General features: G+C 37.5%; 4 protein-coding genes across 6 annotated transcripts; 1 reads left to right on the top strand and 3 right to left on the bottom strand.

Annotated features, from left to right (window-relative positions):
• Positions 1–8,192: 8,192 nt before the first annotated feature.
• Positions 8,193–49,013, bottom strand: loxl4 (lysyl oxidase-like 4). The gene is made up of 15 exons (XM_079855142.1): positions 48,811–49,013; positions 46,451–46,766; positions 43,398–43,711; positions 42,781–42,995; positions 31,602–31,640; positions 31,256–31,469; positions 29,973–30,153; positions 23,663–23,817; positions 21,331–21,498; positions 20,172–20,334; positions 19,839–20,082; positions 13,287–13,402; positions 13,066–13,202; positions 11,133–11,244; positions 8,193–11,036 (listed from the first exon to the last, which is right to left on the bottom strand). The coding sequence occupies exons 2-15, from the start codon at positions 46,743–46,745 to the stop codon at positions 10,966–10,968; spliced, it is 2,424 nt and encodes an 807-aa protein (XP_079711268.1). The 5' UTR covers positions 46,746–46,766; positions 48,811–49,013; the 3' UTR covers positions 8,193–10,965.
• A 7,908-nt stretch (positions 49,014–56,921) lies between these two features.
• On the bottom strand, positions 56,922–78,625 carry LOC307148753 (uncharacterized protein). 3 transcript variants are annotated; one of them, XM_079854547.1, is made up of 16 exons: positions 78,229–78,625; positions 73,863–73,927; positions 70,309–70,389; positions 70,043–70,099; positions 68,508–68,702; positions 68,274–68,399; positions 63,931–63,979; positions 62,171–62,261; positions 61,943–62,084; positions 61,744–61,848; positions 61,150–61,228; positions 60,158–60,191; positions 59,979–60,053; positions 59,790–59,892; positions 59,372–59,475; positions 56,922–58,951 (listed from the first exon to the last, which is right to left on the bottom strand). In XM_079854547.1, the coding sequence occupies exons 1-16, from the start codon at positions 78,281–78,283 to the stop codon at positions 58,876–58,878; spliced, it is 1,437 nt and encodes a 478-aa protein (XP_079710673.1). In that variant the 5' UTR covers positions 78,284–78,625; the 3' UTR covers positions 56,922–58,875. The 3 variants fall into 3 exon arrangements, with proteins under 3 accessions (XP_079710673.1, XP_079710672.1, XP_079710671.1); XM_079854546.1 differs by having other exon boundaries at positions 56,922–58,948; positions 78,229–78,437; XM_079854545.1 differs by having other exon boundaries at positions 56,922–58,908; positions 78,229–78,437.
• An 810-nt stretch (positions 78,626–79,435) lies between these two features.
• On the bottom strand, positions 79,436–92,714 carry pyroxd2 (pyridine nucleotide-disulphide oxidoreductase domain 2). The gene is made up of 16 exons (XM_079855956.1): positions 92,527–92,714; positions 91,648–91,667; positions 91,448–91,541; positions 91,130–91,203; positions 89,406–89,561; positions 89,133–89,286; positions 88,923–88,984; positions 87,452–87,549; positions 87,216–87,357; positions 86,958–87,092; positions 84,830–84,902; positions 83,283–83,439; positions 82,902–83,056; positions 81,058–81,164; positions 80,750–80,870; positions 79,436–80,587 (listed from the first exon to the last, which is right to left on the bottom strand). Exons 1-16 carry the CDS (start codon positions 92,642–92,644, stop codon positions 80,517–80,519), a joined length of 1,737 nt encoding a protein of 578 aa, XP_079712082.1. The 5' UTR covers positions 92,645–92,714; the 3' UTR covers positions 79,436–80,516.
• A 7,423-nt stretch (positions 92,715–100,137) lies between these two features.
• Positions 100,138–116,196, top strand: slc25a28 (solute carrier family 25 member 28). Its single transcript, XM_079854886.1, has 4 exons — positions 100,138–100,633; positions 108,878–109,106; positions 112,436–112,492; positions 114,615–116,196. The coding sequence occupies exons 1-4, from the start codon at positions 100,268–100,270 to the stop codon at positions 115,151–115,153; spliced, it is 1,191 nt and encodes a 396-aa protein (XP_079711012.1). The 5' UTR covers positions 100,138–100,267; the 3' UTR covers positions 115,154–116,196.
• The last annotated feature ends 1,516 nt before the right edge of the window (positions 116,197–117,712 follow it).

The following is a 117,712-nucleotide window of genomic DNA, read 5'->3' as shown; positions in this document are numbered from 1 at the left end:
ATAATTTTTATCCATATCTTTCACATCTACTGCAGTCAGATTCACCGTGTTCACTCTGAAGGAATCACTCACATGGCTGGTGCACTTGTAATGACACATCAGGATGTTAAGAGGCTAAAAGCAGGTTTAAAACTTGCCCCATTTAAGTCAACAGGGTGCACATTTTAAAAAGAAGATAACACGATGTAGGCAACACCGATTTTTGTCGTTGTTCTCTGTACTGACAGCACTCCAAATTTACAAAAAAATGAGCTCAATGTTAAAATTGACCGGAGTTCTCCTTCAAAATTAGAAAAGCTTTCCAGTGCTGGAGAGACCTAAGTGGGAAGGTCTGATAATGGATGCTGAGGTTTTTGCTTCTGCTTCATTAACCAGTAACATTGGTTGTTTTGTTTTTGTTTGTTTTTTTTGTTTGTTTTTTCACAGAACCAAGATATGCTGTTGTTGTAAATGTATAGTAACTGGACAGTTTTGAGTGTCATTGTTTGTCTGAAGCTGGTGTGCTGCTGGCGAATAATGACCAACTCTTGCTTGTATATCCCAACTCTTGTGTAGGACTACTGTAAGTTAATTTTTGTTCTTCCTTGTCGTTCATTTGATTTTCGCTATGATAGAGACATCCACTCTTGCGTTATGTGTTCGTGCATTTTGGGGGCAGAGCAATGAAGGGAGGGGTGTGTTTGTTCGGACTGATTCAAAATATCAACAGTGTTTCTCAAAATCGCTTACTGCACCTTTAATTGGAAATGTTCATATTTGTAGAGCTATTTAAGAAAAAAATATTGTATTATATTCTTGCATGGTTAATTCTCATGCAAAAAAATCTTGTAAAGATGTAATGCCACTGGAAAACTTTGGTAAACCCAGTGGTTAGTTGTTCTTGCTATTTTTGTGATATGCATACATGATATGCACCATACAATCAGTGAACAGATTATGCATGGTCTGTGGACAGGCCATTTTGTGACTGAAACTATAATAAAGGCCTAAACCTTATCAGGCCTGAATGACCTTTGGTATAGTGAGTTATAATAATGTTTGTACCCAGTGTAGTTAATGTAATTGTAATATGTTTGGGCTGGTGGGCACATTGCAAAGTTAATTGAAAGGAAGAGGAAACAGCAGGAGTAATCTGAGGCAGGTGGGGGCAGTGACAGGATCCCGACAATAAAATATTGATATAAGTCATTTGGCAAGGATGGAGGGTTTTAAAGCTGTGTGGTGATGAGTTTTATTTTAATGTGGGAGAGGTCAGTCTGGCAGCAGGGCAGAACACAACTCGATCTCACAACCATTCCAAAGAGCAGGGGAGGGGCTAAGAAGACCCCGCCCTCTCAGGGTTTAAGTGACAGCTCCATAATTCTCAATCATACAGTAAATGCACAGCTGGAAATTACAAGGCAATAACAGTAAATCATATACTTGAGATGTCTGATGAATGTGTAAACTGTAGAAACTTCCTGGATTAATTTCCTGGCTTCAGTTGGCATCCTTGTTTGTTTACTTTAAAATGATTACCTTTGATTTTCATGGCATAGATTTAACAAGGTGCTGGAAACATTTCTCAGAGGTTTTGGTCCATATTGACATGATAGCATCACGCAGTTGCTGCATATTTGTCGGCTGCACATCCATGATACGAATCTCTCGTTCCAGCACATCACTATGGTGCTCTATTGGATTGAGATCTGGTGATTGTTGAGGCAATTTGAGTATGGTGAACTCATTGTCATGTTCAAGAAACCAGTTTGAGATTATTTGAGCTTTGTGAAATGGCACGTTATCCTACTGTTTGTAGCCATCAGAAGATGGGTACACTGTGGTCTTAAAGGGATGGACATTGCCAGCAACAATACTGGCGTTTAAACAATGCTCAATTGGCACTAAGTGTGCCAACAAAATAACACACATTACACCACTAGCAGCCTGAACCATTGCTGCAAGGTAAGATGGATCCATGCTTTCATGTTGTTTAAGCCAAATTCTGACCCTAACATCTGAATGTCACAGAAGAAATCGAGACTCACCTGACCAGGCAACGCTGAGCCTGTGCGAATTGTTGCCTCAGTTTCCTGTTCTTATATCTGACAGGAGTAGCACCTGGTGTGTTCTTCTGCTGCTGTGGTCCATCTGCTTCAAGGTTCAACATGTTGTGCGTTCAGAGATGCTTTTCTTCAGACCTCGGTTGTAACAAGTGGTTATGAGTTACTGTTGCCTTTCTATCAGCTCGAACCAGTCTGGCAATTCCCCTCTGATCTCTGGATTCAACAAGGCATTTTCCCACATGCAGAACTGCAGCTCACTGGACTTGTTTTCTCTTTTACGGACCCTTCTCTGTAAAGATACCACCTTGGTTGTGCGTGGAAATCCCAGTAGATCAGCAGTTTCTGAAATACTCAGACCAGTTCGTCTGGCACCATGCCATCTTCAAAGTCACATAAATCATATTTCTTCCCCATTCTGATGCTCAGTTTGAACTTCAGCAGATAGTCTTGACCATATGTATGTACCTAAAAGAATTGAGTCGCTGCCATGTGATTGGCTGATTAGATATTTGCGTTAACAAGCAGTTTTACAAGTGTACCTAATAAACTCACAGGATGTATTATTTTTTCAAACAGGATTCTCAAAATGCTTTCTGCTCAAACTTAGGCACATAACTTCACTGGGCTGGTCAAGATCTTTATGAATGGCTTCTTTTAAAGCTGTCTTTTACATTAAACTGGAATAAGAAAAAGAATTCTATCATCAAAAAATGCACACTTCACCTTTAACATCAAGTGTTAAGTTGAAAAGCCCTTTTCTAAGAAATCTGCCCTTGAAATAATTTGCCATCGATATGCCATCTTGGCTATATCTTCATGCATAGGCACTTTCAATTATGCAGGCCAGTGGAGGGAGACAGAGTGTGACGTTTCCAAAGTTTAAGCCCAGCCTATACAAAACGTGTTCCTACAGGACCCTAGAGGGAACAGTTTCACACTTGAGAGATGGTTAAAGGGGAAATCTCTCCACTGCTGCCGCTTCCATTACCTTTCACTGAGTGAGGTTCGGAGATGAAGTAGGGTTATGAGACAGGACTTTTGGAAGCCTGCGAGAGAGAATATGTCATTTCATATTGCTGTAGTGATGCTTTGGAGGTGACAGACCGTGACTAAAGGAAATACCACCCACTATTCTCTTTACACTTGTGTAGGCTATTTGGGTGTTTCTTTTTCTTTTCAAATAATGTCTCAAAATGTGTGATAGTGGTGAAATCTGTCATTTTAGGGAACATTTAGTCACATCAGAATATTGTTTAGAACACCCATTTGGCAACCAAGCAGAACAGCCTAACTGCATAGCAATGACATGAAAATCACTCTGAACACCATTTATGTAGCAACTGCATAGGTTTGTTTTGACAACCACTAAAATACCCTTACATTCATAACATATAGAAATCTAATAGTTTAATAAGGGTTTATGTGCATGGCATGTGCATCCAGCACAACGCATCTTTGCTTGCCCTCAGGTGCTTGAATTTTGAATAATTGACCACTAGGTGGAGACATATTTGTAATAATCGTACTTTTAATTTATGCCTCACTGTCAGATCACCAGCAATCACATCTGAAGAAGTATTGATTCTCAGTATGCAAACCAAGTACTGTAGCAATGACTTAAACCATGGTAAATGCAAACTAAAAGAAAGGAACCAGAAGTTAAGTGTCTTGCTCAGAGGGATAGTGATCGTTATCTACACTAGAATTTTCTAAATCAGTGGATCCTAATCCACACCACACACTCAAATATATTTTGCTTGGTGTAACTAGAAATATGTTTAGACAAACCAAAAATTATTCAGACACCAGATATAATTTTTGATATTTTTACTAGTGGGTGTAGGACACTAGTTCATATATGTAAGTGAGGATAGAACAATAAAGGAAACTGTGACATTATTTCCACAAACACTTAGACCTGACCGTTTTGTTTAAGTGTTTTTCTTTAATTGCTAATGCGACCTTTTTACACCACAGACTGAACAAAATTAAGCATTGATTGGTAATTGGTTGAGCTAAATTGGTATTATCTAATTAATTAACAGCTGACAGCTAAGGATGGCCAAAACCAGTGAAATATCAAGTTCTTGTCAATACTTCAAATATCAAGTTCTTGTCAATATTGAATTATCATTTTCTAAACTATAGCGAATACACTGTGATAATGTGAGAAATGTTGAAGGTGTCTGAATAAATTTTGGTTTGACTGTATCTAAAAATAACCAAATACTAAGCAATGTCTTGAGTTTTAGTAGTTTTAGCTAAGTTGAATGCTTATTTTGACTTATTTAAAAATTTTAAGTAATCTTAAGACTCCCTCGAAAGTGTGTTGAGGCCCCTATGGGGCTCGTCCTCCTGGGTCCGAACCACTGGTCTAAATAGAACCATCAGTTGGCTCGTGCACTTAATCTGTTATTTTTTTCCAAATAAAAAAGTTTTAAAGAAGAGTACCTTTGAAAAATATATTGTGAAGATAAATACTTTTTTAAAGATAAATTAAGTTTTTGCATAAGGATGTTGTGTATATACCCACCTCATGCTGGCCGCCATATTGAGATCACAATACTATGCTAAAAAGCAGTTTAAATGCAAGCTACATAAATAGTATAATTTTCTTCAAACAAATTAAATGGACAGTCACTAGTGTAGGGCTCTGGACAATTCATGTTCTTTTGGTGCCATCTAGTGATGTTACGTTCGACACTGAACTCCGCAGCTTGTCAAAAAAAAAAACACATTTCACATTAAAGTGGGCTACTGTATCGGCGCTTGATTCGTTTTGCCAAAAGCGTGTGATCTATGACGTCCGAAGCTTTCTTCACCCAAGCCTTCGCCTGAAAACTACATGACTGCTTCAGTATCTGGTTCAAAAGAAGCGAATCGTTATTCATATATGACTAGGCAGAGTTAAAATAGACAAATCACAGATTTAATTTTAGAATTTGCTTAATTTATTTAACTTAATTTAGTGCCAGTACACCGACACAAATGAATTACTCACTTCAACAATCTCCATTATTTATATACAATAAAATGAATCGGTTGCAGAACCAGCGGCTGTAATGGGACTGTGGTAATTATGGCCACAACATACACTGTGTTGAAAAGCTTCAAGCAATGAAGCATTTTGTGATATTGAGAGGAAAGCTTAATTTAACCACTACTACAATCCAGCATTGTCAGGCTGCCATTTTCTTCCAGTGATTAGTCACATGGCAATTTACGGCTCATGTGATTGGCTCAAAAACACCAGCATCCAGATATCATTGGCTACATCCAAATATGCATACTTCCCTACTCACTCTTAAAAATAAACGTTCTTTATTGGCATTGATGCCCATTGATGAGCCTTTATCATCCATGGAACCTCTACATTCCACAAACGGTTCTTTATAGTGGAAAAAGTTTCTGTGGATTATTAAAACATTCTTTACACTAAGAAAAATAGTTCACTGAATAGAACTGTTCACTGAAAGATCCTTCAGGGAAGAATCGTTCTTCTATGGCATTGCTTCGGAAACCCCTTTTTGGAACCTTTATAGTGAATATTTTAGGCAAAAAAGAATAGCTAATAATGGCACATACTACTTCCTGATGGATACTTTATTATCCCACCATGAGGCCACAGGAAATAATTTGTAAATGTCAGTGAGGCGACGCAACTGATACGTTGACATTTATTATATCTGAATTAAATTCATACTACACACATTCATACTGTACGTACGATGTAGAACATACATTTTTTTTTTATCGGTCATAAAGTAATTACTTATTCAAACGAATTCCCTACTACATATGTAGCCAAAAAAGAATTGGTGTCTCTAAGTTCATTGATATTAATGGGTAATATCAGATGCTGGCCCTGTCCCAAATAGTGGTAGGGATGACGTCAAAACCCAGAAGACAAATTCGCCACTGGTTCCCTTGAGATTATGGGGTTTTAAAATGGATTTTTTTCCATTTATGAGTAAACTAGGTCTGTGGTAAACATAACTTGACGATACTTTGACATTTTGTTCGAGTGAGTGTTTAGGGTGCCATTTGGGACAGGGCCATTATATACCTTTTTACAGAGCTTCTCTTCTTTCTCATGCCCCCTAATGGTGTTGCAAAATCCACCTAGCTATACCAACAATGCTAGGTTATTAGCACATCTTTAGAGTATTCAGTCCTTGCGCGTACTATCCCACAATCCATCTGTGCCGTGTGGGTCTGTGGAGCTCTCAGAGGAAGCCTCCTGGCTCGTCTCTGTGGCATGGGCAGAAAAACGGCTCTGTCCCGATCCCACCCTATAATCAGTGCTTTTAACAGCTCTCATTTTCTGCTGTATATATAACTGTAATTGTCAGGCAATACTCCCATTGCAATGCATATGTTCGGCAGTAAATTTCAGAGCAAAACTGTGAGGAACCAGACAAATTTACTCAAACACACACACACACACACACACAAATTGTGACGGATAAAAAGTTGTATTTAATTTGTGGTCATTTCTTAGCTTTTCCTGACAGACTTTCATAATGATTGAGTTCAGATTTAACAAAATAACTTGGGCTTCATAAACTAGTCTGAAACTGAATGTATAATAGCTCGTAACATATTCTTGACTTCAGCTGCACTGGTTTTATTGCTTTCCTCTTCGATACAATAGTTTCTTCCCAGTGAACATAACAAAGCCATACACAAATGACTGTAGAACTGCCATACGCTCTCATAAAAATGTCACACATCTGTTGATCAAATACAATGTGTCACCATGTACAGAATAGACAAATGCATTGAAATGAGGGCTGAAATGTGGGATGTCTCAGGAGTGTCCAATGCTTTCAGTAAGACAGACATGTTGAATGTGCGCAATGTCCTAATATAAGTGGCGGTTGTAACTTTGGATGAGCATTTTCCATAGCTCTTGCAGAAACTAGGTGACCCTACAGGGAAAATTTAGGGTACGTTTACATGACAACAATGAACTAAAAAGTTAGCATTTTCAGGCAACCAAAACGCTGCTGTGTAAATGAATGGCCAAAATGAATTTTCAGCATAATTACTCCAGTCTTCAGGGTCACATGATCCAAATCATTCTAATGCTGATTTGATGCTTAAGAAAAATTTCTTATCAATGTTGAAAACAGTTTTTAATTTGAAAACTGAGACGCATGTAAGGATTCTTTAATGAATAGGAAGTTCAAAAGAACAGCATTTGTTTGAAATAGATCTCTTTTGTAACATTATAAATGCCTTTAAAAACGATATAGTTCCCCCCAAAAGGAAAATTAGCCCATGATTTACTCACCCTCAAGCCATCCTAGGTGTATATGACATTCTTCTTTCAGACGAATACAATCAGAGATATATTAAAACATGTCCTGGCTCTCTTCCAAGTTTCCCATTCACTGCTGGAAGCTAGTTATTTTAGTCGATAAAGTTTTAAATATGAATACTTACACAAACGCATCGCTTCAATTCAGAAGGCTTTTATTAACCCCCCAGAGCAGTGTGGAGCACTTTTATCATGGATGGATGCACTTTGATGGACTTCCAAAAAAATATACCTATTCACTCCCTGTATAAAGCTTGGAAGAGCCAGGACATTTTTTAATAGAACTCCGATTGTATTCGTCTGAAAGAAGAATGTCATATACACCTAGGAGGGCTTCAGGGTGAGTAAATCATGGGCTAATTTTCATTTTTGGGTGAACTATCCCTTTAATGTCACTTTTTAAAATAAAAGTTGGTCGTGTTTACTATTATATAACTGATTATATAACAGTTACAGAGATTATATAATTAATTACAATTACAATATAGTAGAATTATAAAATATTGCTTTGTCAAAGTAAAATGCTTCCATATATGCCGTCTTTTTTGCTACAATGGTTTCAACTTTTTTCCCCTCATCTGAAGCAGCCACTTAAGTGTATTACATTTATTTTTATTTGAAAACAAAAACAGTCTTTCACAAACACACATTTATTGATAATGGAGTCCCTGTGCAATGGATCACGGTACACAATGAGCAGAAAAACAGAGTATAGGTAGCTAAATGAGACCCGATACGCCATATTTATTCACATTTGAGATCAGTTGTTTGCATTGACCACTGTAACACTCATCACAGAACAGTAACAAGAGTTTTACATCACGTTTGAGTTTCTGGAATGATTTTGGTATTACTTTCCCATTTATTTGTGTCTTGGCTGTCCAAATGATCTCAAAGAATTTTGAACACACATATTTCATCCCTGAGAGTATTGCAAATTACAATAAGAGCTTAAACTCTCAACTACTCCATGAAAAGAAATCCCAGAAAAGTGCACAATTAGCACCAGAAGATAATAATATAAAAACAGTTTGCTGTGAATTATGGACTGAAATCAATTTATGCACTAATAATATTAAGATCATATGGTAACATGCAAATCATAAATAAAAGTATAGATGAAGTAACAGTTCAAGAGAAACATGGTGAACATAAAGGTACACAATTGAGGCACAGAATAAGTCGATGATCTTACAAAAACACTATTTCGTGAAAAAGGAAAGTACATAAAGTTGATCTATGCACATACAATGGGCACAGATGATTCACTTAAGAAAAATCACTCGTGTGTTTATGAAATCAACCATTATGGATTATACTTTAAGATAAATAACATGAGGATTTGAGGATAAACAGTAGGAACAAATTACATATCAGTTCATTACATGCACAGTAACCATTGTTTAACAGCGTCTTGTACTGTGCAAATAATTACAAACAAAAAGACTGATACAATACAGCTCAAAAAAAAAAAAACCTTTTTAGATGTTTAGACTAAGACTATATGTAATGCTCTAGCCCATAAATATTCAAGCTAGATTTGAACTCATCATTAAATGCTGTAGTGAGCTCTTCATAGTATTCCCAGCATCCCTTTTATGCTTTACACTACTTTTTTTTTTTTTTTTTTTTTCAGGACACTGTGACAACATACTCCTTTATACTCATAGATGTTAAAAAAAAGCTTCAAGTACACGCTAGACTAAGAAAACAAGTTCCATTCATCCACAAATCAAATCTCCATGATGTTAAATGACTATTAAAGCAGTCAACCATTTAGTTAATACTATGAATTGTCAAACTAATAAAACTCTCATCCAGAAATTTTGTTTTTAACATTGTATTAAATAAATTAATCTTTTGCATACAACATCCTTTATTATCTTTTAGGATCTTAAAGTCACTGAGAAAGAGGGTATAAAACACTTAATTTGTTAATAAACAAACAAAGAGATGTGTGTTGAAATAGGTAGTGAATGACCCATTTCTACCAGAATACTGACGGTTCTTCAATAAAGTGCTTAACTCAAACAGAAGAATTAAAGTTATAAAACTCAAGATATAAAAGTCATGAGCAGAAAAAGTGAACACGCTGCATTTGGATGTCATACAAAATAGATCATATTGTAATCAAATATAATGGGGGTGAAATGTAATGAAAAATTAAACATTATACAGATGCATTTATTCTATAACAACATATTTATTATTCTATAATTATTCTGTAATGTCAGGAAATAAATATGTGTACATGTAGACAACAATAAAAAAAAAGTTATTTTCTAATAGTCTTATGGTCCCAAGAATTACAAATTTTGCATGTTTTATTTTAAACTCGCAACAATTGCAACTTAGTCTCTGAAAACAATGTCCCAGTTCAATGGATAATAACTAAAGCATCAGTTCACCCAAAAATACAAATTCTGACTTTATTTATTATTGGATTCTACTCTTTTGAGTAATGAAAGTGGGAAAAGACTGTGCACGGCTATCAAGCTCTAAAATGACAAATAATGCACTATAAAAGTATATATAAGCCAGGAACAGACTGAAAATTAAGCTATTATTCAATGAAAATTTTGACATCTGCGACTGCAACTGGGTGGAAAAGAACAACCAGTATGCTATTCAAAAAATCAAATCAAATACAAAAGACTAAGACAAATTATGACAGAATTTTCATTTTAGGGTGAACTAATCTAAGTTCTATTCTTTCGCTTGATTTTCAAACATCTGCTAGACTGAATTCAATTCCATGGAGAAAACCATTTAAAGGGGTCATGATATGAGAAATCAAATTTGCTTTGATCTTTTGAGATATAAGAGGTATTGTTACCATTAAAAGGTCCTGCAAGTTTCATAGTTAAAAAACAAAGCATTTATTTAATCAAGTTCTGAAAACGGCTCATTTGGATATTGTGGGATTTGTTGCATCACACCACAAGCAAATACATGTGCATATGCCTGACTCCAGAGGAAGACCTTGATATAGTTATACATCATCACACCATAGGCCCCAGCAACCGGCGTTCAGTCGCTCAGTGGCTATACGTTTGTCCGGAGCATTTTGTTTAGTACGTTCGTTGAAAGATGAAGCGGCCAACTGTTTTGAAATTGACAGCAGCTGCACAAACCGTAAGTAAATTATTTCATAATGCTTTGTCTGTAAATTACGGTTTTATGTGGATAAAGTTTTCAAAACACTTACACGCTTGTAATAGCGAGTGGACGTTGATACTGTTTCCTATGCAATGACATTAGCCAATCATAACAGTGGCCATTTACTGACAAACCTTAAAGGAGCCGCCCCTTAAAAACTGAATAAAGGTGGAAATATATATTTGTTTTTGTGTGTGTATGCGCAACACAACTTTATTAACATTATAAGTGAACCTCAAGAAACCTAAGAAAAAAATAAAAAAATAAATCCATGTCATGACCCCTTTAAAAATGTAGCAGATCTCTTCCACTGTGGTGCTACTGGTAGACTGTTCTGAGATCAGTTGACAAGATCTCTTTCTCTTTCACACAGTTTATTGTCCAGAAAGCCACATTTCCAGGACCCATCCCCTCCTCTCACCTATCTTTACTATAGGCTCAGATGAAGTTATTGCTGATCTGACGCTGATGTTCAAATAAATCCTCGATTTCAGCGCTGTAGGCATCACCTGTGAAAGAAGAGTGCGTCAGACAGGGAATTTAGATACTAGTGCGTTTGAGCATGCATGCATGTTGTGAATCATTCATTGATATGGGGATCATACCTGCATGGCAGCCGTACATAAACACTCTGTGTCCATCATATTTACATCGACAACGCATGACGTTGTTCATAAAGTCTGATTCGGCCATATCCAGGGACGGATTTACCTCAACCTGACAAAACACAAACAAGAATGAATAGAACCGGTCAGTAATTAGGTTAATTTGTAGGGCAACCCAGAAAGACAATTTACCATGGGTTCCCTCTGGATTTATTTTTTTTTAAAGCAGTTTATGGTCTTGTACTTCTACACCTTGTACTTCTAGAGACTCCAGGTGGTTTGCAGTTCTGGAAAATGGTGGCACTGGAGACTATAGGGATAATATCTTTCAAATTAATATATTTTCTTCTCAACCTGTTTTTTGTGCCCCCCAATGAGCATTTCTTTGCAACAGACATAACTTAAAGGGATAGTTCACCAAAAAATGAAATTGCTGTCCTCATTTTCCAAACCTGTATGAATTTCTTTCTTCTGTTGAACACAAAAGAAGATATTTTAAAGAACGTTGGTAACCAGACAAATGACTTCCATAGTATTTTTTTCCTACTATGGCAGTCAATGGCTTCTGTCAAATGTTTAATTGCCAACATGCTTCAAAAGTTATTGAGAGTTATTGGGTTTGGAATTGGTAAAATGTACTTGGGGAAAAAAAATATGATAAAAAATATCTACTTGCCTAATAATTATATAATGAATTAAAGATGAACAGTATTAAATATAGATGTTTTTTTGTTTTTTTTTACAATGCCAGCCTGAAATAATACTATTAGTATCAGTTGCAGACATGCAGAACCAATAAGGACGTGGAGCTTGTAAGGAAATGTTTTGCAAACAGATTGCTCAACAAACCACTTTACAAATTGGCTCCACCAAACCAGACTCTCAAATTACTGTTATAAAATCGCAATATAATAGTTTAATAGTCCAAAAAGATGCTGTAAGCAGGGTAAGAAGTCAAAAGAGCAGCTTTGAGCAACAGTACGTTATAAATTGAATGTGATTGTGCCTACTAGGCTTGAGAACTTTTTAAACGCTGATACAACAGTTCTTTTATTTTCAACACTGTTAAGATATTGTTCCTAGTAGCCAAAGGTAATTATTCTGTGAGCACATTCAAGTCTCACTTATCTTTTTTTTTTTTTTTTCACTTTTATTAACATTGTGCAACTTTAACTCTGGACTGTAGAGATCTGGGTCTGTCTGAGCATATGTTTGAGCGAGAAAGCGCCTGTAAAACTGGCGGGCGTAAATTACTCTGAACGTAATTGACCATGTCTAATAGAGGGGGATATAGCATGTTTTTCTCCTCCAGCAGGGAAAGCTTAGCATTGGGTTATTTTTGGTGTAAAATTAAAGACAAGCAACTCAAGGAAAGATCAACAAGTTTGTCTGGTTCATGAAGTATAGATGCTTCATTTACACGGCGTCTTTGCTCAGACGGGGTTGGCATGGGATAGCTGGCCTCATTCTACATGGAGATGGTAGCTCTGACCTTTTGACTATCACCACGGCTCATTGCTGTGCCATATATAGCAGCAGCCCGATGCCGGTTTGTAATTAGCATCTGCCAAACGTGCTTAAAATACATGCAAATCTATCATCGAGCAAATAAATCTTCAAAAAGGTCAGAGCACGAAGGTACACTGTAATTAAAACAAAGCTTCACATCAACCTATATTTTACAACTGGGATGTATAAAAGGCCTCTTGATTGGCCCCTAAAGCGGCTCTTTGATTGGCTGGTTCTGCATGTGAAGCTCAGCTGCGGAAGTGCCCACAGTGATTTGGATGATTAACACGTTTCCAAAGTTAATGACAGAGAAAAAGTGGAAAAACTGCATCCTGAAAAGAGAATCTACTCTTGAAAGAATAGTGAAAAATGTTTTGTGCGTGACTCCCGTCTTCCACCGTTCAGATGTTCTGAATCATTTCACCTGCATGATGTAGTCTCCAGGTCTCACATCGGTGATGTCTATCCACTGGCAGTCGATGTCGTGGCGGTACGTGTCCCAGCAACCCACTGAAATGCCTTGATCTCCATAATTGTAGCATGAAAAGCGTTTGTGAAGTCCTGGAGATAAACACAAAAACTGTTTTATTTGCTCTCGTAAACCAATTTGCATTAGAATAAGGTTTAACATAACTAGTCTTTTACCCTCAGGACAGAAGGTGTCTTCCAGACAGAAACTGGCTTTGTGTCCTTCAGCCACTCTGCTTCCGTTGAGTGTGAGGAGGTCATAATGCGTGAACACTTCAATGCTGTGATAATGCCTGAATCAAAAAAAAAAAAAGAATGTAAGTACAAGTAGCATTGTATAATTAAGTGATTGCCAAGGCAAGCACCACAATTACTATTGCCCGTACTGACTGTACATACCTTTACTGCTGGTGAACGTGATTTCACCAAGTACCACATGTTCCTGGATCAACATCTTTGTTGATCCTGGAACAACTTTCCAATCAACCAATCAGATTTGAGGAACAAGTTTACAGTTTATGTCAAGTTTAGGCTTAAAACCAGGGTGAGGTGCTTCAACATCAGTGTTATTCACCTATCATTTCCCTCTGATTTTAGGGGAAAGTTTGGGTAGGTTTAGGTTTAGGGGTAGGGATAGGGTTAGGACTAAATTTTGGGGCAGGAATGTTATTCCAGGATCAACAAAATATGTTGATCCAGGAACATGTCTTACTTGGCAAAATCACGGTGACCCTTTACTGCTCATGCTAAGCACATAAAAGATCATTTAAATCAGGCAACTTGTTTGAGGACGATATTGAGAATGCATCGAATGCAAACTTGAGAGAAAAACGTAAGATGTAAGCTTTAAACTTCTTGTATTGACTGTACGATTTTGTCAATCCTGTAAGATCATTACAAATCACACTGTACAAAATGGATCTAATAAACTTTGTACAACATGTATGTAGATTATACGATGATGACACCTATTGAATCATAGGCTACGACACAAGTTAATATCATCAGAACGTCATCAGCATGCGCTAGTGGTAAACAAATAGAGCAAGATTAATCACACTTTGGCAATTATGGTTTTTATGTGTGCTCAAAAAAAGAGGAGGAAGGAAAAAGGAGAATATGGATGCGGTCATGGCTAGGGAAAAGAGTTGGCAAATTGGCATGCCAATTTTGCAAATGGAGCTTGAGGCAAGCAATTTTAAGTTTTAGCGCCATGTCGCAATGATCAATACGCCTGTGGCGAGCAGGACGAGGCCGAGGGCCGTGGGAGGGGCGCGAGGCCGGTGGCGTGATCAGTGATGAGCTACACCTGCGAGACGCACCGGTCTCGGATCTCTCACGGAGGAGCGGAAGCATAAAGGAGGAGCGACGACAGTGAAGAGCGAGAGAGGACAGGCCTGATTTTTATTTGGATGTGTTGTTTCTGTTTTGTGTGTTGCCAGCAGTCGTCCGTGAGGGGCTGCTGGCTTTTACTTTCATTTTTGTATTTGTTTATTTGGTTATTAAAATGTTTAAGTGTTCGCCGGTTCCCGCCTCCTTCTTCCCATAACATCATACCTTGTTACATTGGTGCCGAAACCCGGGAGGAAGGAGGGACGCACTGTCAGAGAGCCCTCGCTGCTGGGAGAGATCGCGGTGCTGAGGAGGTCGGGCAGCACGAGGGAGCCGTGGCCGCCGATTGCTGCCCGAGGCGATGGTGCTGGAGCGATAGAAGATCAGGAGGGACGGACGCTTCGCTGCCGTACTCCTGGGCCGAGGAGGGGTGGCTGCCGTCCGCGAGGGAGCGGAGGAGTCGCTCCCGTTCGCCGTGGGCCGGAGCCTGTTGCCGTCGGCCATGATGGGGGCGGAGCAGGGGACGGGAGGCTCGCTGCCGGCTGCCCTCGGAAGGAGGAGCCATCGCCGTCCGCCAGGAGGCGGACGAGTGTCGAGCCGTCCCCCAACGGATGTCCAGTACCATCGCATGGCACCGCGAGTGAGTCTCAGCTGGTTGAGGACCGAGCGGCAGTGTGTCTGGGGACCGGACCAGGAATTTTTTTTTTTTTTTTTTTTTTTCTTCCTCTCTCCCCTCTCTCGTCTCTGTTGCTCCTCATGCTTCCGCCTCCTTTTCTCTCGCCTCGTCTATCCATACCCCCAGGTACCGCAGCCGCCGTGATCGGTCCCCCCGGGGAGGGGGGGAGGGGGGGAGTAGGCGCAGCCTCGGAGGTACCCCCCGGCCTGCGAGGGGCGATGGGGGTATGTGGCGAGCAGGACGAGGCCGAGGGCCGTGGGAGGGGCGCGAGGCCGGTGGCGTGATCAGTGATGAGCTACACCTGCGAGACGCACCGGTCTCGGATCTCTCACGGAGGAGCGGAAGCATAAAGGAGGAGCGACGACAGTGAAGAGCGAGAGAGGACAGGCCTGATTTTTATTTGGATGTGTTGTTTCTGTTTTGTGTGTTGCCAGCAGTCGTCCGTGAGGGGCTGCTGGCTTTTACTTTCATTTTTGTATTTGTTTATTTGGTTATTAAAATGTTTAAGTGTTCGCCGGTTCCCGCCTCCTTCTTCCCATAACATCATACCTTGTTACAACGCCATTTTGTGTTGCTTTTTTTTTGGGGTTAGTTAGTTATAAACGTATAGGTCGTAGCAACAAACACACTGTGAGATGATCATGCTAAATTTCTGTCACTGTCAGAAAATTATCGCAGGCCGCAAGACAGTGACAACCTCTCTCACTGTACGACGTTTAGGAGCCACGACCACAGAAATCACAACGATTAGTCATCTTTCATAGCCTGGGTTTCCCCATGCTGCCTTGCACGCAGCGCGATTTTATTCACGCTGCTAGGCAGCCTGGATACCATGGACCAGATTTTCCCCTCAAAAAGGGAACCAATCACAGAACGGGGAGGGAGCAGCAAGACGATGACGACATCAATGCGACACACCGAAGCAGTTTGTTTATATCTATGGATCCAACATGGCATCAGACGCGAAGTTACCTTTCGATGCAAGCTTAGATAGTGTTCTAAGTAGTTTAGAACGCAAGTTTATTTCGTTGTCTTCCTCGTCGAATTTCTGCCGCTCTACATACGTCATCTGGTATAATTGAAACGATTGGCTATGAGCTACATGCAGGCGCATTTGATAGACATTCGTAGCGCCCAATAAACGGCTCTGGGCATTCGTAAACCACGCCTCAAATACGAGAAAATGAACATATGGTTCCCAGACCACGTCTCAATGACAAAGAGGTCTGACGTTAGCCAGGCTACATCTTTCATCTGGGACAGCCCAAAATCGGACAATGTGTCCCAGGCATAAGAGATTCTTGCTGCAAGCTCGCAAATACGTGATGGCTCGTGAACACAAACATTTGTCTGTTTGTTTTGCCTAATTTTAATAATGTAAAGACTTTTACGTAAGATTTTTTTGGGCACATTAAAGTCCCCATGAACCGGAAGTTGCAACTGACTTTACTTCCGTGTTGTGACGTATTTCCAAGTGAAACGGAATATTGAATAGAGGGCGGGGTTTTATTTTAGCGCACCTCCTCTCCATCCCTCGCTCAATGAAGACTGACGGTTGGAGGGAATGGTTAAAGATATTCAACCCAAGCCATCAAACTGACGTCATCAGAGACAGAGCGCCATTCCAGAGCGGAAGCAAATTTACAGATTTTGATTAAAGATCACCATGAAAAACTAAAAAAACTTTGTGTATTAACTTAATTAACTTAACTTAATTAACACAAATTAATTGTTCACCACACGACTAGTAATGTGCACTAACAAAGTAAATAGGGTCAATTGTGATTTCATGACGACTTTAAAAAGAATCTTAACATCGTCAGCATAGGTGATGTTAAACATGCATACTGATTTTCACATATGCGTCGTTAAAATAAAACGATCTAAAATAATATGAAAATAATGTCTATAATAATATGAAAGAAATGTTTCAATAGGTTATTAAATTTGTTTGTGATGTTACTGTATGTTGTATTTATTGTGTATTGGACGCTACTTATAATAAGACGGTCAGTTGAGCAACAAGATCGCAGCACATCTCCATTCTCACAAGGATGCGTTCTGTGCCCTCGCGTCCTTCCGAGTTTGTTCTTTCAAGGCAACCTGGCAAAACAAGTCTGTTCTTTGTGTTCTTGGATTTGAGAAACTGCCTAGTATTAAATGTGTTATATACCACTCCGAATTCATTAGCAACTGTACATAGTACATAGTAATGTTCTAGCAACACAGTATAATCATGTTAAATATGCTAAATACCACCAAAGACTTTAGATATACAAAGACAGTGCACTCATATTACTTGAAGAAAGTGCAAAGCACAATATGGCGGAATAAGTCCTGCCTTCTAAATAAAAGAGCCAAAAGCTAATTGGTAAATTCATTGCGCGTTTAGAACTGCACGTGCTTTGGCTGGTCAAGCCTGGAAAATAAGCTTTTTTAACGCCATTTAAGCATAAGAAACAACCTTTATGGGACAGTTCATGTCTCAAATGTTCCTTTTTTTGCTGATTCAGCAAACAGTTTTTGAGATTTCAGGATTCCCCCATTCAAGTAGATAGGACTTGCTCTTGGATGCCCGAAATACAGTAGCTGCCCGGAGGCGTTGCAAATATTGGCGCAGAGTGAAGAGACTTTCCTTGAAAGAGACTTTGATACCACTCACCCACAACACCCTAGAAAAATGGCAGGAGTTTTCCATGACTCTATTCCAGAATATGTTAAAATGTAGTTGACTTATATTTCACGCTGGCTTGTGAACATGGGCAGAACAAAGGTTCACTATGGACCACTGTCTGATGACCTCATTGCTCCTACATGAAGGTGTTGGCTGCTACCGTAACACCCTTTACAGGAAGTTGTTGTTATGCTGACAGGGTTACGCTAGAAGAGTTGTTTATTCAGCTCGTCTGAATAGACTGCTTTCAAATGCCAACTTCTCTGGTGTTTTTAAAAGATTAATAAAACAGGTTTGGCCTGTGAACACGCAAAGCCCACGACTCCTCCACAACAGAGTGCCTTGTTCCCACAGAATGGGTTTGCAATTATTTTCAGAACACATGTAAAGGGAGTGAAGGTGCTCAAAGCAACTAATAAATCTGAAAGATGACGGCAAGCTTTCTGACCACCCATGACCGGTTTTATAAACAGGAGTGTACGTTCCATTCATTGCACATTGAAATAACTGAGTGAACTCAACTGAAAGGAAATGTACCCACAAATACTCTTCTAGTCATATGTCAGGGTTATTCCTACATTATTTCAGTCAGGACCACTTTGAGAATGAAATTTATTGACAATCTTTGGATTTGGCGAGAGGCTTAGGCTCTAAGTTGCGCGAGCTGCCATACTAGACAGTTTGAGATACATCCTTGAGACACAAATCCCCCAAGCCTTTTAATAAGCAAATGTTTCTTAGCATATGTTTACAGAAGGAAATACAATGATCACGTACATAGAGTTTCTATACAGAATCCACTGCTCTATTATGAAGATGCTAGGAGGTGAAGGGGTGGAGGTGGGTGTAAATGTCTGTGCGAATGGCCACAATTTTGACATGAACACCATGGGGATAAACTGCCGTTTAGACATTCTTAATATTATCTCATATTTTGGCAGCAGATATATTAGACTGCTGTCACTTTAAGACCTGACGCACGGATCCATTATACTGTTACACATGCATTTTCTTTCTCAACTGTTTACATTCACTTAAAACATAAAGGATTGTGTTTATGTGAATACTCATCAAGACCGGCATTTTGACATTAATTTTCTGTTTATTTGACTGTTGAAGAGCAATAAGCAGCGAAAAAAGAATGCAATGTAGCACAGAGAGGTGGCTTTATGTGCCACCTTTGGGTGTGAGCACAAAATCTGCGTGAATGAGTAAAATTATGGTAAATACGCGCAATCCCATGACGAAATTCAAGCCCTGTAACACCAACAATATTCGTCCAGAGTGAGTGAGGGGAGGCGGGTTTGTGTGTCATCTAGCTGTCGGAGAGATGGGAGAACTAGAAAACGCAGCTGGTATCGTGTATCTTTTCTGTGGAAAATTTGTATTGGAAGCGTTTCAGATATTTCAGTATCGATATGTATTTAAAAATTAATATATTTGATAACACTACATTGCACGTGGTTTATAATTTCAGATACCTTTTTTAAAAGACTACAATTTAAAAATGTATATATTATATGTAAAATTCAACCCGCCTAAGTGGCTAGTACGAGTGAATGCGTTACACGCCACTGCTGAAATGATTACGTCATGATAAAGATGAAATATAAAATGCATATAAAAATCAATTTTATTGAACTATTAAAAAGAATATGCAAAAAAAGCAATATAAAAAGAAATAAAAGTAATAGACAGGAAAAGAAAAAGTGAAACAGAAAAGAAAAAGTAAAAAATATAATATAAAATTATTAATAATAATAATAATCTAAAGATAATAAAATACCTTTTACTTTAACTAAAATAAAAATGTAAGTACTCATTGCAAACTGGATTGCAGGTAGCTAATGAGTAAGATTCAGTTTTTGTCACTGAAGCATCTGTGCAAATGTTTCTTGGTCTTGGGGTCCAGTTGTATTGTACTGTATTCTCAGCAAGGGGAGCTTTTTATAAAACAAGATGACCAAACTATGTTTTCCCAGCAGCTCTCGGGCTGCTGTTTCATTCTGAATAGACATTAAAACAGATGAAAGAAGGAAACCCTCACCTGTGGCACTGGTGCCAGGTCCAGGACTCTCTTGAGGAGCGTGGACGGAAGTCGGCTCTGCCCAAGTTCATAATACGAGAGGAGAAACGCAGAAGCCGGCGGTGTCCGTAGGGCCACTGTATCCGGTTGGCAGAGGAGGAGAGACAGTTCTCCTCATGAGCACAGGTGAGCAGGTGCAGAGGCCTGTCTTCCAGGTAAGCGCTCTCCTGCACGAGCTGTGCATCCAAAACCAGGTCAGGTGCCGCTAAAACAAGATGTTGATTCATTCATTGGGATCATTCAGCGCAGATAAAATTATAATATGCATCAGATTTTGTCATTCCAATCACTTACTTTCAGAACAGGTGACACCTGCTGCTTTAGCCCCGCCTCCTCGAGGGCAGTGGACGTGATTATTCCGACGGCACTGCTGGATGGACATTTCTGTTCCCACACAGTGAGTCCCACTCAATGTCACTTCTTGTGCCGAAGGGTCTCCTTGCCAATAATATGTGTCCTATACACAGGAAGGCCAAATCTTATTTGTCTGCATATCGTATGCTATGCTTAATATGCAAGGTAGTTGACATGAAGTACTTTTGGGAAGATGATATGCCCTCTAGTTTTACAAGTTATGAATAATCTTAACTATTTTAATTCAGCACTTCCTACAGTACTTGTTTATACCTAATTATGCTTTGTACTTAATTAATATGATTATACTGTATGCATGCACCATTTACTAGTTAAGTGAAGTAACAAGGTGAAGCCAACAAGTTAACCAAAAGAAAATGAAAGAATTAACTTCTACAAGACTTAGGATACACACACCTATATTAATTCATATTCATTTTAACTTAAAATCTACATGATGATGTTAAGCTACTTATTTATGGGTCCAGAACTTAGTCATTATTCCTTATTACCAGAAATAATGCAATTTTACCCTTCTTCCATTTTTTGACGGGAAATGTATGATTTCTATATCAAATAATGAATGATTACTATATCAAATATAGTATAAATTATACTGAATTTGTACTGAAAACACACACTAATCCTGAATTTATTTAATGCAAATTTTTTGGGGGAAGAAAGATTGATGAAGTAACTGAATATAAATAACCCTTAATTAATTAATTAATTAATTCATTCATTCATTCAATTCATTAATTAATTAATTAATTCATTCATTCATTCATTCATTCATTCATTCATTCATTCATTCATTTGGGGTTGCGATATGACCTGGACATTTCTTTATGAGATTTCGTAAAACAGTTTAGTTCTGCACGTGTAATAACTGCCTTGATTCCTGTTCTCAACTATTTCTAAACTTGTCCCACCTCTTCATCTTCACAAAACAGCTACTGTATAACACTCATGTTTCCCAGAAGTATCCTAACCCCTAAACATGCACAGGAAGCTCTCAAATGCACACAGCCTGAGGCAACCAAAGCAACATATTAAGAGCGATTACTGGAAAACACAACATTCTTTTCAGCAGTCTCACCTGATGGGCACGGGAGGCGAAACCAAAGCCCAGTTGCCTGCACACCACCATAGCTTCATTTATTCCCCAGTTTTCACTGCAAATCGTCCCCCAACGTTTTCTGCCCCCCACCTCCATGAGCACCTCCACACGACCCTCAGCCGAATCCCTGCCGCCTGCCAACCGCACCTGAAACACAAACATGCTCACAGGAGTGAAAACTACACACACACACAGTGGCCTCAAAGAATAAACAAACACTTTTGCAAACAGATGATGCTAGAACTTTTCTCAGAACTAACGTCACTTTCCTAGGGGATGTTTAGAGGATTAAGTGCGTATATTTAAAATAAATGCCATAATGCATTTAAATGTACATATTTACATGTAGCATTTGGCAGAAACTTTCATTAAAAGCTTATCTACAGTATTTATCAGTTTGTGTATTCCCTGGGAGACAAACCCATGACCTTGGTGTTGCCAACGCCATGTTCTACTGTTTAAAATACAGGAATGAATAACTACAATATAATACATTATATAAAATAGCAAAGTCTGTATATTTATTTAAAATAAATGTCATTTAATGCACTAAATGCAACGAAATTTTAAATAACGTATATTTGTGCATTATATAATGCAAAGACATTTTAAGTGTGGCCAAAGGGGGTACTTCACCACTGGCAAAATGGCCTTTCAATAAAAATGTATGATTTTGATTTTTTTAATTTTACTTACTGACTATAGAAAACAGAGAAAAAAAAATGCTATTGTCTTCCCTTTTGCCAAATAGCTAGGAAAACTTTTAACACCCATAATACACTGTGCATGTTGGCGACCAAGGCCACTTCCACCAGTCTGCTATGAATTTGCTTACGAAAGTCAAATACCGCTTTACTTTAGTAGGAAATACTTTTTAGCAAACTTTGCCTTGTATTGCTCCCGGATGCAAGAATTCAAAGAGTAAACATTTAGTAGGAGTGAGTTATTTTCAGATTCCAGTGAAAGATCCAGCGTGTTGTAGGCCGTGGCTAATTTAAAGGAGAACTCCGGTCAATTTTAACATTGAGCTCATTTTTTTGTAAATTTGGAGTGCTGTCAGTACAGAGAACAACGACAAAAATCGGTGTTGCCTACACCGTGTTATCCTCTTTTTAAAATTTGCACCCTGTTGACTTCAATGGGGCAGGTTTTAAACCTGTGAGTGAGTTTATTTAGAGTGAACACGGTGAATCTGACTGCAGTAGATGTGAAAGAAATGAATAAAAGTGATGTTAATTCAGCCAGCGAAAATACCTGTATTTACTTCCTGTTTTCAGTCGAAGTCTACATTAGTCGATTGTCGAGTTCACGCGCGTGATCATATATACTAAACCTATGCGCGTGAACTCGACAATCGACTACTGTGGGCTTCGACCGAAAACAGGAAGTAAATACAGGTATTTTCGCTGGCTGAATTAACATCACTTTTATTCATTTCTTTCACATCTACTGCAGTCAGATTCACCGTGTTCACTCTAAATAAACTCACTCACATGGCTTTGCACTTGTAATGACACATCAAGGATGTTAAGAGGCTAAACGCAGGTTTAAAACTTGCCCCATTGAAGTCAACAGGGTGCAAATTTTAAAAAGAGGATAACACGGTGTAGGCAACACCGATTTTTGTCATTGTTCTCTGTACTGACAGCACTCCAAATGTACAAAAAAATGAGCTCAATGTTAAAATTGACCGGAGTTCTCCTTTAAGGCTGCAAAGAATCGTGAATATGGAGAGAACGGCGTGACGGAAAATTTGTAAAACCTCAATGTTTGTAGTCAACATTTCAAACTTGATGAGCACGAACACTGTGTTTTAGGCCAAACGGAGGGGAAAACTGAAAGAATGCCCAACCCGCCAAGGCAAAATGCTGTCGCATACAGGTAAGAAAGCTGTTGTCAGTGTTTCATTTTTACCATAATGCAACATAAAGTAAGACAATACAATAAAGAGTAGTAACACAATACCCTTACAATAATGGTTTTGTTAATAATCATCTGTGGATCCGACTGTCTGTGGCCAGGTATACAAAAAATGCAGAAAAATAATCTGTAGTTTTCACAAAAGCTCTGGATCTGTAAAAGGTCCTTTTGCTGACGAATAAACATAAATGTATCTCTCCAGGTAACATGGAGAACAAATCAACATTATTCATTTACATACTGTATACTACCAACCGACATTGTAACAATACAAAGCGGGTTGAAAATCTACAAAGCTACACTTTAAGTGTCCAAATATTTTGGGGGACTACTGTGCAGATAACATGACTGATATGAGCTATCTGAAATAACCTGTGATCGTTTTGCTCACCGTGGTGTCCACGCCTGTCTTAGGAACATAGCATTTGACAGAAGCATCCTGGCTGTGTTTGAATGTCCAGGGAGGGACTTCCTGGAAGAAACAATCCAAAATGGAGCGCTCTGTGCCAGTGCACCGCACAGAGTTAATGTGGATTGGCCCCGTCCCTGTAGAACAAACAAACAGTAAATGTCACTGGGGAATCACAAGTTAAAAGTCTCAAATATAAAACAAAATAACAAACACTCGGCCTGTTTGAGTTCTTTCTGCCACAGAGAACACTAGATACTTTCTAACCGACCCTTTCCAAAAACGGCCTTAAAACATTACTGACCAACTGCTGCCATTTGTCACTTTCTCAAACTAATCTTTGATCTTTACTGATGTAAATCTATTGAGGATCATTTCTGAGTAACTGAACAATTCATTGTTATAAAAATGGCAGATAAATAAGATTTGCATCGTCACAATTCATCCAGCCCATGTAAGAATATCAATTAATTATTACCGAAAACCATGTTGTAAGTGGATTCATTCTTATGGGCAGTGTACGCATACAAGTAATGTGAGTACTCTGATTATGTAATCAGATTACTTTCAAGTAACTAGTAAAGTAACACATTACTTTTAAATTTACAACAAAATATCAGAGTTACTTAGTCAAACAAGTAACGCATGTTACTTTGTTTTTCCATTTATAAACGGACACCTCTCTTGTCCCCATGTTGAGAGAAACTCTGCAAACCAGTTGTTAATAATGTATTTAATCTCACTTTATTAACCAATGTCTCTGCTGCTGACCTTCGATGATTCAATACTAATACTAATAAGCAAAAACTATTTTAGATAAACATCACATTTGTGACCCTGGACCACAAAACCATTCTTATGAGTAATTTTTTTAAAATTGAGATTTATACATCATCTGAAAGCTGAATACATAATCTTTCCATTGATGTATGGTTTGTTAGGAATAGGATAGGACAATATATGGCCGAGATACAACTATTGAACATCTGGAATCTGAGGGTGCAGAAAAATTGAAATATTAAACAAATCACCTTTAAAGTTGTCCATTTCTATTGGCGATTGTGCTGCATCCACTCACAAAAATATTTTTTTTATATATTTAAGGTGGGAAAATTACAAAATATCTTCATGGAACATGATCTTTACTTAATATCCTAATGATTTTTGGCATAAAAGAAAAATCGATAATTTTGACCCATACAATGTTTTGTTGGCTATTGCCACAGATATACCCGTGCGACTTAAGACTGGTTTTGTGATCCAGGGTCACATTTGTGTTTTATTTTTTTGTTTTTATTGCTGAGGTAAGTGTCGAACTTTCTCCTGCGTCCCATTCTTCTGCAATCCAGACCAGAATGACAGCACAGCTGAAAGGTTTGTTTGAGCCGAGCCCTCTACTGTACAGACGTGCATTTACATTTCCTTCAACCTGAGGCTTATTCATTTCATTTTTGAAATGAGAAAGATGAGAAAAGTAACGCAATTTGATACTTTTTAGGGAGTAACGCAATATTGTAACACATTACTTCTAAAAGTAACTTTCCACAAAATGGGGACGTTCTAAAAGTTGTGTGTTAAAGCAATATTCCTCACACACCAGAGGGCCACACATGAGTCTGATCAGATACAGAGGAGTGGATTTGTTCATGTGAAATCATTATCATCACATTCTTGAGGTTCTATGGAGATAAAAAGCTTGATAAAAAGTATCAGATGTCACAGTTCATTTCCCTCTTTGTTTACTGTGACGACGGTCGAAATCAGAGTCCAATGTGAGCAGTGTGCTAAAACTTCAGATATGAATCTCACAAGCATGTGAAATCTGCAGCATAACTGTACCACAGAAACATTAGTGGAAGAGTAATTGTAAAGTTTGTCCCCATCTCAGAAATACATGCTGGGTAAATGAAGTAGAAATAATGACCAGCTGTTTAGTTTTGAAGCAAAAATGATAGAGCACAAAAGCAAACACAGCACCCTATTTGGCCTCGCTTCTGAAGCAAATTGCTATAGATTGGCTAAAACCATGAGGATTAATATGGAAATGTTCCCTCAAGGAGAATATTATATATAATCAAGGATTTAAGCAAAGAGTGGAGACCAAAAGTAAAAGTTAAGAGTCATTGAAAAACCCATTGATCGACTACAGAAAAAAAGAAGAAATGCAAGAGACGTCTAATTATTGTTCATGTAATTTCTCCAGTATGATGACATCATAATTTAGACTCAAATGGCTCAATCAAAAAATTTTCTTTGTGTCATGTGCTACTATATAAATATAGATATACATATAAATAAAGAATAATATATTGTTACAAAATAAATATACACTAACACTACCATAAAAGTTTGGGATTACTAAGATTGTTAATGTTTTTAAAGTAAGCCTCTAATGCTCACCAAGGCTGCATTTATTTAATCAAAAATACAGAAAAACAAAACAAAAACAGTAATACTGTAAAATATTATTACAACCTCAAATAGCTGTTTTCTATGTCACTATATTTTAATTTATTCCTCTGATGCAAAGATTCATTTTCAGCATCATTACTCTAGTCTGCAGTGTCACATGATCCTTCAGAAATCATTCTAATAATCTGATTTGGTGCTCAAAAATATATTTATTGTTATTATTATCAGTGCTGAAAACTAAATATTTTTGTGGACATTTAAAAAAAAATTATGAACATTATACTGTGATTGGATTTACGGTTAATTTTAATCAATTGAATGCTTCCTTGTTGAAATAAAAAAAAAAATTTTTTGTTTTTTTGTTTTTTACTTTTTTTAAAAATCTTAGCATAAATATAAAACCGTGTATGCACAAAAAGGCAAGTAAATAAGTAAGTATTCCAGAAGTGGCTGAAGGAAAGGGAGTGGTTCTGTGACTGACTGCAGTGAATAGTTTCACTGGAGTGTGGTTTACGGCAAATTTTCTTCTCCCTAGAATAAAACAACATATATATATTCCGCATTAATGGTGTTTTCCTTTCATGGAATGACTATAAGCCCTATTTTAAGAGCAGATTAAATTGCTATATAAGAAATATTTCCTCTTAGCCAAGTGCATGTGTCAGCATCAGTTCCAAGCCAGAGGAAAAACTCAGTGTTGTACTGCATACAAAAATATATTCTCACCTTATACATTTTGCCAGTAAAGCAAAAGGTGAACCGGTGAACGTGACTTTAAATCCCTTGTCTATAGTGTCTGACTGAAGTAAAAGCAGCTGATACTGCATTCAAACAAATCTCAAAACATAAAGTCATCGAGGGACTTCAGAAACGCTTACTTACTACTTACTGGGAGGTCAGACTTAGAGAACGCCTCAACAGAATTTGTTGCTTCACGCCGCATTGGCCTTAAAAGATCTACACTGTCATACAGGGTTCATGCTAACTCCACCATAAAAACATTTCTGAACAAAAAAATCCACAGAAAGAATGTGCTCCACAATGCAGCCACAATGACATCCAATTTTCAAACTTGTTTCCACCACAAAGCACATTAAAGGGATAGTTCACCCCAAAATGATGTAAATGACGACAGAATTTTCATTTTTGGGTGAACTATCCCTGTATGTTATATTAAATGTCTGGAAAAATCTGGCAGTGCAATAAGCACTGTAACAACACTATTATTCAGGATCATTTCTAAATGTGGTAACCACAGTCTGGTACATGTAGCCCATCTCAACAGATTTCCTATTTTTACTGCCTGTCCCAAACAGTCCAACTCTGTTCTGTCATTGAAACACTAATTTGTGTCTCTTTTCACTCACTATATGTTTTTGTGGCCTCGGCTGCAATGGGAAAATTATACATGACATCTAAATACCTAAAGACCTCGATGCTACAGATGGACAGAAATCATAAGATTTGATCTCAAGTGGTCTTACATCCGAATGGGTGAGTTCAAAAATCAGCAAGTGTAGTCACTTTCTAAAATAGCTTCTTTCTTTTTTTTTTTTTTGCCACACCTGCCGATGAAGGGTGATTAAGAAAATGTACCAACAAAAAATATTTATTAACCAACATTAAACTATAATTTACATTATTGTTTTATTTCAAATGTATGTATTTTTGTCTCAATGACAATGAGATTAAGCTGTTTTTCTTTGTGTTATAGCAATCATAAAATCTGATATATTAAAGTCACTTATGCTCACAAAGGCTGCATTTATTTAAACTAAAATACAGTAAAAACAGTAATACTGTATTACAATTTAAAATAACTGTTTTCTACTTTAACAGTAGTGTATATTAGCTTACTTACCCTTACAAAGAAAAGATGTTTATTAAGTGTGCTATTACTTTTTTAAACTAAAAATAATGTTATGTATTTATCAGAAATATACTTAAAACATGAAGTATATAAGTATACTTGACTTATACTGACAGCAAATTCAGTATATTTGACCTATACAGATATTTGGCCTCTACTTTTACTCAATCTTTTGATCGAGATATACACAAAAGTATTATTTAAGTTTTCTAAGTATACTTGGCTTGTAGTTGTGTTTACTCTTTTGTTTGAGTAGCCTATTAAATACTTCTTTCACAGTTTTATACGGTCTTATAAACTTGCATTATGAATCAATATGAAAACATACATGTTCTTAATTCTGAGTGAATGTGATGTGAATTTTTGTTTAGTCCACTGGAAGTGTACATAGAAATTTACTTCAGATCTTCTTAAAGTACAGTTAAGAAAATTTCAAGTATAAAAATGTATACGAATAGGAACATAGTAGTATACTCAGTGCAAAATTAATATATATATAGTAAACTATAAGTATGATAAGTTCACTTAAAGAAAACTTACAATTATACTTGCAGTATAAAACTACTAAACTACTAGTTTACTGAGAGTATACTTCAAAGTGTACTTTCATAAACTAAAAAGTGTTCTACAAGTATTTAACTAGTAAACTATCAGTATACCTATAAGTTAACTTGTACTGTAGGATAGTTGCAGTACAAACGAAAAATGTAGTTGTAAACTGTGTATTCAACATTTACTACTGTTATATTTAAAGCTTAAAAGTATAATTTATACACTAAAAAGTGGGCCAATTTAGTCCCAAGTAGTAATGAAATAGTACACTTACAAGTATACTTCTAGTACACTGATATTAGTATACTTAAAAATATACTTGAACTTTACTTAAAAATACTTAATAAAATGAACTTGAAGTATACTTATTTTTTGTAAGGGTGCTGCAAGAAATATTCCATCCATGTGTATAAATAAGCCTAAAGTGGTACCACTTAACAGGTACTTAACTTGCTTTGAATTTAATTTTGAAGTTGCCATTCCTAAAAAAGAAAATCAGCCAGTAACAGACAAGTAACACATTACATAGCCTATTTGTACTTACAGAATTTGGCACTTGGCGAATGTTAAATTAAAACCTTGATTGGATTATTTTCATTAGATGAAAGTACTCAACCTTAGGCAGATTCATTTCAAGTCTGTATTTTCATATGAGTCACTACTGGTGCATTACAGCTTATATTTTTAAAGTAACAGACCCCTAAAATTATCATAATCCATAAATCAACATTTCATCATTTCAGTTCTTTGAATGGTAGCACCTGATAAAACATCATTATGAGTCAAACGTCATTTCACTTCCTTCCTTTAAAAAAAACTAACAAAAAAAAAATCTGCACAACATTACTGGCTGTGTTTTTCATCAGTGTGATATCTGGAAGTCTTCAATAGATTGCTACTGTCATCGCTCCGCTCTGACCGGATGAGATAATTGCTCTGCCAAAGAGAAGAGATGCCGCTCGGAATACAGATCAGCGTTGAGTTTTGTCTCAGTCATCTTAAATAAACTCACATGCAGTGTGGATCTGAGGCAGAGAAAGTTCAGGGAAAGTTCCTTGGCTTAAAGAATCGTCATTCCCGTACGGTACATTCATGCTTTGCGTCTGGAGAGTGTGATTTCACATAATGCGAGACATCCTCATGTCACGTCATAGACTGCTTTCATATTCAGCTGCAGACAGGCGTATCCCGCAGATAAGCAGAGCTTTCCAATTAAGCTCAGACTCAGACTTCGTTGGAATCATGTGCCAAACTCAGTATAATAACCATGTTTGTAGTTATGAATCACCTTCTTCCCAAAAACACCATATTGGCAGATTGAAGGAAAAAATGAAAAATCTGTCATTTACTTACCCTCAAGTAGTTCCAACTGGGATCAGAATGAGGGTACGTAAATAATAACAAATCATTTTTTTTGGGTCAACTATTTCTTTAAGCTTAAACTACTGTAATTCTCACCTTGACCCATGTATGCTCCGGAAAGAGCCTCTTTGGCAGAGCCGAAGCCCAGCTCTCTGCACACCACGCTGGCTGAGATACGGTCCCACTGGTGGTCAACCACAGTTCCCCACTTCCCCTCGCGTAGAACCTCGACTCTGCCTTCTCCCAGACGTGGCCCTGACTTCAGGCGCACTGACAGCTATGAGAGGAGAAAAGAGATTGACAAGGTTACTTTCAGGAAATCATAATTTTCCACCTCAGTCCCAAAATACCAGGGTTATTATAACCACAATAGACGTTTGAGGACCACCAGTGGGACTGCCTTCCCAAATCTTCAGATTAGTGGTCAACCAATATGTTTTTTTTTTTTTCAATGGTTAATTCTAATAGCCCCAACCCTAAATATCTGTTTATAACCCATGACAAAACGGTACATTACAACTGTACACGTTTTAAAAGTTTGTTACGCTCACCAAGGTTGCATTTATTTGATCAAAAATACAGTAAAATAATACTGTAATATTATGAAATGTTATTATAATTCACTGCTATTCTAATATATTTTAAAATGTAATTTACTCATGTGATAGCAAAGCTGAATTTTCAGCATCATTACTCCAGTCTTCAGTGTCACATGATCCTTCAGAAATCATTCTAATATGCTGATTTTTTCTCAAGTAAAATTTCTTATTATCAACATTGAAAACGGTTGTGCTGCTTAATGTTTTAGTGGAAACCTTGATACATTTTGTTCAGGACTATTTGATGAATAGAAAGTTTAATTTCAATAATGGCATAATGAGGTTCCAGATTATAGTAATTATTAGTGTTATTAAGTGATTTGAGTTATGTATTCAGTATAACCATTAAAATGTAATGATGATGAGTGGGGACAAATTGGTTATTCTGATACAAACATTAAAAACGTAGATTTTTTTATATCTTAAATATTAGATAATAAATCTTTGGACATAACGTTTGAATACCGTATTAATATTTTCGTCATTTCCGTCACCGACTTTGACGTTATCGTTGTGTCACATTAAGAGTGATGCAAAAGAAAATTTGAAATCCGATTTGAGCTGACAGAGTGTCCAGATTGAGACGCGTTCTGTAAAACTCTGGTTGAAATCGCATTTCAAAGCACCTACAAATGTGCTTTGAATAAGGTTTGAAAAATTCAGATTTCATGTGTTTTTTTCCTGTCCAGACTTTCAAAAACCCATCTGGATTAAATCTGGAAATGCAAAAAATCTGATTTTTGCTGGCAGTCTGAACAGTCTAAATGTTTCAAGGATTACCTGCACAGGGTGAGGTGCCTGGGGTCTGCCAGAGGACATACGAGCAAATTGCGGTCCTGGGACACAGCGGACCACAGCATGGCGACCGTTCTTACAGGGGGCGGGGCTTCGCGGGATTGACAGCTGGGTGTGACACTTCTCTAGGCTGGGCTCTGTACCCAGACAATGTACTTTCTCAACCCAGAATCCCTTCTTCTTGGTCATCTGACTCAATCTAGGAGACAACATAGTTCACAAGGGCATTAGTATATTAAGTTAAATTAAGAGTAATAAGATGTTCTGATGTAAAGAAACGTGCTTTAGTGTGCATGTAGATGTTCGGAAAAGAAGAGTAAACTAAATTCACCTTGTTGTTGAATCCTTGACTTTTTTATCCCATATTTTTCTGTAAATAGAAAACATCTGACATGTGATACAATTCATGATGCTGTTAATAATATAAAAATATTATTAATAATATAAAACTTATTACACTGGAAATAAGGCAAAATAAATGTACTGAAAGCCCTAAACCACATGAGATTTTGTCGTTAGGAGGCAGTTATAGTGAGTAAAAACCGGTTCATTACCATTGTGTCTTTATTCAATATACTTTAAACTAAAGATCCATCTGTTTACATTGCTGTTATAATAATAAAATGTATGGCCCACAGACACAGACATCAAAGAACATGTGTTTTAACTTTATATACCACTAAACTGGCTTTCAAATATGTACATTCTATAAACAGATATTTCCACTGGCATGTTGGTATCCCGGAATGGGCACAGTAAGACTTCCCAAAAACAAACTCAGAGAGAGAGAGAGAGAGAGGGGGAGAGAGAGAGAGAGAGAGAGAGAGAGAGAGAGAGAGAGAGAGAGAGAGAGAGAGAGAGAGAGAGAGAGAGAGAGAGAGAGAGAGAGAGAGAGAGAATCACCCATGAACACCTGCCCTCTAATGCACCTGTCATCACAGTGACACATTTTATAATCACTGTCATCATCCACTGTCTGTCCAACTAAATGTGGTAGTTATTAAAGATTCGTGCTGGTATAACCCAAAGGATTTTACTCTGATTTAGCAGAATCTGTTTTTCTGACTACACACACAAAATAGTTTATCAAATGTCTGCTTTAATAAGGACTTTCAAAATATGTAAATTCAATCCAGATTTAATAATCTCAATTTCCTGACGGACGCGTCTTAACGAGTAAAATTCATGAGAGAATATCAGTCAACAGAAAAGAAACAAGTCAACTGCTGTGTGGAATCTCCAGTTCAATGACCTCATAAAATATTCTGGATGTTTCTTCCATATGACATTCTGTAGCCGAGTAACATTCTAGTAACTCGTGTCTAAAGCTACAGAACTCCATCTTAAAAATGATCATTTACAGCTGGAATTCAAATAAATAATTTCATATAATTTATATATGAAGTTGTCATTTTATATATCAAAAGTAGTTCTCTGAACATGAAGAGATGCTTTACAATAACTAATATATATACAGTCTTATAGTGGCTGGCACTGAAATACCCACCTGCTCATGTAATTAGTCCAAGAGTTCCACCCTTGGTTTACTGCTGAACCAAGAAAACTTAATGATAGAGAGAGCTGGTCTGTTTGGAGACAACAATCATGCCACTGTTTTAAGCATTAGTCTACATACACACAAAACTCACTCTCTCTCTTTCTCTCTCTCTCTCTCTCTGAAATGCTGTTTAAGCATTTATTTAAGCAATAGGGCACTCAAATCTCTGATATATTGAGAACATTCTAAATAATATAGTACATCTTAAGGACCAATCTCAACAGTCATGACATAATACAATACAAGGACGCAAGTTTTCATGAAAAGGTTTCGATAACACCAGCCAGGGTGTCTCCAGGGTTGATTGTTATTAAAAATCCACTTATATATATATATATATATATATATATATATATATATATATATATATATATATATATATATATATATATATATATATATATATATATATATATATATATATATATATATATATATATAAAGTGTGAAACTTGCCTACTTGAAACTAAACATGAAACTAAATTGCCTTAGCAATTATTTCCTAAGTGCAGGTCATATATTTAACATATAACACCGAATGTTGAATGCCTAAACTGATTATTGTGCTTGACCCTCAAAGGTGATTCTCAATGAACTGAAAATTTGTTTAAAATAAGTTTAAATCCTGCAATTAAATGACTGAGCCAAAATTTACAGTACAAACTCCATAAATATAGAAGGTCATTTTTCTTTCTGAACACAGTCTGACTGGGCCACTGCTTTAGACCGACGACCAGAATCCAAACCATTAAAATATTGTATTTCATTTCTTGAGATGCTCGTCTAAGGATATTTCCTTATTGTGGTTTAAGTCTTTCAGTTTCCTCGGTGACAGAGTGTGTCCTGCTGACACAGCAGCCTATGGGGCGCAGCTATAATTGTAATCTGTCTTTCCCTTACTCGCCAGAAACGTGGAAATCTTCTGAGGGACCCAACATTTAATTACAGCATCTTCAGCTGAGGATCCAGAAGAAGCAGTGTCAGGGCGGGGTGACTCGCGATCTCTGAGACGCTGAGTGGGAGCGTGAGGGATCGCTCTTCAGTACATCTGCCAAGTCTGGTGCTCTTTGGAGACTTAACAAAATGCACGTAATACATGGTGAGGTCAGGTACTGGGCACGCTCACAGACGAGGAAGAGCCAAATGGAGATTCTCTAGGACGTAAGCCACAAAAACCACAGCTAGCTCTATAAGCTCTAATTTAAGTTCAAACAGCATCTTCAAGTTGCTGTTTGTGGCATGTCTTTGAGTCATGCATAAACAAAAGCTTGCTTAGGTGTTCCTGTGACCTCAAGATTAGGATTCTCAGGAAAAAAGGCACAAAGCCCAAAAAAAAAAAAAAAGATAGCAAAAACCTGTCAACGATCTTTTCTGCTGGGTAAGATTTTTTTTTTTTTAGAGCATAACAAATTTAAAAGCACATTTATCGGGGCATTTTGTAATGCAGCAGCAGACAGACCTTAGAAGAATCATCAGCAAAAAGCACTTACAACACTTATAACGCCCCAGCACAAACCTAAAAAAGCTTTTAGGCCGCAGACCCATAAGATTAAGGTGGTGCTTTTTATAATGAACACATGGGATGGCATGCCAGCACGGCCAAAGTCCATTCACAAGATGGGAATAAAATAGTTGTGCTGCGAGTGTGGTAACTCAAAAAAATGCCTCTGAATGCCTCTATTTCAAACCAAATTATTAACTAAACTAAGAAAACCTGCTCAGAGTTAAATGGATTTGCATGGTCATGAAATAAAAATGTGCTTGTGCAACAGACAAATAAGAAGGTTGATTGGTAGGTAGGTAGGAAGGAAGGAGGGGTAGAAAATAAGAAGGGAGGTAGGCAAATACTGTAGATTTGGTGGATAGGTGGATAAGTAGTTTGGGTAAAGGTAGGTAGGTAGATAAAACTGGTAAATATGTAGAAAGTAGGTAAATGATAGATAGTTAACCAAGAAGGTAGGTAGACAGGAGAGGGATGAAAATAAGAATGAAGGTAGATAGGAGGATAAGTATTTAGGTAGGTAAAAAGGTAGGTAGGCAGTTTGGCAGGAGTGTAAAAAATAGGTTGGTAGAGAGGTAGGTAGGTACATAGGAGGGTAAAAAAATAGGTAGGTAAGTAGGAAGTAGACTAAGTAGGCAGGTAGGTACAGTTAAAAGATAGGTAGCTACGTAAATGATAGGTAGTTGACTAAGAGGTAAGTAGGTAGATAACTAGGATGGTAAAAAGATTAATAGGTAGGTAACTAGGTTGCAGGGGTGTATATGTATGCAGGCAGATGGATAATGTGGATAGGTTTATAAGTAGTTAGGCAAGTAAAAAGGTAGGTAGGTAAGTACAAAGGAAGGTTAAAAAAATAGGTAGATATGTAGGCAATTAGGTAAATGATAGGCAGTTATCCAAGTAAGCAGGTAGGAGGGGAAGAAAATATATAGGAAGGTAGATAGATACTTTAGATGGGCAAGTACAGCAAGTTGGTTGGTGGATATATGGATAAGTAAAGTAGGTTAAAAAAGGGGTTGGAAGGTGAAAAGATAGGTAGGCGAGTAGGTGAATGATAGGCTGACAGTCACAAGTTGTTGCAGGCAGAGAGATGAAGACAAGGCAAGTTTATGTATATAGCACATTTCATACACTATGGTAATTCAAAGTGCTTTACACAGAAAGGAATTAAAATAATCCCAAAATAAAAACAAAGAAAATTAAAACAGTTATAAAAGGAATTACAGTAAAAATACATAGATATGATACATAGATAAAATTCTCATCTGGCATGTATCATATTTTTCACAGCTCCCAGTTTTACTCTGAGATTTTCCCATGGTGATTACACTGTGGTATTCTTTCGGCGCACCTAAGAAATATATTGTACGTCTCCAATAGACCCGATTTATCCCCAAAATCGGACAGGAGGAGCTCTAGGACTGACTCGGGTTCACTGCCCCACCAGTCCGCACCCCAAAGAATAAGAAGAATAAAGTTCAAACATGAGTTTAATAACAATTATCTAAAAGGTAAACAGAAGGTGGCATCACACATAATCATAAGACAGACCAGACAGAGAATGAACACGAGGGAACAATTTATATAGTGACGCAAACAAGATGATTAATATAACACAGCTGAACCAAACAAATTCATAATGATGGTGACCATGGTAACAAAGGAGCGGCCGGAAAATCAAACAAAGGAACATGAGAATTAATGAAAACAAACTAAAAGTCTATGATAACTCAGACAAACTGCACATAACTGTGACAGTGACTATGTAGGTAGGTCTAACCCAATGAGAGTAAACTAATAGAAAAGTAGGAAACCATTCAGGGTACCATCACTGTTATTATGTATAAACCCATTATGCAGATAGACAACCTGTATAAATGCCCTTTTAGAATAAGAGCTAAGAGGTGAAATTTAGCCCAGAAACTCCCAACAGTAATCTGCTCTTTACATACTTAAAATAACTGATCAAAAAAGACAAGACTGTGAAAGTACAGCTTGGTTGGAAACACTCTGTGAGGAGGCAGGAGAAAGTTCAAGGGTGACAATGTCAATAAAATCATTAAACAAACTTGAAACTCTTTCTCCAACAACAGACACTTTGAAGGCTTTAAACTGATGTCCTTTTCCAATAACAATCAGCAGGAATATTAGACTTCTTACTTAAATCTAAGCGTTCAGAAACAGACCGTTCATTTCACTAGCACTGGGGTCTAGATAGCATCAGTACGTTTGAAAGATCTTTTAATCATTGCTTAAGTGCTCAAGTTTGTGAAAGGTGCCTGGGGAACAGAGATAAGGGAAACAGACTTGCTTTTCCAACCAACAGAGGAGGTGAATCTTTCACTTTCTAAGTGGTGTCCGCAAAATAATATAGGGTTTAAAGACAAGTGGAAAAGTTTTTCATCACCTTTCATCACATCTCCAGCGCAATCCGGAGGGAGAACTGTGGGAACAGTTTTCATGTGTAGGGGTGCGTACTTCATAGTGGGCACACAACCTACATTTATTACATCTCCCGCACGAGCTGGGGGGAGAATTGGTACTGTGGTGGCAGTGCTTGTGTGCAGGGGTGCTGTATAGTGAGCACATGACCTGCATTTATTGCATCCCCAGCGTGAGCTGGAGGAGAGGTTAATACTTTGGGAACAGTGCTTGTGCGTACTTTATCGTGGGCACGTGACCTACATATGACACAGACAGAAAAGAGCTCTTTTCGTGCTTTATTTGTGTCGCCGTAAAAATGGCGTTTGTTTGCAGGTGTGTGTGTTTTATAACAGACCCATATACTGCAACGTCGGTATTTCCAGCCGCTTGAAAAGAGGGGACTGGGAAATGTGTGGAACGCTTTTTGGAGAGTGGTCCGGCCTCGGCGGGACTCAAACTGTCTCTCTTTCTTCCTAAGGCTAGGAAGGCTTACGAGGCTCGGGGTCCAACACAATCTTTGGTCGGGGTCCCCGTCTCTCAGGGAACTGCTGGCGCTTTGCAGAGCGAGAGTGGTGACGGACTTCAGTCGCTGGGCGGGGCTGGGAGACCGGAGGCGCTGATTTTACCTGCTGAGGAGGCAGAAGCAGAGCTGGAGTGTTTCGGGAGAAAGTGACGCATAGCTTGCAACGCTTTCTGAGCCTCAGTGTAGCGCTCCATGAACCCTGGGCCGAACAGACCAGTGGTGGAGATAGGGGAGTCCAGAAAAGCTGTCCTATCTGCGTCCATGTCAGTCAAATGAAGCCATAGGTGCCGCTCAAGCACCATCAAGCTGGCCATGCTTCGTCCAATCGCCTGGGCTGACGACTTTGTGGCTCGCAGGGCCAGGTCTGTGGCGCTGCGCAGATCCCTGAAAGCTTCCGGTTCAGGTCCAGACTCGTCCAAAGAGCGGAGAAGTTTGGCCTGAAAAACTTGGACGATAGCCATGGTGTGAAGCGCCGAAGCAGCTTGGGCAGCGGCGGCGTATGCACGGTCAGCGAGAGCTGATGTGGCGCGGCAAGGCTTGGATGGATGCGACGCTTCAGCTTTCCATCCAGTAGCGGTGGGCGGGCAAAGGTGTGCGGCCACCACTTCCTCGAGGGGAAGAATCACCTCATAGTCTTTCTCCAGAGCGCCGTCTACGGTAGAGAACGTCGAGGAGAAGGAAGGCTTTTATCAAGCTGAGTGTGGCACCTTCCACGATTTCGTCAGCTCGTCGTGCACTTCTGGGAAGAAGGGGGAGGGTCTCTGCTGAGGGGCCTGCCGGTGCCCCTGCAGGAACCACTCATCAAGCCTGTTGCGCGCGGGCTCATCGGGCGAAGACCACTCGAACCCAAGGTTTTCAACGGCCTTGGTGAGCACGCGGAGAAGCTCTCTATCGATGCTCGTTCTCGTGCTGGCTTGTGTTGATGGAGCGGGAGAGGGCCTCACAAAGAGGGCCTCAGCATGAGGCGCGGGTGGTGCGAGGCATTTGAAGCAACTCCTCGGAAATTTAGCTCTCTTATAAAAATGTGACGCGACGGTGAGCACACTAGCGTTAAAGGATATGGCGCGCCGGATGGCACAGCAGAACAGCAGGCTGAAGGAGGCGTCCGGTGAACCCAGGAAGCCGGCGTCCTCAGGGCTGCGAAGCAGAAGGCTTGTTCCGCTGAAAGTTTGTTGATGGCAGCGAAGGCTTCTATCCAGAGATCAGCGAAGTGGAGTGTTCGCTGAAGGAGATAAAATCTGAGTTCCTTGGCAAAGAATGGGTGCTTATATAGCCATAAGCCACGCCCATTCTGACGGGCTCTGACACACTAGGGCGTCTGAGCCGCCTCACCATAGATTTGTGCAGTTGCAGCAGCACAGCCAATGACCGCGCTAGTCACTCATCTGTGTATGCTATGCAGCTGCACTGCATTTTAAAAAATTGCCTTCAATATTCTCAAGAAAAGGAGTTTTCCCATAGCGTAAGCTAGCCTTACGCAATACGAGAGACCTCTCGAAAGGGAACACTGTATCCATGCAACTGATAGCAGCGGCAACGAGGGCTCAGCTTGATTGAAAGAAACAACACATTTTAGCGCAAGTAGTGCAAGCAACTAAATTAATGCTCTGCTAGTTAACTGGAGATGTTTTATTTATTTGTATTAGGTACATCCGTGCCTCATGATGTTTCAAAAAGTGGTGGGGGACAATATCGATCCTTAGAAAAAGTGGTGGGGACATGTCCCACCCATCCCACCCGCAAATTACACCTATACACATGATCAATAAAAATTAAAGCTCCACTTTCACATGAATAATTTGCGTGCCAGAATGTTTGAATCCATGTGCTAACACACTATCGCTGTAAAGCTGCTTTGAAACAAACAAATCTGTATGGTAACAAGTGCTACATAAATAAAGATGACTTGACCATCATATATTCTGCAATATAAACAGCATAAAGTAATTAGAGCACCATTTACTTGCCTCAAAAAAGTCTGTTTTTTTGTTATTATTGTTATTATTATTATTTATTGCTACACTTCAATATGTGAATTATTCCATCAGAAAATTAACACTTTTAACGTTGTCAGACTTTAAAACAACGGAGCTGCGCACTTCAGTTGATTTCAAAATCTGACACAGACTGATTCATGTTCCATACTAGTCACACAAATTTCAGTTCAGTTAGAACCAGATGCATATTTGTACTGATGATTCTAATTTGATTATTTTATATCCAATTGTTGATATTTGTGTTTTGAAAAAGTTTTTGATTGATGTTTTTACTCCTAACCAATTTTCTACATTAAAATTTTTCTTTTTATTTGGGCTAGTAAAATTCATTTTGGGCTACCAAAATCTGAAGAGTGCCTGCCCGAAGGCCTACCAGCGACTTTGAAATTTTGCGAGCCCTGTTCATTCATTCATTGCTATAGGAGAGGAAGAATTGTCTAAACTCATTAAATCATCTAAATCAACAACATGTATGTTAGACCCTATCCTATTGAAACCCTATCCTAAACTAAGCTATTGAAAGTGATGCTTCCAGAGGTCATAGATCCTCTTCTTAATATCATTAATTCATCTTTGGCTATTTATACATATTTGGCTGGCTATTATTAAACCTCTTATTAAAAAAACGCAACCTGATCCTACAGAATTTGTCAATTACAGTCCGATCTCGAATCTACCTTTTCTGTCAAAATTAATAGAAAAGGCAGTATCCTCACAACTATGTTCCTTTTTAGAAAGAAATGATATCTGCAAGGATTTCAAGTCAGGATTTAGACCATATCATAGCACTGCGACTGCTCTCGTTAGAGTTACAAATGATTTGCTCTTATTATCCGATCGTGGTTGTGTCTCTCTATTAGTGTTACTCGATCTTAGTGCTGCATTTGATACTATCGACCACAACATTCTTTTGAATAGACTCAAAAATTATGTTGCCATTAGTGGAATTGCACTAGCATGGTTCAAATCATACTTATCTGACCATTATCAGTTTGTAGCAGTAAATGAAGAGATGCCATATCGATCAAAAGTTCAGTATGGAGTACCACAAGGCTCAGTACTAGGACCGTTGCTGTTCACCCTGTACATGCTACCCTTGGGAGATATCATTAGGAAGCATGGAATTCGTTTTCACTGTTATGCTGATGATACTCAGCTCTATATTTCTACGTGCCCCGACGAAACGCACCAATTCACAAAATTAACGGAATGCATAGCTGATATAAAAATTTGGATGACTAGTAATTTCCTACAACTTAATTCTGAAAAAACAGAGTTTCTAATTATTGGGCAAAAAACCTCTGCACGTATTAACCCAGAATACTGTCTAACAATTGATGGATGATTCGTCGTCGGTTAGGAACAACCTGGGTGTGCTTTTTGATACCAATCTTTCATTTGAATGCCACGTTTCTAGCATCTGTAAAACCGCATTCTTCCATCTTAAAAATATATCTAAATTACGACATATGCTTTCAATGAAAAATGCAGAACAGTTAGTTCATGCGTTCATGACCTCAAGGCTAGATTATTGTAATGCTCTACTGGGTGGTTGCCCTGAACGCTTAATAAACAAAGTCCATTTGGTCCAAAGCGCAGCAGCTCGAGTTCTTACTAGAACCAGAAAGTATGACTGTATTAGCCCCATTCTGTCATCACTGCATTGGCTCCCTATTAAACACTGTATAAATGTTTAGCTCTCCAGTACTTGAGCGAGCTCTTAACGCATTATAGTCCTTCACGTCTACTGCCATCTCAAATTTCTGGCCAGTTGATAATACCTAGAATATCAAAATCAACTGCAGGCGGTAGATCCTTCTCCTTTTTAGCACCAAAACTTTGGAACAGACTTCCTAACATTGTCCGGGAAGCAGACACACTCTGTCAGTTCAAAGCTAGACTAAAAACGGATCTATTTTACCTGGCATTCGTATAGAACATTATACATTTCTATTATTCAAATAAGTTAAATGATTATTAGGCTGCATAGATTAGGTCAGCTGGAACCGGGTACACTTCCTATAACAGCTGATGTGCTCGTTACATCATAAGAAGAATGGCATCTATGCTAATGTTAGTCTTTCTGTTTATTTCACGGTTTACTGAAGTCAGCTGAATCCGGGCCGTATCCAGATCAGATGGTGGGGTGGACCTGCGCCTGGACCCATCCATGACGCATCCCTGAGGTGCCAGCCTCATCAGCCTTGTGAAGGCCTCATCGACACGACAGCCATCAGCACTGATCCTCAACAAAGTCGTCCCCATACCGCCGTGATGACTCCGACTTCCAACCAGATGGAACTAGATAAATATTCTGAATGTTCTGATCCAATCTGACTTCTGACCTGTAATGCTGCCCGAATCATAATCATTCACTGCTCGTTGGCCAGAGGAGAACTGGCCCCCGGCTGAGCCTGGTTTCTCCCAAGGTTTTTTTTTTTCTCCATTCTGTCACCTGATGTAGTTTTGGTACCTTGCCACTGTTGCCTTGGCTTTTGGCTTGCTTAGTTGGGGACATTTATTATTCAACAATATTACTGATCTGCCTTACTTAAGGTGGACGATGACGCAATTTTCTTCTAGAAACAAACTAGTATTGTTGTATTATTTTCATGTTTTCACTGTGAAGCAGCTTTGATACAATCTGTATAGTAAAAAGCACCATATAAATAAAGGTGACTTGACTTGACTTTCCACTACATGCAGAGACAAACATCTTTTTGTGCTTAGAAATGAACTTTTTCTACTTGCAATATCATCCTCACATCATCCTGTGTGGTCCAACAAACATAGCAAATCCAAAAACAAACAAAACAAGAGGAAAAAAAGAAATAAAGATAGGATCCCTTGAATAACAGGTACCAGTCTTTCTATATATATTTTTTCTTAAATTATACTAAAATTGAAATTATTAAGAAGTATCCTTTTTCAAGAAATTACTTTTATACTATAAAATATTTGGTAACACTTTATTTTACATTGTAATTTTTACACGTTACATGTAGTTACTGTAGTTATAATTAATAATATTTCACAATTTTACTCTTTTAATTGTATTTTTTATTAAACAAATGCAGCCTTGGTGAGCATAAGAGACTTAAAAAACGTTCAAAAACAAAACAGACCCTAAATTTAGAATTTTTGATTCAACATCAATATTTAACCAAATTTTACCTGTATTTACCCTTACTTAAACAGCATGTTAAAATAAATCTGTTGCTGGCTGATACAGTTCTGCTATATGTGAACCAGACAGTCTTTTCCTGTCCAAGTGGGCAGTTTTTGGACAGAATATGCTGCAGTCTGGACTAGATTTTATGTTATTAGTCAAAAGTCTGGGAAACCCTGTACTAACACAATACAATTCACACAACTAATATCATCCAATAACAGGGAATTAGAACTAAATGTTGGATTTTAATATAATACTAATTATCTCAGGACCAAAACCTCAGAGAATAATGCCAGTGCACATGTTGTATTTTTCATTAGAAGTGCAAGACTCACTTGTAGGTGTTCATGTTGGGCTTCTCCGCGTCAGGAAAGCCAAGCATCCCACACACAACTCTGCTGCTATTCAAACTCCAGCCTTTATCACACACCTGTCTCCATCTCCCAGCATGCTTTACTTCCACTACACCCTCCGTGACAAGAGTGTGCCTCTTTGTAACCATCAAGACTGGCTTGAGACGGACTTCCTCAATCCTCACCCTACTGGCAGACTAGAGGAAGATTGAAAACACAACATTTTCTCATGAGCATACCTGCAAGTTTGCCCAACAATGAAACATCTCATATTGATTCAAACCCTTCTTTCATGTGTCATGCATAAAAATGGCAGAAAAGTACTATAAAAGAATTGGAAAAAGTGGCCAATTGCAACAAGTGCACTAGATTCCAAGTAGGATATTCTTTAAAAAGTATTATTTTGTGTTCCACCGAAGAAGGAAAGTAAGATGAGTTTGGAACAACATAAAGATGAATAAATGCTTTGTTTAAATTTCCAGCTAAATCAAAATTTAAAGAAAATGCAGATGAGATTACTTATGGATTAAAACGTCAAGGTCAGGATTCGGTTTAGAGTTAATCATAAGCATTTCAGATCTACTTCATTCTCTGTTTACCGGATTATGAAACTGCTGTCTGGAGAATTGATCCCATCCGGTATGATCCTGGGAATGTCCATTGCCTTGCCTGAGATGTGCATGTGAGTAAATGTCCTGCCAACGGTTGGAGGTGACTGTGTTTGGTCTGAGAGCGATGGTGTGCCCTCTTCTGGTGACTCCAGGATGCACTTGGTCCAGCCTTCTCTCTGGACTACAGACCACCCCGAGATCCTCAGTGTGTTTGCAGTCATTAACACCCCACCCGTTCGACTTGCAGTCTTTCAGAGTTTTCTCTGTTCCTTCACACCTCACATTATCCATCCAAATGGGGCCTGTGGCAGATGTTACAGGTTACAAAAGCGCTAGATGAATAAAACATCAGTTATAGGTCTTAAAATGCCCTTATTATGCTTTATGATATTACCTTTCATGTAGTGTGTAATATAGCTGGTTGTGAATGTAAAATGTCTTGCAAAGTTTCAAAGATCAAACTGCACAACAAATGGAGTTATTGTCTCCCAAACCATTTCTGAACTGCCTGAAACAAGTCGTCAGTGATTCCAGTCTTAGGTCGTGTTTACACCTGGTATTAAGATGGGTTTTGATCGATCAGATCATCAGTAGATGAGAGAGACACATTCCCGTTTACACCTGCTGTCTTTTTTCCACTTTCAACCACTTCTGTCCTGATTTCTTCGAGGGGAGGATCTATTGGCAGGTAAATGTATGTGTTTTTTTGCGCAATTTACATATGAATGTGACCGGAGATGACGGAAAAAAACACGGAGGGCAGCCGATTTCGTTTCTGCTCTGATAGCCGCAAGCCCACGCCGAACACAGTTTGTGTTCGAAATCAGGAATGGTGAGAGAACATTGTGCTTGGTACATTTTTCGTTTTTAAACCAAACTTGGGTCTTCATCCGACAAAGTTTCAATCCTATCTGTCTAGCGTGCTTCCCATGTTTACGCATTAGGTCAGTAGAAGGAGAGAAGGCGGTCTTTTGTGGCTGTTCGAACGCATTTAACCACATGAGCGTTAAGACAACAAAAGCAATGAGGTCGAATGCGTTTTCGACTACCACTGAAAGTGGTTGAAAGTGGACAAGCTCAAAATGTTTTAGACCCTGTTTACATCTGTATTTAGCATCATCCACTTGTGATCCGATCAACCAAAACGCATCTTAACATCCGGTGTATGCAGGACCTTACTTCTTACTTGAACCTACGTAATGTAAGTTTGTAACAAATTTGCATAAAGCCATCCGTTAGTCCTCATTGGATGCCACAAACAACGTCTACTTTGATCTGCCCTCAAACACTGTAGTTGTAGTAGAGGCCTGGAAAAGTTTGGTTCGTGTTGTCAACATGTCGAGAAGACACTGTTTTCTGCGCTGCAAAAGCAATCCACTTTGCATGCACTTCCAAAGTATGTGGATCAGGTTCGAATTGATATGGTAAAATCGATGGCATCAATACTGGTATCATTCTATGGTAAAGGACGTTTTGTTTCCAACATGCGCTGTAAGTGGTAGACCAATCACAACAGACTGGGCCATCTGACCAATCAGAGCAGAGTAATCTCTTGGAAAGGAGGGGTTTAGAGACACCGGACTCTTGATCGAATCATTTCGGACACTGTGAGAAAAAAGGTGATGCTGCAATGTATATTAAGAGAAAAATAAAGTGTTTTTATTTGTTGTTTTTTTTTACCTTGGATGCATGTAAACCTATAATATGAGACCCCAGAAACAAAAGTAGGAATAATATAGGCACTTTAAAGGAACAGAATTATATCTTTCCAAACCTGAATAACTCTCGTTTCAACACAAAATGTGAATTTGAAAAAAAAAATTATGACAAAATAAGTCCATACAACTCAAATGTATTTTTCAAATGTAACAAATATATTACAAGTCTTCTAAAGTCATATGTCATACGTTTTGTGTGATGAACAGATCAAAATTGAAGTCGTTATTCACTGGAAACCCTGATATTTGAAAGTTAATAAGAAAAATAAACTAATCATTCTTTTAAGTAAAACATTTTCAGTTAATCAGACAATCCAGTTCAAAACTGCCCTGAATTATTCATTTTAGTATCAGACTTAAGAATCAGAGTATGGTTCTCAAGTTGATTAACATTCAAGGAGAAGATTATCATTGAATAATGACTTCAATTTTGTTCTGTTCATAGCATACAGTTATAATATCTGCTTGGAAGACTTGAAATACAACATACAAGTTGCACCGACCACTTCTGTGAGACATTTATGGTTCTTTTGACATTTTTTTAAGTTTAAAGCTTCAGTCTCAAATCGTTAAATAAAGCAATCACTATTAAAACTTATTTTGTGTTCAAAAGAAAGTCATAAATGTTTGGAACGACATGAGGATGAGTAAATAAGGACAATTTTTGGGTGAACTACTTTTAAGCGAGACACTACCAATAGTTCAATTATTGTCATAAAAGACATTTTTTAAGAAAAGGTACATAAGTATACAGCAAAAGTCTGCAGACTTCATTTACACAAAACTTCTTTAATATGGGAAAGAAGTTTCACCAACAAAAACATTACAAAAGAGCTCTGGTGAAGCTGTCTGAAGGGTTTGTTTTAGTTTTAATGACAACGTTGTCCTGCCAACTAAGTGTTATACATGCTTTGGGTTAGTGGCTATCTTTATAGCTGCCTTAAAGTGAAATTACAGGGAGCGATTTGGGCGATGTAAAGAACTGTAGCTCTGTGCACTTGCACTAGTGTGAAACAGCTATTTAAAACAGCAATGCGCCTTCATACGCAATTGCGCTCAAGCCTTTCACATAATCCACAGTTACTTGTGAAAATAACAGAGATTAAAACTCTTAAACCTCAGCTACTCAGACAGCAAGTGTTTAAAATACTTAAAGGGATAGTTCACCCAAAAACTCAAAATTGGAGCATGGAGGCTTTCAAAAAAAGCGTACAGGTTTGGGACAACAATGACGGTGAGTAAATTATGACAAAATCTTAATTTTTGAGTCAAAAGAGATTCATAACCCACATGCCATGTATTTTAATAGAGAAATTCACTCACCCGCTCCCTCTCCGTACTTGGCACTGTGCGCCCATGTTATGCCACTTTGGAAACCCAGTTCCCTGCAAACCACATTAGCGAGTTTAATGTCGACCTCGTCGTCGCAAACGGTGCCCCACGTCCCGTTGTGCAGGACTTCAACTCGTCCCTCGTTTTCTCTGTGGCCGATACCTGCCAGTCGCACTTTGGCAGCGGGAGCACGCCTTGACCGGACAGGCGATTCGGGACGTGCATCCGTGCACAAAAAGAGGAGTGTGAAGGTAAGAACACTCAAGGGAAAGATGGCCCGAATCATGACTACACACAGATGAGGCTTCTGGAATAGAAAACAACAGGGGTCCATGTTAGAAAATTAACTACTAAATTAAATTAACAGTAATATTAGTGAGTGATAGAGATAAATTGAGTAGTAGCTATTCGGCTGGTCATGTGACCTCAATATGGCAGCCTCCATGAGGTGACCCACTACATGTAAAATGAAACTGCTTTTATTAAGCTACTGATATGACTGGAGTCTTTGTCTAAACATGTTTTGCAAAAGCAATTTTTAAAGAATTAGCAGAACATTAAACAACTCCGTTAATAAGATGCACACCGAGTCCGAAATTTTCGCACGTTAAAAAATAAATATGACCTCACGTTGTGTCAATCACGTTACACACTGCCTCCGAAACTTTCATCCGTCATAAAAAAATGGGATCGGGTTCGATTTTCTGTGTTTTTCACATCCGTAGCTACTAGCAAGCATTTTGAGGGGCGTTTTGAAAATTCAGAGCCACCGAATGACGAATACGAAAAAATGCATATGAAAATTTTAGACTTAGTGTGCTAGGCCACATTTCACTTCAACATCAAAACAAAAATGTAACAAATTATATTTTGTATAAAGACAAACCTATTTGAAGACCATTAGGATTTTTTGCATTATGACAACTAAACTAATAAAATAAAAAAAATAAAAATTTAAATCTTAAGTTGCATCCCAAATGACGCACTAAACACAGCGAATTTATGCTGCCTTCACGTGCAATCAGAATTATCGCAAATACAAGTTTTCTAGTTAAACATTTAACATTACGCTCTCTCAAGTCATATCACTGGGAAGCTTGGGAATAATTTTAACAGCCAAATTCACAAGTTTGGCGGGCCACAAACTTTAAACATGGCGGAGGGGAGGACTTTTGCTGCTGTGACTGGAATTATTTATTCGTTTTTTCTACAACAGCTATCGCCTTGTCTTGTCGTTAAAGTAGTGCATATTTACAATATGAATAACCATTTGAAGCATATTGTATGTTTTATACACAACGAAAATTTTTAATATTTGACTGAAATTCCAGAATTGTCAGCAAGCTGACTATATACATAGCATGGTGAATGTTTATATGGTTGTCAGTGAATGGGAGCTAAATATCATTTTGGCTTCAATACAATTTTCCCAATAGATAGGCAAGAATAAACCCGGTGTCCTCCATGATTTCCGTTCTTTCCGACAACAAAGCACTTGAATGCGACAAGCTCGTAATCACAACTTCAGAAGTGGGAAGTAGGAAATTTGATGCAACTATGTACTCAACCGTGTAGTGTGTGAATTTTATAAGGTTATTTTGTCAATCAACTTCGAGGTCTGATAGCCCCTCCCCCTCCGCTACGTAACTAAAGCTGTGTCAGGTGAATGCGCGAAGCGTCCAACATTCCAACCTTTGCTTTTTCGGTTAATTAAGTGCATCTTCAGGATATTTAAAGTGCATTTTTTCTTTTGGGGATTTTGTGTGTGAAAACACTACTCGGACTATTTATACTACAAAACATCATAGAATAACACATAAGTAAGTGAATTGGGACACACCTTTAATATCCCAAATATTATTTCTGATTTCTTTCTTGTTTCATTTTGGAGTTAATTATGACTTTACAGGTTTAGTGAGGTTCACCCAACAGATTTGTACATGTTGCATTGAGGCATGTTAGATGGACGAAAAGTTTCAGTAGAGGTGTGATAACAGTAACCTTGTCTATGCAGGCCTAAGAAGAAACATGATTTTATAAGTATCCAAACAACAAACAGGAATAATAAGCTATTATTTCTCAATATCTATATGGAGACACATTATCAGAGATAGAAATAGATATCAATGTATATACAAATAGATATCAATGTATATCAAATGCACATAACATTTCAACCTCATCCAGGTAAGTGGCCAGAAATCATGGGCTTAATTCATGAATCAGTCAATAAAACCTAATATATATAACATAAAGCATGCACTAAGAGAAGAAGAAGAAACACATATTCAATCATATCATTAGGAGCCCAAGCAGACGCACCAAAGAGTTAAAAGTCAAATTTCACTCACCTGGCAGCCACACGCAAGTCACGTCAGTCACGGACTGGATGAAAATGAATGAAGGAGAAAGTTGAACACACACTCTGTCCCTCTCCCTCTCTCCCTCTCTCTCTCTATCACTTCTACATCCCTCCCACAGATGTCTCCATCTTTATCTCAATGCGTTTCACATCAATGCCTCTCCAGCAGAATTGTGAATTTTTTAGCAGTTGTTCGTATTGTAGTATACTTGCACTCAATTTTATACACTACATACATTCATATGACAATTTACCTTTTAAAAGGTTCTAATATATAACATTAATGTACCGCCCCTGCAGCTTTTGAACCTTTTACATATACAAGTGTCTGATAATTTTCTTCTAAATAACTCATTATTAGTAAATAAACCAGGCATTTGTAATTATTTGACTACAGCGTTTAAGTTTGTTATAGAGCATATGCATGTTGCTTTTTATGTCAAGGAGACTCATCTGAACTACATTCTATTATACTTTCATAAAAAAAACATACATTTAACAAAGGGTTTTATGTAACGCATCAAATAAGAAGCTGCTATTATCGTTTTAAATTTTTATCATTTCACAACTTTTTATGGCCAACTTTGTTACACAAAGCCACAGGAAGATCTCGAGTCCTGAATAACTCCATATGTCACAATTCCAAGTAACTAAAAGAAGCTGCATAACCACATAGATGTTTCTTCAGTGAGCTGACCACAAACCTCACTCCCAAAAAAGCAAGACATCCTTCTCTTTAAACCACAGTAAGGATTCTCTTAAATATCTCAAGACTCATTTTCACCCCATCCACACTCGGTTCGGTCACTCTATAGATAAACCGGACAGCTACTTGTTTTTATTTGTACATACTTTAAATGTTTACATGTCTGTGAGCTTTATGAGAGAAAAGTTTGTGACAAAATTAGCATGTTCTGTTGATAGTGTATTTCAGTTTTACCTCAGAAGGACTGTTTTAGATTCACCGGCATATTTCTAGCAAATCACATCCATAACTGTGCGCAAGGTGGGCTGCACCTCAGAAACAATTACCGTAACTTCCAGGCACAGATTTAGAAACAAACAAGAGAAATTTTAAAACGCCCACATGGAAAAATGCCCTACCATCAAGAGAAAATATTTAACAATTTCCTTAATTACCTAACCTCTGTTCACATATTCGCTGTCAATTGAAAACTAGCAATTTAGGGGTTTTTTTGTGCCAAAGTTGGTGTGACTATGTGCTTGAATGCAGGTCCTTCCCACTGGGTAAACCAAGACAGGAAGGGGGGGGGGGGGGGGGGGGGGATTTCTCAAAGAGAAATCTTGCCAACTGACTGGAAGAGAGAGAAACAGAGCCAAAAATATGCATCAGCACCTCAAATCAACAAGATTGCTATTTCTACCTATATACATATACATTATATGTGACTCATCATGGGTGGCATACGTGACATACACTGGCAGCCAAAAGTTTGGACACACCCACTCATTCCTTGTTATTACTGTTTTTCCACATTTTATAATAATGGTAAAGTCATAAAAACTATAAAATAGCACAAACTGAATAATGTGATGATTTATAGTTTATAATGTGTGTATATATATATTCATACAGATTATAGCTGTGCTCACTCAATCAACTTCATGAGAATTTACAAAATTAAAAGTTACATTGTGAGTTACATAGTCCCAACTGTGATTTTAGTAGCATTGAGATATAGATTCGCTATTATATATAATAAAGATATTAAAAAAAAAAACAGTCTGGTAATTATAAAGTCACAATTACACAGAATATAAAACGACAATTGTGAGATTAGGTGGCAATTACATTTTTTTTAACTCTAATTAAAAGTCATCTGGATCAACTATTCAAAAAATAATAATAAACTTTTTTGTTTTCTAAAGAAATTGATTTTATTTTAACTAATAAGCAAGTGCTCAGTAAATTGACCAAACTTGACAAAAATTATATTTCAAATAAAACATCCTGGAAAATTCCCACAAAAACATTAAGCAGCACAACCGTTTTCAATACTGATAATAATCAGAAATATTTATTGAGCAGAAAATCATGTGACACTGAAGCCTGGAGTAATGATGCTGAAAATTTTGCTTTGCAATTACAGTAATAAATTACATTATAAAATATATGAAGATAGAAACAGTTTAAATTGTAATATTATTTTACAATATTACTGTTTTACTGTATTTCTGATCAACTAAATGCAGCCTTTTTTTTATTAAAAATTTTACTGACCCCAAACGTTTGTCTGCTATGTACTTTCAAGCATTTAAAGTATAAAACTTTTTGATCAGTAATGTTTATAAGACCATGAGAAACAAATTCAGACAAATGCATCCAAACTTTGACTGTTAGCATACTGCACCTTTAATATAATACAATGCTAGTATAAGCATCATTCGCTTAGAACACAGGTGGCATCTTCAGCATGATGAATGGACATATGTCTAATGGACATAGATGGCAAGTCCTCGCTGTGTGTGTGTGTGTGTGTGTGAAGGGAAAGCAGAGGCTCTTAAGAGACGCTGCTGTGGTGGGGCGCTGCCTCAAGCTCTGTAATTACCCACCGAGACCCGGCTCTGCCCTTAGCCACAATTTGCGGTGCCATGAAATAAATACATGCTCTTCAACAATAAACAACTGCCTTTTCAAATTATAGCACCTCCTCCGGTTTACCCCCACTGTTTTCTCTCTCTTCTCATGAGTCGCAAGTTTCATAACGCAGGCCTCGCACGTCCATGAAGGGCACCACTGTCTGACAAAATACTGCCATGGTGTTCACGAAACGCTGCATAAAGCACTGGAGTTTGTTTTGTAAATGTACTGCCAGACTTCAGAGCAAAGTGGTAAATTACAATATTGCACAAGTACACAATTTTAGTTGTTTAAAAAAAAAAAAAAGTTTTTTAGAGATCATGTCACTACTTTAAAACATCTATTGTTTCGGTTTCCATCCGAAGTTGCGAATTTAAAGTCCCCATGAAATCAAAATTGAAGTTGTTTGGCTTTTAGTATGAATATGTTATCCTTACTGTTATCTATAAGCTGGTGTGCTCCAAAACAATGACAAAATTCACATTTAGAAGATTTAAGCATTCAAAACTTAAGAAATTTTACAAAACTTACAAAATTCTCTATCTCAATAAGAACCCAAATATTTCTTATTAAATTCTTTCTCACCTCCACCAATATGGATCAATATTTTGATGACATCACTCTGCACTTCAGCTTCTCATCAGATTTTCTGTCCAATCAAAAGCTCTCTAGAATCTTAAGTGTCCAGCCCCCACCATTGTAAATAGACGCTGAAGCTGAGGCTAAAATCGGTCACATGTTCACACATTTAATATTTTCTACATGGTGAATGGCACAGGCACATAGTACAGAAAACGTATCGGACCCATTCGAATTTTGCAGAATTCTATATTGTAAAGCGATATGGAGAAGATTAGGAGGAAACTGCAGCTTTACCAAGCTCAACGGCTATGGCCGAGCTGTGATATAAACTAAACTAAAAACTATTGGCTATTTTAAAAAAGGGGAGGAGCTGTTCGTTGTGTCCCGCCCTGTCTTCCTGTTTGAGTGGAAATTAGGTCAACACATTGAATAATGTTTCAAGGCACGTCAGTGGGCCTTTAAAGGGATAGTTCACTTAAGGCCCGTTCACACCAGCACGATAACTATAAAGATAACGATAAAGATAACTATATATGCGTCCACACCAACGACCGATAACGGTCTTTTTATTCTAAGCACGCGCGCCCGGATGATCCAGATCCATTTTAAATGCGCGAGACCTTTAAATTAGAATGGATTCTGATTGGCTGTCAGTGTTTCATCGTTTGACAGCTGGAAAAAAATCGTTCTGAAAGTGATCCCAACGATATCGTTCCTCATATCTTTATCGTTATAGTTGTGGTGTGAACTCTGTTATTCTTGGAGAACGATTTTTAGAATTATATCTTTATCGTTATCTTTATAGTTATCGTCCTTGGTGTGAACGGGCCTTAAATGTATGTGTTCTGCTGAACACAAGGAAAGATATTTGGAACAATGTTTGTAACCAAACAGATCCCAGGTCCCATTGACTACCATAGTAGGAAAAAATAATAATACTATGGTAACATGGGTTACAATGGGTCCTTTGTCCGTCACCGCCATTTAACTATGAGGAATTGATTCATCAGCCCATTTCACGGCGTGGTTTCTCAGCTGCCACAGAGTTAAATTCGTTAAAGGATTAGTTCACCTCAAAATGAAAATGTCCTAATAATTACCCCAATGCCATCCAAGATGTTCATGTCTTTCTTTCTTCAGTGGAAAAGGAATTAAGTTTTTTGAAGAAAACATTTCAGGATTTTTCTCCACACAATGGACTTCAACGGTAACGTAACCAAATTGTTGAAGTCCAAATTAATGCATTTTCAAAAGGGCTTTGAAGTGCTTCAAAGGGCTCTGCACGATCCCAGCTGAGGGATAGGGTCTTATCTAGCGAAACGGTCGGTCATTTTCTAAATCAAATGAAAATTTATATACTTTTTAACCACAATTGTTCGTCTTGTGCTGGTCTGCGACGTGCCAGGCATTAAGTTACTTGATCACGTTGGAACGGTCACGCTGGACGTAGCGGTCTCCTTCATCTGCCAAAGGTCTTCATCTGTGTACTCCGGTTAAAAAAGGTAGGGTAGGGCGAAAAACTCCATCTCATTTTCTCGTCCAACTTCAAAATCGTCCGACATCATTGTTGTACCTTTTTTGTGAGAGGGGTTTTGTATTGGGAGAATATGTCTAATAAAGGCGAGAAGTTTCACTCTCAGTACACTTCCGGCTTCTGAACCGGTTGCAGTTCCACTCTGATTCCATATGAGGGCGCTCACAGGACGAGTGCAGAATGAATGGAGGTCAATGGCGCGATATCCATCAAAATCCACTTTTCTCAGGATATAATTTTTTGTCTAGTAATTTGAATGTTGTATTCGAAAGGAGATGCAAAGAAATTACACATTGCTGGGTGTTAGATTTTTTAGAGTCACTTATTTGCTTTAAAAAGTCTTTTAAAGTGTCAATGACGTCATACATCGTACGACGAGAGATACTGCTTTACGGCAATCCTTCAGTCACTTTAGTGCTTTCGCGCTCTCCACTTTCTTTTCTCTCGAGGCATCGACAACACAGCTGACACAGGACTTCAACAATTTGGGTACCGTTGAAGTCCATTGCTAGATGAGTTTTTGGTTTGTTTTTTTCTGGTCCTGCTTCGGATGCCACGATGACATCAAGCGGTATCTCTGGTCGTAATCAGTCCTTCACTGACCAATCAGCGTTCATTAGCAGAATGCTAGCGTGTTATGGGCAACAACAACTCAACCTGTAAGAAATCGAAAGGACATACGTACTCGTTCATTCAACTTTCGACCTATAACCCATGTTGAACTTGCAAAACCTACAATCAAATCTGAGATTTCTCAACGGCAATCGGGTGAAAGAGACAAATTTAGCCGTCTAGCCCCATAGACTCCCATTCATTTTGCACTTATGGGCGATCGCCCCCAGTGGAACTGGAATTACAACCAAAATTCGGTACAATAGGACTTAATAGGGAGTGGGCAGGCTCTCCTGAGATGGGCTCTGGTATTAGTCTTCGCATGTTCGCTTTGTAAACAATGGAGCGGTACTTCTGCCTACGTCCAGCGTGACCTTTCCAACGTGATTACGTAATGCCTGGCGCGTCGCAGACCAGCACAAAATGAACAATTGTGGTTAAAAAGTATCTACATTGTTATTGTATTTAGAAAATGAACGATCGTTTCGCTAGATAAGACCCTATTCCTCAGCTGGGATCATGCAGAGCCCTTTGAAGCACTTCAAAGCCCTTTGAAACTGCATTGATTTGGACTTCAACAATTTGGGTACTGTTGAAGTCCATTGTGTGGAGAAAAATCCTGAAATGTTTTCCTCAAGAAACTTAATTTATTTTCCACTGAAGAAAGAAAGACATGAACATCTTGGATGGCATTGGGGTGAGTAAATTATCAGGAAATTTTCATTTTGAGGTGAACTAGGCTAATATTTTAAAGCGGACATTAATGAATGCACATCCATACTCTCGTTTTCTTCATAGTAACATGGCAGTGATGCACAAAGGGCATAGGACAATGGACCATCATCTCTAACAAAGTGTAGACATTACACAAATAAGAGATTCACTATGTAGTCAGCTTCACTGATTAATATAACGAAACTTTTTGAGACAGCATTCATTGAATGAGTGACAGCATTTTAGTGATTATAAAAGGAGTGTTCTTTGTGCGCTGTCTAGGCCATAGGATAATAATTAATATAATATATTCATAATTTGAATAAAACTATTTTTTGCCATGCTTGACAAGAGACCACACATTTCAATAGGCTACATAGCATAGACCCAGCCGCAAATAAATAGGGGATTCGCTCTCAAAATGTAAATGACTGACACTCGGCTAAAAAGATCTCAACAATGTCTTCTCTCAAGTTTGACTTAACTCAAGCCTGCAATCAAAATTCTGAAGTCTCAATTGTATTTCAGAGAGAAACACATTTAACAAGAAAAATTGTGAGGCACCCGCAGGATTGCAAGTTATCATATTTTGATTTAAGATTATAAAGACAAACTATTTTTTAATCGTGCATGATTCAGGCTGACAAACCATGTATGATAACACAGGAACATTAAGAGCAAATATGAGAAAAATATAATTGGGTAAATAAGGTAAATTTTGTTTTCATGATGCCTTTAAAACAATGCCCAATTTTTTTTTTTTTTTTTTTTGAGAAGAGCGACACAAAACGAAATAAATAAAATGAAATAAATGGGTATTCATTGAGGCTGTTGCTCAATGCAACTGACATTCAAGTTAACAGATGAAATGCTTTACATGTAATGCTCAATAAATGTCAATTCAGTATAAGAAACACACATTTCCTGGAAAGGTCTGACTTGGGTCACGGAGGCCTCTAACCAACAACTGTATTATCAGAAGACTTTCATAAACAATTCATACATACATACAGACCACAAACCACTGGCTCTCCAGGCCACAACAGCAGGCTGGTGGTTGGTTAAATATGCTGTAGGTCACATGTCATTTTTTTTTTTTCCTGAGTTGAAACTTACTTTTAGACACAGTAGAATTTTCCCTGATTCTAATGATTCTCATTTGCAATGTGCTCATATGGAACGCCTGTGATCACACAAACCACAGGTCACTTTCAAGTGCTTCTGATGAAAGAAAAGCATTTTGTGATGCTACAGTTATTTTGGATATTTATAGTCTGACGCTCTAGAGATACTAAATATTTACAGAAATTAAGACGGTAATATTCAGTCACATTATATCAAGATTTATGTTGGAAATTGGAGCTTATTTTTTTTGAGTGTAGCCTACTTAAAATGTATTGTGAATCCTGCGCAAGAACTCCCCCTAGTGTCGACTGATACACTTGATTTTGGAGTTATTATTCAAAGGTGAGAGAGGATATTGTTTTATATACCAGGTTATTTTTTAATAGCCTATAACCGATTGTGTTTGGCTGAAAGAAGAAAGTCATACACACCTAGGATTGCTTGAGGGTGAGTAAATGATGGGATAATTTGGGTGACCTAACCCTTTAATAGCAGTGTTTCCAATTAGTCAAAACAACAGCAAAAAATATTGCACTTATGCCAAGATGAATATTTGTTTTTCAATGTTTTCACAGGTGCCGTAAACCAATTTATCTGCCCATTCACACTGAGCCGAACCAACCAAAACAATGTTCTGAGTTCTGAATTAAACATGAACATGGCATTTCTTTTCACATGCAGCAAGCTACAAACTCTCTTATTGAATTGCACCCAAAAAAAGAGAAGAAAATCAAGTTTCAATACATTTATTACAATGACTTTCTTTCCATTGCCGTGCTAAATAGGGGTAAAAAGAAAACATGCTTAGAATATGAAGCAAGAATGTGACTTAAAAGTTGGAACGAAGAGAGAGAAAATGGAGAATGTGATCTTCAACTTAATTATGTGGAGATCAGCAAAACTCTTAAGCAAAATGACAGAAAATCCTCCATTTGAGTGATAAATGTCCTTTAACGCATGACTGAGTTATTAACTGCTCTTTGAGCAGCATAACAATGAGAAATTGTCACTGTCAGACTAATTTGAACAAGGTATTAAAAAAAAAGATGAAAAAAACAAGAATAACTACAGCTGTAATCTTCAATCCCAAATCAAAATGTGACAGACACACGTAACTTCGCCATTATTTAGTTCGTCCCCTATTTCACAGCCTAAAATAAAATTAAAAAAACACCTCCTTTTTGTTCATGGGGGACCTCAGCTTAAATATTAATGCTAAAATAACCCGTCTGATAAGAAAGCAAATGCTTTTAAGGCACTCTGGACTGTCAAGGTACCAAAAGTAATGAAGTTTAAAGCCCGATACAGCACTAGTGTGACTATAGTCTGCATAAAAGCCTATGCAGTCTTAACTAAAAACTGAGGAAAAAGTCCTAAATAGTGTAATGCACAAAAGTAGCAGATGTGTTTGTCTGGGGTACACTAGGTAAACATTAGTGTTTCTTTGGTTAAGTGTGTCAGAACAGCACAACGAGGTCATACGAGTTTTCAAATGCATTGCAACGAGAATATTGCTTGATCAATTCATTATCATACTTATAATAAAATAAACAAAAATGTGCATGCTGTCCTACAAGAAAATGTCATGAGGTGGAAGATATGACGAACCGTCTCAAACAGCCAACTTCCTTCTCGTCCACTGAACCAAGAGCAAGAACGTTAAATAAAAGAGGAAGTGATGAGCCGATCAACTTTGAGCTGACGGCATGAAAAGTGCCAAAGCCAAGGCAAGAGTTTCTTGTGTCTCAGAGCTCTTGCAGAATATACACAGAAAACCACGTGATGTTCTGCTTTATGTGGAGCAGCATGACACAATCTACAACTGAAACCTGCGTTTGCGATCACATGAATGTAAAACCATGTTCATATTTATAGATAAATGTAAATAATATCTATATGACAATGACAGGCCATTAGAAAATACCATGAATCATCAACACTTTTAGCAACACGACACTGACTCTACTCATCAAACATCTACTCTTGGGGAGGGGGGACAACATCCACCATAATAAAGTGCAAGACTGCAAGAAAATCAAAAAGGAGAACTGAAAATAATTTATCATGAGTTTGTGAAAGATTCAAACAATTGCTCTAACCCTTTGCAATACTGATATGCCCTCACAGGTCTTGAAATTAGGGCCGTTTGAGAGAAGCAGCCGGGAAAAACATCATTAGTCCGATTAGAAATGACTACAAACATGATGAATGAACAGTTGGAGTGTGTTTGAGGTGGTGGAATCAAATCAAAACACACACGCAAAATTAAGGAGCTAATTTTCCCTGAATGCCCTTTTCTCTCTCTCTCTCTCTCTCTATGTAAAAATCCACATATGGCATAGTATTATTCTTTGGTACGATTCTCCCATCCTCATTTTGAGGGTTTGTGACCTCAAATGCAGTGTGACAGTCATTCTCTCAGGATGAACTCAAATGTCAGACCAGATCTACGGCTCTTCTTTGGGGTTGGTGGTGTTGGCACAGGAAGAGAGAAGAGAGCGTATGATATGAGAGGCCGTGTAAACCTCAGCAGACGGTGATGCGGCGCAGCGAATCTCTGGCACTCTGCACCACCCAAACCTCACCTCAAAAGAGACACTTTTCCCATAGTCCCGTCTGCTTTGAAACCCCGTGAGGTTCAAAGCACTCTGGCCTCAAGAGAGCGTTCGTAAGATGCTGATCCACAATACTGGTCCTGACCTACAGATTATCAAAGTGAAGATTAGAGTCCCTACAGTCATGCAGTCAACTCCCAGAGTTCTTAGGGAGAGGAAGAGAGGCTAGTGTGGACTCAAGGTTGCCAGTCTTTGCCTCGATGATAGGGAATGTGCTTGTAGCGACACCTATCTCCAAAATGACAGCCGGTGGTCCTCCAGAAGTAACACTCATCTCCGTTGACAGGACCTCTGCGTCTTGGCCTGGAAGTAGTACAGAGTGGTGTGGACATTTCTTTCAAATCTTCTTGAAGAAGAAAATAACTGCATCAAAATATATTACAACTTTTGAAACCTCAATTACTTTTCTCATTGAATGGAAAGTTCACCCAAAAATGAAAATTCTGTCATCATTTACTCACCCTCAAACCTGTATGAATTTCTTTCTTCTGCTGTACACACACAAAATCTCTTTTGAAGAATATGTGTAACCAAACGGTTATTGGGCCCCATTGACTTCCATAGTATGGAAAGAAAAGAAAATACTATTGAAGTCAATGGGGACCATCAACTGTTTGGATACACATATTCTTCAAAATATCTTCTTTTGTGTTCAGCAGAAGAAATAAACTTGTACAGGTTTGCAACAACATGAGGGTGAGTAAATGAGGACAGAATTTTCATTTTTGGGTGAACTATCCCTTTAATAGCATAGAGACTGAATTACCCAGCAGCCCCTGCAGGTTGTTGAATGGCAGGTGTCGGGAGGACTTTCTGAATCCGTCGATCTGGATATCTAACCACTAGCCGGGTATTCTCAATAAAATGTCCCTGTTTTACAAAAGGTTTTGCATTCAAGTATATAAACAATACATAGGGCTCAAAAATGGCTTGATTAAAATACTACTACTAATAATACTACTACTACATTTTTATAAAATATACAGCTAAAAAAGGCTTGTTTACAATTTTATTTACTATATTATTATTTGTAATAGTATTTTAAACAAATTCGAAATCAAAAATGGCTTTTACTACAACTACAAACAATACTAACTATAATACTAACAACAACAAACAATACTAACAATAATACTAACAACAACAAACAATAAATAATAATGAATTATAAGTGTTTCACTCACATTGAGGTTCTCCATTGCACGGGAGGCCATGTTGGCATTCTTAAAGTTAACAAATGCACAGAAACGTTCATGCAGAACCCGAATGCTGTCAATTTCTCCGTAACTGGCAAACATCATCATCAAAAATTAAAACCAAATTCATGAGAAATCATTTTAGAACTAAAATATTGCAAAAGCATCAGATCTCACGATTTGAACAGGTCCCGCAGATGTTTCTCTGTCAGTTCTGTGGTCACGTTGCCCACCCACAGGGAATTACAAGGACTTGTGGAGGCGAGTGAGAGAATGAAAAAGAGAAATATGAAGATAGGATTAGAGGGAAAGAACAACAAAAACAAATATGAAAATAAACACTGCAATCAGCTTACCTCGGCAGGAGGAGAGCACAGTCCTGATTTGAAGCTGTAAAATATATAGATTTGTTTATTACAACATGATAAATTAGCTATGAGAAATTAACCATTTAACTGCCGAGTTATCAGAGGGGTGTTATAATGTATAATGTGAAGCAAAGTTTAGTTGTTTGTGTTGGCAGAGCAACATGCTCAATAATATAGACTTAAACTGATTTATAAAATAATTGATTTGAACATGTACTCAAGTGTACTCATGTACTCTTTGTACTCAAGTTGCACAAAGTTAAGCTTCTTTTGCATTAAAGCCAGACTAATTAATAATTTGTTATGAATAATTATCTTTTGGTTTATATCCATCGGGTTTGAAATAAAAAGAGAAAATAAATCAGATAAAGCAGCTTTTATTTATAAAGATTTTTTTATTATTATTTACAGTATTTACTATACACAGTACTGTATAAAACATAATATACACTTTTTAATTGTATATTGTTTTTATGTTTTAATGAAATTAATACTTTTATTTAGCAAGGACACATTAAATTGATCAAAAGTAAAGACTTTTATAATATTAAAAAATATTTCCATTTCAAATGAATGTTTTTCTTTTGAACAATTCAAATTTATTTTCATCAGAGAACCCTGAAAAAAATACATCATGGTTTCCACAAAAAAAAAAAAAAGCAGCACAACTGTTTAATATTAATAATAAGAAAAGATGTAATGTAGTAATGTAATGATTAAGTAGCTTAAGTAATGATGCTGAAAATTCTACTTTGCCAACATAAATAAATTACCTTTTAAAATATTAAAACAGAAAACATTAGTTTAAATTGTAATATAACTCAACCGTTTCTACAGTACTGTGTGTGATAAAATGACTTGTACTGTGAATTCTGGTCATTCATGGCCCATTATTTTTAAACTAAATTGGCTTGTAGCAACAGCACCCTCAAGTGGTTCATTTCAATGAAAAATCAGACAGGAAGACGAGGAACTCTTACCCTTCGCTGCAACAACAGCCTGCACTGTATTGTATTTTTCCAGTAATTGAATACTCTGCTCCTCATCATATCCAAGATCCTAATAAGAAGAAAGGAAAGAAAAAGCCTGAAATGATATTCGTTTCTTTTGCATTATTCCTGGATTGCATTATTTTAGCTTCCAAAGAAGTATTTTTAAAGCTCTAAACGGAAGATCAAAGGAATAATTCCCTTAAAAATTATAATGATTTACTCATCCTGTTGTTATTCAAAACCTGTTTGACTCATTTTCTTCCATGGAACAAAAGTTGTTTTTATTCCAACCAAAGTTATGCAGCTCTAAAAATAACATTTGGATGAGTCATACTGAAACGCTAAATTTTTCCATTGGTGTTCCACTTAAAATAAGAAAAAACTAAAATAAGTAAATGATTTAGGACTAATTATCTTGCGCTTTTATGTGCTTTCTCATGACAATGATCTACAACTTTGTGCATTCAAAATACACATTTCTTCAATACGTTTGGTAGTGTGTTCCATGGGAATCGATCCAAAAACCTTACTAATAGCTCAATGGTATACCAATTGAGATACAATAAGAGATCCAGTCCTTACCGTAAGTTGTTGCACTTTAGAGTACAAGAGGTCATTGACGGCTTCTTCACAATCTCGATCTAGTTTTAGCACCTGTTCCATGGCTTTCTCAGCTTCACTGTACCTCTATTTCAAACAAACCCACATGCAAAGTTATTGACTCATCTAAATGCAGATTCACTCCAAATGGAGAAAAAATAAATATGCCAATGGGTCGCACCTTAAGCCCCATAAGTGCACTTCCCCTACGGTAATAGCCTTTGGGCCAATCAGGAGCCATGTGAATGGACTTCTCGGCATCTGCGAGGGCCAGAGGGTACTGCTCCAGACAACAGTAGCAGTAGGAGCGATTCCCAAAAAACCTGTTATCAAAATATCAGAGTGAATTCATGAAAACAACAAAAATGGAAATACATGTGATATGGTTTCAGTCAAATCAAAGACTCACCTGTAGTCTTTCGGGTCACATTTGATGGCCTCTGTAAACAGACTAACAGCTTGTGTGTACTGGCCCTCCTGAACGAATCGAATCCCTTTTTCTGGAGTGAAAAGAAAGACAGACTTATATGGAGGAGACTGCATTAGTAAAGAATAAAAGCAAAAATGTTTAAAAATGATTAATTGTGAAACTCGAGAGTGATAACACAGTTCACCTAAAAACTAAAATTAGGTCATTAACTCAACCTCATGTCAGTCCAAACCTGTACTGACTGTAACTGACTTTCTTCCATGGAACACAGTGTGAATGTGGACTAGGGCTGTCAAGGTCCAAAGTAAGGAGCCCCTAATGGGACATGGTGAAGGGGGGAAAAAAATGAGATGGAAAACACATATTTCAATGCTTTTGTGTTGTCGCGCAAATGTTTTGCGTTTCCCAGAAATACATTGAATTTCCTTGTAAAAGTTGTGTGTTCCCAAGAAAACTTTGTGAGACTTTCTCAGAAACGCAAAGAGAAACGCAAAGGTTTTGTGAGGGGACGCAAAGGTTTGGCGAACAAACACCATGTTTCTCGGGAGAACGCAAAGGTTTTGCTAGGAAACCCAAAGTTTCTCAGGAGAACGCAAAGGTTTTGCGAGGAAACCCAAAGTTTCTCGGGAGAACGCAAAGGTTTTGCGAGGAACCCCAAAGTTTCTCGGGACAACGCAACGGTTTCGCGAGGAAACCCAAAGTTTCTCGGGAGAACGCAAAGCTTTTGCGAGGAAACCCAAAGTTCCTCGGGAGAATGCAAAGGTTTTGCGAGGAAACCCAAAGTTTCTCGGGAGAACGCAAAGCTTTTGCGAGGAAACCCAAAGTTCCTCGGGAGAACGCAAAGCTTTTGCGAGGAAACCCAAAGTTTCTCAGGCGAACGCAAAGGTTTTGTGAGGAAACCCAAAGTTTCTCAGGCGAACACAAAGGTTTTGCGAGGAAACCCAAAGTTTCTCAGGCGAATGCAAAGCTTTTGCGAGGAAACCCAAAGTTTCTCAGGAGAACGCAAAGCTTTTGCGAGAAAACCCAAAGTTTCTCAGGCGAATGCAAAGCTTTTGCGAGAAAACCCAAAGTTTCTCAGGCGAATGCAAAGGGTTTGCGAGGAAACCCAAAGTTTCTCAGGAGAACGCAAAGCTTTTGCGAGAAAACCCAAAGTTTCTCAGGCGAATGCAAAGGTTTTGCGAGGAAACCCAAAGTTTCTCAGGAGAACGCAAAGCTTTTGCGAGGAAACCCAAAGTTTCTCGGGAGAACGCAAAGGTTTTGCGAGGAAACCCAAAGTTTCTCAGGAGAACGGAAAGGGTTTGCGAGGAAACCCAAAGTTCCTCTGGAGAACGCAAAGGTTTTGCGAGGAAACCCAAAGTTTCTCAGGAGAACGCAAAGGGTTTGCGAGGAAACCCAAAGTTCCTCAGGAGAATGCAAAGGGTTTGCGAGGAAACCCAAAATTTCTTGCGAGAACGCAAAGGTCTTCTGAAGCCAGTTGATGAAATTTAATTCATTTTTCAAAGAGTGTCCAGGAATTTTTCAAAGTTTCACGTTCTATGCTCCATGGAAGAAAGAAACCATAGAAGTTTGAAACAACATAACAGTAAGCAAATAATGACAATTTTAATTTTGGGCTGAACTACAAAAAAAAGAAATTAAAAAAAAGAAAAAGAAAAATTCACATACTGGACATACCTCCTTTCTCTGATCTGACAAGTAATGTGTTTTGTTGTGTGTGAGAAAGAAAAAGAATTACACACCTACTAGTAAGGCACTTCTTTTAGTTTTAGCATCTGATAAGCCAATGACCTGTTAAAAAAAAAAAGTTCAATATATTAATTGCGGGTTAATGATATATTACAATAATATACAAGGATAATACATTAATTACGGGTTATTTTCAACAACGTCCATGCATCACATAGGCATGCTACTGATTACCACTGAAATAACTGACTTATCTATTTTGTTAAAGCGAAAAGGAAGCACATTTAAAGCTGCATGAAAGACATTCAAATATGTAAATACCAAAAGTATGAACAAACAGTGCTGTGTGACAAAATCAGGAAGAATGTGACATAACCCAAAAGCATTGGCTGCATCTCAATTCTCATAGTCTACTCACTGTGTAAGGGATAATGTAGAGCGAGGCGGTTGTTATGGCGAATACAACACCGACAGGCTGATCAGGATCTTGAATCAGCCTGAAGGGATTGTATTCGCTATAACAACTGCCTCGCTCTACATTATCCCGCTTATTACATGGCTACCTACCAAATAAATCAATAATTTGACACAAAATATTGATTTAAAAAGGAGTTTATTGATTTAAAAACGATTGTATTGCTTCCACTAAAGAAAATAGTCCGTTCCGTCTCTACGGTTAGAATTCTGCGTCCATAGCAACGCTCTGCTTTGCATGGCAACGGTGTGTTATACTTAGCAGCGGTCTGTTATCAAGAAATAACAGACCGCATTCTACGTTAGAATTCAACCAAGCCATGTAATAAGTAAGGGATAATGTATAGAGAGGCGGTTGTTATAGCGAATAACAAGCCCGACAGGCTGAACGAGACCCCGACGCGAAGCGGAGGGGTCTTGACAGCCTGAAGGCCTTGTTATTCGCTATAACGACCGCCTCTCTATACATTATCCCGCTTATTACATGGCTACCTACAAAATAAATAAATAATTTGACACGAATTATTGATTTAAAAAGGAGTTTATTGATTTAAAAACGATTGTATTGCTTCCGCCAAAGAAAATAGTCCGTTCCGCGTCCATAGCAACGCGCTGTTTTTCATGGCAACGGTCTGTTATACTCCGCAGCGGTCTGTTATAAAGAAATAACAGACCGCATTCTACATTGGAATTCAGCCAAGCCATGTAATAAATAATTATAACGGATTATAATTACCACATGCCAAATCATAATTTACTACCGTAGTACAATGTTTTTGAAATAAATGTCTTATGTTCATCAAGGCTGCATTTATTTGATCCAAAATACAGTAACATTGTGCAGTACTGTGAAATATTTGAAAACTTTGTTAAAAAAAAAATCTCTCGAAAGTAACTTAGTTATAACACTTGCCAACAATGTTCAAAATTTATGCATATTACAAATGGTTCATAAGTCATGTTTGTGGCAAATAAAGTTTAAGTATAATAGTTTAAGTTGACAAAAGGAAGACTAAGTGTTTTGTGTAAACAGAATTATGAATGAATGTACCATTGTTTGTCACACTGTCTTTCTTATTGGCTATTCTTGGGACATTTCTGTCTGGGACAATAGTCATCACTGCATCATCTTTTATTTTCAGTCTCTAAAAAGCCTGTGTCGAACTATGTCTTGTTTATAAGCGAATCCACAGTAAAATGAAGTGAACACAAACCGTGTCTTACTGGATTTGACTGGAACTTTGTTAAAAAATAAAGTTCATACACGTTTCCTTAAATGTTAAGGATCACAAGGAAGGCAATGCAAAGACTGTTGTCTTGTAATCCTCAGAGGAATCACTTTAGTTTTATTGATGCAGCAATCCTGTGTTTGCGTCTGTTTTGTTACTACATGACGTGCAAATCGGTGGGCGGGGCTAAAGAGGCAATGATGTAGAAGTAGGCGTTGAGCTTCTGCAGAGCAGGTCTTTCGTCGCACTATGATGTAATGTGACAAAATCCGAAACAATTACTTTTGGAAGTTTGGTTTTAAGCTGTTTGTGGACTAACAATGAAGTTTTGAGTTCTGAAGTGTACAGGATATTTGTGTAGTACAATGACCTCTTGTATGTCAAAAGATCAAGGAATACTTGATTTTTCAATATCATATTTTAATGTTATTTTAAAATTTATTCCATTGATGCCAATGCTGAATTTTCAGCATCATTACTCCAGTCTTCAATGTCACATGATGCTTCAGAAATCATTGTAATATGCTGTTTTGCTGCTCAAGAAACATTTTGTATTATTATTGTCAGTGTTGAAAACAGTTGTGTTGATTAATGTTTATGTGGAAACCATGATACTTTTTTTTTTTCAGGATTCTTTTATGAGAATACAGTTTAACAGCATTTATTTGAGATAGAAATCTTTAGTAACATAAGTGTCTCTTTTGATCAATTTAATGCAAACTTGATGAATATAAGTATTTTTCATTTCTCCAAAATGTTCCTGTCCCAAATGTTTGAACGAGTGTACACTAAACGTAACTAAGAAAAAACAAAAACAAATCAATTTTAAAGAAACATTTACAGAAACATGTAAATAATATTTTGTATTATTTAACAAAATATTTCACAACAACCACAAAAAAAGACTGTACCTACCTGTACCTAATGTAAAGGAACTAGGCACTTTTTTTTTTTTAATTACTGTTTTAAGTCTATTTTAATGTTGATATGTCATAAGAGCACAACGCAACTGAAAGAAATGAGACACTGCAATAAATCAAACTGATGCCGGGTAGACACTGCACGATTTTAGCCCCCATTTTAGCGACAGTTTTGTGGAAATAAACAAATGTGCAAAATCGGGAGGCAACCGGGGCTTGTTCATGAGAGTGACAATTGCATAGTGTATGATCAAAGAAAATATCTGAAATATTTAGCCTGCTAAATATCTGGACCTGTCTCTGCGAAAAGTGTGAAGTGTGTTTTGATTGGAAATTAAATACGTGATGACCTACAGCCAATGAGAGAGCAAGATATAGGGCAAGAGAAAGTTTACAGGGAGATTCATAGACCTGCAACAGAACATTACAAGCATGGATTCTGCAAGCAACCATTCTCTCATTTGTATTCTTCTTTTTTTTCATCATTTCAACAAGAAGAAGTCCAGTCTCGCACAAGAACCCGTCCCACACGTGATTTAATGCTATTTCCTGTATCAATTCTTGTTTGTGTGTGGTTATGAAACGTAGTTTGTAGACCAGACAGAGTTGTCTGCGATTCTTCCTATTGAAATGTTGTGTAATATGTGACCCCCGTCGCTGATCCGTTGTGTAATGTGCACACAGCAGAAACTGAACAGACACTAGTAGGGATGGGTATCGTTAAGGTTTTAACGGTATTACTACTCTTACCGATACTCCTTATCGATCCGGTACTTTAACGGTATTCTTATCGGTTCTTTTTGTTATTTTTCTCTTTGCCTTTTGTTGTTTGATTCACATTAATGGAGCAATCGTCAGCAGGTTTATTAGACTGCTGCCTCTTTAAGACCAAATGCAGATCTAATCATTATTACGCATCATATTTTCTGAATGACAACGAGAAATGACAGCGCACCGCTGTGAAGGGAAGGAAGTTGCGCTAGACAGAATGAAAACGGCTTTAGTTTTTAATGGTTATACCTCAAATTTCTTTTTTATAATCATTGGAAGCCAAAATCTAAATCTAAAATAAAATTAGTTTAATACCAAAGATCTAAAGTGTAACCGTTTGAATGTTTAGTTCTGTCCTCATCGTCACTCATTAAGCAGGGCTGTTGTGTTATGTGCGCCGTGGCTCCGCGTGAAAGATCGCTCTCTCTCTCACACACACACACACTCTCTCTCTCTCTTTAGCAAAAATGCATCACAGACAAATGGTTCAATATTATTATATATAGAAGTGGCTGGCGAGATTAAATTTGCAAGATAATAATTTCTTAATAGCAATAATAAATAGCACTTTCTTAATTTCTCCAGTACCGACAGCAGAACCGATAACGTCCGAGCTTATCGATCCAGCGGTCTTTCATAATTCAGCACCGGGGCCGGTTTAATACCCGGGTTTCGGTACCCATCCCTAGACACTAGACTGTATTGTAGCGTGTGAAAATCGAGCAGTGTACATCCAGCATAATATGAACTGGGCTTGCTGGGTAGATGCATAGTATGGTGAAACATGCAATCTGTCACAACAGTGGCAGCTCTACCAGCTGAAAGAATAAAAGCTGTCATTCAAAGTCGACAGTGACAGCACATTACAGATTTTTAAACTACTTTAATACCCAATAATCCCAACGCCCAGGTTCAGCGGGCTCCACCTTTACAACACAAGAGTATGTTCAGCCCCACAGATGGCAACAAACCACAGGACACTGAATAAACACTTAAACTCACTTCTCCAGTCCTGCTCTCATTTTCCTTGTTCTCTTTCGACTTGTGAGCTCCTTTACTTTTAGCTTTGGGTCGAATGTGATTGACAGCATTGGCAACAAAAGCACTGTTCACATCCCATCCTGGGTCCTGAACATGAGGAAAATTCAAAGTCAGCAATTTAAACAATAAAACATTCAAACAGCAAACTCTGGAAGTCCATCAGCTATGGCAGTATGGTTGTCTCCATGTTCATACCTCCTCACTAGAACGGGCCGTCGGCTGCCGGTTGCTTTTGTTCCCTGAAGCCAGTGGAGGTCCAGAAAGACTTTTACTTGGAGGAGTGACTGGCTTCTCTTCCACCTTTGAAAGGCCAATATCTTCCACCTCCTCTGGCTCAGACTCCTCAGACTCGTCGAGCTCAGAATCAGCTCCAGCATTCTCATCCTCCTCCTGAAAGAAAAGAAATATCACATCACATTTTTAAAAGTGTGTGTTGATAGAGCTAGGGGCGTATACATAAAATGTACAGTATATTAAAGTTACAAAAATGACAGAATAGACAAAGTGCCTCTGTTATAGAACTAATAAGCTGCATTTAAAGGCATTAGTGTCACGCAAATGTCTGGCCTTCTAAAATATCCTGTTTCAGCCAACGGCTAAAGTTCAATACAATTTGCATGTATTTTAAATAGTTTGAGGTCTTGAAGAATCTTGAAAAAAAAAGTATCAGTTTCCACTAAAATGTTAAGCAACACAACACTGATGATAAGAAATTCGTCTTGAGGACCAAATCAGCATAAAGATTTCTGAAGGACCATGTGACACTGAAAATTCAGCTTTATCATCACAGGAATAAATTACATCGTAAAATCTTAAAATAGAAAAGAGCCATTTTAAATGGTAATACTATTTTACTGTATTTTTGATGCAGACTTGGTGAGAATCAGACATTAAAAAAAAACGCATGTGTGTAAGGAAATTAGTTTATAAGGAAATTACCGTCTCACCCCCAGTTAATTCTGATTGGTCCATTGTTTTAAAGGGGTGGTATAATGCCCTTTTCACAAGATGTAAAATACGTCTCTGATGTCCCCAGAATGTGTATGTGAAGTTTTAGCTCAAAATACCCCACAGATATTTTTATATAGCATGTTAAATTTGTCACTTTTTGAAAGTGACCAAAAACGCTCTGTTTTTGTGTGTGTCCCTTTAAACGCAAATGAGCTGATGCTCCCGGCACAGAAGGCGGAGCTTCAACAGCTTGTTCTTTGCAGCTTCGATTACCTCACACAGACATGCACTGAAAATTTCTAAATCTTTTAGCCTTTTATGTTCAAACCGGAGTCAGTCAAAGATGGAGAGACTAAAGAAGAAGTGACAACATGTAGACAACATTTCTGAATGGTAAGTTGATGAATTTATGTAGCTTATGTGTAGTTGTCTTCAAGTCATTGATTAGCATATTCTGTCTTGATAATCTATAAATCGTTTTCCGGGGGCGGGGTTTATGTACATTTTAGGGTTTGTGACGTCACTAACCCGGGAGGAATGTCGTGTAGTCCCAACCAGCCGTTTGTTGTAGGTCTTATAAAACTACTTCTTTAAAAGAAAATATCTCCCTTTGCTTTGAACTTTGAGCGTTGTAACTTTTAACATGCTTTTTTTAAATACTCAACAACCGTGGTTGAAAGAGGAAAAGATGAGATGCACTGATCTGCAGAAATGTATTAAAACATCCTGTGTCAAAGCCTTCTCACACCATCCTAACCATTAAACTAGTTTCAATTTACCTGTTCAGCACTTTCATCCTTTTTAACCCGTTCTAGTTTCTTCCGCTGCCGTTGACGCTAAAAAAAAAAGAAAAAAAAAGAAGAAATCTTTTTTTTTTTTGGCCAGCAACACAATGCATGCAATAAAATCCATCTTATTAATGGCTCTGTTCACAATAAGAACAAAATTTAAAAAACAATGCATAATAGATCTGCCCTGACAGTAAACTCTGTGTTAAAGGTGATTCATTCTTATACTTAGTGTGGCAAAGTTTATCTCCTCTCACCTTCCTCTTGGCTTTGCGCCTCTCTGCTTTCCGTCTGGCCTTCTCTTCCTCACTAAGACCCTCCTCACCATTTAAGACATCCTGTAGAACATACACAAACCCAAATGAGACAGGGTATCAGGAACAAACAGACACGCACGTACTTTATTTGCTTCAGAAAAGAAAAACTGAGCAAAATAGCAGCAAACAGAGGTCTGGTTCAGAGTACTGCATGTCCTTAAAAAAGGAATTTTACCCTATTTGAGAAAGACTTCTTTAGTTGTAGGCGCTAAAACAAGGTTGAAAATGTTGCAAAACAACTGTGGAGGACTTTGGCTTCTATAAATCCATATGCTGATTGACAAAGCACAAATGTTTGAAGCCAGTGTTGTGCTCACTATGAGTGGTTAACCCAATAAAATGTAACTCAAAGCTTTAATTCTTAAAGATGACTACAGTGTAACAGTTTTGTGTGAGCAGACAACTCTTACAATGTCTGATATTATACAGCCTGTAGAAGAATGCACACGATCATGGGTAGATAAGCCATTTGAAAGTTTCATGAATGTGAAGCATTCACTAAATAACAGTGTTTCTTGGAACAAAAGAGCCTCAAAACAACTGCAAAGAATATGCTGGGAGTAACTCTGTTTGGAACACACCAACCCGACCTTGACCCAAATGATTTGTTGAAACATGACTAAAAGATAAAGGTCATTCACTTCTTTTTTTTTTTTTTTTTGAAAGAAGTCTCATATGCACATAAAGGCTATATTTATTTGATCAAAAAATACAATCAAAACAGTAATATTGTTTCACTGTTATTACTGTTATTTTTAAATATTACAATCTAAAATAACTTTTCTAGTTTCATATATTTTACAATCTAATTTGTTCCTGTGACGTCAAAGCTGAATTCTCAGCATCATTACTCCAGTCTTCAGTGTCACATGATCCTTCAGAAATCATTCTAATATGCTGATTTGCTGCTCAAGAAGCATCTTTATTATTATCAATGCTGATAACAATAGTGCTGCTTAATGTTTTTGTAGAAATATATCTATCTATCGCTGGTCAGAATTATTTGCCCCCTTGGTAAGATGGCTGTAAAAAATAAATTTGCATTGTTTATCCTTTTGATATTTTATTTAAACTAAATGCAAAAATCTAACCTTTTATTGAAGTAAAAGAATTGAAAGTGGAAAGTGGAAATAAAAAAAATAAAAAATGTAAAAAATAAATTCACATTATGAAAAATGTTTTTCTCCAAAACACATTGGGAACAACACAGTATCGTTGTTTCTGTTACATAAATTCAAATTATCACATAAGTACTGGGATATTAAAATGTTATAGTTCGGATATACACACTGATCTCTACGGTACCGGTCAAAATAGAGAAAAATCACCTTATGAAAGCAAGTTGGTGCTTAAAAAAAAAAAAATACTATTGTATTGTTACATCACTAGGTGGTGACAGGTGACTAGGGCTGGTCCGAATACCATTTTTTGAGCTTCGAAGCTTCGGTAGTAATGAACATCGAATATTCGAAGCTTCGGAGAGAGGGGGCTGAACATATTCTTCTCTCTAATAAAGGCAGGAATCTCTATGTGTCTGTATGTCCATTTGCATTTTGATTATTTCGAGAACCGTTCATCCAATCGACTTCACAAGGGAGTGCAGTGTTGCATTTGGTGCAATATAGATGGACACGCGAGACGCGACACATTCAGAATTAATAAACTTTTACTAAACTACAGAACAGCGCGAGCGGGAAGCGGCGTGCCTCACGCGATAACGGACACTGCACTAGTGATATAAAACGCGCACACACACAGGTCTGTTAAATTAAGCAATACTTTTAAGGTAGTCTAATATTTTTCTGACTAACAAATTACTGACACAGTAAAGGGTAGATTTAAATAAAGAAAAACGAAATTTAAATAAAGAAAAACGAAATTTAAATAAAGAAAACCGAACTTTAAATAAAGAAAAAACGAAATTTAAATAAAGAAAAACGAAATTCAAATAAAGAAAAACGAAATGTAAATAAAGAAAAAACGAAATTTAAATAAAGAAAAACGAAATTCAAATAAAGAAAAACGAAATGTAAATAAAGAAAAAACGAAATTTAAATAAAGAAAAACGAAATTAAGTTAAATTAAAACGAGATTAATTTAGTTTATAATAACGGGTAAAAAGGCTAATACATTTTGTTTCTATTATTCTATTTTCCACAATGTCAAAGCAACGTAGCTTAACCCAAAACACAAGCTCAGGCATGCACTTTGGTCCATACAAACTCCGCTGTTCTGCGCTCTAGCCAGAGCACTCCTGGCGTCGGTTCTATTTCTAGCATGCACGCGTTTTCTGCTTGGCTCGAGCCGCGCCTGAGACGCGTGTCTCACGCAGGCAGTGTGCAAACTCCAACCTGTTAACATGGGAGCCGAAATAAAAATGGACACGCCACGCAGCTGAGACGCTCAGGCCACGCAGCCAGTGTGTCGCCGGCCTTATTCAAGCGCGAATGAGAACCGTTGGCGGGGGATCCCGGGTGTGCAAAAAAACAAAAACAAAAAAAAACGAATATTCGAATGTCAAATTTTCAAATCGAATACCAACCCACCGAACGAATATTTGAATATTCGGGTCCAGCCCTACAGGTGACTATTAAAAAAATTTATATGTGTCATTGAATCATTCACTCATGAGTTTTTTTTTTTTTAAATGCTGTTCATCCAGTAATGAAGCAAGTGAAATGTCATCGAATCATTCATTTAAACTGATTTTTTTTTAAATAATTCATTCAAATGTAATGTTTGAATATACTGTGTGATATATATATATATATATATATATATAAATAAAACACACACATACTTAAAATTTTCATATAGCCTACACTTTTAAGGCCACTATACATGTCGCTATGCAAGAATCGATCAGGTATAGTTAAAAAGATAGCCAGATAGTAAAAGACCTGAATTAAGTTAAAGGAGCTGTATGTAAGAAATGTATTTCAATTAATCATAAAATGGCCCTGATATGTCACTAGACATTAAGAAATCATGTTCATTTCAAATACTTATATCGCTGACAACAGTAGTACGGCCAGGATATTGTCATTTAAAAAGTGAACTTGCAGCCCTCAACTGATGTTGATGTTGTCATCTTGTGTTTTGGCCTGAAGCCCCACCCTCCACCTATCTACCAATCACGAAGTCAAAAGTGTTTCGGCATCCGGGTTGCCAGCTCTGCTGCTCTTACCACAGCTGCAGCTCCTTGTAGCAGCCTACGTTCCTGCTGGATCCTGCAGCATATCTGGCAACCTCGAGTCAGGGGGGAGGGGGAGCGGATACACTGCTCTACAGTAATTTGAAAGTGATTGCAGTACCAGTTTTGGCCACAATCTTACATACAGCTCCTTTAATTAAATTTCTTAAAACTAATGGTCAGAAAACATATGAAAGCAGTTCACTCAAAAACAACAGGGAAACATGCAGGTCTTTTGACCTCTCATTCCCATTTCTGATTTAATGTAACAATTCATGAAAAAAGCCCAGTGTTCTTGTACCTGTGAGAGCATGTGGTCATTCTGAGCACCTGTGTCCATCTCCTCTGGCCTTTCATCACTGGAGCCTGTGGAAAGATCCAGAGAAAACAATCCATAAGTCCAAAGTCCCAAATCAAGCAAGGAGAATCACTATAGCCTTAGCCAACATCACACTTTTTGAGAATTAAAACGTTCAATAATGCAGAAAAGAGACTCAACACAAGCCACTTGTTTTGTATCATGTTGTCAAATCCCAACATTTAGGCCTACCATTTCCTAGTTCTTTATTCACTCCAAATGCTCACGACACACTCACAATAAGAAAATACCATTCATTTCATTGTGACTATGAAATGACATTTCAGTTAAATTGTTACAAACCCTTGAAAACTTTCCTCACAATAAAGTTTTTACTTCTCTAATTGCATTAGCCACGAAGGCCCATGTCATAGGCTATATTTTTAACCTTGACTGCAGATGGTTCTGTTTAATTAGCATTTGCAGGGTCAAGCTGTGCAAAGATTTTAATTTCACATCATGTCTGCCACAGAAAAGCCAACTAAACCACTGGGAAAAAGAGTTATCAGCAAAAAGAAAAACACTCCCTCAACAAACATGGGACCTAAAGCCCTGCAGGATTGCAATTCATTTGTCAGCTATCTTAAAAGTTTCCTTGCTGCAACGGTAAAATTAGACCTTGCAGACATTTCTCTAAGCTACACGGCCTCACATAAACTACACAGCTCAAAACATTCCACAAGAAAGCCATTTAAACAACGGCCTAGTAAAACAATACTTTCTCTGAAGATCGTCCAATGACAGATATTTGGATTTTGCCATTAGCTAGGATTTTCAGACCAGTTTTTAGCTTTTGTTTTCTTTTATGTGATTCATGATAGCTCAGTGATAGTTTTATCCTTGATTCAGCCCAGGGTTTTGATGATCATAATACGCAACCATCTGCACAATGTCCGAAAACCTACATAAACAACACAAAATGACCAAGTCCAATTTTTTTTTTTTTTTTTTTGCATTTCTTAGCCAAACAATAACATTCCTGTTTCAGAAAGAGACAGAATGTTGCAAGCTTGTTAACTGATTCCTTTCGTACAGAGAAATGAAGATACATTAGGTGCTCAAAAAACACGTTTTCCGTGTCTTCAACCACTCATATTAGCCATTACAACACTAATATCCCACAGAAGTGTTCTCATACAGCACAGAGATGCACACAGTTTGCCTTCAGTTATAAATCACAGCCAAAGTAGCACCACAAATCTCAGGCAAATGCAAATTGCAAATGAAGCAGGCCGTGATCTGAGACGAGTCCTGCGGTTGCAGAGAAGTGATGCATCGACCAGCAAACTTCCCTTTAGTGACACATCTCACACTTCGATGGCCTTGTGACAATGGCGGTCAAAAAACTGATTTACCTAGGTAAGATACAAAACCGCAGGTGGCCCCTGGCTAGTCACGTCTTCCTTGGATCATGCAAACTGTTCCATGCAAAAGATCCCCACTGATACGGTTTTCACTGGCACCAGTCAGAATGCTGAATCCATTTGATTAAAACAGCAGTGGAAAATCTTGATTCACACTACAAATAGGTGGCCTAAATACTTGCATGCCGAAAAGGACTGTAAGGATGTGTCACAAACAATGTTAACAAAGATGTTTATTTAAGCTACTTGGTAGATACCCTGCCATCCTTCCACATCTCTGATCGTTTTACTGTGAATGCAGGCAAATAGCAACTTACAGCAACAGCCCTGGTGGGAAAAAAACTATGTACACTTCAGCATTTAATGATGGATCATGCTCTTAAGCATATTTACATTTCTACCACCAACTTTGAGTACAGACCAATATTAGACAACACAAACTAGCAGTACTTCATGTAATGACAATGCACACACCTCAATGAAAAAAGGTTCCAATTAAAAGCTAAAGGGGCTTTACAGCCTGATGTCATTGGGGAACCTTTTCAAGTTCCCTAAAGAATTTTCATTCTCTAGCTTTTTATAAACCATCCATGTATTCGTTCTTTAAAGAGCCCAGACACCAAAACTCTGGTCTGAAGAATCCAGTTTAAAGGGTTAGTTCACCCAAAAATGAAAATTCTGTCATTATGACTCACCCTCATGTCATCCCAAACCAGCAAGACTTTTGTTCGTCTTCGGAACACAAATGAAGATCTTTTAGATGAAATCTGAGAGCTTTCTGTCCATCCATTGACAGCTACGCAACTGACACTTGATGCTTCATAAAGAGATCGTAAAACTAATCCATATGAATTGAGCGGTTTAGCCCAAATTTTCTGAAGAGACTTGATCGTTTTTTATACGATGACCAGATTAAATTTAGGTTTTTATTCACATATAAACATTGATCAGCGAACATTAACAGTAGCTCAACCGAACCCGATTGACGGACCAGAACAAAATGCTCAAACGTGACGCGTAACATGAGAATGAACCTCATTGGTTCTTGAAGAAGCTCAAACGTGATGCATAACACGAGAATGAACCTCATTGGTTCTCGCCTGTCAAGCGAACATGCTTGAGCTTCCGTTTACCACAACTGATGTGTGAGTTGATATGCGAATAAAAGCCTAAATTAAATCTGTTTATCACATAAAGAGGTCGAGTCTCTTCAGAAAATTTGGACTAAACTGCTCAATTCATATGGATTAGTTTTACAATCTCTTTAAGAACTTTTTGAAGCATCAAAGAGGTAGTTGCACAGACTGTCAATGGAGGAACAGAAAGCTCTCAGAATTCATCAAAGATCTTCATTTGTGTTCCGAAGACGAACAAAAGTCTTACGGGTTTAGAACGTCATGAGGGTGATGACAGAATTTTCATTTTTAGATGAACTAACCATTTAAAATGGTAGCTGTTTTGGAACATTAAGGTTTCTATCGGATCATTGGCTGGCCTTCCCATGAAGATGACACCACCCCAGACACGTCATCGACATGTCAGCCATCTTTTCAGATGCTGTCATCACTCACAGTTGCCACAAAATTTCTCAACTTCTGGTTGTAAAAACAACTGAGATTTGAAATTGGATAACCTTTCACAGATGAGAATGTGTTGGTTTCTGGTTTTTTTTTAAGTATTAACTCAATATTACTGGGTTTTAAACTATGTAACTTTTTAATGTAATGTTAGCCAAAGCCTGTGTCTTGTTGTGTCTAAGTTTCACAAAGTCATCTGCTGAAGTCTATTACAGATTTAGATATTCATACATGCGTCTAACTGTGGTTGCAGTCAACTTGCTCTCAAATGTCCACAAACCGGCTTTGACCGTTCCAACATGGAGAACGGCTTACGTATAGCGGCCAACAGCTGCTAATGAGGCATCTATGTGCCTCATATATACATACACACATGCATATTAAATGTGTGTATATATATATATATATATATATATATATATATATATATATATATATATATATATATTAGACACTATGGGTCTACCAGCCACCACATTCCAAAAACTAGGAACCAGTGATCATGTTCCGAATGCAGCTCCCAGCTAGGATTTTCCAACATAGATCAAGAACTTGTCAAGAAAGTAATCAAGAAAATCTCCAAAGAATCATATGGGTAACTCAAGAACCCCAAATGATCTTTGATAAGAAGGATTGTTGATTATCCTAAAGAAACATTGAAGAACCTTTATGTTTATTATTGTATGAAAAGGCAATTTTTGCCATTAGACTTGAGGCAACCTTTAACTCCAGAGTGCTTAAATTTGCAAGAATGCTAAAACCATTACAAAATATAACTAAATTATGATGCATCTGAAATGGTTTGTCTGAAAAAGTTTATTCTTAATAAAAACACACTCAAACAGGAAATCATCAGCAGTTAAAACCACATTTAGTGTCTGTGATTCACAGGCCTGTTGCATGTGATTTATTTGAATTAAATTCAAATAAAAAGCCTGTGGTAAACGTATACATTTAATTTCTTTAATTAATCAACTGTAAATAAATTAATATAGAATATGTGAGAGATTAGGCTAACAAAGTTTAACTCGAGTTCGTTGGCTAGTCTTTGCAATATTAATATTAAACATTAAATATGGATTTGACACATATTAAGGCTTAGACAAAATTCCCATCGACAAATAAAAGCTAACCGGGTGACAACCGCAGTTACATTGAGCCTAAAAAACATTCGCAAACTTGCATCATGATTTCTTCAATACGCTTTTATATCTATAAAACTGACTCACATTAGATATCACTGTCACTAAAGTGCGTTACGGAGAGATAAGCATATCGTGCCCTTTGTTTTACGCTCTGATTCATGGAAAACTAACTTTATAACTCGGACAGACAGAAACAAAGTTTACAAGCAGTCGTGAAACTCACCGCTGAGCCCCAGTAACCGGCCGAAATCCAAACCGAACTTCATTAGTCCAACCATCCAGCATTATTACCCTCAATAACACCACAGGAACATATACACGACAGAATACATGTTAAAACAACAAATGAGTCGACATCTTTAAACTTGTAGCGAGCTGTTTCTCTTCCTGGGCGTCGAGCGGAGCGTCAGGCGGGTGTGTTGAACTGCACTCAAGCGCCTCCCAGAACAAGCGTCTTAAAGGGCCGCAGGGGCCATAGTGTGCTGGAGCCACACTTCTCGCCAGTCAAGTCAAGAGCATTTTATTTGTCATTTGCACAGTTAAACTGGGGAAACTAGGCACTGAAATGCTTGTGACGATGCTCAGACTTACTTAAGCCCCTTGAAGCCGTGTTTTACAGTGGATTTAGAACAGCTAAGGGGCGTTGTTAGAACAAAAAAAAATCCGCGTACAACGCCCCTTAGCTTCAATCCACTGTAAAACACGGCTTCAAGGGGCGTATTTGCTTTTATAAAACGGTTACTCCATAAAAAAATATTCATTCATTCAACAAAAAAATAACGTTAAAACACATTTAAGTCCTCCGCCAAGCAATGTAGTTCCAAAGAGGTTGCCAAGCAACACATGTAGCAAAAAAAAAAAAAATCACAAATAGCAGTTGCGCAATGCGCAGTAATACTATGTAATGCGGTCACATGTATATTTTTGTTGAGTAATTTACTACGGCTTCGAACTCGGCTCAACCAATCAGAATCAAGGACCGGAACTACCCGTTTCATAAGATTAACAGGACCATACACACATTTAGTAAGCATAACCACAAATATAAACTCAAAGTGGTGGGCACTGGGATATTAAAGTGGCATGCTATGTCGTAGGCAGAACAATAAATAAGTGGCAGTAACAAATATGATAAAGTAAAAAAAGTATTAAGAATAGTAAGTAGTCCTGAGTACGAATACTGAGGTAGAAGTCTCAGTGTCTGAAGCGGCAGTAAAAAGTGTCTGTAAAGTGTTGCAGAGTTAAATTAATAAATACAGAAGGTGGCAGTGAGTGACAAATACAATAAATAGTAAAAAAGTATTAACACTTTGGCATAAAACTGGATATTTCCATCATAGGTTAAGGACAAAATCTAGTCCAGGCCTTCTTTTTCAGTTTCACTCGGATATAGCCAACATCACAATAGGAAAGAAGACACCATTGCATCTTGCATTTCATGCTGACTTTAATCCAGTTACCATACAAATAAAAATAAAAACATTTTTAAATTCACTCTGTTGTAGATTTTGGCAAATCAATCAAACAAGATTAAGAGATGTTAATGGCTGAACTTTAAATCACACTTGAAATTACTTTTGTGCTATGTGGTCTGTTATTTACTGCAAATTTTGGCATGTTTACTGAATGGATTTTCTGGATTTTCAAGCATTCAGGACATTTGCATACTGTGTGTAGTTTACATACTACTGTATATACTGTAGAAATAGGAAGAGTTGTACTCAGGTTAGAAAGTTAACGAACATAGCCTTAAATTAGTATTTGTTTTTCTAATAGAGTCTTGCCTGTGTGCTGTGATGTACATTGAGAAATGACATGCATTAAAGAAATCATTTTATATTATTTTATGTAATTAATTAATTTGAGATGAAGTCTGCAGTCCTGCATCATTGGCTTCACAGAGCAGAATTGCAAAAATTAAGAATTTAGAGGAAAACAATAAAGCTTCAAAGACCTTTTACTTTCATAGCACCAAATTAGTTTATTATAACTGACTACATGATCTCAAATTTCACCAAAAAAAAAAAAAAAAAAAAAAAATAGATGGAATAGGGTAACATTTTGGGAGTGTTTCAAAAACTGTGCAAGACAGAAAAAATATTACACAATGTCAACAACACTTAAAGGGATAGTTCACCCAAAAATGAAAAGTCTGTCATCATTTACTCCCCCTTAAGTTGTTCCAAACCTGTATGAGTTTCCTCCTCCTGCTGCACTAAAAAGGAGAGATTTTGAAGAATGTTGGTAACCAGACAATTGAAGGCACCCATTGACTTATCAATGGGTCAATGGGTGCCGTCAACTGTCTGGTTACCAACATTCTCTAAAATATGTGTTATTTTGTGTTCAACAGAAGAAAGAAACTCATACAGGTTTGAAACAACATGAGGGTGAGTAAATGATGACAGACTTTACATAAATTGGGTAGTCTATCCCTTTACTATTTGTCTTCATCTCTCTTTTCATTGAAATATCCCATTGGAAAGGTACATTCCCTATCGAAGGCCGAGATCACAGTCGCTTGAAATCTGCCAGAACATTGAGAGCTGAATTCCAGCCGGCTGCCCCCATAACACCTCCACCTGAATGAGACAAGCTCAGATAAATGCTGGAGAACACAGGGGAGGTCATTCATGTCAAGCTCAACATTTACCTGACCTGGTTTTATGATACGTGATATCACACTGATAACATTTCTAAACCCAATACGTACTGTTTAAGCTTTTATTTATTCAGGCACAGACCTGGATGGCTGCCACTGCCACATAAGTACAATCCTTTGACGGGTGAGCGGTAGTCTGCGACAGTGGGCAAAGGTCTCGCCAGGTAAAGCTGATCCAAAGACATTGAGCCATGAAATATATTCTGTTGCATAAAAAATACATGTAATTAATGTTTTGAATGATATGACAAGCACATTTACAACAATTAACTGACATTTTGAGACAATATTATATATTAGATTATGTAATAAAAAAACAAAAAAAAAACTATACATTTATAAAAAGTCCATGTCAATTTCTATTAAATGAATTAAATGATATGTTCATACCCCTCCAGTGAGACCAAAGACCCTCTCAAGATCAGGAGGGGTCAGGATGTCTTTGCCCACTATTGACTTTTTAAATCCAGGTGCGTAACGTTCAACCCAGTCGAATGCTGTGAAACGGGAAACAAAGAACCTATTACAACAAAGATCGTATTACTTCAAGGCATGTGATATCTCAGTGGTAGCACAAACTGTGTCACTGGGTTTAAAAAGTAGGTAGCTCATGCCCGCCTATCAGAGTGGGAATGTTGGGGCGGTCTTTAAAATGCAGAAAATATCACATACGAATCTAGGCAAGAAACCCTGTTCTTGTATTATAAATTTTAGATTATACATTTCTGAAAGATCATGTGATTTTACTGTATTTTTACTCTGTTTTTGATTGTATAAATGCATGCTTGGTGAGCATGAGACTTCTTTCAAAAACAGTAAAAATAATAATTTATTATAATCTTTTGACCGGTAGTGTATATATTACAGTGTTGGGGTTAACACATTACAAGTAACTTCATTTTATGTAATCAGATTACTTTTTTTGATGTAACAAGTAAAGTAATGCACTTTACTTTTCAGTTTAATTAAAATGCTTAAAAAATGTTTACTGCTGATTTAAAATTCCCTCTTTTCTCCATAATATAGTCACTTATACATGCGCACTGGCAACAGACAAAAAGTACAAAAGTAACAAAACACATGACTTTCAACTTTCAATAAAAAGAGTTGTACAGTATGTAATATAACCCGTAATGTTAAAGTCTCCCTGTAGTCAATCATTTGTCTTTGATCACCAAAAGGACATATTTAAAAGTTTTTTCCTTGAAAAAAAATCTTCATGCCTTAAAATAGCTTGAATGTAACTCTACACCCTTGCCTAATTTAGTATATGTGGTCCTATGAATATGCATATCAGCCACGTCTCCACTCACTCGCACCAGCACAGAGATCCACTCGTTGATGATCACACGTTGACGTGATTGGTTACAAGGTAGTTTGACGTCAGAAACACCAGCGGTTTCAAACTGCATTTACTTACAGGTGTGAGTCTTGAAATGTCCTGTTCAAACCGCAACTTATAGTGTCTTGAATACTGTCTGTATGAATGTGCAACGTGAGTCAAGCCTGTATTCTATGAACTATAGCGACATTGACCAAATATCAAAGATGGCGACGTCCATAAGAAAAGTCTTATTACTGTTGATACGACAAGAGTCCAATCAAGCCGCGAGTTCATCCATTAAATGACCATTAACCAATAGCAGCTTTTATATCTGGGTGGAGAGCAAAGCATATGAGTCGCACTTAGAACACAAAACTACACGTGAAATCCACACGTACCAGATGTGGGCCGGATCTGGGCTCTATGTTGCTATCTGGGCAGTCTGCGTGACATCATTAGATTTAGGTGACATCATCACAGGTTTGCGACAATACGGTTTCGGAAAACAGTCGTGACAAGCTAGTGTATTTCTTTAATGAATAACGATGCATCGCACTTTGGAAGTTAAGCAGCAAGTTAAGTCGCTGTGCGGAAAACGCAACTCTGTATGACAGACAACTAGTTTAAAATGTACGGGTGTGAATTTGGTGTGCAGTTATCACTCGTATATAACTGAAGTGTAAACATTAAGGACTTAAATACAGGATTGACAACTGTATTCTGCAGCTGTGTGAACGTGGACTAAATAACGTAATTAGTTACTTTTTTAGCGCAATACTGTACCATATTACTTTAAAAGCAACTTTCTCCAACACTGTATGTAAGACATCCAAGACATTTTACATACATAATCCTTATTATGCCTGTGCCAGCAAATGGTACACAAGAATGCAAATAAGGTACTAGGTACTTGTGTCAGCAAATCTCTCCCTGTCCTCGTCGGTCCAAGAGCGGCGACCCTCCATCAAATATGGCGTAAACTGGATGAAGAGAGACGCCACATGACAGCCGGGGGGCGCTAGAGTCGGATCTAGCACTGAGGGAATGGTCATTTCTATCATAGGCCTAAACAAAAACACCAGAAGATGAATCAGGATATAAAGTAAATTGCTGTGGTTTGGTGCAATGACTGGAAAACCATCACCATAAACCCCAAACCCAGAGCAACAGATTTGCTGTCTGTGAAACCCTGGTCATGACTTGCAAATTCACATATCCTGACGCCTTCATGTGTGTGTAATGTGCAAATATTAGTTTTTCCATTATATGCAGCACTGCAGGTTTTGCTGACCTGGAGGATGGGTGTCCCTGCTGGCCCTCCATGTAGGCCTCCTCCAGAACCTCCACACTCTCACAGTTCAGGTGGATTGAACACTGATGATGTGGACCTGGTTTTCCATCCGCACTGTTCGGAGCAGCCAAGAAATTAGGCAGCTTGTCCAAAGCCACTGTGCATTTGCAAAAACGGAGATCAGATAATCCCAATCAACAATTTCTTGTAAGGAATCGACAGCTTTTGCAAGGCAGCACTGTTTATATTCCTAAAATATTTGTTCTACATATCAAACAGCAACTTAATTAGACCCAAATGCTTAACATACAAGTATGTAATTTCTGCCAGAGGCGTTTAGTTTTTTTTATAAACTTTGTCCCCAGGTTTCACAGACAAGTCTTAAAAGCCCACTAAAGTGCTTTATAATGCGCAGCTTTGTATGATGCGTTGACGTAATTTCCACTGAAACAGGAAACTAAGGCGGGACATATTGAATGGCTCCTCCCCCTTTTCAAATAGCCAATAGTGTTTAGTTTACCTCACAGACTGCAAGTCGTACTTGACAATACCATGGAAGCGAATCTGAGCACTGATGATACATTGGATTCAATAGTAGAGGTGTGAATAAATTCTAGCCATTTAATTTTTATCCAACGTTCAGTTGGAAAACGGAATAAAACTCAAGCGTTTGAGCAACCGAACACACATCTCCAACCCATATTGCTCTGTGACGTGTCAACGGTATTATAGCATAGGGGGCGGGACACTTTAGATTCTAGAGAGCGTTTGATTGGACAGAAGATGTTATGAGAAGCTAAAGTCTGCGGTGATGTCATAAACATCCGTGATCCATTTTAGCGGAAGTGAGAGACTGTATGTTGAATGCTTATATGTCCTAAATGCGAATTTTGTCATCGTTTTGGAACACACCATCTTATTCATAACCGTAAGGCTAACATATTCATACTAAAAGCTAAAAAACTTACATTTTGATTTCAGGAGGCCTTTAAACCTAGTCCCAGACTAAAATGCATTATTGAGTTGTTTTAACTGAAAGCAATTTGTTGTTTTCAACAATTCCATTGTTTTGTCTCAAGATTCACATCAGTAATGTTTTTTTTCTAAGGCATGTTTTTGAACTCAACTAAGCTTAATCTAAGCCCTGTCTGTGAAACCAGGCCTATACTTTTTATTATAATACTATAATTATAATTAGTATAAATTATTGAATTATTCGTTAATTATGAATTCATATATATTTAAATTAATAATTGGAATTAAGAATGATTTAATTAATAATTATTTAAATTAAATTAGTGACTGAATATTCACCATTTAAATTAAACGACAATGAATTCCAGCTGGTATTCTTTCATGCTTCTATTGCATAATGAATTATCTTTGATCTTGTCTTGTTTGCTTGCTGAGTGTCAAGATAACGATAAAGCTTCCTGTATTTACAAAGAACCAACACTCTTCTTTTGCTGCCTTGCAAACATGTTTTTTAATGAGAAAATGCACATTTAGTTCAATGAAATGAGTCGTTAAATTATATGTAATCATACCGTTTATCTTGGTAACAGGAGAGGTGTAGTCGATCTGATCTACGGCTCTGATGAATGCCTCTGGCAGGACACCCTTTACCAGGACAACCACAAACATCAATTATTCAGAATTGTCATTAAGATTTAAGTAAAACGGTTGTTAATTTTTCCACATTATTATTAATATTATTTTTACATTGGATTAATAAAAATTAGGTTCAATGGGATTCTTAATTTTTGCCTATATACTGTATATATATATATATATATATATACACTCACCTAAAGGATTATTAGGAACACCATACTAATACTGTGTTTGACCCCCTTTAGCCTTCAGAACTGCCTTAATTCTACGTGGCATTGATTCAACAAGGTGCTGAAAGCATTCTTTAGAAATGTTGGCCCATATTGATAGGATAGCATCTTGCAGTTGATGGAGATTTGTGGGATGCACATCCAGGGCACGAAGCTCCCGTTCCACCACATCCCAAAGATGCTCTATTGGGTTGAGATCTGGTGACTGTGGGGGGCCATTTTAGTACAGTGAACTCATTGTCATGTTCAAGAAACCAATTTGAAATGATTCGAGCTTTGTGACATGGTGCATTATCCTGCTGGAAGTAGCCATCAGAGGATGGGTACATGGTGGTCATAAAGGGATGGACATGGTCAGAAACAATGCTCAGGTAGGCCGTGGCATTTAAACGATGCCCAATTGGCACTAAGGGGCCTAAAGTGTGCCAAGAAAACATCCCCAACACCATTACACCACCACCACCAGCCTGCACAGTGGTAACAAGGCATGATGGATCCATGTTCTCATTCTGTTTACGCCAAATTCTGACTCTACCATCTGAATGTCTCAACAGAAATCGAGACTCATCAGACCAGGCAACATTTTTCCAGTCTTCAACTGTCCAATTTTGGTGAGCTTGTGCAAATTGTAGCCTCTTTTTCCTATTTGTAGTGGAGATGAGTGGTACCCGGTGGGGTCTTCTGCTGTTGTAGCCCATCCGCCTCAAGGTTGTGCATGTTGTGGCTTTACAAATGCTTTGCTGCATACCTCGGTTGTAACGAGTGATTATTTCAGTCAAAGTTGCTCTTCTATCAGCTTGAATCAGTCGGCCCATTCTCCTCTGACCTCTAGCATCAACAAGGCATTTTCGCCCACAGGACTGCCGCATACTGGATGTTTTTCCCTTTTCACACCATTCTTTGTAAACCCTAGAAATGGTTGTGCGTGAAAATCCCAGTAACTGAGCAGATTGTGAAATACTCAGACCGGCCCGTCTGGCACCAACAACCATGCCACGCTCAAAATTGCTTAAATCACCTTTCTTTCCCATTCTGACATTCAGTTTGGAGTTCAGGAGATTGTCTTGACCAGGACCACACCCCTAAATGCATTGAAGCAACTGCCATGTGATTGGTTGATTAGATAATTGCATTAATGAGAAATTTAACAGGTGTTCCTAATAATCCTTTAGGTGAGTGTATATATACACATATTTCTACTGTAAACCGAACTAACACTCGCATGTGGACAGTCCAGTCAAATCACATTTATTTATATAGCGCTTTTTACAGTACAGATTGTTTCAAAGCAGCTTTACAGAGATAACAGGAACATAATGCATTTCCAGAAGAAAATAGCATCACAGTCCAGCTTAAGTAAGTTCAGTGATGTTTCATTTTTGTTTTAAAAAAAGTTATTAATTTAGTTAATTTATATACATATAGCCACTCTGGAGTAAACCGTGATGTCATCGTCCAGCTCAGTTCAGTTCTTGTATAATAGTGTCAAAGCAGGCAGATCAATAATATTATAATATAATTGAATGTCCCCAACTAAGCAAGCAAAGCCAATGGCAACAAAGGTGTAAACTGGTGGAGTGTTGTCAGTTAAAGAATAAGGTCACTCCTTGAGTAAACAGATAAAGTGACTCTTGCTCAAGGCAACAACAGAAGTTGACAGAATGGGATGACAGTAACTGTGGAAGGAATGACCTAGAAATTTCTATAATCATGAGGTCATCATGACCATATCTAAATGCACTGATGTAAAAACAAATGCTCTTCATTACTTTTAAACATTTAAAAATGAGCAGAACTGGCATGATCTCGGGACATACCATCAGGGCTGTACCTGTGGGGTGAGCTGTTTGAAGGTGACGTAGGGAGTGGCGTTGGACAGAACCACTTTACTGCGGACTTCAGTTCCATCTGTCAGCACAACACCCTTGGCAGAACCACCCTGACCGATAAGGACTCGTTCAACATCCTACAGGCCCCAAGAAAGGCGACAGATTAATATCCGTGGGACAACCGGTTGCTTTGAATCAATATGGTTTGCACGAAAACAATGGCTCAAGAAAACGGTCACACCTTCTTCCTGAATGCTTACTCTGTTTGTAAAAATATCTGCTCCGAGAGATCGGGCGGAGCGGGCGATTGATTGAGACACCCCACCCATTCCTCCCTCCACGTAACCCCAGGCACCTTTCTCTTTCTCCAGCTCACCCATCACATGGTGCAGCAGGACATAGCTACAAGATTAAGCACAGTTTATCATACAGTATCCACAACGTCAATTACAGGATATTCAGTTCAAACACAGAAATGTCAAACTATCCTCCTCACCCACTTCCAGGATTATTTGGGCTCGTGTTTGCGCCAATCACAGAGTCAGTGGCTAGTGTGGCTATCAACGGCTCTGATTCAAACCAGCGATTGAGCACCTACAGACAAAAAAAACTCAAATTTCAACAATACTGTGTGCATTTCAGGAAACATCCTCGAACTTTAACTTATTTATCAGGCAATGCTCAAAATAAATGATGCATATTTTGATCTGTATTTTTTTTAAATGTATTTTCAGATCAAACTTTTGAATATACAATACTTGTCAAAAGTTTGGAATATAATAATGGAATATAATAATTTCTAGTACTTTTTAAAAAGTTTCTTATGCTCACCAATAAACACAATAAATAAACACACACACACACACACACAAATATATATATATATATATATATATATATATATATATATATATATATATATATATATATATATACAGTATATATGTGTGTGTGTGTGTGTGTGTGTGTGTGTGTGTGTGTGTGTGTGTGTGTGTGTGTGTGTGTGTGTGTGTGTGTGTTTATTAATTGTGTTTATTTATATATATAAATATAGTAAAAAATTAGCCTAGAAATCTAGATGCACCCTAGCGGCAGCAAAATGTATTTTGCAGCCAGGGTAGTCTAGCAACTCTCCGTTGACTTTCGGAGCTGTAAAAAACTAAATTGGGTCAGGCCAATCACATCGTGTATAGAGTAGGCGGGGCGGGCTTAACATAATGACGACAGAGTTGCGACGGTTCCCTGCAACTTGAAAACAAAGAATGACGGCTGCTGGAGAACAGTCTTTCGAATCGGCTTTGGTCGCGACTCTAGAGGACTTGGAGTTAAGTTTTTCTTTGAGAAAAGAGCAAAGAACGGCACTTAAGTCATTCTTAAAAAAGGAAGATGTGTTCGTAGTTTTGCCGGCCAGATTCAAAAGTTGAATCTATCAACTAACGTAAGCTCCGCTGTTGGGAAAACGCTCTGGTTGGTTGAAGCGCTCCTATTGCGTGCAGAGGGAATTTGAAAGACAGCCGTTTATCCCGCCCCTCGGATTGAGCCGTGTCTATGGAGCTTGCCAGGCTAGTAAAAAATCTTAATATTGTGAAATATTATTACAATTTAAGTTAGTCTGCATCCATCGGTAATCAGCAGCCATTAATCCAATACAGTGACAGACATATTTTAACCTGAGCACAATCCCAACAATCTGAGGACAACAGACCTGATTTCAAGATATTGATATGAGCAAATGTAAATGTACACTGCTTGACCACTAGGGGACACAGTCCTTAAATTTCACAGAGACACTCAGACCACTGTTAGTTTTACTTTTTGTTTGGCTTACTTTGTGTCAAATTTCTAAGAGAAAAATAATCACATAATTGTTTTTGGATTGACATAGGGTCTGGTACTTATTCAGTCAAATATATTCAAAAATGTCATGTATTTCTTTTCTGTCAATGTCAGGAGGAGGCATAACCCACCTTCATAACTGGAGCTGTAACAAGTTCATAGAAATCTGGTATATTCTTTCCCAACTTCAACCCTTTAAACACAGAAGCACATGGATTTCACCTTATTGCTTCAGTTTTATGCCCTAGTTTTACAAGACTTGCTGACTTATTTCAGCAGCAGCAGAACAGTTGTGGAAAATCTGGTTTATTGTCTGTTATATAACCATGAAGCATCATTACCAGACTTCACCAAAGGTTTCAAGCTCCCCAGGGCAGATATTCTCTTTCTCAAAGAGCCTTGAGTCAGTCCTGGAATGTCAACGGGTGGAGCATCTAAAAGAGGGTGGATGGCACAGGCCAGTGTTTCCAAATAGGTTAAAAACTCAGGATAGACCTTTAATGATAGGACAGAGAAAAAAAAACATATAAAATTCATATTGCTTTTTACTGTCACATGCAAGTTCATGAAGGTGCTCTTGCTAAAATCTAAGTCCTCTTGACATTGACATAAACCTTGGCATCTTTCTCTGAGAATTTGCCAATCTCTTTCTGGGTCATTGCCATGTCAGCTCCAAGCAGTAAAGACCGTGGTGGCCGCCCTCCTACGCCCTCCTCCAGCATCGGGGTAAATGAATAGGGGTCCCTCATGTACACCTTCAGGCCGTGATTCTGCACAGAATGACACACTGCTGTCATCTTAGATTAAAAAGAAAAAAGCAATTAATCAAAAAATAAGTGTGCTATTATTAAGGCGGGATACGTGTAAGGTTAGGGACAGGTTTGGTGGAACGGGAAGGCTTAAGGGAAGACTCAACAGTGTAATTATAGATGTAATTACAGAAATTTATTACAGCTGTAATGACATGCAGGTGTTTTTTTAAAAGTAAGTACAATGTAAAATATGTACACAATAAGTGCAATGTATCAAATGATTAATTTAAATGATAGTGCATCTTTAAAGACACCTCATATAAAGCAGAACATTTGTTTCTTCCCCTTTTGAAAAAGAAGTGTGCTTATTGTATTGAATGTGCACTTGTAGTGTGCTTTAAATCTTAAAAGTATATTATTTAAAAAAAACTGTTCTTGCAGATAATGAAATAAAAGGCCACAATTTTAAGGTGTCTTTGTTACACTGTAATTATACATTTAAGTACTGAGTAATATTAAGTAACTACACGTACTTACCATAGGGTTATAGTAATTGCATGTAGCGTGTAACAATGACACTGTAAAATAAAGTGTTACCCAATTTTTTGACTGTTTCTTAACTCACTTAAGTTTTACTTTTAAAGTACATTTTAAATCATTGTTTTAATAATATTTTATCATTCTTTAAGTACGCTTATTTTGATGTGTTGGCAAACATAATAAACTAAATTTGAGTATAATTTGAACAGTAGTGTGTTATTTGATGTTACATTTAAAGATAATATATTTTCGTCATTACAAATGTGTAATTACAAATGCATTTAATTACAAGTTTCAATAGAAATAACATTAAAGTATATTTTAGTTTACCATTATTTTTTGTCAGTATATTCAAAAGTACAATAAAATCATATTTCAAAGAAACCAGGAGAAATTATGAAATTACATAAAGATTTACTTAAAGTCAGCATAAAACCGAAGTTGTGATAGTCTCAATTTCCCTATTGTGACGTATGTCCGAGTGAAGCTGCTTCTCGAACAAGCGGGACTTGATTTTGTCCTTTGGAAATTGATTGGATGGTTGTGGTTTGCTATTGCTGTGATGTCATGTGAGTGACAGGTTGCCACGCCCTTACGCCAGTAAACACATCATCACAGAAGAGAAGAGAAGTCACTGCAAGGGTAGCGGAAGTTATTTTGATTAAAGATTACCAGAGCACATGCATTAAAAAAATTACAATAATGATGTTCACAGATAAATCATTTATAGTAAATACTGCAATATTCCATAAAGAAACAAGAATTGTCCATTTGGATTTCATGGAGACTTTAAGTCCAACTTAAGTATGTCAAAGAAAAGCACACTTAAGTTCATCTAATTGCAATATTTACAATTAAAACATTACATTCAGTTCACATTTAAGTTTAATCTTTTAAAGTATGCTATATTATTTTCGTAATAAGTAGGCTACTCCATTTAAAAGTATGCTAAAGTGTACTTCTTTTTCACAAGGTTTGACAGGTCTGTCTAAAGCGCTACACTAGAGATAGTCAAAAAAGGAAGAAGAGAATGGGGCATGTAACACCTTGAGCTCCAGGTCCTGGTAGATGTGTGGACGCAGCAAACTGAGCAGATACGAGGCCCTGGAAAAGTGGAACCCTGAACATAAAAATAAACAGCCCATTACAGTCATGCACACTAGTGATCCAAAGCAGACACTCTTTTTAATATTTCTTTAGGGTCAATCATCAACTTAAACCTAAAATTCTTAGACCACATACTGTATGAGTTCTGAGTTTGTAATTACTGATGAAAACAAAAGTGTTTTGAGAACCAGAACTTGGCCACCAGTCTGTAAGGGATTCAGGCAACCTTGGTCTGGGTGATAAACCAAAACTCACACCTGGAACAATCTCTTCAGATACGGCTGCTCCTCCAAGGACATGTCTGCGCTCCAGGACTGCTGTTTTCAGCCCTCCCTTCTGCAGATATGCTGACTGGGCAAATTACAACAGAACTTTTCTTGAGATGAAACTGTTGTGCAATCATTAGTCAGCAACATATGTTGAGAACATAGCCTATCTAGTGTAGGCCTATACTTACAGCGATAAGGCCATTGTGACCTGAAAAGAAAGAAAAGGGTTTTCAGGCTGTTCAAAAGAGTCTAAATTCTACAATCTTTTAACTATCTGTTGAATAACTGGTTTTGATGTAGGCTATTGAATGCTTGCAAGTTTTGCATTTGAGACAATAGATTCCGTATAGCTATAGTGCAACACCTCATGAATGCGGCATTATTTTCTCCTGAAACATGATGATTGTGAAAGAGTGTGAGTGTGGTTCAAAGTATGCAGGAGTTTGAGAGTATAAAAAGTAGTACACTGCATGTTTTAATTTACAGTATGCAAACTTGTATTCCTGCAGGGGGAGCATGGGGGCTCAGCAAAGCGAATTACATATTAAATCACATTCAAATCTTTGGACGTTTTTGGTCTCACTGGGGACGTTTGTAAATAGAAACCCTTAATCGTTTAAAAAATATCGATCGCAAAGATTAGCATATGGAATACACATTTAAATTCCCTCAAGTTTCTATGAAATTATTTTAACAAAAACAATCCTCACGACTCAAACACGACTGTGATTGGCCCATTCCGAGGAGCGATGAGAAAAGTAACAGGTCCCACGTGACTATACTTCCATAACAGACTGAATAATAATTTATAGTCATTAGTCAATAAATAGTAAATTTATAATAATTTAGCCAACGACACTGGATAATGTAAAAAAAAAAAAAAGAAAAAAAAAGAAACACTATGAGGAGTTCACATAAAATAATAATTATTTACAACCATGTTATGACCAATTGGAGAAAACGCACGGGCAGTAAGCCCCGCCCACGCAAGCACTCAATTTCGTGCACATTGCCATGCTACATTTTTATTGTGTTTCTTTAGTCCGTGCATTAATGTCATAGCATACCTGCGCCGATAACAATCGCGTCATATTGAGGTTTAAGGGCAGTGCAGCTGTGGTTACCGCGCCGTGACACTGAAATAAACCCTCTGTGCGCGCGACATGCCCCGACAGCCGCAGCCATGATGAGTCCTGACAGCCCTCAAACCCGAACCCAAAAGCTTTAGCTTAAACTCCTCAACTCCTCCCCTCAACACTGTATATTGGGGGAAAACTCTTATGGAAAACTCCCAAGTCCAAGGTGTTGTTCTCCTTTTCTGAGAACATCCCGCCCCCACATGTAAAACAATTCTCAACAATCAGAGGCTAAAGATCATGGGGCCCACGCTAAGGCATCTGTGGAAAAGCAGGGTAAAAATGTAAAAATAAATAAATTACATAAATAAATAACATTAAATTAAATCATATTAAATTATTAATATATTTTTTCACGGTAAATTGGGTCTTTATGCATAAAAATATATACGCTATTGGCCTATTTTTACATTTTAGCATGTAAAAATACAAGGATTATCACTTCACATTTGGAGATGATGCTATTAGGCATACTAAAAAACAATATAATACATAATACATACCATGCACCATGTATGTTTTTTGAACCAGGTCTGTCATTCACATTCAAGTTTGGTGGTGACCTCACTTTAGTAGCCTATAGCAAGGTTATAAAAAAAAAAAGGTTGCTGCCTTAAATTTTTAAGTACAATCAACTTGGATGTTTAAGTCATTTCAACTTAAATTACTGACTTAAAAATTTGTTGAATCTAGTATAACTTAAAAAAAAAGTAGCAAATTGCTTAACTTATTTTGATGAGTTAAAGCAATGTAAAAAACACATGTTGTCATAACTTATTGATCATATAATTTCTTACAGTGTAGCCTACATAATAACTTTTTTCCAAGAAAAACATGCAGTCCTTGCATTGATTCTGCTGTAAAGCATTTCTTTTGCTGGCAGTCACTTTTATTACTGTTTTCCAGTGACTCAAATTATTCAGAGGTCTGAAAATGTGCAGAATATAGCATTTTTGCATTTACTAATACCATAGACTAAGTGAAGTGAAAAAGTCAGTTGGATTCATTGTAAAATCGCCAATCTCTCAGCTTGGTAAATCGTTATTCATTGTTAACTGCAGTTTTGCGTGTCTGGATAACTATTCACGCACTGAACATAACTTGTTGATAGCGTTAGATCAAGGTCCAATCTTAAGTAGAAATGTTGATGGTCAAAGGGTGATTTAAAATAAACCTGGTCTTTTCATTAACCTTGGATTGCATTAACCGTGTTTTATAATCTGTACTAATGGCATAAACAGTTAACATAAAGTGAGAGAGTGTTTGCTCCTTCATATAAGCACATAATAAAAGTACACATCAAGATAAAGTTATTTGAAAGAGCTTTGTCCTTTAATACCCTGGTACTCCAGGCACAAGGGAAAATCACAAGACAGAGCCAAATGATCTCAGATCAGAGCCACAGAAGCTCCATTGTCTTGATCTGCTTCTTAAACCAAATATGAGAGCAGTGTGACAACTGATTATATAAGATAAACAGATATCACCTGTCTGTGGCATGCCTGCGTTCTCAGAGTTTGCTGTCTGACCAACCCATGTGATCAAAAAAACAACAACTTTGCAAGCAAAATAAGAAGCACAAAGTTATATTAGAAGTCTTGTGTTCTTTGACATCTCATTTAAGAGGATAGTTCACCGAACTTCACCCAAAAATGTGAAAATGTGATTTTGTCATCAATTTATCACCCTCATGTTGTTCCAAACCTGTTTTGAGTTTCTTTCTTGTGTTGAACACAAAAGAAGAAATTTTAAAGAATGTTGGTAACCAGACAGTTTGACGGCACCAATTCTTTTTGCCGTCAACTGTTACCAACATTCTTCAGGATTTCTTCTTTTGTGTTCAACAGAAGAAAGAAACTCATACAGGGTTGGAACAACATGAGGGTGAGTAAGTAATGACAAAGTTTTCATTTTTGGGTGAACTATCCCTTTAGTTTTGATTATAAGAAATGAGAGGTGAAATGGCATGCAAAAGAAACAACAACAAGCAATTCAGATTTTTTTTTTTTTTTTTATCAATTCACTTTTATACATAGCTTTATATGCAACAATTCCCTTTTATATATGATTTTATAAATGACCATGGGTGGCTACCACAGCTGTTTCATTTGAATTATAGCATATAATTATTTTTATTAAGTACAAATATTTTTATTTAATATTTATTATTTTGTATGTTTATGTAAAATGTATTATTTTAAATAAATAAATAAATGGTTTATTTTTAAAATAAAATAGTAACCGCAAGGGTAAAATAGCAGTTCATTATTTAACATAAAATGAACAAAATTATTTGGAAACAGGAATATCTTTGTATGTTGTGCAGAGGCATGTCATCCACTAAAAGACTTAAAAAGAAATAGTAGAAGAAAAAGAAGAAGGAGAAGGAGAAGAAGAAGGAGAAGAAGAGCTGAGATCTTCACAAAGCCACATTATTTTATTCCAGTAGGTGGCAGCAAAGACTTTGAGATGTCAGGGGCAGGACTCTTGTCCTCAAGATCCTTAATTTAGAATTTAGATCATTTAGGCCTGGTTTCACAGACAGGGCTTAGATTAAGCCAGGATTAGGCCTTTGTTAAATTTGGACATTTAAGTAGCTTTTATAAACATGCTTTAGAAAAAAAAAAACATTACTGTTGTGCATCTTGAGATAAAACAATGGCACTGAAATATTTTAAGATATGCCAGTAAGTTGCTTTGGGTTAAAACAGCTCAAACATGCATTTTAGTCTAGGACTAGGCTTAAGCCTTGTCTGTGAAACTGGGGTTTATTCTTACAGATAATGCCCGAGCTATTGTTTTTTTACTGCTTGTGCAAATTGCTTAATTAAAATGAGCTTAAGCAACACAATTGCTATACATTTTGTCCTAACTTAATTTGATTGTGTTCGATCTGCTTAAATATATGTACAATTTAAGTTTACTTAATCCGTTTGTGTTGGATTACATGAATGATTTGTGTTGCATTAACTGAAACTGGGCGGTAGTTTCCAGCATGCATTGCATATGGTTGAATTAAGAGAGAATAAATGTTAAAATGAAGTGTTATTTTATGTTTGTTTGTTTTTGTTTTTGAGAAAATGAGAAAAGGGGAAGACTTGGTAGTGTGTAACTTTTTAATGTTCAATTACATTGGAATTATTAGAACCATTGAAATTACAGTGGGTTACCATTGTGGAGAAGAGTGGAGCATTTTGTTAGGCTGTGGACTGATTCAGTTACTTTAGCTGAAAGAGCATGTAAATCTTAGCATTTAAGATGCTAATATGTGCTAGTAAATAGTTAGCTTTACTCAATCCATCCAATTGTGTGTCCCTAAAATAAATTATATCTTAAAGGATGAATGAATATGAATACCTGAATCATGTCAGGAAGCCTTTAAAAATTCATTTTGAGACTTAAATGGGTCGCTTAACATGACTTCATTCCATGATGTTGAAGTTACTTGAACAAATTATGTTTGTTTAACGTAACCCAGTTATGTGGAACCTGTTGACATAAAAAAGTTAATAAAAGCCAACATATCATTTTATACTACGATTGAAGTACTTCAGTTCATGTAGGCCTAACACCTTCCAATAAGGTTTCATTTGTTAACATAACAACAAACAATACTTCTAACATTTCTGAATCTTAATGTCATGTTCAACATTTACCAACAATACAGTTTTAAAATCAATTGACATCAGTTAATGCGCTAAACATAAAGATTGTATTTTTATAAACTAACATTACCAGATTAATAAATGCTGTTAAAAATATTGCTCATTGTTAGTTAATGTTAGCTAGTGCATAATGTTAACAATAGAAAACCATAGTGCAAAGAGCTGAGATTTACAGTTTCAGCATCAGCCTTTTATATTAATTCTTGTTCACTTGACCTAGACTAATTGAGACGTCATAGTTCATTCGAATACTGTCTCCTTCTATTATAAGACGCATCAAATAAAGATGCTTCAAGGCCATGCCATCAGAAGAACACTTAAGAAATGTTCTCGAGAAATCATCTTGACTGAAGAGCCAGTCTCTTCAGATCATAAGTGCTTCTTTCTCTATGTTAAATATTCTAAGAGATGACGCATCGACGTCATGCTGATGGGACTGCAGACAGCTTTCAGAGACACCTTTTAAAAAACAGGAGGTTTGTGGCTTTGTGCATTCCACTCAAGTAACAGAAGATAACCAAAGCTTAGGCCTTAAATGAATTAGAAACTCAATTCGAGCCTGTATGCTGTGTAATTGCTGTGACGCGCTACGCAATATCATTGAACTTCTATTTGTTTTGCTTATGCTGTGAAAAACAACTCCTATTGATTCAGGTTCTCAGAAGGAAAAGGAATAAAGTAGCCCGCTATTAGACAATCTAGGGTTTCCCGACACCTCTATCATCGGGGAATTATGGTCAGGACTGAGAGATACTCTACAGGCACGCCGGCTTGGCTTTCCTTGAAGGAACACATCTGGTCAACACACAGTCAACGTTAATTTGATCAAGGCCAGGGAATTTTGTTCTTGTAAGCGAAAATTAACACTTCATTCCCTTCGTCGGCAGAAATTCTACACCGTGGGCTAATGAAATTAGCTGAAAATGGTCCTGCTTCAAAGTATAATTAGCTCATTGTTAAGTAACCTTATTAATTTTCTTCCAAAGAGATGATTTTGAACCTTTGGGTCAAGATAATGATGATGTTTACTGTCGAGTCTCTGAAGGTTGATATGATTTTTGTTATTTTTATTATGAGTGCTACAAAAAAAGCCATCTCATTATAAAAACTGCACGTAGAAGAATAACTGTATTGATATCTAAAAATCATCTGCAAAAATGAGTAATGACATTTGAAGACGTTTTTTTGCTCTTTCGTCAAATTATTTTGTGTGTTATTCAAGAACGGTTTGACTAATCAACTTGAATTCCGTAACATTTTGTCAGCATGGTATGAAGATGATCTGAGCCAATTTTCGAGAAAATCAGATCAACGGTCTAGGAGTTTTTCCTGAAAGTTCATTGGCGGAAAGATGGCTTTATGGTTAAAGCGATAGTTTAACCAAAAATTACCCTTATGTTGTTCCAAACCTGTATGAATTTCTTTGTTCTGCACAAAAGAACACAAAATAAGATATTTTAAAGAATATTGGTTTTCAAACAGTTGATGGTAGCCATTGACTTCCAGTACGGAAATACTATGGACGCCAATGGGGTCCATTAACTAGTTGGTTGACAGAATTTTCATTTTTGGATGAACTATCCCTTAAAGGAGAACTCCGGTCAATTTTAACATTGAGCTCATTTTTTTGTAAATTTGGAGTGCTGTCAGTACAGAGAACAATGACAAAATACTTCCTGTTTTCGGTCGAAGTCCACAGTAGTCGATTGTCGAGTTCACGCGAATGTTTAGTTAGATCACGCACGTGAACTCGACATTCGACTACTGTGGACTTCGACCGAAAACAGGATGTAAATACAGGTATGTGCGCTGGCTGAAATAACATCATTTTTATTCATATCTTTCACATCTACTGCAGTCAGATTCACTGTGTTCACTCTGAAGGAATCACTCAACATGGCTGTGCACTTGTAATGACACATCAAGGATGTTAAGAGGCTAAAAGCAGGTTTAAAACTTGCCCCATTTAAGTCAACAGGGTGCAAATTTTAAAAAGAGGATAACACGATGTAGGCAACACCGATTTTTGTCGTTGTTCTCTACTGACAGCACTCCAAATTTACAAAAAAAATTGCTCAATGTCAGAGTTCTCCTTTAAAGCTGGTCTATGAGCCTGGCAGAACTATTATTTTTCAGGCCTGTTGGTCTCATCCCAAAACCCCTCTAAAACAATCAAAATAAAGACCAGCTAAGACCAGCAAGCCATCTTAAGATGGTTTATGTTAAGTACATTTCCTTAGTTTTTTGTTTATAACCTGACAATTGCTTTTCTGAAGCTGGGTGCAGTTCTTGTGAGTCAAACCTTTTCAATCAACCAGTCTGAACAATGAATCAGACTGAATCAGTCCGAGCAGAAAACCGATGAATCATCTAAAAGTATCAGAATGAACTTGATTGCATCACAGTTTTATTCATAAGAAACAGAGTTGATAAATACATTTTAGAAAATATATTTTCAGCAAAGACATGTAAATTCATTTTAATATTGTTTATAGTAAATGCAAATTACATTAAGAGTCTAACTGAATTTTAAGAAATTAACCAGTGCTGCAACACAATAAACACCCTTTTTAATAATAGCCTAATAATAATTAAATACAATAGACAAATGTGTCATCCCGGTGTAATAGTTTCTGCAAATTTCTGGGATAAATCTTGGCATTTTTGATGTTTATTAAGGCAGCTACAACTGCGTAAAAACAAGGTTTTGATGGAGTTGACCTGTAAGCTGATGGAGACAAAACTCTTTATCATTTTTTTAATGATATTATTTTTATTTTATTTTTGCATATGGGGAAATAATCTATTGTTGTTTCATGATTTTATTTACATTTATATTTTGCCTGATTTACATGCCTTATATACATGGCATCTTTGCATCTACACATCTTTTTTTTTTTCTTTTTTTTTTTTTACAACCTGTCACTCACAAGATCACAGCAATAGCAAACCCTGATGTAATGGACTTAGAGAGCGAACATGCCAGCTTCCGACATCTTAAGTCATGCAGGTCAGCACAAATAATATGTACGTAATTGATGCAGTTTAAAGACAAGCTATACAGATCCTTTGGATTCTCAGTGGGAACATTTCTATTTCTGCTAGAGCAGCACATAATAATGCTTATCATTACACTCAACCCAACATAAGCTTCTTGTATGAGCTACTGAAGAACCAGAATGAGATGTAGGCCTACTGTATTGTAAGGAGAGAAAAAAAAACATTGGAAGGATTGTTGTATTAAATTAAATATTAGTTCAAAAATTAGTTTGTTGTCTTAATTTGTTGTCTTGACAATCAGTTGTTGCTTCAGTTGACCTTTGTCAACCCTCATTAACACCGTCAGATGAAGGTTTCAATTACATTGGTTATATATGTTTAAGATTAAGTAGAGATTTAAGGAATTTAGGAAGTGGATTGTTATTAATAACCCTAACCCAGAAAAAAAAAATGCAGAGAATGTATTTTTTCCACTTAGCACCTTTACTGAACACCATATTACATAAATGAAGACTTTATGCTGTTTTTGAATGAATCAAATTGAAATAGCATCCTTTTTAATGCGTCTGAAGGAGTTGACACAAATTAAGTTATGAAGTGAATTATTGTACATTTTTAGAAAAACTTTTTTCAGAAAAACCTTGCAAGGTTTATTAGCTGAGACCTGTCTACAAATATATCAGTTTATAGTTAATGTAGCCTATTATTATATATATATATGCTTATGTATACTGTATGCGCATGTGTGGTGTGTGTGTGTTTGTGTGTACCTAGCTGCTTTCGTTATGTTATGTCACTGCGCGCGCTCTGTTTTGAATGGCAACGGCTTCTACCAATCACAGAGCAGGACAGCGTGAGAGGGCGTTTCCGTTTCCCTCCGCGAGTCCGCGGCCTGTTCTGTCGGTCACCTCCTGCTGCGCAGTTCTCGCTGAACGAGACGCGTCCTCTCCCCGGTGCGCAGGCGGGAGAGGCCTGAACGAAACGCGTAAACATCGGGCGTGGGACGGATGATTTTAAAGGACAGGGTGCTGCAAATGGAAGCGGATGGTTTTGTGCGCAGGCGGCGGATGACAGCGGACACATCGGGCGGCGATGCCGCGGTGGCCGGAGCTTCCGCGGGCGCGGAGATACACTGGCTCGGCGGCAGGTTCTGGGGTGTTTCGGAAAGTCTCGTTGGCACTTTGACACCTCGGTTAGCAGCAGAACCGGAGCTTCATGTTGGACATGTCTATGGCTCCCAAGAGGCCACTGATCTCTCGGAACCGGACTATGAGGGTTTGCCCCAGGGCGCCTCCACCAGCACGCACATGTTGGCAGGAGCAGTGGCAGGAATCATGGAGCATTGCCTGATGTTCCCTATTGATTGTGTGAAGGTAAATAAATGAGAGATGAGTGTTTTATAAATAATTTAAAAAAAAAGAAAATAATTCATTAACAGGTCTGATGTGACTAGCAGGCCCTTGAAAGATCCAGCAAGGTCGAGTTAGTTTCCCTATGATCTCCTCTGTATTTTACAGACTGCATACTTTTCAGACAGTCATTTCCAGGGGCGTAGAATTTAGTAGGGACGCTAGGGACGTGTCCCTACCAATATACAGTGACACTGATATGTCCCTATCAATAATTTCGATCAAAACTTAAAATATAAATATAACCACTGTTGTCCGGTTGTGTCTTGTGGTTTTTATGTATTAGCCTTATTTTATTTAATCAGGAAACATCTTATTTAGATTCAAATCTATTACAAGAGCGTTCTGAGAAAAATGCGCAATTCCTGGTTAATATATCTGAGTCCCGCCTGCTTAACACACATCGCTAAACTGATTGGCTTTGTTTTTTCTATCTAACTTGTGAGTGGCTCTTGTGTAAAGCGGCAATGTTCATCCGAAGGAAACCTAGATGCGGTAAGCTAGGGAGAAATCAACAGTTCTGTGCACAAAAATGCGGGACAAATCAGTTTTTACTACTGTATTACAATCGCGGATTCGCGGGATAAGTGGCGAACAATCGTTAGTTTGACAATCGTTAGAGAGAGAGAGAGAGAGAGAGAGAGAGATTGTGTATGCTTAAGTGTGTGTGTGTGTGTGTAACACTACATTATAGGGACAAAATGTGACCACAAAGATGCAATATCCGAAATACTTGTCCTTGTGGGGATTTATTTATTTTTGGAAAAAAACAGCTGAAAATGTAAAAATGCAGAAAGTTTTCTGTGATAGGCAGGGTTAGAGGGGGATATAATATACCGTTTGTACAGTATAAAATCATTATGTCTGTAAAAAGTCCCCATAAAACATAAAAACACAACATTGCTTGGTCTTGTTGAAATGAGAGGACTGTTTGATGAAGTTGAAACCCTTGTCATCCCAGTCTCATCAGCTGAGGCTGAAAAAAGTGTCAGTGCTCTTAGGACACTGAAAACATGGCTCAGAACAATGGCACAAGTGACACTTAACAGTATTGCTGTGTGTCATGTCCAACAGGACAAACTGGACATTATTGATGTGAAACAAATATGCCAACAGTTAATTGCTGTAAGTTCACTTTTAAATGAAAATTCTGTCATCATTTACTCTCCCCCAAGTTGTTTCAAACCTGTATGCATTTCTTTCTTCTGCTGAACACAAAAGAAGATATTTTGAAGAATGTCGGTAACCAGTATTGAGGGGTTTTTTTCTACTATGGAAGTCAATGGGGTCCATCAACTGTCTGGTCACCGACATTCTTCAAAATATCTTCTTTTGTGTTCAGAAGAAGAAAGAAATTCATACAGGTTTAAAACAACTTGAGGGAGAGTAAATGATGACAGAATGTTCATTTTTGGGTGAACTATCCCTTTAATGACAGATGCAGCTCAGCTTCAGGGGATGTCCCCGTCCCCACCAATTTCAAAATCAAACCTACGCCCTTGGTCATTTCCCTCACGCCCTTTTTCAGATTTTAGTTTTTGTACTTTTAAACTTTACTACTGCACTTCACTTCGTCCTTGCGGTTATCAATGGTAATGCTCATTTGTAGTTCTGTAATCTCTTAAACATCAAGATCTGTCTGGACTAATCTGGTAATAACTAACTCAAGTCCCTAGTATGTAATTCCAGCAGCAACTTGCCTCTTTTTTTGTTGTTGTAATATGAATGCATCCTGTGGTTGGGAGTGTTTGTAGTACCTTTCTTTCAACGAGGTGTCATTATGAAACATGAACATGAGATTAGAAGGTCACACGTGGCTCCGCTCGTAAACCACATGACCATGTTGACGCTGCTCTGGGCTAGTGCGCATGCGCATTGATTCCGCTGTATTTTTAGTTCAAATATGGTCTGTATTTAGATTATTTTTGTCTTTTAAGGTAAAGGTTACCATAGAGACAGTACATTAACTAAATATATATATTTTTTAATATATGCACCACAGCAGGTCTGTGATATGCTCTAGTTCTATGACTAGACCGATATCAGAATGCATAGGGCTGGGTTTAAAAGTATCAATTTCTCCATTTTTATAAATTCTGATTTTGATGATCCCATGTGGAATAGATCTTAAGTGCTGTTTTCATTTGATAAATGCACACAACTTTGTAGCGTGCCTCCCATTCAATAGCAGTAAGCTTAGTTAATTTTGCAATGAAACAAGTCTCAGCTTTCAAATTCTGTTAATTTTATCACAAAATTTCAACAATAAATATTGTGTGGCGTGACAGATTGCTGTAGAGCATGAAATTAACTTGAATGAACATCAGAAGGTATGTTGAAAGAAATGGTACAGGTTACTTACCGAAATACATTTCATGTCTAATATAATCGCTCAGTCAGTCAATAAAATCAATAAAAAAAATATAAAAAAACTTGTAAACAGTGTCACGCGACTTTACATTTACCTTACAAAAGCCATTTATGTCTGTAAACTTGGTAGTCAGCTAGAAAAATGTAGTCTATAGGGAAGCATTTTTATAAATGTATGCATTATATATTCATTAGGCTATAGCCTAATGTATGTTTGAAGAAATTTGTCATGTAAACAAGTTTTTATGACAGCCACCAATTAAATGTTTATATTTCAAAAAAACTAATTGGAGTAGAAACATAATTATGTCATTAAATGTATTATTCTAACGTTGTTGTTATACAAAAACTTTTTTTTTTAAATCTTTTTATACAACTGTACCTGGCCTATCTACATGAATCGATATCAAATTAATTTGTGCTCAGAATTGAATTCAATCAAAAGCTTGGGAATCAAAATCAAATTGAATCAAATAATGAAATTTGTGTCATTACCCAACCCTAATTCCTACTCTAAAACCATTGTTTCCCTGAACAGGACACTGTCATATGTAATGGAAGCTGCTTTGCAGGAAAACTATAAGGCTACATTCACACTGCGAGCCTTAGTGCTGAATTACGATTTATTTATTTATTTGTGTAGCTGTTGACGTTGTTTCAAATGTGCTCAATATCAGATTCCAGTGCGAAAAGATCATGGTCCCGGACTGACTGGGTGGGTTAAATCTGACTCCCATGAATTGTGATGAATGTTGATCTAGACTAGAGTGATGTAAAAGTTGCATGAAGACTGTTCAGACTGAGGTCGCATTGCAAAACATCTGACCTGTATCAGATTTAGGACTAAACCCTTGTTCAGTCTGTCAGTCCAAATCCGATTTGTGTGCATATCCGATTGGAATCCGGTCATATTTAGCAAGTATAAATGTAAAAAAAAATCACACGAAATGCGATATTTACGAATCTGTTTCGAGCTACATTCATATATGGAAAAAAGGAATGGTAGAGGAGCGCTTCCTGGACTCCAAAGTTTGGTTAAAATCGAGGTGCTCTTTGGATGGGAAACTAAATGCCAAAAATCAAAAAGGAAAAAGGAACTCCAAGGCACTCTCAATTGCAAAAGTTAAAAAGCCTTTATTAATAAAGGCTTTTTAACTTTTGCAATTGAGAGTGCCTTGGAGTTCCTACATTCATATATGGTTTCCATTTCTGGAAATCCATTTCAGTCTGAGCACTCTGATGGGATTTAGCGTTGTTTGTCACTTTATCACGCCATGTAAAGTGTACACGTCAGACGTTGTTATAGTAAACATGCTGAAAGTCGCTGCAGAAACAAGGTTGTGTTGTCACAAAGTGCTGGTCTAGCAGAAAGTGATGTTTATATTGGAGACATGCTGAATTTTAAGACTGGCGGAGATGACAGAAGGGAATAAAGCCGCCCAGAAGACGTAGTAGTCCAGCGCGGGCGGCGGCGGCGGCTACACATTGTCATGTTGTAAATAAGACAACATCTGTATTGCACACCCCTCCACATTGCTGCTGTTGTTGTTTTTGGCGTATCCCTGCTAACGCAAGGTCATTGCTGTAGAAACCAATGCAGATGCGCCACGGGACATGCAAATCAGACCCAAACAGTTTCGATACACAGTCTGGACAGTCAATAATTTAGACCAGGTACACAAATAATCAGATTCGGACTGACAGTCTGTAAACATAGCCATATGGAAGTGGTCCAAAACTGGAATTGAAAAGATGAGATTTTATGTGGTTTGTGCCATTCACACTGTTAGGAAAAGCAGATATGAGTCACATATGAGCAAACAACTCAAATTTGGGCCAAACTCTAAGGAAGTTGCTTTGAGTGTTCAGCTGCTCTTGTCAGGATAATGTGAAGGGTTCTTTACAGACGAAGACACTTTATCATGTCTTTTACAGCTGTTCTCTCCTAAATTAGCCAGTCCAGATTGTGAATCTAAAAAAACACAAATCTGTTTTTGCATATTTGAACATGTTTTTTTTTTAACCCTAAATATAAATATTTGCCATAGCCTACATGTTGGGCTTTTTCCCTCAAATTTTCATATGCTCAGAATGCCACAATGCTCCAACCGCCACACATTTTACACAAATGTAAAATTCTCTTCCCCTCTTCATCTACCGATCAGAGATCACGTATTATGGTGCAGTCAGTTTTTAATATATCAATCTATCAAATCAAGTTCGCGCCACGTTTTTCTTGTTGGGTGAATATCTTAATTTTGAAATATGTTAGTATTAGTAGTAAAATTGGTTGTAGTATTTTCCTGTTAAATATTTTTTGGTCTGTCTCTCTTTGCAAAACATGTAAATTCCAAGCTGAGGTTGATTCACACCAGTATGAGTCATTGGAGAAGGTAAACGTAGAAGGATTTACCCTTGAGTCAAAGGTTAAGTTTAAATCACTGAACACACAGGGTCAGGGTGGCACACTGCACATTGGCCCTGTTTAGAGAAGAGAATTAGAACAAAGTGTAGAACGCTGAAGTAATATATATTATTTGCAAGCGCAGATGAAATTGGTTAGTTACTTTAATTTGTACAGATCTACTTTCTTTTTAAACCAATATTAGGCCTATGTATTCACCTTTTTTGAAAGTTGCTTTGTTTATCAAATGTGAGTTGTGAATCTAAACTTTTTTTTTTTTTTTTGGATTATGCTTCTCTATAATAACAGAATATTAATAAAAAAAAAATTCAGTAATCACAAATGACTAAAAATGTATGGAAGGGAATTCACTTTGAAAATGGACTTAATCTTAGTACGCTGTTTCTTAATGGAAATAAAATATTTTCCTTTGTTGTAATAAAAGATCAGTTCTTTGTTTTGCAAGGTTTCAGATCTAATCTCTGTACTTTAGTCTATTTTGCAATCCTGAGCATTTCAAGCGAAATCTTGGAACTTCCTGTCGGAGGTTGCAGTTCCTCACTCCCCTGTCATGAGGAATTGGTTTTAGATATGATTTACGCACATTTATTGGCAAATATAATTATTTCCCTGGCCTTTTATAATGGAAGTACTGTTTCCTTATAGATATAATACTATTCATGCAACCACTGCTGCCATCTCAAATTTCACCACATTTTAGCTGCTGTTCTGAACTAATATTTTCAGCTACTCTTAATCTGACCTTATCAATACAAACATGACTTTTGTGGTAGTCTAAAGTTCACAACGTAAACCTACTAAACACATGCATTACTTGCTGCTTCCAACATTTAGTTTTCTTCCTGTTGAAAGCCAGTGTTTCTGCTTCAGTGTTTCAGTCATCTTCAGGCACTGATTTGCATCCATGTTTCTGATGTACATCAGGTGATACAGTAGCGCTGCAGGAAAAGAGGATTAGGTTAGATTAAGTCCCTGTGTGACCTTATTGCTTCAAACTTCGGTTCTGATCTACAGATCCAATGACTCAGCATTATAATGCATTGTTTGCAAGGCTGGATTCAATCATGTTTGTTTTATTTTTTGCGGTCTACAGTTTTTTTTGGTCTATTTTAAATTGATTTACATAAATTGTAAACCTTATACGTACTTAATTTAACGCACAATTTTTTTGTGTGTGTTGGATTGATATCACTTTTTTGCAGGCCTGAGATAATAAATAAAAAATAAATAAGGAAATTTTGGGACACTTGCCCTCAGGGCCGTCGCTAGAAGGGAAGAAAGGTGGTGGCGATTCTCGGGGCCCCTGGCTTTCGTGGGGCCCCCCGTGATTTCAACCAAAGGGGGAATATACTCTCCCCTACCCGAATGTAATTCTAACCAAGGGGAATCACCACCAACCTATAAAATTATGCAAATCCTGCTGATTTGAATGTCAGCAAGGTAGTATTTTGCCTGATTTTAAACTCTGAATTGAATTAAAAAAGTAATAAAATAAGGAGTAGCACAAATAAATAAAATAGAATAAAGATATAAATAAAATAAACTGCTTTAAGTTTTTTTTTTTTTTTTTCAGGTATGTCTAACAGTAGTATTGTAAAGTAAAGTAATTAAATTCCTTTAAAATTTCTAAGGAATCAAATGTAAAATACTGTATGGTCTTCCCTGAATAAACTAAATACATTAATCCTTGCAATTAAGGTTACAAAAGTTAGTCATTCAAGAGCAGCACGTCATTAATGTAGGGCCCTATAAAATCCGTTTTATTTTTTCCCAAATTCCGTTTTATTTTTTCCCAAATTCCGTTTTTTCCGTTTTAATTTTTGCAAATTCCGTTTTTTCCGTTTTAATTTTTGGGAATTCCGTTTTTTTTTTTTACCCTTTACTGTTATTTTAGTCGTAAAAAGAGTGTTTTTAATGTTAATGATTAAAATGTGCACAAATAAAATAGGAATGACCCTAAATTTATTGAGGTAACAAACAAAATTCTCATTTTAAGAGGTGTTAAATGTGGTTTGGTTTGTTTACATTAGTGAATGTATTAGGCTAACTAACATGAACCACGAGCAATACATTTGTTACTGTATTTATTAATCTTTGTTAATCTTAGTTAACCCTAACCCTGTATTTTTAATGTTACTTCACACAGTGCATTAAGCTAACTAATGTTAACAAATACAACTTTTCATTTAAATAATGTAGGCTACTAAATGGTGAAATTAACATTAATAAAGATTAATAAATGCTGTAGAAGTGCAGTTTATTAATAGTTAATATTAACTGATCTAGTTAACTAGAGTTTAATAAATGGAACCTTATTGTAAAGTGTTACCGATTTTGTTATACAACGAACTTAGTTCGCGAATCGGACGTATCATTAGCAGACTTGTACGCGTTGTGTGATTATCCCGGCAGTTAGGAGGACATCGCACAAGATTTGTCAACACAGAAAACATTTCATCATTGGATAGGTTTTGTTTAGTTTATTGAAAGTGTTTTTTATGTCAGCTGAATGGGTGGAAAGCTTTTCAGAGAAGAAGGCAAGGTAAAAAAGATTTTTTTTGCACAATTCACACCCAGCGGTAGCCTAATTCAGGAAAAAGATATCCGAATGCTCCACGTGAAACTTTGTTCTTTCGATCTTTTACCATTGTGTCAATTCTCAATTGATTTGGATTAACAAGCGCGAGGGAGTGAGAGAGAGCAAGACAGTTTGAAGATGCGCGCGCGACCGGGCCTCTCTCTCTGCTCGTTCTTTCAGTAATATGCGATTTTCCTCAGACATACGTTTTTCTCCCACACAAAAACAGAATTTTATTCCAAATATGTAAAATTCCGCGAAATTCCGCGTTGACACTAGATTCCGCGTTAATTTGCCAATTCCGCGATTCCGTCCGTGATTCCGTGATCGCGGAAATTATAGGGCCCTATTAATGTCCTTCAAACAATAAAAGACAGAAAAAATCAGAGACAGCAGCAGGCTGGATTATTAGGCTGCTGTCACTTTAAGACCGAATGTACGGATCCGATATACTGTTACACGTGCAGTTACACAACTGTTTACATTCACTTACGACAAAACTGACTGTTTATGTGCATACTCGTCAAGGCGGTGTTTTGTACGTATACATTTGGCCTTGATAGAGTCCACCAAGGGATTGTAATGACATTAAAATTATTTATAAAATTGTAGATGTATTATTTCCAGCTATTTTCGCAGATTAAATATATAATATATTGTATGATGTATGTATGAAAAGAAGTTGCTAAAAACTTTTTATTTTTGCGTGGGACAAATAAAGTATCAGCAGGTCTGAATTAAAAATCCACATTTCTAATATTTCTATATCCACATTAAACTAATACGTTAATCTACATTCCGGGGTTTGTAAGTAAACAATTGTTCTTTGTTGCAGACACGCATGCAGAGCCTTCAGCCAGAGCCAGCTGCCCGCTACCGTAACGTGATGGACGCTCTGCGGCAAATCGTGAGGACAGAGGGAATCTGGAGGCCAATCAGGGGCCTGAATGTTACAGCTGTAGGGGCGGGGCCTGCCCACGCACTTTACTTCGCCTGTTATGAAAGGTTGAAAAAGGTCCTCAGTGATATCATCCATCCAGGAGCAAACAGTCATTTGGCGAACGGTACCAGTTTTCCCGCCCATCAGCACTGCTGATTTCCTCTTACCAGCACACCCACAATTCTAGACTGTTAGTTGGCATGCATTTCTACATAGGGCACTCAGTAAACGTGTTAAGTTGAGGTCTTTTTTGCTTTTTCATAAGGCCTTTTCAAATTAACTGTATTCACATATTAGATCAATTGGTAGTGTCCAAAGTAACTAAGGCCCTGTTTACACCTGGTATTAAGATGTATTTTGGTCGATCGGATCACAAGTGGACGACGTTAAATACAGGTTTAAAATGGGTCTAAAACTTTTTGAGCTTGCCCACTTTCGACCACTTCCAGAGGGAGCCGAAAACGCATTCAACTGTAAACATTAAGGGAATTAACATTATTGGAATTATCTTAAAAGCTAAACCTAATGTAATGTCACTACGCAAGCTAAACTGACCTGCGGTATGTCCATATAATGAAAAGTGTTCATTATAAAGCTTAAATTATTCATAGTAATGGAACACTAGTTTATTAATAAGTGATTGATTTATATTTTATTATTGCATTTATCAAATTGTGTTGTAGTGGTTATTTAGACTTAGGGTGCTTTCACACTAGCACTTTTGACGCACACCCGACTGATGTCGAACTCTGGTTTGGACCAGGCAATCGAACCAAGTGTGAAAGCATCCTTAGGGCCAGATTTACTAAACAGAGCAAATTAGCATGTGGCCGCAATCTAATAAAAGCACCGGTGGGAGTGGAAAGTTCTGCAGGTGATCTACTGAGAGTGAGCAAATTCAGTCATGTCAGGTGCAAAATCTGTTAAAGGGTTAATTCACCCAAAATTAAAAACAAAAACTTGTCATCAGTACTCACCCTCATGTCGTTCCAAACCCATAAGACTTTCGTTCATCTTCGAAATGGAAATTAAGAAATTTTATTAAAAGATTGTAAAACTAATCTATATGAATCGAGCGGTTTAGTTGCAAATGTTCTGAAGAGACTTGATCGCTTTATATGATGAACAGATATAAACATTGATCAGCGAACATAAACAGAAGCTCAACCGTACTTGCTTAATGCGCGAGAACAAACCTCATTGGTTCTTGCGAAAGCTCAAACGTGATGCGTAACACGAGAATGAACCTCATTGGTTCTTGCGAAAGCTCAAACGTGATGCGTAACACGAGAATGAACCTCATTGGTTCTTGCGAAAGCTCAAACGAGATGCGTAACACGAGAATGAACCTCATTGGTTCTTGCGAAAGCTCAAATGTTATGCGTAACACGAGAATGAACCTCATTGGTTCTTGCGAAAGCTCAAACGTGATGCGTAACACGAGAATGAACCTAATTGGTTCTTGCGAAAGCTCAAACGTGATGCGTAACACGAGAATGAACCTCATTGGTTCTTGCGAAAGCTCAAACGTGATGGGGAACACGAGAATGAACCTCATTGGTTCTTGCGAAAGCTCAAACGTTATGCGTAACATGAGAATGAACCTCATTGGTTCTTGCGAAAGCTCAAACGAGATGCGTAACACGAGAATGAACCTCATTGGTTCTTGCGAAAGCTCAAACGAGATGCGTAACACGAGAATGAACCTCATTGGTTCTTGCGAAAGCTCAAACGTGATGCGTAACACGAGAATGAACCTAATTGGTTCTTGCGAAAGCTCAAACGTGATGCGTAACACGAGAATGAACCTCATTGGTTCTTGCGAAAGCTCAAACGTGATGGGGAACACGAGAATGAACCTCATTGGTTCTTGCGAAAGCTCAAACGTTATGCGTAACATGAGAATGAACCTCATTGGTTCTTGCGAAAGCTCAAACGTGATGGGGAACACGAGAATGAACCTCATTGGTTCTTGCGAAAGCTCAAACGTGATGCGTAACACGAGAATGAACCTCATTGGTTCTTGCGAAAGCTCAAACGTGATGCGTAACACGAGAATGAACCTCATTGGTTCTTGCGAAAGCTCAAACGTGATGCGTAACACGAGAATGAACCTCATTGGTTCTTGCGAAAGCTCAAACGTGATGTGTAACACGAGAATTAACCTCATTGGTTCTTGCGAAAGCTCAAACGTGATGTGTAACACGAGAATTAACCTCATTGGTTCTTGCGAAAGCTCAAACGTGATGTGTAACACGAGAATTAACCTCATTGGTTCTCGCACGTCAAGCAAACATGGTTGAGCTTCCGTTTACCACAACTTATGATGTGTGAGTTGATGAATGCTTATATGTGAATAAAAGCCTAAATTAAATCCATTTATCACATAAAGTGATCGAGTCTCTTCAGAAAATTTGGTCTAAACCGCTCAATTCATATGGATTAGTTTTACAATCTCTTTATGAACTTTTTGAAGAGTCAAATGGTAGTTGCGTAGCTGTCAATGGAGGGACAGAAAGCTCTCAGATTTCATCAAAAAGATCTTCATTTGTGTTCCGAAGACGAACAAAAATCTTACGGGTTTGTAACTACATGAGGGTGAGAGTTTTAATTTTTGGATAAACTAAACATGCTTTTTGGGGGGTGTTAAATAATGGTGAAAATACCTGAAAATTGACTACTGCAAACCTTAGTAAATCACATTGCATGATTCTTTTAAATACTCTCTGCCCATAAATGTAGCTGTCTGACATGGAAACCCCTACATATTCAATAAGGTCAGCACAAGTATAACCGTGTCCACGGCTTTTCATCGGCTATCCTGACGGTAGTTTTTTTTAACGGCAAAAGAGGCTTTGTGCCGGCGCAAGCTGTTAGTAAATCTCGGCCTTAGACTCAGCATTGCGGAGCTCATGGTAAAAGTCATTGTTGGTGTTGCTGTGTCTCTTTTCTTTCTCTTTCCTCCAGGTCAGGGTGAAAGGGTGGTAAGTAACTGCTGGCATATTACAGTTTACCAGTAGAATACACAGAAAAGGGATAAAAAAATAATTATTTGGCATCATATTATTATTATTATTTTTGGATCATGATTTGCAGGAAAATGCCTCATTATGCTGTTAGCATCTCTGTATTTTGATTGTATTCTCAGAAGTAGCAGCGGCAGTTTTTGCTTTTTACCGTAAAACAGACACGATGAGTGAAGTAATTGCCAGTATTCTGAACAAAAGACTCTTTCTTTCCTGACTCCACATTCCCCAGAGTTTATCCAGTCAATCCTTAATCTCTCTGTTAAATCATGGGGGGTATTTGGTGGCTGTTCAGGTTTTTGAACAGTTTTTGTTTGACCGTGATCTGATCCATCTGTATATCTGATTGTTGTATTTTGATTCCTGTGACTGTCCACTGTGTGCATGCCCTAATTTTGGTGCTAATGTCTGAGGGTCTGTGTTACAGGGACAGCTGGATGTGTTGCCACATTGCTTCATGATGCTGCCATGAATCCAGCTGAAGGTATATTAGCTTTAATCTTCACTTTATTTACTATTACACTTCACTTCTATTGAAAAGGTCTTTAATATATACTGCCATTCAAAAGTTTGGGTCAGTAAGATTTTATTTTCTGGTAGGTATACTTTTATTCTGTAAAGATGCATTAAAATTGATCAAAGGTGACACTAAAGACATTTAAAATGTTACAAAATATTTGTATTTAAAATAAATACTGTTCTTTTGAACATTCTATTCTTCAAAGAATCCCAAAAAATGATTTTAATAATAATTTTATTAGAGATGCACCAATGTATTGCCGGGCAATATTTATCGGCCGATTTTTGATCAATTTAAAACCATTGGCTATAGCATGAAAAGGCCGATATAACAAACCGATGTTTTATTAATTAACTGTATGAATGCCCTTAGTTGTATAATGTCTGTTTCATAATACAACATTTTTCTCTGGGTAAAATAAGTTTTTTTTTGTTTTGGTTTTTTTCATGAAAATGTATCCTTTGCACATGTTTTTAAGCCTTGTGAATTGAAATATTCAAGCGCAAGATAATGTAAAAGAGCACTCAATTCCACTTAATTATGCTCATTTGATTAAACAACAAAAGACAAAAAAGCTCACTATTCTTAACCAATTAACTTTAATGTATATTTAATCTATAAAATGAATAATATATATTACATTTGATTACTTAATTTCTATACCTGAAAACTACTGTTTGACCTACCTGAAAAGCACTGTTTATTTCATATGCATCTTTGCTCTGTTGTATTTATGAATTTATGTTGGCCTTTTGAATGTTAAATGGATCCAATCCATGTTCAATTGAAATTATTTAATGATGCAGCAATAAACTAGATAGTACACCTTAATGGCTGCTAATTTAAAACATTATCAAAACACTAATCTACTTTAATGACAAAAGTTCAAATAAGAGAGCAAGTGACAAATATCGGAATCAGCCAATAGTTTGTTAAAATCGGTATCGACACAAAAAAATCCTATCGGTGCATCCCTAGATATAATTATTATATATGAAGAGTTCAGATGCAAAAGCCTCTAAGTGCCATCTGAAATTTTCTTCTAGAATGATCATTTTTAAAAACTTTGTATATTTAAGTTCAGTAATTTCACCTAAATGACAATTAATAGGTAATATGCATTGCCATTTAAGTGAAAATATTGAACTTAAATTAACAAACTTGATAAAAATTATCATAGAAGACTCTTCTATGGCACTTAGAGGCTTTTGCATCTGAACTCTTCATATATAATGTAATATTTCATAATATTACTGTTTTTTCCAGATTTCCAGCCTTAATGGGCATATTTTCAAGACACTTTCAAAAACATTTAAAAATGTTAATGACCCCAAACTTTTGAATGGTAGTATGTTTATTGTTCTACTTTGCATCTGTATCTAGTTTACATGGATACTTTTTTTTACTTGTATGGGTCCTCTTAGTTTTTTCAACATTTTTGGGGCTCATACTATGGTAGGAGAAAAAGATAGAAAGGAGAAAGATGCTTTCTGCAACCAAATGATGTAGCAAACTGTCCCATGCTAATTAGTAGGACTGCGGCTGCTTATTATTTTGTTAACTAGTATTTTTTTTTTTTTGTTGTTAAAAATACCTTAACCTCCCAGCCAGGAGGTGGCAGAAAAGATCTAAATTCACTACAAAACTCTCTCTTCCTTAAAAAAAAACCAAAACACACATTTTCAAAAGACAGCCTTGTGAGAGCAGATTGGCCTTGCTCTAATTAACAGCTGTGCGATGTTGAAACGGTAGCATTAGCCGAAATCCCCCAGTGGCCCGAGTCTCAGTCAGACTGCAGCGTCTGTTTGTGCACTCTTGAGGCTCAAGGTCAACAGCGCAGGTGCCAGACTAAGACCTTGCGTAGACACCTGCTCTCCTTCTGGTCTGTTCCCAGCAGACCGCTTGACTGTAGGTCACGCAGGAGGCTCGTTTGATCCGCTCGCGTCCGGATGAAACGGACATTTCTCCTTTGATGGGCCTTACTGTATTTCAATCACGACCTGACTTGTTCACGCACTTGATTAACGTCCCCCTTCCTGTCCTCTTTTGTTTCCTGTCTGGACTGCGATGACCTCCCCTTGTTCAGTGGTGAAGCAGAGGATGCAGATGTATAACTCGCCGTACCGTGGCGTCCTGGACTGTATGCGCTGCGTGTGGCAGCGGGAGGGGATGTTGGCCTTTTATCGCAGTTACACTACGCAGCTCACCATGAATGTGCCCTTCCAGGCTTTGCACTTCATGACCTACGAATACCTGCAAGAGCTGTTGAACCCCCAAAGACAATACCACCCCTCGTCCCACATGGTGTCGGGCGCGCTGGCGGGAGCAATCGCCGCCGCCGCCACAACGCCGCTGGACGTTTGCAAGACGCTGCTGAACACGCAGGAGTCTCTGGCTCTCGATTCTGTCAGCCAGGGCGGAAGACACATCTCAGGCCTCGGCCATGCCTTCCGGACTGTCTACAGGCTTGGCGGCCTGCCCGCTTACTTCAAAGGCGTTCAGGCCAGGGTCATATACCAGATGCCCTCGACCGCCATCAGCTGGTCCGTCTACGAGTTCTTCAAGTACATTATCACCAAACACCAGCACGAGAAGCGCAGGATCCAGAGGGACGGAGAGAAGTAACCAGCAAGATCCTGGCATACCCAACCTGATAAGCACTCGAGCTGCAAAATGGACTGATTTAATAAATGATACGCACATATAGAGTCGAAACACTCATGTCTGTTTACTTCTTTTCATTCAGCATTTAATACTTTCCTGTATAATTCAGCTAATAATCATGACCTAAGTTTTCACTGTGACAGCTCAAAAAAAAACATCTTTGTGAGTCCCACAAGAGGGCATCAGAGGCCTCTTCAGACTTGATATGCTAATGAGGGGGCGGTCCTTTAAATGTGTGGGTTGGCATCAGAATCTCTAGACTTCTCCAATTCCTTTTTTTTTTCCCATCTAAACAGTACCGAGAAGAGCAAACCTGAAACAATTTTTTTAACATACCCAGCCAAAACCAATGCGCACAATTGAAGACGTATCTGTACATTCAAATTGGGATTTTAAATGTCATTTAAATCATTGTTTATGGCAGAATGTAGACCTGTACAGTAATTTATTGCCTTCTCTGGATGAATAGCACTCAGAGGTAATGAAAGATATATGTTAGAGGTATTTTTGTAGTATTTGGCTGTGGCATTTCGTCAGCACTTGTGGGAAATGCTCCTGCAGTTGTTCCAAAGTTTTGAGGCGGAGATCACTGCCCCTCCACAACTTCTTCTAGAAATAGTTTTGAGGTCTCTAGGGGACGCCCGCATAGATCTGTATGAGAGCTTTAGAAAGACACAGTCCTTTCTGCCCAGCATTAGTAATATCTAGTCAACAATGCCTTACACATGCAGATCACATGACCTGAGTTTCATTTAAATCAGATTCTTTATCTATCGAGGTCCTTCTGAGTAATTAAATGAATATGAATTGGTCTGAGTTATTTCTTGATGGACACTAGAATGTATTTTGGTTTGCTCTTAACTGAATTTGAGCGCTTGTTTTTGAAAGTTTCTGCTGAAACTATGGAGTTTTATTGACAGCAGTCTGACTGCCCCGTTCCAGTTTGTTCCTCAGCTTCCAATAAATTCGCAGTGCAGGAAATTCCTTGGCATGCATAAAGCTGATGTCTGTGTGATTTCAATTATTTATCTGTAAACTAATTTAAGTTGGGAGTTAAATGAATGTTCTGGGTTAACATGATTTATTTTTTTGACTGGTTTGTATATAAAAAATTGCACTCATTATATCATTCAGAAGTTTGGGGTTGGTATGATTTATGTTTTTGAAAGATGCTCAACGAGGCTACATTTATTAGAAGAAAAATACAGTAAAAATAGTTATATTCTGAAATATTATTGCAAACTAAATTGAGTTTCTATTTAAATATGTAATTTATCCACATGATCCTTCAGAAATCATTATCTAATATAGTGATTTGCTGCTCAAGAAACATATATCAAGAAGTATGTATAATGTAAAGAATATATATATAATATAAAACTGGTTAACATTAAGAAACATCCATCCACAGTGATTACAGTGGTAAAACATTCACATAGAACAGTATAGTCCCAGTACTTAAAAGATGAATTTAGACACCTTTGGAGCTTTTTCAATCTTCTGGAACTGTTTGTACCTTTGATTTCCAAGTGCATTACTGTATATGGCGACCCTTGATTTATTTTTTGCATATTTTATACTTGTTTCATATGTGTTAACATTCCTACTTGGATGCTCATAAGTTAGTCATTACCTCCTGAAAAGCTATCCAGTATATTTAGATACACGACTTGGCCTAATTCCTCTGTGTGGATTGTGGAATTCCTCTGCTGGTGTCCTCGGGAATGAAGGAGCAGCACCTCTTAAGCAGGAAGAGTTGAAAGATCTCTGTTGGTGGCAAATTCAGTGTTTGGTCTAAGACGCAGGTGCACATGTGACCTTTGACTTCAAGTTTCCGAACAATTGCCAGGGGTGTACATGGAGGAGCTCTCACTTTACCTGCATGCTAATGTCTGGACAAGAGGGTTAAATGTTTCTTTTTTTTATGAGACAGCCTCTAATGTGGCGCTAAAAGTATTTGGACACTTAAACAACACAAGTTTCTCAGTCTTTTTTTTTGTGTGTGTGTGTGAGTGTGTGTTTTGCTGTCAAGCACCTGGTGCCAAGGTAAGTTTTTAGAAGATGTATGAAGCCAGTTCCTCTTAAGTTTGCACATGTGTAATTAATTTATTAATTACTGGTATATATTAACCACTAACTTTTGACAATCGCAAAGTGTGTGAGTGTGTTAGAATTTTGTATTTATATATAATCAAGAGAGACAAAAAAAGACATTTATAATGTTACAAATGACCTCCATTTCAAATAAAGGCTGTTCATTGTTCAAAGAATCCTGAAAAAAAGTATCATGAGATTTGATTTTACACCAAAATATTAATCAGCAAATACTATTTTCAACATTGACAATCAGAACCATTATTAATAATTGAGCACCAAATCAGCACATTAGAATTATTTCTGAAGGATCATGTGGCACTGACGACTGGAGATACAGCTTTGACATCACAGGAATAAATTATGATATGTTGTTTATGGTTTATTACTTGTTTTTCCTTGGAAAATGTTTAAAATCCCTATTGA

Source organism: Squalius cephalus (assembly GCF_949319135.1).
Source record: "Squalius cephalus genome assembly, chromosome: 21".
Taxonomy (NCBI): domain Eukaryota; kingdom Metazoa; phylum Chordata; class Actinopteri; order Cypriniformes; family Leuciscidae; genus Squalius; species Squalius cephalus.
Note: the sequence above shows the minus strand (reverse complement) of the source record. Positions and strands in the feature narration are given on the sequence as shown.

What these genes read in the sequence shown, in the direction of transcription:
- loxl4 (XM_079855142.1), bottom strand. Translation starts at nt 46,745, where the DNA reads ATGATTCGGGCCATCTTTCCCTTGAGTGTTCTTACCTTCACACTCCTC. An exon ending in GTCAAGGATTCAACAACAAG is followed by an intron (nt 31,470 to 31,601) that starts GTGAATTTAGTT and finishes GTTGTCTCCTAG; the next exon opens with ATTGAGTCAGATGACCAAGA. An exon ending in AGGCACCTCACCCTGTGCAG is followed by an intron (nt 30,154 to 31,255) that starts GTAATCCTTGAA and finishes CTCCTCTCATAG; the next exon opens with CTGTCAGTGCGCCTGAAGTC.
- LOC307148753 (XM_079854545.1), bottom strand. Translation starts at nt 78,283, where the DNA reads ATGGTTGGACTAATGAAGTTCGGTTTGGATTTCGGCCGGTTACTGGGG. An exon ending in CCGGTTACTGGGGCTCAGCG is followed by an intron (nt 73,928 to 78,228) that starts GTGAGTTTCACG and finishes ATCTTTCCACAG; the next exon opens with GCTCCAGTGATGAAAGGCCA. An exon ending in CTGCGGGACCTGTTCAAATC is followed by an intron (nt 59,893 to 59,978) that starts GTGAGATCTGAT and finishes GATGTTTGCCAG; the next exon opens with TTACGGAGAAATTGACAGCA.
- pyroxd2 (XM_079855956.1), bottom strand. Translation starts at nt 92,644, where the DNA reads ATGGCTGCGGCTGTCGGGGCATGTCGCGCGCACAGAGGGTTTATTTCA. An exon ending in ATCTGAAGAGATTGTTCCAG is followed by an intron (nt 91,204 to 91,447) that starts GTGTGAGTTTTG and finishes TTTTATGTTCAG; the next exon opens with GGTTCCACTTTTCCAGGGCC. An exon ending in CAGATATTTTTACAAACAGA is followed by an intron (nt 87,093 to 87,215) that starts GTAAGCATTCAG and finishes TGGGGCCTGTAG; the next exon opens with GATGTTGAACGAGTCCTTAT.
- slc25a28 (XM_079854886.1), top strand. Translation starts at nt 100,268, where the DNA reads ATGATTTTAAAGGACAGGGTGCTGCAAATGGAAGCGGATGGTTTTGTG. An exon ending in TCCCTATTGATTGTGTGAAG is followed by an intron (nt 100,634 to 108,877) that starts GTAAATAAATGA and finishes TCTTTGTTGCAG; the next exon opens with ACACGCATGCAGAGCCTTCA. An exon ending in AAACAGTCATTTGGCGAACG is followed by an intron (nt 109,107 to 112,435) that starts GTACCAGTTTTC and finishes TCTGTGTTACAG; the next exon opens with GGACAGCTGGATGTGTTGCC.